Source organism: Pleuronectes platessa, chromosome 17 (genome assembly GCF_947347685.1).
Source record: "Pleuronectes platessa chromosome 17, fPlePla1.1, whole genome shotgun sequence".
Classification (NCBI taxonomy): Eukaryota; Metazoa; Chordata; class Actinopteri; order Pleuronectiformes; family Pleuronectidae; genus Pleuronectes; species Pleuronectes platessa.
This window is the reverse complement of record NC_070642.1, coordinates 8,117,491-8,224,007: the sequence shown is the minus strand read 5'-3', so window position 1 is coordinate 8,224,007 and position 106,517 is coordinate 8,117,491. Positions and strand designations below refer to the sequence as shown.

Genomic DNA, 106,517 nt, shown 5'->3' with positions numbered 1-106,517 from the left:
AAGAAGAACTAAATATATAGAATAAAATAAAGTCATAGAGAACAAAGACAATTATAATTGATTTGATCTGATCGTCACGCTCTCCACCCTCACTGTGTTCGTGATGTGCCACGCGCCCTACAACGCCTCGCACATCGTTGGGTTTGCGTTGAAGACAAGTGTGGAGTGGAGGGCGTACGCTATGCAGGCGAGCTCCCGCAACCTTTTCCTGGAACCTGCCATCATGCTGATGCTGTCGCCAGCAGTGTCCAGGGGCATTATGGGAAGAATCTGGGGTCGGCAAAGACACTTCAGTAGAAATGAAGGGATTCGGCCTCAGTGCGTTAACACCAATGGTGCAGCAAAGGTCAAGGCAGCACCGACGCTCTCTGAGAGGAGCCAGGCCGGGGCGGAGGTGACTAAAGTCAGCCAGGAGTGAGGTCACAGTTGAACTCCATCCACACACATGGACCTACCAACAAGCCAGAGAACGTCAATGCATCTTTGCAAGTCTCTAGAAATGTGGAGTCGTCCTGTCCCAGAGTTACGTATCTGGTTTTTGCTGATAACACAAAGTGACCCATTGTCCTGGGAGTGTTTTGTCCTGTGGGAATGGTTGTGTTGCCGACTTGGATGTGATATAATCATCGTTATTACCTGCATGTAACTGAAACTCTCTCCGACTAAAACAGCTCTGAACATGGACCATTCACCTGGAGACAAATGGCTTCATCTGGTGTCAGATACTGTAACAAGGGATCTGTGCACGTTGACTTTTCTCACTGATGCAAATAAGGCTTGATTCCCATGGTCCACTGGAGATATGAAGGTTTGAAATGTCCGTATTTGCATTGATTGATTATTGATGATTGATTGAATAAACATCATTAATGAGGTTTGTTTGAATAATATAAAGTAGGATTTATTCTGTGTGGCCGGTTGTCTGTTGTCGTGCTGAAGCAAACATAAAAGATATCAAGATGCTTATGAATCTTTACAGAAGTCATAGAAGAAAATCGTGAATAGTTAACAAACCTTAGTTCACACACCACTACCAAGGTCCAGCAGTCTGTTTGTGAAACCACATTTATATGAACTAGATTATTAGTTGGTGCGGCACTAAATAACACACAGCTTCATCACTGCTTCCGCAGAAGGATAAAGGTCAAAGGTCAGATGAGTCTGACGTGAAATTGTGAACAACTGACTTTAACAAACCCTGAAAATACCCGACAGGAAGTAAAGCTGGTTTTTAAAACAGTCCACGGTTACACTTATGATCCAATTACTGTGAATTGAGATGTGCATTGTAATGCAGATCCACGAGCAGGAAAACAAAGTAAATATACCTGAGTTCAGTAAATAGATGATCCGTCAGTTTCTCTTAAGATAATATAATTAAATCTGGGGAAAGTGCAGCTGTGGAGAACGAGTGATTCTCAGTTCAAATAATAAACATATGTATAAATAATAGAGAGTATTATTTATACATATGTTTATTATATAGAGTATTTTTTTACATATAAATGTTGGGTTTTCATCATGTAGATTTTTTTACCAACCATCTTCTGTAATAAAAGAGCAAACCTTCATCTCAATGAAAAATCTTTGTCATTTATTCAATAATTTATTTTGTAAGAAAAGTCAGTCTGGAGTGGAGGGGAAAGAAAGGGAGGGAGGGAAGGACGGTGGTGGGTGGGGGGGGCTAGGGATGTTGTGGGGGGGCTGGGGTTGTTGGGGGGGGGTAAGGGATGTGATGATTGACAGGTCGATGAACGACTTCTCCTCCGACTCTCTCATCTGCTTCTGGAGATCCTCTCTTTTCCCTCCGGCTTCTCCTCACAGCTCTCCTGCAGAGATTCAAATTTCTCCTTCTGCTCAATTTGGATTTCCTCTGTCTCAACCAGCTCTTCCTCCTTCACTTTGATCCTCATGTTCATCTCTCCGAGCTCCTTCTCCAGCTCCTTCTCTCTGGCCTTTGCAGACTCCACATGTTGAGTCAAGGGGATTTCCCTCTGTTTCCCAGGTGAGGCTGTGACGGAGTATTCATCCACCAGAGTAATTGAAGAGGGATGTGATGATTGACAGGTCAGATTCAAACTTTGAAGAGGAAACTATAGCATTTTCCCCTTGTCGTTCCTTCTCGCTCTTTCTTTTCCTTCTCTATCTTCTTCATTTCTTTCCTCTCCATCTTCTCCATCTTCTTCGTTTCCTGTTTCTCCTTCTTTTCTATCTCTTTCTTTTCCTTCTCTATCTTCTTCATTTCTTTCCTCTCCATCTTCTCCATCTTCTTTGCTTCCTGTTTCTCCTTCTTTTCTATCTCTTTCTTTTCCTTCTCTATCTTCTTCATTTCTTCCCTTTTCTCCTTCTTCTCCTGCTTCTTCTTCGCCTTCTTCATGCTCTGCTTGTCATTTGCAGACTCAGAATGTTGAGTCAAGGGGATCAAGTCCATATTGCACTTCAGCAGAAGTGAGGCAGGAGACTCCATCTGCTCCACCATCTTTCCCTCTGTTTCCAAGGTGAGGTTGTTGGTGGCGGTCTGCTCCTTCAGGGCGGAGTATTCACCATCCAGCTCCATCAGGGTGAAGTATTCATCCACCAGCTTCCCCAGATGGGGGGTTTCATCCACCTGCTTCTTCAGCCGAGTGAATTCAGCTTTCAGCTCCCTCAGGGTGGAGTAATCAACCAGCTCCCTCAGACGGGGGATATCATCCACCAGCTTCCTCAGATGGGGGTTTTCATCCACCAGCTCCTTTAGGTCAGTGAATTGAGCCGTCAGCTCCCTCAGGAGGAAGATGACTTGAGCCTCTGGCTCCTTCAGGGCAGAGTATTCATCCACCAGCTCCCTCTGATGGGGGAGCTGGTGGATGGGGGAAGTCTCTGAGTTACCTCCACACATTTCCTCTAAAGTTTCTGGTACTTTTTATAATAAGTATACGAATTATAATAAGATTCTGTTTATTATAAGATTAACAAACACATTAAAACACAGTTGCAAGGTTCTTTACAAGTACAATTTTTTGTCAAAATTAAAAGCAACTTGACTACATTACAACACAAATGATACAGAAGAGATGAGTAAAGACAAAATGCCTTAATTTGCCTGAATAATAATCATAATAATCATAACAATTTCAATAGGGCCTCCCACTGAAATATAGTGAACCTGACAATCTTTTAGTTTAATTGTAATATGTATGTGTATTTAAATATGAGGAATAATGGGATACAAATAAAACACACGGGTCAAGAACTGAAAAGAAAAGAACAATATCTTTATATATTTGATTGGGACGAAGCATTTTAATGAACATTAGTATAACAAATTATAATAAAGAACGTGAGACTGATACACAGCAAATAACAAATACAGACAAAAATACAAGAATAGAGAAAGAGACAAAACACCCTTCAACCCAACTAAAAGTGTTTACAGTTCTGGTTTAGTCCCCTTTAGAAGTGGCCCTAGTATTGTGACCAGTGTCATCTTTTCTGGCAGTTCACACAATACCTTCTACTCATATGGAGGTAGAGAATCCCTCTGTGCAAACACAACCGCTACAAACACTCATTCATCCCTCTCTCAGTTAAACTTATCACTGTAAATATGGAGGAAAGACAGAAACATGGCTCCAGCAGCTGGATGGAGCAGACTCTCCGGGATAACCTAACCCTAACCCTATGCTTTGCACATGTGTCCTGTTTAATGTTGTTATTGTGTTTTGTGTTGAGGCAGCATTTACCTGTATCCATAAACAACTAAAGTAATTTTAACCTAAACATAAAACAAGCATACTTAAAATGCATGAAGTTTAAAAAAAATCAATATGTGAAGAATAATTGGAGAAAAATACTGAGCTTATATTCCACTTGAAGATGAACTAGAAGCATACAACCAAATGTGTGTGGTAAACCTAAATGGAACCTAATGGAACCATACTGTCCCATTGTGAACCTAGTGGCTCTCGTTTTTAAATAAAACTTTATAAAGGAGGGGGGCAAAGACGTTTATGCAAAACCGTATACGTCAAACAAGCATATACCCAAATGCACAAGGTTTTAAAAACTCAAAAAGTGAGAATAATTAAAGAAAAAGAACTTGAACATTAACTTGATTTTACTTCATATTTGTTTTATCGTGCTTTTTGTTTTGCAAAACATCTTGGACACAACCACCAAAAACATTACTTCTCAAGTCCAACACAAGAGTGCCCCAGAAGTCCTCCCACCCCTCTCGCTGGGAGACCACCTCCAAACCCAGCACTGAGCTGCAGCATCTCCACCTTCCCCACCTCACACGAGCTGCTGTGGCCCTGTCAAGCAAACTGCACTTTCCTCCCCACAGCTTTATCTGAGGATTACTTCAGCCCGCAGCAGCAGCAACAACACACGGCCCACGCAGTCTTGGTGCACACATTGGTACTGTGGCGGACATCGGGGGCATCCTGCAGGACCCAGACATGCCGTGGGACGGGCTGCAGGTGGTGACACGCTCCGTGCTGACGCTGCTGTGCGGGGCTGCCGTGTGCGTGAGCGCCGCGATGGAGGCGGCTGACTCCTGCCCTGCGGAGTGCGACTGCTCCGAGTGGAGGACGCGCACCATCTCCTGCGTTGACATTGATATTCTCCCCAGGTTCCCGGCGAGCACCGAGGCGCTGTAAGTAGGCGTTCAAGACGCATCTGTGAAAGTGATTTCTGCTGTTTCCCCCCTGTCCCCCCCGTACCTTCTGAATTTAAAGTGCTCTTAACCCCGAGGAAAAAATCATTATAATATCATGAATATTCCTCCAAAGTGTTCCCACGGGCACTTTGGAGGTTGTCTGTGATGTTAAGCAGCTCTTCCATTTTGAGGTATTATATATATTTGTATGCCTATTATAGGGTCGCTAACAAGCTATGTTCAAGTTGTCAGTTGGACTTTTTATTCTTGATTCGGTTTTATGTGTCCAATCTTAAAATGTCCCGGAAGAATAAGAGAGGTTTTACAATAATTGCCATTGAGATGAACTTACAAGCAGTTGAATGTGACTGCAATGACTGTAAGAAATATATCTATTTTATGGTCATAACAATATTAATTTAAACCCCAATATTAACCTGAAATTATCATATTGCAAAGCACTGACGTGACTGAACAGTTTGAAAATATATAAATACGACGATTGATTTGTTTGATATTTGTTGTCATTTGCCTCGGAATAGTGAGAGTTGTATCCTGATTATTATTAAATCATCCATAATTTAGTACAACACTATCTCACAGCAGTTCAAACTGCTCCTGTCAACATGGTTTGTCCTTAGAGTCAGTTTGAGTGATGCATTTTGTGAGATACTCTTCACTATTTAAATGTTATTACTTCTGGATTTCTCAAATAAAATGTAGAAAAACAACAGCCGAACCGTCTCATATAAAGGAGTTCAGTTTCAACTTTGACCTTTGTACACAGACATTCTCTGCTTGCAATCAATTCACAGCAAAAGTACGACTGAATTATTAAGGTGATAAATAATAATCCAACTTCTCCTTTTCAAAAACAAAGTATTTTCCTTGAAGCAATATAACTCTTTAATTATACAGTATTACTGTCAGCAAATTACAGCTACTGATACTAATTATATTAGTAATTTTCTGTTGACAAGCTTATTCTTTTAAAATAACTGTATGGTTTAATATAAAGTAAGGAAATGGTGACATGTGTTCATTCTTATTTCAGAGAGCCCTTGGTGATAACTTCAGATTGCTCACTTTGTCTGACAAAATGCTCCCAAACCCCTAAAATATTCCATTTAAAGTTAGACATTGAGATAAAAGCAGAAAAGCAAAGTTATACCTTAGGCATTAATTCTTCTTTCACTCAAAATCCAAGAAAAGGAATTAAAAGCATTGTCAGTACCATTAGTGTGGAGAAAAATAAGTAGTTATTTTCTGTATGGCTGTTTATTTAGTGGGCAATTAAAACAACTTTTGATAAATAAAAAAATAGCCAACAACTTTTGAAAAAAATAACTAACCAACAAATGATCTAGGCTCCATCTTTTGTCTTGTTATCGGAGACCCCAAGGACTCTGTGAAGAATCCTGTGAGTCGACCTGACGTAATATGTCAGGGTCGCCGCTGAGAAATGTGCCAGGGCTTTTTACACTTCCTAAATTGCTTAAGTGCGGGTCGAACAAATTACGCAATAGAGAGCGACCAGAGTTTGCCACAGCTCTGCGGAGTGATGGAAAAACATGCTCCTCTGAGGGACTCCATGGCAGATGTGGAAACATGGAAGAGTGAAAAGTGGTATTTCCATTTCAATAGGCATTCTTGAGCAATGCTCTCAGACAGTATTGCATTATCCAACCTGCAAGGATGTTGTGGAAGTAACCAGGTCGATACATTCCCTAATATTTCAAATGTTATTCAAAAAATCCTGCATGAATAGAGATGGGAGAAGAAGGGTGAAATACTGCATTTTTCTGGGTTGTTGTCTGAAACTTTGGTTTAGGGCAAAAGAAATGATGTTGAATTGGATAAACATTATTCCTGCAACAGATCAGCACATTACATTGTCCTTTTAAGTAACACTCGTTACCCTGTTACAAAATTCCTCAGGAGCACTGATGTAGGCCTCGCTAACCCAAGGAGAAGGTTCTGAGCCGTGTTGTGATAATCCTCATTCCTCCCCTACAGTTTATTGGAACATCACTCCAACAGCAGCCATCACAAGAAATTATCTCCTGATCACTGCTCCAATTCACATGTGCAAGTTCCCCGATGTCCCCCACGATTTCCTCACATTCCTGCCCAGAGTTTACCCAGCGCCCTCCTGGAGGATAGAAAGACATGAAAGCATAGCACCAAGCGCTGCCCTGTCGTAAGGAGGCGTAAGGAAGTTTGATTTTGTTGCTCACGCACTGAGAAATGAACGACCCTGCTGCCCTGGTCAGGTCAATGGGGTCCAGATCTACAGATTCTGGACAAGCCCGACTGTCAGTACATTTTTCTATTGGCCTTTTGTCTTGCAACCTATTTGCTCCGTCAAGGACCCGGTCTATTAGTTTGTCTTTCAGCAAACAGCAAACTCTAAATCCTCATTCATTAAGTTCCATGAATTGGACCAAAGAGAGATCACATTACATGTTTATAGTGGACGAATCTAATCGGGACACTTTCCTCACAAAGGTAGAGACTTTGTGTCGGCACTGTTTGAATTTAACTCCAAATCTACACGGCGAGAGTGACTCGTAAGTAACGTTTTTGGTAAATAGCTTCTAGAATCTCAGTTAAACTTTAAACTAGTGTCATGGCCTCGCACGAAGTGTGGAAGCAAGGGGCCACAGGCCATTGCAGGACAAGATTGTTTTTTTATACTTGTTTTTGTAGAGATTAAATGATTATGAATATTAATAAGTGAGCTTTAGATTCCCCGGTAGACTATATTTCCACAAAGCCAGGTTAGCAAATTTTATTTAGAGCCTGTTGCACTCCTAGTAAGAAGCTAGTTTAATGGAGCTGGCTTCAGTTTGCTTAAGCTATGTTTAACGTAAAGATTTGAGAGGGGCATCAGCCTTTTTCTCTGAACCTCTTCTAGAAAGCAAATATGTGTGTTTCTAACTGTCTCCACTAATTCTGGTTTTAAGGTAGGCGCTTGGTTCAAATTTATGGTGTAGAGGAAAATGTGTAATAATTCTATTCCCAAGACAAAAGGTGAACGCAAAGCAGGCGTCTGTGTAAGAGTGTGCGTATGTGGATACTTTGTTTGGAGCCTTTGTGTGTGTGTGTGTGGGTGTGTGTGTGTGTGTGTGTGTGTGTGTGTGTGTGTGCGTGTACTTGTGGTGGAAGTTACTCTATGTGCCGCTGGGAGTCAGAGAGGTGGAAAGGAAAGCAAAGACATGCTTAAAAAGCCTGCGTAGCGTGACTCCCGGCCGCGTCTGGACGATGCATTCAAATACAATATTTAGTTTTTACAGCACATTTCTCAAACACCCAGAGAGCTCCATTTGAGAATAATTAAGAGTGAAAAAGACTTCAAGGGAAAAGAAAAGGGAACGCAGCAGTTCCACTCAGAAATCTTTGGATTGGAGTTTAAACGTGATAACTCATTGTCCCTCAAACCTCTCATCTAAACTGACTGGAGAATAAAAATGTAATGCTGTTTCCTGAATGGTTACAGATGAGCTCCGGGCTCTTAATTGTAAAATAAGAAGTGCATTGAACGTGATGGGCCGTAGCTGCGATTACTGGAAACACTGACGGTCCCGCGGCTATTAATTTGTGCCGATGGGTCATGCAATGGAAATGGTTACTAGTGTTTCACATTCGGCAATAATATCCCTGTGTGTTTATGAGAAAACAAACAGGAGTGACATTTTGTGCATCGCTTTAAATACAAGCCATTACGAGGCGACTTATTCTTTGAACTCATCAGGAGAAATTAAGGATCTTTGCAGCGACACCATATTTGAGGTGATTCACGCTGGAGAAAGTGCAGGTTGAATAAGTAACCTACCCGCTCTACCACAATGGTCACCACAGACTACTACACATCAGTATGAGACACAGCCTGTAAACACAGCCATGTTGTCAATCCAATGTTGACACTATTATAAATTATGTGGCTTCTCCCCACTTCAAACTCAATTCCCCGGCCTGTTTGTTTTCTCGGGTTTCTGTCCAGAATTACAAATTGAGGGAGTCATTTTCTCCTTAAGCTTAAGCTTATTTTCTCCTCCTCGAACTCCTGAGGGAGAACGCCCGCTGGTATTTGGGTTTGAGCGCGGCGGCGAAACAGCGCGGTTCTGACGGTGGGTGTTTGGTGTCAGGGTCTGCTCTGTGTCCCGCTGTTTGTTTGGGTTTGTCAGAGTGCGTGCGGGGTGCTATGTCTACTTAGTGACTCAACCACCCCCCCCCCCCCCCCCCCCCCCCCATGCCTGTGAGCGCGATTCAGTCTCCTGGGCCAGATCTGCAACTTGTGAATTAGTCTATTGTTCCGCTGATGGAGGGAAGGGTGCATTAAGATGGTGGCTTTGGCCGAGTCCCTTTTTATACCTGGTGCCTAATGGACACATGCACGCTGTTGTTGGTTGAGACAGGATGCGGTGGAACCAACTCTTAATGTGCATCCTTCACTGCTGAGAGGGCCGGGAATACAACATGACAAGTACACATGTGGAGGACATCTTAATCTCTTTCTTCTAATGTCATGTTGTGATCCACAAATCTACCTCAACAAAATATGCCACAAGATCACAGGGAGGAAACAACACATTTTCACATGTGTGAAAGTGCTCACAATGTACTTTTTAACATTCTTGAAAAATTTGGGGAAGAAACAACCTCAAGTCTATACTATCTAATAGGAGCATATTAATTTAACTGGCATAAAGAATTGCAACAGGCAACAAGTTCCACCTATAGCACATGTACATGTATAGCTTGCAAATTAACCAATTTATATAATGTTTGGTAAATGCATACAAAAGCTCCAGTGAAAATATGATTCTTGCCAGGCAGCCAGCACAGACTCCTGCCAATAAATATTTGGCACATAATAACTCCAACATATCATTTTTACTCTCCAGTTTTTATTTGGATTAAACAAGAGATATAACAGGTACCTTTCTGAGCTTTAGATGTGCTGCTTGGTGTATTCTTTCTTACACTTGAACAGAGCCAGACATCACTGTCCATCTCCTTTCAAGCTTTTTTGCTATTTTATGCTAAGCTAATCATGGCCATATTTGAAGATATGATATTGATGCTCTCCTTTAATTCTCAGCAAGAAAGCAAATCCCCCCCAGGAATGTGGGGTGATTCATTTTCTCTTCGTGCAACATTTTTCAGCAAGCTTAACAGTTTGATTTAGCGACAGAAATATGGATCACATTCTAAATTGATAGGTCTCATAATATTCCTCGGCTTCACAGTGAAACAGTAACATTTGGGACTAATTTATTAGATCAACGTGGAGGTGTGTATCACATACTTAGGTCTTAACCTTACTTTCTGAAACAGTGTCCCAAACCGACCCAGACATTGTTTGACTTGGCTGCCGTATCGAGTCCATTCGGTTCCAAGTCTTTGTTTTTTCCCATGTTCCTAGAAGAAGTGTGTGTGTGGGGGGGGCTGTTTTACCAGTGACTTCAAAGAAACCTCTAATCTGCTGCTAATTCAACAGCATTGTGCCTTTATCTGTGACTCCCATTCTCTTTCCTCTATCATGCACACCAGACACACTCTATCTCCTTCTCTTTAGTGTCCTCGTTGGCTGGAATTATTGGACAAAATGAAAAGACATAAATTATTGAAAATTTTGTCATTTAATTCCTTCTTGAGCTTTTTTTCTGCATTTCTGTTATTGGAGATAATTATAGTAAATGTCTCAAGACATAGTCAAAAGAGATTTTGAGTTTCTCTTAAATGTTTTGGCATTTTAGGAAATATGTTTATTTTCTGTTGCTCAGAGTTATATTAGGTGTTCCTGAATAAGCTTTTTCTTTTTTTTTTTTTAAAACCCAAATTTCAAACATTTCTTCAAAAGAAGTCAAGGACACTTTAATAAAACAACAATTGTGTCTAAAAAACAGAGGATGTTAACAGAAAAAAAGAAACAGTTCAATATATGTGTCAGCTAAAATGTCAATTTCTCTGTTTTAACCAGATGGTTTTTCGAGACCCAACTCCCATCCTTGCCAGCGGATGTCTTTTCCAACTTGGTCAACATCTCATGGATGTAAGTGGCGATCTAGTAGAATTATTCTACTCAAGGTTTGTAAACAAACCCTTTTCAAAGTTATTCTCATCCACCTGTTTTATTTCCCCTAAAAGTGGGAATATTTCCCAGTTCCAAACTATCCGGCCTTTTCCTTCTGCCTGCCACACAAGCAGATGATATGCTCTCTGTTTAGTATCACCTCTGCACGGCTCCTAATCGCAGCTGGAAACGCTAATGCGTTCCTTCATCAGGAATGTTGGTCCTTCGACCGCAGTTATAGGCTTGAACACTGGCTATAGGTTTTCCAGCAGAGCGACGCGAGTGTGTAGACTCCCTGTAGAGGGGCACTCTCTGTGTGGAGGTAAAATACACTTGAGCCTTGATCCTCAGCTGCCGAGTTCAACATCTGCGTCCGAGTCATGCATGGAGGGAGACAGAGGTGTAAGAGACGATTGTCCAGTGTTTATATTAACTCCTTGTTCACTATCTAGATAAAAATGAAGAAAAACAATAAAATGTGTTTTATTTAGTTTGTTAATCCTACACTGTTTTATTAATTTGCCTCTTACTAAACAAATTAAATAAAATATGTGTGTGTGAAGGGATTTTTTAATCCAGTGCTTAGATTCACGGTTTATTCCAAAGGGCAAACCTGTTGATAAGTAACAACAAATGAGAGCAGAGTGACTGACGACTGGGTAATGTATATGTGAGGTGCATTCCTTTAAAATTGCTCCTGACTTGGGGGGCTCGGGAGACAAGGTGGGCTCATAAATCCAGGAAAGAGTTGCAGGCTTCAGGATCACTTTAAGAACCGCACGTTTAAAGTCTTTTATGAAAGCAGGTCTCACATTTCGCCCTTGCACAGAACCTTCATTCTCAGAAAATCGGACAGACGGTTAAGAAAACGAATTATTTTGACATTACAAAGATGATTTGCTCATTAGATTCGGTGTAACCTTTGCTTATTCCCGTCAGATATATATCGGTGGACGTGAAGCTGCAGAGGCTGGAGAGGCACTCATTCAACAGCCTGAGGAAAATCACCCACATGTGAGTAACTCAAGGAAAAGGGCACGCTCTTTATCGATCGTCATCGATTAAGCCGTTCCATTTGCTCTGTGGAGAGAAAAATGCTTAATTCTGAATCTTGCCGGCAGCAAATGGAAGTGTGGAGGAAACTGATTATGAGCTTATTTCTCTCCCGCTCATCATTTACTTCTCCTCATCAGGGTGGTATGTACGGAGCAGTTTTGCAGGGATTGAAAAAAGAACCCTGTTCTATGGGGTTTACCAAGTGCAGTTTAGATAAGACTCTATTCAATTCAATGAAGGAACCCATTATCTGGATGCATTTGGTGGCTAATAGGCACGTTAAAGCCGAGACGCTAAACAGCACCCACTATGTGGCTTCCCGCACTTCATCTTCTTCGTGCTCCAGCTCCTGTTGATGCAGCTCCGGGTGGAAAAGTCTAGCAAGGTGCACTCCATTCTCAATTATAGGATAGAGATTAATGGCCGAGTCTCTGGGCGGACCACATACTTTCCAGCAGAACACCTCCTAGCTCTTCATATATTACTGCGAGACTTCCCACCCGCGTGAAAGATTTGTTCAAAGTTATAGCATCTTGTAACACAGCAGTTAGTTGTTCGCAATTTGTTCCCCGCTCCTCGATTTCTGAATAAAATGTGGGCTGTTTGAAAGAGTAACTATGATTAACAGCTACAGACAGGCTCCAATAGCCCGGCTTGATGCATATTTGGCTGTCATTTTCGTCTTAATTATCCTTCCTTTTTGTCTTCCCTCATTGGCTCCCTGATCCCAGGTATCAAAATACAGACAAGAACGATAATTCAAACCACCAGCTCAGGGTTGAATCTGTGTTCTGGGGTTGTATTCTGGATCTCTGGGGCCTATTTGCCGCTGATTGGTGTGGTGTCGTGCCATACATCAGATAATGGCATCTCTCTCAGGTTTCCTTCAGGGTCAGACACAAATTAATGCTCCGCTTCCTGTTGGCTGCTTGAGGCCGACAGCAGCTGTGGATGGAGGAGTGCGTCGGGGCTGAAAACTCAGAGGGGGCTGGGTAAAGTTTGTGTTGGGCCGCCATCAATGAAACCACCTATTTCAACCAATTGTTGGGTTTAAACAGAAGTAAAAAATTCACATATTAAATATTGTGATAAGATGTAGTGCAGATAAATCTCTATTGGCAAATGATACATCGCAACACTGATTTAAACACACAACACACATACACATACACACACACCCACACAGATCATGAAAACCTCTACATTCTTGGAAAGTTGTCTGGGGGAAAAAACTCTGGCACTAAGGAAGTGTTTTATCTTCATAACGCCAGCAATGGCAGTTTGTTTGAATCACTTAAAGGAAATAACTTGCATAAAAGCTGCATCAATAAATATTTATTTAAATCAAACAGAGTGCAGAGACAGAGTGACAAACCCACCTAGAAGTAGCCTTTCATCCAAGTCTGCAATGCCCCACAGCTCCCCATTAAGTGCTTTAGCATCTTTAAGCTCGCTGTTTTGGTTTTTAACTTCTCATCAACCAACTTTCCATCCACTGAAACAAAACAAACATATTGTGCTCTACCTGCCCGGCACCAAGTGGCAGAAGGACTTAGCCAATGGTTTCTCATGCGTGTCAGTGATAAATTTGACCTCTGCCACACTAACCAGATTCTACCTTTTATTGAGATTGGATTCATCATTGCAATCCTATTCATATTGTTTAGTTTATATGACAAGCCAAAATCACCATGGCAAAGAAAAGAGGACCACACACACTAAAAACATTTAATCAACAGAAAATCCAAGTAAAAAGAATATCAAATTCTCATTAATACTACATAATTGACCTTTGGTTGAAGCCCTATAGTTCTCAAACAGCAGCAGCGGGAAGATGAACCTCTCCCACTCAGGGACCTCCACTGCCCTGACCACGTCTTTCTGCTGAGATCAGTGTGGTTTGCCTGGTGTGTGAAGAAGGAGCCAGGACACATGTTCAAGATCACCACATGGCCTCAGGCTGCAGAGAGAGGTGTTCAGTCCAGCACGGGGCGCACCAGAATAAACACGCTAATGAAACACTAATTGGACTCCACTTCCGGCCGTGGCTGTCTGCACTGAGCCTCCTGTCTCCTGCACACTGGCGTGCACCTTGCTACGTTCTGTCAGCACGTTTGAAGACTACACAGTGTGTGTTTCCTGCGATGATGTATTAGAGCCAGGTTGAAAAAAAATGTATCGGAGATTTCGGGGAATAAATGTGTAATAATAGGAGAATAAAGTTGTAATTATAGGCTATGTGTCATTTTAGAGGGGGAATATCAGAAGATCAGCCGGTTGCCTAAATTAAAAGGAGGACTGTGGAGCATCTTGGGAAGTTATACTGCACAGCACCACATTATCATAAGTGTCAGGACTTTCGAAAGATTGCATAAGAAACCTTTATTCGGAAGAAATGACCACACAGACTAGAAGGCGACTCTTCAGGGGACATCCGTGTGACATTCAAAGAGGTTTCATAGTTTCAAAATGAGATTAGTTCACGATTTTTTTAAATGCAGAGGGGGTGAAATTCGGGTGAACTGTTCATTTAGTCACTTTAGCTAGTTACTTCAGTTATTTAGTTACTTAAAAACTAAAACTAGGACGTAATTACATGAACATAGCCCTAATTACGCTGTCCTATTTTCTGTATGTGTTTGTGAATAAAAAAAATGTCCCCTTAATTTATGCTGTGAATTGGTTTGTACTAATGTGTAAAACATTTCTCTTTCTTGTCTGTTTATTCTTCCAGAGAGATACGTAATGCAAAGAGTCTGACCTATGTTGACCCAGAAGCCTTTAAGAACCTCCCAAACCTCAAATATCTGTGAGTGTTTTTTTTTGTTTTGAAATCATACCGGTTTTGGAATTGACTAACCAAACACTAACAATGTTGTGACAACCCAAAAGAGATGAGCGCTGTTGATTAAAAATACTTGAGTCTGGCAATAATTTAGACATTGTGATCTATTCATAGACTTGTCTGTGTCTGTGTGGGTAAGACTGAGTCATGCTTCGTTTGAATCTAATGCAGTGGTACAGGCTGTGTTTAGAAAAATTACCGCACAAACTAAAAATAGATGGAATCAAACCACTTGGAATGAGAAAGAAAGATGTCAATCTCTGAGATGTCTTGGTTAAAATGTGAATTTTTGAGTCTGGCAGACAATTAGCGGTTTCTCTTACCATCCAGAGAACTAAAGATCAGGGACGTAGCGTGAGAGTTCAGTTTAGGGTGACGTTAGCATTTAAAAAAACAAAGCTGAACTCTGTCAACTGAAAGTGAGTCTTCAATTCGCAAATGAATACAGAACTTGTTGTGTGATTAAGGAGTAATACCTGTGGGTCTCAAGTGCATCTCCTGACTGTTTGTATTCCTGTTCTTCTCAGGGGGATTTTCAACACTGGCCTCACTTTCTTCCCTGACTTGAACAACATCCACTCTAATGACATGAACTTCATATTGTAAGTTACAGCATCCTCATAGTTGTTGAATCAGGCACACGCTTCAACATGTATGTTAGCTAACGTTGGTATAGCTGTCAATGATATAATAAAAGCAACAGAAAGGTTTTAGGGAAATAATCTGCCATTACCCCCCCTCTCCCGTGCTTCACTGTAGGGAACAGGAAGATGGTTGTGTTGTTTCACTTAGTGGTTAGGTTTTCATGATTTTGACAGCGTGATAAAGGAAAGGGAATGAACAGTAATTGAAAGAGAAAACACGTCATTCTCCTTTGTATTCCATGGAAGAAAGACGGGCAAGTAGCAACATTTTGTTTGGAACACAACGCTTCAGATTATGGGATGTGTGGTCTCAATTTTGGGAAATGGTACCATTAACCAGGGTGTTATTACTGTACAAAATGCTACAGCAGCAAAAAGTTTATGTGTGTGTGTGTGTGTGTAAGCGCACCATGTCTGCTTTTGCGTGTTTCTATGAAATGACGTACATCTGTAGTCACCTCTTTGTCATCACCTTTTCCGACAGATGCTTTAATAATTATATATTTGAGAATATATTCATCAACGCCACATTTCTCTCTGTGACATTTTCCAATGAAAGGTATATAATCACAACACCTCTTCATTTCCTGTCTCATCTGTCCCTTTAATTGCAGGGAAATTGTTGATCATCCCTACATCACTGAGATCCCACCCAACTCATTCCGTGGCATCACCAGCGATGTGCTGACAGTGTAAGATAAGACAAATACCATATATGTGTAGAATGAATATAAAGTGTAGACTAACAATAGTATAGTTTATCCCTAAATCCAACAAAATCCCTAAAGTAGCTTCTAGGAGACGCAGGAGTTGGCAAAATGACCTCACTTTGGAAACATGTTCTCACTCTGCACTAACTTGAATCTCACCAGGATAGTAAAGGCGAGTACACACAGAGACGCACAGAGAACAGGCAGTAACATATGAGCCAACCATATGCAGACCAGATATAGACTAACACAAACATGGACGTAGCGGGTGCTGCCCCCTTTCATGGGCACCCACAGAATAAATTTCGGCACACAATGTCCAGAACTCAAACAATAAAAAAGTGACATTGTATTGTAGGCCTGGTTGAGGAGGACTCAATAAGGAATAATTCATAGAGAACAGCCCATTCCAAACAGGCAGGTCTAGAACGCACACTCAAGAAGCAAATTCTAATCAGTAATATTTTCTTGTCTTTTTGCTCCAGGATGCTGTATGGAAATGGCTTCAGAGAAATCCAACATCATGCCTTCAATGGGACCAAGCTCGATCAAGTGTAGGTTAAATGGTATTTCTGTTATGTGAAAGCTTATTTTCACAGTTTTACGTTTTTGGGAAATGCTGCTTTCTTTCAGCGAGTCAGACGAGAACACTGATACCACTCATAAATATACAGCCTGCAGCTGGTTAGCTAGCCCCGCTCAAAGAGTGAAAACTGGGACACAACCAGTGTGGCTCTTTCCAAACATAACCAAAGTTAATTTACACGTCATAGCTGGTTTGTTTAATCCAAAGAAAATCTGCAATGTTTTAAAAAAAACGACTGGTGGTTGCTTTGTAAAGGTTTTGTTCGGGAATATGTCTTCGCTCTTTCCACCTGTTTCCAGTTTTGCTGGGCTAAACTTAATGGCTGCTCATTGGCTAATCTCGTATACATGGATTCTGAGAGTGTATATAATGAATCTGTAGGCAATGGACAAGATTTGGGGGCTGGAAGTTTTATGGTTTCTGTTTCTAGTTTGACCAATCACATTTGAGCAGCTTTTGGTTTCCGGGTAAACAGTCCTTGTGGAGAGCAAAAGAGGCGGAACACATTGACTGAAAGTAATGGGTTATTGGCTTTTTAATTTATATGTATTCACATGATAACGATTCACCAGAATTTCATCTGGACCTAAAACACCAAAAAATCATATTTGTGTTCTGTTTTGACAGACACTCGACTTGTGTGATAAAATAAACTACTTTGATTGGATAATGTCAAGGTTTCGCATATCTACACTGCAAGCTCCCAAAATAGTGATTGTTGCCCCTAGAGCATCTGTCTTAATTCAGGGGCTAAATCGACGAAGTTAGCCGATCAGCTCTGAGATTACTGTTTGTGGTATCAATCTTGAAAATCTCGGCAGAATGGCAAATTCCCAAAATGTTTGACTACATGTGTATTGTATAAACTGTACGAGTTTTATTTTATTTCCATCGTGAGTGTTCACAGTTTCATTTTTATACGATACATTTCTGGAGACACGACTTTTTCTATGTGGTGCTGTATCTGTCGAGAAAGAAGCCTTGCAGTTCTCAAAAAAATTAGGTGGCTCAGTGTTTTGCCTGGATTAAACCATTGCTGACATCTGGCAGGTGTATTTCCTTACCCAGTATTAAACTACAAAAGCAGCAGGACCACAGCTGTGTCTCTATGGGCCTTCTCATATGTACCGAAGTAGGGCTTAAGCCCAGCTCTTGATTAGTGAGCTGGAGTTCTCATGGGAAAATATGTTTCCAAAAATGGGGTTCAGGAAGTCTGCATTAAGAGTCCCCCTCTCCAATACGCTCGGTGACACTGGAGATCTGTGACAGACTATTAGACTATCATTTCACACTTGGAAAAATAATGAGTCAGTGAGAAGAGAGTAAGTAAGAATTGCTTCCTTTTTTCTTCATTTGTCTCAACAAGTTTTTATTTCTTGTCACCCCCTGGTCCAGAACCCTGCATATTAAGGATATGAGGTATATATGATATTAATTTAAAGCGTCTTTCGCCTTTGACAACACCTACATAAAGTCGAGGACCTTCTAAGAGCCTAATTAAGCCATTGGTCTGTGACTATGTTGAGTCTTACCACATTGATGTTTGTGTTGGCGCATGATCTGCTCTGAGGGGGGAACTGATCCCAGCGCAGCCTGACCAAGACAAACACAACCCTCACAACTCTATTATGCTTATTAGATTTAGGAGTCAGGGAGGTGTAGTGGGTGCAGTGTGTTTAAGGAGTACGCCATCACAACATTTGGATTGAGACCTTCTTTCTGTCATATTTCACCCCTGAAAGGTGAGAAAATAAACACAGAAATGTACAGTGATGAGGCTTGGGGAAATATTATGCCAAGCCTCGCATCTGTCGGTCTGATTGAAATGTTAAGGATTACTTTTCTCTTCATGAAGTTAAATTTGTGCTTTCCTGTCTCAGCGACCTGCACAGGAACAAGTATTTGACCAAGATGGATGAAAGGGCTTTTGCTGGCACCATAAGCGGCCCCATGCTTCTGTGAGTATATGAACTACTTGAGAACTCGGAGCCTCTCTTATCTTATAATTAAATACACAATCCAAAAAGATGAGCCGTCAATTACATCCATTTATGTGATGGACAGGAAAGTGGCATTGATCGCCTGGTCTAATTCCCTGTAAAGTACCAATTCACTGGTATATTTTAAATTCACATACAGTATTAAAACACATTTTTTAGTGTATGTTTTAATAACTAATACTTTCATTAGTCACAATGTGCGGTTAAAGTGTAAATCCTTGCTCCATAACTATGTTTTTTTCCTGGAAATGTTATGCGCATGCAAGAGTGTGAGTGACAAACGTCCACTGTCTGTCTACTGTTGTCTTTCTGCCACTTTAAAGGTTTTTTAAATCCGAGACCCTGTTGTGGTTCTGATCTTGCCATTAAGTGTCTGAGAAGGTAAATGGGGTTCGTGCGCAGGTCTTCCTCTGTTCCACTGAGGAAAATGTCCTGAGTGAGGTCACCTCCTTGAGGTCATGAGCTAAACATCTGGGAATGACAAAATCAGACATGACACTCTTTGGGTCTGTGCAGATTCTTTTTTTCTTTTGTATAGTGTTACACAATGTGTCCCATGAGAGGGAAAGAGAGAAGAGGACAAAGAAGTGAGGAGTGCAAATGGGACTAAAAAAAAACAGTTGAGCTCTTAGCCGATATAAAATTGCTCGGATTGTGTTTATTTTATTTAATGAAATTATTCATTGACTTAGTCGTATAATAGGTGAGGAAACTAAAGAAAGCAAAGAAGAACTTGGCCTCTACTTGGACCCTAGGAGGGGGGAGCGGACAGCGCTGTATAGTGGAATGTCTTGATAATGGGATCACACAGGATGTTGGTGAGATTGTCAATCCCCTGAATGTCTTTGTCGCGATGAAGTTGAGCTGGCTTTGGCATGACAGCCGAGCGCAAGCAATACCACATGTAATTGCTTAAAGATGATGAAGTAGTGAGGAGCTCACTCAAGGAAACAGATGGAGGAGGTTGTTTAATCCATCTGTGAACGCTCCGGTCTCATCAGATCTCTGTTGATCTGCTGATACTATGGCTGAAAGGTACTGACTGGTGACTGCGTGCTGTTATTTCACTTTGTCACATGGAAGTATAGCGCTCAGTGTTATTTATCGGCATGAAATGTCCAATATAATGGGATTGCAGTATGTAGAAAATTGGGTTATGCATAAAATTCTATATTATCAACAGTATCGGTGCGTAGCTTAGCATCAGTGACCTCAACAATGCGTTAATCCATGATTGCGTGACATAGCTTTCCATACTTAATCCTCTGTGGAAAATTCAAAATATTTTTTTCCAGCAGCATGTTATATCCCCTAAGGTGTTCACATGACCCTTCTTGTCTGTTTTCTCCCGATAAAGAAATTTCTTTGGCAAAACAAATGTTTGGATCCAATTACCATGGACGTAATGTATGTTTGATTGAAGAAGAGTATTGTAAACATTTTGGGAAAAGTTTCCGTGGAGTTTTGGGTATGGGACCAAATCCTGGATGAGCGTAGGTTCTAGTGTTAGCATTGGGTTGAAACAGGGCTAAGAGTTATTGGGTCTTTACATTGGAGATAGCTCCAGTTCCCCCACCACTCTCATCCCCACTGTTGAGGGTTACAAGTGTATTTATAATGTATATTCTTTCATTCTCTTTCTATCTTAAAGAGATGTGTCCCTGACAGGGATCAACTCGCTGCCGACCACAGGTATGGATTCGCTCAGAGAGCTGAAGGCGCGCAACGCCTGGGCCCTCAAGAAACTTCCGCCCATCAAAACCTTCAAGCACCTCACCATCGCCAACCTCACGTACCCCAGCCACTGCTGTGGGTTTAAAAACCTCAAAAAGAAACGAGGGTGAGCTATCATCTCAATTGTTCATTTTGTATTCGTCGCACATACTAAATATGACAGTCAGAAGTGGAGGAAGTGTGTCCACAGCTAAAAAAGACAAACTGTGTCCAATGGAATACTCTTGTAGTGCATTTCGTGTATTCGAATGGTCTACCACAGTGAGTCAGGCAGCTGCACTTGCACATAGTGTGGATCTTGGCAGGGACTGAAGCAACTCTATGATGTGTTTACCTATAACTTTTACAGTGCTGCCGTAATTAGTGTCACTCATTACTGTTATTGTAGGAAGAAGGTTGACCCAGACCATTAATGACTCTCAAAACAGAATTCCCTTTTCTTCAACTTGATATATAAATGATTTGATGGTACAGTAAGTGCTAGCAAGGACTCCATCCAGGGCTGTGTTAAGTGTTCGCCTTATGTCTATTTGTGTGCATGTGTTTTTCAGCTTTTTGGAGTACATCATCTGTAACCTGACTGTTCTCCAAGAGCAGCATCACAAGCGCTCTGTGGGGCCCCTCCACATGCCTTCCCTCCAAGGGGACAGCGTGGTCGAAACAGTCCCCGACCTAGAGCCAAGTGACGGAGGTCAGACAGACTCCCAGCAAGACTGGTGGAGAGGTGACTTCCATGGCAGCCTCCACTACCACGCCTATTTTGGGGGCCAGCCAGATGAGGATGTGGGTTTTGGAGAGACCCTAAAGAACCCCCAGGAGGATACCAGCCAAGATTTTGACAGTCGTTATGATTATGTGGTGTGTGAGGAGGGAGAGGAGGTGGCGTGTTCGCCAGTACCCGATGAGTTCAATCCCTGTGAGGACATAATGGGTTTTGGCTTCCTGCGAGTGTCTGTGTGGTTTGTAAGTCTGCTGGCCATTCTGGGAAACGTGATAGTGCTCCTGGTGCTGCTCACCAGCCATTACAAGCTCTCGGTCTCCCGCTTCCTCATGTGTCACCTGGCCTTTGCAGATCTGTGCATGGGGATTTATCTTCTGCTCATTGCCTCAGTAGACCTCCACACACGGGCTGAGTACTTCAACCATGCCATAGACTGGCAGACGGGTCCTGGTTGTGGACTTGCAGGTTTTTTTACGGTCTTTGCCAGTGAACTGTCTGTTTACACCTTGACAGTGATCACTCTGGAGAGGTGGTACGCCATCACCTTTGCCATGAGGCTGGATCGCAAGCTGCGTCTGCACCATGCCGCAGCTGTGATGCTAGGTGGCTGGTTTTTCTGCCTTGTCCTGGCACTGCTTCCTCTCGTTGGGGTGAGCAGTTATCAGAAGGTCAGCATCTGTCTCCCGATGGACACCCAGTCCACAGTGGCTCTGGTCTACATCTTGTCAGTGCTGGTCCTCAATATTCTGGCCTTTCTTGTCATCTGCGCTTGCTACTTCAAGATCTACTGCGCAGTGCACAACCCTCACTATCATTCTGGATCCAAGGACACAAACATCGCCAAGCGAATGGCTGTCCTCATTTTCACTGACTTCTTGTGCATGGCGCCCATTTCCTTCTATGCCATGTCAGCCGTGCTGGACCGGCCGCTCATCACTGTGTCCAACTCCAAGATTTTATTGGTGCTATTCTACCCTCTCAATTCTTGTGCCAACCCGTTCCTCTATGCCATCTTCACCAAGGCATTCAGGGGAGATGTGTTCATCCTCCTCAGTAAGGTGGGGCTATGTCAGCAGCAGGCACAGCTGTTCAGAGGCCAGACGGTGTCATCAAAAGGCAGCAGCGGGACATCTCAGGTCCGTAGAGACAAGTGTAAGGTCAGGAGTGGAGGAAGTGGTGGGCAGGATGAGGTGCCCATACACCTGAGGAAATGCTCTGGACATACCTACCATCAAGCAGTCAGCCAGCAGGCAGGCCCTGAGGAGAGCCAGAGCCTGAACACGTGAGCCAAACGCCAGCTTGAAGATGTAAAAAGAGAAGTTAGACAGGTTCAGGTGGGACGGGAGAGGCCTTGAAGCGTTTGTCGACAGATCCGTTTGGATATTTAACAGAGGGCTCCAGTATTCTGTATCTGCTTCAACTTTCAGGCCCAGTTCAGCTGTTTTCACAATTACAGCTGTGATGATTTTATGGTTCCAGTTGATGGAAAATATCAAGTGTCAGTGAAGTATGAGCTCGACTTCGTCTCATTTATAGTCCTTTCTATCCTGATGGACTGGATAGAGGAGAGTTCATCGTAAGGAAAATAGATATAAAACTCAAACATACATTGATGAATATGTTTTTTTTTTCCAGCATTTTATTATTGTCTTGAGTTTAATTCAAGTTCCTTATCCGCTCGCAGTGTGGCATTGAGGCACAAGAATATACTGTATGTCAAGTTGTCTCAAGCATTTCAGTTTCCAGTGATAAGAGGAACTATTCGTGTCGTATTTATACTTGGTTCAAGGACACTCTGCCATTCACAGTGGAATGTGCATACGGTTGATGGAAATACAAAAACACTGCTTTGTTATCGTCTCATCAATACCTGTACCTCTGTATATAATCTAAAAACAATGTGGTGTTTGGTGACTTATAGATGAAAATATGATAATGTTTAATATCTATGCATTTTTGAAGGGTGTTTACCTCAAACTAAAAGGAATGTTGGACAAAGGACAAGAGTGTTTAAAAAGTGGAAGTGGACTCTTAACTTGTACTTTAATGTGCCTTATACCTGTATCAAATTGATATAACCCTATTTTGAGATTCATGAATATTTGCCTACTGTTGTTTCTCTATGTTATTATAATTTCTTCATGTTATAAAATATTGTTAGTTTCATTCATTGCTCTAACCACTATTTGCACAGGTACCTCTTCATCTCCCAAGAGCAGGTGATCCAATTACGAAAGAAAACACGAGACCCATTTTAATTATTAGCCATTTTCTGCAAATTACACACAGGTATGATAATCACAAATATATACCGTTAAAGCCGTGTCTCTCCCTTCGGAATGTCCTGGTTGTTTTTCTAGCATGAACGTGATCTTTTTCCATCCTCCTGCGGAAACAACTGACTTATGCAATCAGTGGAGATAGCTTTGCCTTTGCCGGGAGAGCATAAAGAAAATACAGCTGAGACATATGTGATCTGCGGCGCTGTAACTTGTGCGATATTGAGCTATTATGAGTTAAAGGACACCCCTTGACAATGGCAGCTTAACATCTGGTTAGCATTTCATCTGCTGGGTGACATTTTTTAAAGGAAATAGACAGATGAACAAGGGGGGGGGGGGGGGGGGGGGGGGTATTTCCAGGAAAAAGGGATAATTTCAGGCTTTTTCTTTTTAAAGGTTTGCCTTCAAAGTCTTGACGATATTTGACCAGACTGCTGGACAGTTTGTTTCAGTATGGAAAATATAGCACAGCGCTACCAAATCTATACAACCCCACTGTATCCTCGAAGCATCCGTGAGTTTGAATCAGCCGTAACCTCAAAACTGGAACGACTTCTACTTTTTAAGTTGAAAAAATCAAGAGTGGCATCTGCTCGCTGTGTTCCAGACTCGACTCACGCTGCAAATTCCTACAGGACTAACACGACATCAATTTCAGATGAATGTTTTCCACAGCTCTGTGTCCATCTCTTCCAGTCACCCATTAACAACAATCCAGTGTGGACTCTTCAAACGCTAAGCTGAAGCTTGATGTGCCTGGCTGAGTTTGTGAGGGCCTCCTCCCTCCCACTGCCAGTTAGCGTTAACTCACGGTTCATACTTGTTTTGTGTGTGCACGTCTAGGTTGATCAAAATCAAAGTCGTTGCAGGAATCGTGTGGGTGTCTGGGTAATGTGCACCCGTAGAACTCTTCAAATCTGCACCTCCACTTTCTGCACCGTTATGAAGTGTTTTCTCACAGAGAGTTGTGAGTCGGTTAACAGGCCAGCCGGCAGACAGGGAAGGTCGAACGAAGCGATCGAGACGTGGACTGAATTTATTTTGACATTCTTCTGCTAGCCGGTTCTCAGGCCTGCCTGATCATTCCTCTCCCGGTATTTCAAATAAACTCATCCCTCTCCTGAGCAGGGCAGGACCCGACGATGCGCCTCACTAACACCAGATTAGGTTGCTAGAGTCAAATACAGTGTGAACGGAGTCCTGAGAAGAGGTGCACTAAGAACCCCAGGTTGCAGACAGGAGAGGTAGAATAGCTTCAGTCACACGGAGCGGGTCAAAGTCCTCAAGTATCCGTCCAGGTCTTGCTCCTGGGAACATCAAATCCCTGCTTTCATGATGTCATTCCTCACGTCATCCCATGGCCCAGTAGACGTGGACGTCCACTTGAATAATCACAGAAAACCCTTGAATGACAACTGAAGTGAATCGTGAAGTTGGAGTGAGTGAAAACATTTGTCTCGGCGTTGTTTTGCAAGCAGTTTCACTCACCACAAAATATTAAGACTCTCAAATACCAAAAGACTAGGGCCCACACTTTGAAACATGATATATGAATATTTCGCAGATGTCAAAGACGATTGGTGAAGCTTTCGGTTTTCCTCATGAGCCTGTGACGTATTAGCTGAGCTATTCTAAGTCCTGAGACTTTCTGGCATATGTCTTACTTACGTCTTCTACAAACGAAGTGGGTATATACAGGATTTTCTATAAGCAGGTAAACCGGTAAATAAAGACTACCAACTCCTATCCCATTTCAGCAGAGGACTATCTGTTTTACTTTCTCGGAGAGTAATGTTCAATGTCACAAACGTGCCGGAACCTAAGGAGCTCTCTCACCTTGCTATCTTGCCAGTGTTGCATCTTGCATGACACAAAGAAAACAGGGTTGTTGCATATTGTTGAAAGTGCAGCCTCAGTGTCTAGACTGCCAAATAAAGACGAAGCAGCAGAAATTAGCGCGTTCATTCGGGTGTCCCGTTTCCATCACTGCCTTTCAGGGCTGGAACACCCTCTATTGCAGAGTCCCCTGACCTGTGAGTGATGGCAGATTGGATCCAATCCCATTGCAGATGATTTTTTTGTTAGGTGGAAAAGCTTTTTCAGACTGATGTCTTTTCAGATCACACTTAAGTTAATATTTAAGTTTCAGGCGGACTTGACATTATAGTTAGCAATGAGACAGGCCGCTTTTTCCTGGGTTAGCTGGTTAGCAAACAAATTATAGTGATCGGAATAGAAGCAAAGCCCAATTTACCATGCTGGTTGATTTCCACCGCTGGGGACAGCTCTCTGCGAATAAAGGGATGAATTTTGATGCTGAACTTGCAGCGTTAAACTACGAGATTGAAAAGAAAACAGCTGTTACTGCCCGGAGCTAAAAGTTCAAACCCTACTTACTTTTTCACCTGCTCAGTCGCTCACCGGGCAGAGACATTGATGCAAGAAAGGGCGGTGGAAGGTTTCAAAAGCAGTGTGACCTTAGGTGCTTTGGTATAAGTATACTGAGTCCTTTAGACTTTGTGGGAAAAAATCAAGATTTGCAACTTGGCTTTAAAACAACATGCAGCATCACTTAGACTTTTTGACCTGTGACTTGAAATCACCCAAAGACGTCAATCTCATTAGAGAGTGAACAAATCCATCAATCCATCCAATATCTAAACCTCTTATCCTCTGAGGGGTGCGTGGGGGGCTGTAGCCGATCTCAACTTACATGGGGCATTTTTCTTGACAAAGGATAATCAGAAGCCAATTGTTATTTTAATAGCACAACACTTATTATCCCATGATAGTTACAATAAGTGTTATAATTTACATCTATGCTTTTCCTGCTGCATTGTGACAAAATACTTCTTCTGACAAAGTCTTGTCATGTTTCACGAGCTGGAACAAAAGGTGTCTATTAAAAACCTCTATATAAGAGATTCCAGGACCAAGACTTGAATTTGATTCATGACTTGTAAAAGGACCCTGTCCCACCCCAGCTCCGACATTTGGAAACACTAGATTCAGTAGGGGACACTGTAAAAGACATGAGGCAGTGGAGAAAAAGCAGCAAAGGAGGAATCTCCATTAGAAATGGATAAAGGCTTTTTGTCCCGGAGTGCTTCAGATTTTCTGAGACAGCAGTAAACTCAACATGCCACGGCCCACAGGGCCGGCTACTACATCGCACTAAAGCCAACAAACTCTATTTCACCATGCGGCTGATTGGCAGTCATCGTCAGTTAGCTGGTAAAGCAGAGAAAGCTAGATGGTTTAAGCTAGACATCTCCTGGGCCTCATTAGAAGTCTCATTCCCCAGCAGCTCAGACTCTCATGTCTGAGTGCCCGAAAGAAGCATGAGGGCCCACTTGATCAGAGGCAGCCAGGGATGCATTCTTTCTCCACTAGGTCTGTTCAGGGCTGAATAAGTCTTTGTGAAGTGTGATACACTGTAGAAGTGACAGCCTGCCACAAATCCATTTACAATCAAGGGCAGAAATCTCCATGTATTTTACTGATTCGGCTCTAATCCCAGACAGAACTTTTATCTCATAATTACTCTCAAGGAAATACACAGGGATTGTATCAGTTTGGGTAGGAATTAGAGGAACGGCAGGGAAAAACGCCCCTACTGTGTAAACACCGACCGCCATCCAGACGCTGGATTACGCAGCTAGACAAGTGGAGCTGATGATTGGGGCTGGGGTGAACCGCTGGGTTTCACTCACATGTCAAGTCAGAAGATGTAAAATGTGATGAGATCAACTAATAAGATGAAAAAAAGAATTAAGATACAATGTAACACCTGAACATAAGGCTTTGCAGCTGCTTTGATGGTTGGGTGGCGGCTTGGAGACAATCCCAGCTAATATTGGACATACAGGGACAAACAACCAATTACACCTACAGACAATTTAGAGTCTCCAATTAGCCACATTTCTTTGGACTTTGGGTGGAAGCTGACATACCCGGAGAAAACCCACACAGTCTCAGGGAGAACATGCAAACTCCAGACAGAAAGGCCCCGGCCAGGCCAAGATTCAAACTGGGAACAGTGCAGTTCCCTGAATCAACGTGCCACGCTGCCAGTAAGCAGACAAGTGAATAGTTAATACAGGAGATACAGTGGTTCAAATTCCTAAAAGTAATGAATAGGGGTTATGACAGTTAGCAAAGAGTAGTTGAAATTGTTTGGTAAATTTAAATTACAAAAATGGATTGGTTGTAAAAGCTCAAGATGATTTATAACGGTTGAAATTGTAAGGAGAAATGTTTAACATTAGAAAAAATGAATATAAATAATCGTAATTAATGACCTTATAGTGGTAGAAATGTAAACTTGAGCAAACCGACCCAAAATGTTAATTGTGTGTAGAAAATGTTATAATATCCACGCACTGCCAACACCAACAGTGTTAAATAACTCCCTGAATAAAATCAGTTCAAGAGAACAGATTTGGAACATGAGTAATGGGGATGAATGGAGAGCATCTGCTCTGATAGTGTATAGAGCTATGGGTACAGTGGTGGAAGAAGCATTGTATCAAAACTTTAAGTATAAGTACTAATTTCACACTAAAAGTACCCCAGTACAAGTAAAAGTCCTGCATTCAAAACATGACCTTAGTCAAATTATGTTTTATCAACAAAATGTACTTAAAATATGAAAAGTAAGGGGGGAGGGGGAAGTGAAGGGTTTTCAGCTGCAATATGCAACTTGACCACTAGATGTCACTAACTTCCTGACACCGAATCTATGATTATGATGCACTTTACTGCTATAGATGTTTGAGGTTGAGCTTATTCAAACTACTTTACACATCGTTGGGCAGTTTATTTTACGACAGTGCATTTTAACATCATATCTTCGATCAGGTCTGACCTGACCTCGAGAAAACAGCTGGTTTTATGCTTTGTGATGATCCATTTTCCAGCTAATGCAAGAGGCTTTTAAATGGTTGATTTAGAATTTTGTAAAAGCATTGAGCTTATTACATTCAACATCAACACATCTGGAGATACTGTCGTCTGAATAGTGACTCAAGCTGACAGTCAAACGCTGTAAGGACAGAGTAAATGGTTGCATAAATAGCGATACAATATCAAGTACAATTACCTTATTACATTAGCGCTGTAGTTCATTAACGTCGTGGCCTTAACCTTGAATAAAAGAGGCCAACTCTGATTCACTGACCTGATTAAACTCAAGGTTGAAATATGCAGGAGAGACATTTACTTTCCGTTGCCAAACACAATTGATTGAATTCTGAACCATCTGAGATTTAAAAAATGTAACATTAATACATTTCCTTAATACTCACAAAACGGCAGCTGATTTACTTTTTAATAGACGTTCGTTTCATAAACTCATCTATCATTTATGAATACCTGAAGTGAAATAAAGTTCAGTCAGCAGACACAGCATCCAACAATATGGCGATTAACATCAAATGAATAATTATGAGCTACTCTTGAATTTTTAATTAATAAGCAGCGAGGAGAGCTGCTGGATGTTGTTCTCTGGAAACTCAGGATCTCTTGGGATGATGTTTCTTCAAACAGCGCCTTACTTGAATTGTGTGGGAAACCTCTGCCACATTCTTATTTGTTATTTGCAGATGGTAATGGGTGTTTTTTTGGACACTTACTTATGGTCCACAAAACATAATAGATGCAACTAGGTTTGTCAGTGGGAAAAAAATTAAAGAAATAAAAGAGTCTACTCCAATTAAGCCAAAGTTATCAAAATGTAGCAAAATCTCATTCAATTTTCAGCTCTACGTCATTTACCTATTCAGTGGTTCCTTAGTAGCAATGTATATTTAGAAGCCAACGACAAAATCCACACAATAATCAAAAAACACATACTTTATTTCAAATTGCTGCAACAGGGGCACTAAAAACAAACTGCAGAGAAACACACAGGCCCCGCGTTAAACTGACTTTGATAGAAAATATTCTCATTTTAAAAATCATGAATAAAATGAAAGCACAGGAGAACATATGGTGGACGAAGAAATTTGGAACACAGCGTCGCGTAACAGAAAAGAAAGGAACACTTATTAGATTATAAGAGCACAGTTTGGTGCGGCTTTCCAACCTTTTTCAAAAAATAGAACATTTGATGAACCTTCAGGAATAAATAGAGAAAAACACAACAGGACCACCCCCTGCCCCACCAGAAACAACAGGTAGGCAAAAGAATTGGGATTATGGGGTGTGCAAGAAAAAACTTCCAGAGAAAAGCGGTGACAACGCACACAAATCTTCATACACACACGAACACTCAACACATGCCTGTGTTGATGCTCACCGTCTCTCACACGGACAACTGGACAGAACAGAGCACGCTGTGGTTATTGATTAACTCGACTGATTTCACTACACATTGATAAACTGACAGTGCAAATCTTCAGACGGCTGCAGAGAACTAAAATTAGAGCAGAGAGGATATACCAAGGGCACAAACTTTTTTTGTACAATTCTTAAATGAACTTGGTGACCTGATCTTTTCTTCCTCCTCGTCCTCGTCCTTTTTTTGTTTTACGCTTTGAGATAAAGATGGAATGAGGCTCCAGAGAGGCAGACAAAGAAAACAACTTTTGGGGGATTCTGCGCTCCCTAAGATTTTTAAAAATGCCTTCACGCAACTATTAAGTTACTTGGAGATTAATGATATTTCATTGTCTGAACACTTCATTGAACAAAATTTTTTAAAAAAAGGTTTAAAACAATAACATGTGGTTAAAGTACATAAAAACACTCTGGAGCACCATTTTCATAAACATGAATTGTTACAGAACTGAAAGAACGAAAGACTTCCGAAGCCAAAAGGTGGATTCTGGCCGTTCTAAAGGCAGCGATCTTGACTGGTGGCACTAAGTTTGGACTTAAAAGTAGACACGAGTCAATCCAGTCAACCGACTACAGTGCATTATGAAGGTGATTCTCATCTACGCGGGTGATAATGAATGACCTCTGACCTTCTGTGACAGGGCAGGCCACGTCACCCTGGTCCACTACACCTGTACGTTGTGAAATGTTTGCTTTCCAAAGTTATGTGTATTCTCTCAGCAAAAAGGTAGAGAAGCCTGGAAGAGGAGGAAAAAATGGAGAAACTGCTCACAGGTTTTTCCTTCCCCTGTAGGTTTCTCATACGGCGAAGCTTGTCGAGTGTTTTTGTCAACACCCGTTCTTTTTACAGTACCCTCACAGTCCTTTGGGTTTGTCAGAGTTCTCAAAGACTCAGACGAAGTTTCCTGAAATGAATCCAGTCACAGGATATGGAAGGATACTGAAGTGTCTGTTAACTGGATAGCAGGAGTTACAGAGTTCCTGCTCCTGCAGCTTTGTTTTTCTACTTCACCATTCAGCATCCCCAATGGCTTTGGAGAAGACGTAGTCTTTCCCGTTCAGATTCATGATCCCGTCCTTCAGGTGGAATTTCCATTTGTTCTTACTTCTGTGAATCTGGGGAGCAGAGGTTAAAGGCATTAATGTCGTGGGCGTCGAGGACAGATGGACACTGTTTCAGTTTAAAGTGGACACAGGCTGTAATGTCTTTAGCCCATGGGCACAGCGGGTGACAAGTGCAACGAGCAAAGAAAAGATCGCATTTCAAACAGCAGACTGATTTAATTAAAGGTTCAGTGTATAGAATGTAGGGGCATCTAGTGGTGAAGTTGCATGTTGCAGCGGAACACTCCTCTCCTAACCTCACCCTTCCTCTTCAAACATGAAAGAGAACCTGTGCTAGCCTCCGGTTGTCATAAAAACTCAAAAGGTCTTCAAATATAAATTATTTAAATACAAAGGGCCCGTTCTAGGGTAAAGAATGTAGAAAAAAAAAAATGTTATGACACAATACACGTATATACCATGAGAAGCCATTTAGATACAATGCATCTCTGTAAATCTATAAAGACACAGGCTGGTGGGATTATATAGTGTCCTTATCTGACACAGAATATATTTTTTCTTACCTTGTCATATTGGCACACAACTACATTCTCTGTATCAAACAATTCCTGGTCCTCCTCATCACTGACATCATCCTCACTGTTCAGTGGCTCCTGACAAGTAAACAAAACCAACAAGTTGAACAACATTGAAAGTCACGTATGAAACCAAATACTTTTAAGTATTTCAGCAAAAGCTCACCACTAAATATTTAAGGAGCCATTAAAAAAACGATATAAAATATGACTTGTTTTATTGAAAGATTTCATCTTATGCCCACCTCCTCAACCTGTCCATCCTCTCCTCCTTCCCTCGCCTTCTCCTCTTCCTCGTCTTCATCATACTCCTCCTCCTCATCTTCATCCTCCTCTGATGAGGTGTCTCCGGCTCCGTCCACCTGCAGCATCATGGGAGGCTGTGCCTGGGGCTGAGCCTGGGCCTGCTGCTGGGGTTGGGCCTGTGGTGCAGCTGCACCCTGGACCTGCTGAACCTGAACTGCTGCCTGACCGGGCTGCTGTGCCATAGGTGCTGCCTGCATCACCTGACGGGAAAGAGGGGATGAGAAAGAAAACTGTCAATATGAAAGTTGTATATTCTGTACAAAAAACACACAAATGTACAGGTTTCCTGTGCGTTTTTTAACAAGCTGGATCATACTTTAGAAGTAGAATACACTACCATATTTCCATTAATAAAATGACAAGATTTAAAGTTTGTAATGAGGAAAACATAGTGAAAAGCAGCACAGTATTACAGGGCTGTGCAAATATATAGATACAAATGATTATCACAATAATATTTTCCATGAAAGTGGTGGATAGCAGTGAAATAGCACAATATGCACTGTGAGGTTTATGGCAAGTACATTTTATTTCAGTGTGTTCAGGTATACTATGCAACCCAAATATTTCTCCTAAAAAGGTTTTGCACAATTTGCTAAAACATTTTGTAAACATGTACATTTTAGACTATCAACTTGTATTTTAACAATATGCATTATTTTGTATCGTATCACAATATTTATCTCGTCACCCATGTATTGTGATACATATTGTATTGTGCACTCGCTTGCCAATCCACTGGCATAGTGCATTAGATATAATATAGAATAAACCACATAAGAGCAATAAAAGGAAAAGGAGAGCTGCTTACCTGTGTGTTGCCTTGGACTTTGTTTGAAGCCAACACAATCTGCTGAGGCTGGATGATGACTCCTGTTTGCTGGGGCATTCCTCCCTGCAGAGGAGTCAGGACCTGGATTCAAAGTTCATGAGAGGAGTCCACATTTTATAGAAGCTTTTACATCGACATTCATAAATAAAATACAAGCAATGCCAAATTCCAATTGGTGTATTTGGCACAATTTTCAATTAGTAGCCCTAGTTGAAGAAAAGCACAGTAGTAATTGATGTATTAAACTTAATTGAGCCATTCCTGGTGTAATGGAGTAACGCACAATAGGGTACTTCAGAGAAAAGACGGGAGCCGACGTATTTCCCAGAATTATTTCATATTTTTTTGGCATTTCTTTGACCATATTTCCACATTTCTCCTACTGCTTGATTGCCAGAGGAGCCACAGTTATGCAGCTGCTGGCTTCATCTAACCTCATGTGTCATGGACAGAGTTATGGACTGATTAGACGCAGAATTACAATTATTATACACTGATCAGCATTAAAAGATGTAACTTCTTTTAATGTTGTGGCTGATGGTGTGTTTTTTTGGACTAAGATGAGCCATGAAACCATGGAAAATGACCAGGACTACAAAATCACATCTGAATAAACTCTTTCAAAACAGGCTACAGACATACATGGATCCACCACAACTTTCAAAACCAGTCGCTCGTAATGCTGTGGCTGATCTAAGTATACTTTAAGTTGACAGTAACTATCTGAAAACCACAGACAAACATGGTACAAGGAGTTGTGTGTCACTTCCAGCAAGCAAAGTAAACTTAAAGTTCAGTTTTAAGGCTCTCACTCCTTTTACCACAGCTTGATGTCCTTGTGATATGACTACCTGTTGTATGACTGGTGCCTGCACACCACCAGGCTGCATCTGCTGCTGCAGGAGGATCTGCTGCTGGGGTTGCTGGATGAGGTACTGAGCCCCGTTGGGAGCACGGACAACCTGCAGGATCTGACCTAAGAGACATCGAAACATGGGTGGATTAAACATGGCTCATAAATAGTCTTTCAAACCACCTTGCATGGCCAATGTTTACATAGCTTCAACTATTTGGAACATCTTTACATCATGACATTCATGTATATTTGAAAAATACCCTTTAATACAAGGCGGGTGGCACCCTGACACTGCTAAAGAGTGGCGCTCATTGAAAATCAGCGATGAGACTAACCCACAACATTATCTACAAATCAGGGACATCCCCCATCCTTTCCTGCCCTTCAGCTGTCTCCCTTACAAATCACACACCATTTGAAACGCTGGCTGAGAAAGCAGCCTCTGCCCACAGCCACACCACTTCGCCCCACGCTCATGGTTTAGCCCCAGCTGTCTCTGCCTCGGCCGCCTATGCTGGCAGTTCAAATGGCTCGGGGCGACCGTGGTCTTGGTTGTCAGAAACCCCAGGGGCAAGAAGCCTCTAGTACAAAACATGTATTATTTCTGTGGCCAAACTGTGTGTGCTGCTCCTGGAGCCCTAGAGATATTAGACTTGATAAAGTAGCTAGCTTGGGAAGGTAGGTGCCCTAACATGACTATTGAGGAGCGTTTTGTTATGGGGAAAACCCTGAAACACAACATGATGAGCAGAAATGCCCGTGTGAGCGTTTTACCTTGGCTGGTGATGAGCTGTTGGTATGGGGTGACCCCTGTAGGTAAAGCAAGCGTTGCAGCGGTAGCTGCTGCACTCTAGTGGAGAACAAGAGAATACGCATGCAGGCAGTGAGGAACACGTACACACACGCAGAGATACAGATTCATGCAGCATTTGGTCCTGAGGCAAAATAATATACATAACTATGGCCTACAGATTTGGATTCATCAATGTGGCAATTAAGACTGTTTAAGTTTCATGGCTCTCGAGATGTAAATGCTCTATATATGTATGAAAAATACACAGGAGGTATTTACCTTAAAGCCTCTCTGAAGAACTGTTTAATATCAATTAAATACAGCAAAACCCCTTCACAATTCATGTTGCCTTGGCTGTTGTGATATAAGCAATATTTACATATTTACGTTCATTAATTTTATTTTCATGGTTTGATAGTGAATGTTTAAAATTATGAAAAAATAGCTTAAAATGTTTGTTTAGATTTGAAAGAGATATAAAATGAGTAAGAGCCCAGATGCTAGACCTGACATTAAAAGATGATTTGCTTAACCGTCATGGAAGGCAAGGGTTGACATACCATTGTGTTTAAAAGTGTTTGTCACAGACACAACAGGAGTGTGTAAGAGGATGTATTACTGTTGGATTTATATCTCAACTGTAATCCCAGGTGCTTAGCAACTCTCTGAAAGTCCTTCCTCTGCTTTTGACTTCTCGGTTACTACACCACTCATTCTGCTCTGAAGAAGAGTTGAGATCCTTTACCTTCTTCTTCTTGTTGTTGGTAGGCTATTCAGTAACTGAGTGAGAATGTTTTTCATAATGGTGTTAGTACGTCTTTTTATTAGACAAAATTAGACTGTAATTTTGTGCCTTTTACAGCAACAAAGCAAGTTTGTGTACAGGTGGATCAGCTAGACCTGTTCCAAATGCAGGACTTTCGCTCACTTCTGATTAAAACAGGCTACCGCCAACTTGTCTATAGTATGATCTTCGGTTTACTTCTGTTTTATTTGTTTTTACACTACGCTTTCATACTTTTGTGGGACGTACAGTAATTACTCACAGTTTTTCTTGTGTGTGTTAAGCCCAAAGCTGTCATTTATTATTTATCGACTTTATCTAGCATTATCTACTTACCATCCCCGTTGCACTCATATGCTGCAGAATCTTGGGATCCTGAACAATGACTTGCTGCTGGGGAGCTGTGAAGACAAACAGATTTAACTTAAACCATAACACACATCCACAAATTGATAATATCTACTGAACAAATAGATTTTAAAAAGCACGACAAATTAACAAAATCTGTAACTATTTGGTTGAACTACTACTGTCCCTTAAAATCTAAGGTATTCATAATAAGTTCAGTTTTGAAGTATCAAATTCTGTCAAAGGGGTTTACTAGTGAATGGGGAAGAATAATGTAAAGCTGTACATGACCTTCACCTTGCTGTGTTTACAATGTGAAGAGATGACACTGGCAGAGGTTGTTTGTATATAAACATGAGTGGTGGTGCCGGTGCGGACCCACCTTGCTGCTGCTGGGGCGGCAGGATGACTTGCTGGGTGTGTGCAGCCTGCGTCACATGCTGGACATGTTGCACCTGTTGGACATGCTGAACCTGATGATGATGATGCTGCTGCTGCTGCTGCTGCTGCTGTTGTTGTTGTTGTTGCTGCTGCTGCTGCTGCTGTTGTTGCTGCTGCTGTAGCTGCAGCTGAGCGGCCTGTAAGGCTGCCTGCTCCTCGGTATGGAAGCCCTCCACTGCCTTGGACTGCAACAGTTTGTTCTCCCATAGCTGAAGCATTGAGCAGAAGGTCATCACATGTCAAGAAGCTGTCTTTTAACCCAGTGGTGTGAGAACAAGGTAAAGAATTTTCAGAAAATGAGCAATAGGTTGTTGCTGTAGATTTGTCTGACTGGTTGAATATCATTCATCAAACCCAATTTTCCCAACTGTAAATAACTTTGTGATGCCAAGCAGAAATAAACAAAAAAAACATCAAGGTTTCTCCTAAATAGAGTTAATAATAACTTAATCTAAAGCGCAGTGTCATTTGTGTTTGCTAAGACCAAATGTGTTTTTTAATCGAATATGAGTTTACAGATGTGTCCGAAGTCAGTGTTCGAGTGTCTGTGGACGAGAGAGAGGAATCAGTAGGAGCTGAATGAATAAAGGAACCATTTGAGCAATCTAAGTAAATTATAAATCACTGTGTGGTGATCAGTGTTGATACAGTGGGACAGAGGACAGCCACATGGTGAGCAGTGCTTCATATGAGGCCCAACACCAATTGACTTCCAGACCGTGAAGGGAATGTGGGCACATGCGTCTAGTCCCCATGTGAATGGGGTTTGAGTGATCGGCTCTCAGGACGCATTTGGGTTCGTCCACGCCTGTGCTTGGCTTGGGTGCACTTGTTTACACCAGATCTGAACGGCCTAGTGGTTATTTACATCCTGGCGAAGCTTGACACCACTCTTCTGTGGTGGTTGTACGCAGAAACAGTGACGTAGTGATGGGGACAGTTACCGTTTTCAGCTCGAGGAGGACTTGCTCGTCCACCCCCTCGTCCAGGAACAGCTCTCGCACCTCGTTGATCACATCCTCAATCACAGACTTGTATAACTTAGGCTGAGAGGAAAAGGAGAGAAAACAGTCGTTATCACATTGTCAATGCAAGTATGATCAATGTTTAACTATAGGGAGCTTCTTTAACGTGGAGATTATGGTGTCTGATGTAAAACTAATTTTTTGAAACATTTCACCCCCCAAAAAACATGCCAGCACATGACAGGTGTCACAATACACGCACATTAATATTTTAAATAAATGGTGTAACTCTAAAACTTGTCCACTGTAATACGATCCCTGGGATTTATCTTCGGCCAGAGATGTTTTCCTGTAGTAATCCATGTGAACCGGATGTACGCGGGGATACAGTGAGATACGAGGGGGCCTACAGCAGCAAATACACAACATTTAAAGGCCCACGTCAGTCTTTGGATCAGCACAAGCACAAAGCGGCACAGTGTAAAAGGAAAGCGGGCCACCGAGCTGCGTCCCCCGGTGTCCGCAGCACGGCCCTCGGTCTCTGACTGCCTCACTCCCCCTCGGCCCCGGCTGTTCTCCACTATTTAAGGCACGGCCTGGTGTTTATATGTGGAAGCCGGTGACGTAGCGTCGCGGAGTGCCTTCCCATCCCGGGCAGTCTATATTAGAGAGCCAAGATGGCCGTATAAAACCAGGCGGCGGAAAGGAGGAGGGCCAGAGCCGGAGAGAACGGGAGACGAGGAAGCCATTTTACGGAGCAGCGAGGCAGCGCGCTCGTTCCGTGACCGAGTCATGTGGAGGAGATCCTCGGGGTTTTATCTCCTGGTTCTCGGCTCTGGTTAAAGCAGGGTGGCCTTGTCGGCTGGAGCAGGACAATATCGGACATGAGACTGGTAGAAGTGGAGGTTTTGGGCGGCTAGCCTCTGCCTCCTGGGCGTGGAATGGTGGACAATGAACTGACGACTTTCGACTAAAAAGGACATTTTTAATTTGTGTTGGTCTCCCGAACACAAGCTTCATTCATTCATTCGCGGAGGATGATGACAAGGTGCTTTGCGTACATTTTGTATTTTTTTTAAAGAATCATATGCACAGTCTAACCAGCCTAGCTCACATCGACACGCCGTCCTGTCGCCACCCGTGCTCCTCATCGACACGAGCACCGACCGAGCGGAGTAGCAGCACAAACAATAAATAACCTGAAGCCCCATGTTTACTCTGAACGCTGATTCAAACAACTCTTCAGTAATCGAGCCTGACAAACAGCACTAATAGAATTTTAAAAAAAATAGATATGACTTATAATCCACCATTTCTCCCACGTTGTATTTAACAGAAAGGAAAGTCTATATCTTTTTTTCTGCGTTCCTAGCCTCCACTAGCTTGTTTTAATCTAAAAACCAGGCTCTAAAAACTGATTAAAATGGCCGAATGACTGCTAAGTCTTTGGTTTTATTTGGCCCCACGGTGAAGTGTTTGGTTAAAGCAGATTTCAGTTTTATACATAAACAGCAGTTGGTGGACGGCTGCTCCGTTAACTTTACCCCGGTTTCCCCCCGCTGACAATCCTGAGAGATTGATCCTTACCACTGGGTTCGAGTTAGCCGAGCTCGCCATTATACGCGTAGTGTAAAGACCACACGGAGCTTGGCGAGATTTTGAGCCAAAAATGATCAAAAACGAGTTAAAACAACTGGGAGCGGAGTTTTCAAGCAGCCGGCATCACTTTTGTAAATAACACACAGTTTTCTCGGTCTTATTTACAGTCCCGGGCTGCGACTCCCCAGCCGTCCTCCTTCCGTCGAGGTCCCGCTTTATATACTGAGCGATGGAGCTGCGAGTGCGCGAGACATAGGGCAGGGTCACACGGCAAGTACCGCGAGGCTTCGCGCGCGAGCGGGGTCTGGGCAGCGCAGGGCAGGCTGGGAAACGGCGTTCAAATCCGGAAAGTCGTAAATAGCGATGCACATATGAGTTAGTTATTTGCAATGAATTTATATTTATATAAATAACAATAATAAGAACAAATTATGAATTCTAAAATGTATGTATAAACGTAACAATATTAAGAACACATCATTATTAATGTTGTGTTATTATTTTTACTTATTTAACTAAAATAGTTTTTTGTTCATATAGATGATATACAATATAGAGCACAAGCAAACAACATATTTATATATATAGGAAGCTGGAGTATAAGTATAAGATCATTATTAATAATGTCTTATGGAAAAGGGGTGAGATTAAATAAATGTGTACTTCCTCTCACTCCTTTTCAAACATGTGGATTTAATCATTAAGTTTGATGTTTTTTTTGTTTGTAAATATAATTTTTTTATTCACATGTGATAGTAAATCAAATGAATGAAAATCAATAGTAATGTATTCAAATGATCAGAAAAGGGTATTGCTACTCCAGAGGCCTGATCAGTGCAAGAAGAAATTGGCTATATTTTTATAGTTTAATAAGTAGTTCAAATCAACAATACCACATTTAACTAGTAATTACATGCCACAGCCCTTCCCTGTGTATCACATTCACACAGTTATCCAGTCACGTGTCTGCAGTGCAATGCAAAGCAGCATGTATATACAGGTCAGGAGTATCAGGTAACACCAAACATCTAAATGGGAAAATGACCCCAGGGACTTTGACAGGGGCATGAGAGCCCAGGAGACAATTCATAAGTCGGACTTCTGACTGACTTCCTGAGAGGTCACAGTCACGTTGAAGAAGACACACGTGTAGCTCATACGGTTCATCGCTGACAAGCAGATGCTGGAGGTCGTACTTTCCAAGAGAAACAGATTAACATTAAAAAATGTTAAAGACGACCCAGCATGCCTATGGTTCTTAGGTAGGTCCTCACTGTGATGACAGAGAACATTGTCGGACGTTATCCCAGCTGGAAACCTCCATATTAGCTGGATGAATTGCAAGGGACAAGAGGTCATGATTAAAGTAAACGTCCTCCAACAGAGTGTGTGTGCCCAACAAGCAGTTTTCATAACACCACATTCGGACAGACAAAATGTTACACAGGCGAGTTTTGTGGTGAGCGAGCCACTGGCTAGGAAGTTAAAACCTAATTCAGAAGGAGAATTAGTGAAGGAGCCATGTTGGCAGAGCGGCGCTGCTTGAACCAGACAACGTCAAATTGTTCCAAAGTGTCAGTTTTGTTTTAAAGAACCATCGCAGAGCAGATTAGTAATATGACACAAGATACTGAAAACACACTAGAAGAAAAACCACTAGAAATTTCCAGGTTTTCAATCTGGCGTGCATTGAAACAACAGACATGGTCAAATCCCACACAACTCGACTTTTTCTGTGTGTGGGATCATTTAAATTATGTTAGGCACTACCAAAGGTGAGGATTTGTTTGAGTTTTTTTCCGCCAAAACCAGTTTTGGGCCTCATCAACAACTTCTGACATCAGACACCTCGACAAAGTGAAGCAGTTCAATTATATTAGAGAGGTTATTGTATTATATCTGTTCAATACAGGGGAGGATCTAGGGATGGGGTCAGGGGGGGCACTAGGCCAAGAATAAATATAATTGGCCCCTGAAGTGCCCCTGTCCTATCAGTAGTGTTTAAAAAAATCTTTAAAAAACCCATAACTTATTACAAATTCTTAGAATATCATCAATAAATACGTACATTACAAAAATTTCAGAGCTTTTTTGAAGAATACATTGTGCAATTAGGGTCAAAATTAGGGTCAAATTTCTATAATATATTCAATGATGAATAGTTTTGAGCTATGGAGTTAACAGTAAACAAGGAATGACTTGAATGTGGTGCTTTATGAATCAGGAACTGTGCAAGGATGTTGCACACATGATTGGCCCCTCTGTTTAAAGATGTCAGAGGGGAGTGGCCAGTCTGGTTGACGCATGGTAGAATGGTTAGGATCGAGGATTCAACAACAGCAGAAGATGACTTCCTGTTTCCTTCCTGTCAGCCATGAACAGACTCACAGGAACTGGACAGTTAATGAGTGGAGATGTGTACCATGGTCTGATGAGTCTTGATTCCTGCTGAGGCTGCAGATGGTTGGGTCAGAATCTGATGTCCAGAGCATCAATCACATGGAGATAACTTCCCAGTATGAGTATGGTGGTCCTAATGAATTGCTCAGTGAGGAGCTTTTTCATACAACATGGATTTGTACCATGCTTTGAGCAACTTGTTTTACATTTGTGGTGGTGCAGTGCTTCACATTGTCTGCTCTATGTTTAAAATCCAAGTTCAGCCAGCGTTCTTCTGTGTGGAGTTTGTATGTTACGCCCATGTCTGAGTGGGATTGCCCCAGCTTCTCCAGCTTCCTCCCACAGTTCAAATACACGCAGATTGGAGTTTGGTTGATCAGACATTGAATTAAAAAGTCAATTCCTTTGGAGAGCATTTTTAGAAGCAAGGCATTATACATATAAATTGGCGGATAAATAAAAAGATAAAAACAAACAGCAAAGACAACGACAATAAGACATTGAATAAATAAAGAGCAATAGAGTCAAATCATATAAAACACACAAATAGAATTCTCAACCTGAATTAAAATCCAGAGAATACAAATGGGGTGATAGGAAAGTTTTGAATCAAATTCGAACTTGCCTGTTGCACAGTTTAGAGGCAAACTATAGCAAAGCCCCGGTCTCATTCATGATTCAATCTGGAACCTCAGGACCTCTGTGATTGTGTGAGTGTAAAGTTAAAGGATCAGAGAGTGTGGGGGTTGTTTGTCTCTGTATGTGATACCTGACGACCTGTGAAGGGTGAACTCTGCCTTTCCCCTCATGTCAGGCTGGGCTCCTGCGACCCTCAAAGGATGAGTATGGATAATGGACGGATCAATGGCCTGATAGGACCAATGAAACATGGAGCAACCAAGAGGATCCTACCTGGAGGGGTGGATTTTTTATGACAATTATTTTATTCCTATTTATATGAAATTTCTATATAAATCAGGTACCTTTGATTTGTATTGACTTTTAATGTAGCACCATCATGCTGCCACTAGAGTGTGATCACACTACGTTCAAGAGCTGCAGGCAGGAGTGAGCGCACACACACAAACACACAAACACACACCATGTACTTTGTGCAGCATGCAACTATTCTACATGTTATTCAAGAGGGGAGGATTGGAGTGCATTTTTGGACAAGCTGTATCTATAGGTCTTGTCTGCCTCATCAGAAACACACCTGCCCCGACTGCCAGGGGAAATGTTTCCTGAAGAACAATAAAGCTTTGCAACAAATGAGAACTGACAAGAGGATGTTACCGCCACTTCTGTCTCCATGGAAACTTGCCTCGCTGGTCATTCTGTGGATATGGATGATATAGACCGGGGGACACACGGCCCTGTGCGCATCAATCCACTTAGCACCTTGGTCTGGCTCCTTTACACTGGAATGTCACAACCATTGATTTCAATACATTTATTCTACTGAGGTGAAGTTAAAGGCCTGTACCTGAGACTGAAGGGAATGTGCTTTTTTCTTTTTTCCTCTTAATCGATATGTGTGGAAAAAGTGAAGAAGATGATTGTGTCTGTCAAAGCATGACATGTGCGGAAACGTGCAGCCGTGTTATCCCCGGCATGTTGCCTCTTACCTTTGTGTCTGTCTCTGTGTTACTGAGTAGTGTGATGCCCTCTAAAGATCTAGAGAAGGCACACTTTTTTCTCACCCCCCCTTCTTTCTTTGCTGTAGTTGCATAGCAACAGAGGAGCTGCCACGGCTCCAGTTGTGTTGGTGGTGGGAGCGCGCTGCACAGGGAGGCACTGGCTCGAGATTAAGCCTGTCTCAGCTTCAATTATGAATGGGCTTCCACTGCCACACGGCTCCAAAATGGCACAGCTCGGAGTGATAAGACATCGAGGAACTCTTGGTGCACTTAACTCTTTTACCACTTCCCCTGCAGGGGGAGGGGTGTAGAGTTTGACTTTAATCAGAAGTATTGAACTTAAATGATTAGAGGAAGTAAATGAATAATTAACTGGCGGAAGAGGCATGGGTATGATAAGACCCATGTTGATGGGAATGTGCGAGGTTAATTATTGGGGTCAGTCTCGAGAGCAAATCACAGTCTCCAGTCTCACAACGCTGGCAGTTAGTGTGTTAGTGCTGCATGTTGAAGTGCTGAGGGGGCTCCGCTGTATTTAATGTATAATAATATATTAAATACCACTAATCCTGATTTCAATTTTTTTCCTTTGATCTTTCTTTGATCTTTAGAACAGAACAGCCAAACTAATATTCTGCAACTTGTATTTTTTTATTATTGCAACCAACTGGAAGACAATACATCACATAAACATCATTGTAGTTTTTCAGAAAATGGAAAACAAAATAAAACAACATTTATATATTTTTTGCCACGGTATTGGACAACGTTGATATTTACATGTAGTGATGAAATAGGGCTTGAAATCATTCTTTGGCAATATGATTGCACAATAAGGAGAGAATTGAACATTTACTGAAAAAATAACATAAAACAAAATAAAAAATAATAAAAACACCTGGGCGTACTCCGCATCACATCTCACAGATCAATAACGGTTTTGCATTTTGACATCCCTAACCTATGGCTTTCCAATATTCAGCTCAGACAGTCACAGAAAATAATGGCAGTATTGTAGATCATTTTGACGGAGAGGAAACTAAACAGAACATGAGAATGTGCATAAAACATTAACAAATAATAAATGGCAGCTCCGTGTTTGAGGATGTCTCACTTTATGTTTGGCAGGTTTGAAAGAAACACTTGTTTTCTGGGTTTTCCAGGCAGTGAAGTATATTTCCTTTTGCTTTAAAATGTTTCAGGTTTATTTTATGCCTTTTTTTCCCGGGGACATGCAGGTCAGGGGTTCATCTTTCCCGCATGTCACCGAGTGAGTCAGAGGGACCAAAAAAATGTTGCGTTGAACAACACATTCTCCCCCCCGACATGCCTCTTGCCAACTGAACACGTTATTAGTCACCACAACAGTGGATTGTTACTGCAAATACAGCAGAGTGCTTGACCTGGGCCACGGGAGCACTCAGACAGATATGAGACGAGAGACGGATGGCACACAACAAGAACATTGACAGTGTCTCCTTTTAGCCTATTTTTTTTATACGCCGGCAATGGACACCATACAAAATACAAAGCCAGAGATGCATGCTACAGGTGGCGGAGGATTGTACCAGTGGATGGGACATGCATTTCTTTGCCTGCTCGGCTCGCTCACGATCTCTGAGTGTCTGTTCAGCTTAAACAAAACCTTGTGTGACTCCGCTGCTACACTCCAAACTCAGACAAAGCTCCTGTTTTTATGTGCATCTCTGCAAGTGAAGGAAGATTAATAGTTGAATGCATTGCAGATTTAGGGAGAGAGCGTGCCACAATGGCAGCGACACATCCCTTCTGATGCAACAGATGTCAAAGCTCACTAGTGCTCCAGCAAATTTCAAGCGAGTCAGTATCAATGATTGGATTCACACACAGGTTGTAGAGTGGCAAAATGTTCAGAACAAAAACTCAAATCTCCAGACTGGGCTCTGGAGGTAAATATGTGATGGACTGTTTGTGAGCTTCACATCCACAAGTAATACCTTAATCAAAGGGTAAAAATACTGTAGGTAAATTATGAAACAACCTTGACTGTGTCTGCCTTCTCCTACATTCCTCTTCCTTCTCTACTCTAGTCTAGTCTCCGGTGGCCTTTATGGAGACATGGTTCTTTCTGAAAACATACAGAGTTTCCATTGCCCATCTGATCCAAACATTTACACTGAAAAATGCTGATGGGAAATAAGGACACGTGAACATTTACACACAGGAGAAACAAAAAAAAAAACAACAATAAAGTTATAAATAAAGACAAGTAACGTTCTGTCAAAACATGTCAGAGATATGACAACAGCGGTACTGAGGGCAGGCAGGCAGGCAGGCACAATGTTAAAGGGCGTGTGTTCCTGGGCACACAAACTCACACACACACACTCTACAGACGTGTTCTGAAATAACACTGGGGTTAACAATGAACACCTACAACAAACAAAAGAAAAGTCACTGTACAGGCAGAAGGAGACGGAAGCCCACCCGTAGGAGGTGATCCAGCTGGCCTACAGAGCCTGACCCCGAGGCCCAGAGGTCGCACCCATGGGCCTCTAATTGCAGAGTGATCTCCCACATCCCTCCCTGAAGACATGTCTTTGAAAGCCCGCTCAGAAAAACAGAAAAGAACCCAAACGATTCAAAAGAAAAAAACAACAAAACAAAACAAAAAACAACAAAAAAACAAAATTCCAATATAACCACGGGTATAAGAATTGGCGGCAAAACTTTTTTTCTTTCCTCTAGGATCAAGGTTTATATGAAAATAAGTCATGCTTCATGCTAAATACATCGTTTATCTTACATGTTCTTTGAATAAAAAAGATTTGCTTTTTATCTTATTTACAAGCACCCATGCAATATAACTGAGAAAGTCCTGCAGGTCAAATTGCTTCAATTAAGAAAGGAAAAAAATAAAATATTTTCTAACCTTTTTACAGAGTTGCCCGCGTGGGACAAATTGCTTATATCTTTATGAGGGTAGAGTGAGGGTAAACAGACACAAACAGAAATCTATAACCCACAGTTCATGTATATAGTTCTTTGACATTGTCAAATGAAGAGGAAGGTGTGGCAGCTACTGGTAGCTATGATATCTATACCAGGTGTCTACGTCTATGGACAGAAGTACTGGGGAGGTTTCAGGGACGTTTACATTATGCAACAACAACAACAAAATGAAGGAGATATTGCCTCAGACCCGGCACACTATCCATCTCTATGGTGATAAACATGACCTTTTTTTTTATTTTAATATATCTATTCTTAAATACTATGAGTGCTCTTGAAATAAACCATGTCTTAACCCATGATGCTTTTATTATAAGTGGCGTAAAATAATCTTAAGTGCATGAATATATATCACATTGGGTTTTACAATTATTTTGACACTTAAGGTCATTCTCTTTAGCTCTTCTTTACTACTATACCTTCTTCTTCTTGTTCTTCTTTTTTTTTTGTCAGCTGTCATAGCGGCTACATGAAGCAACCTGGTCGCTTATCTTTGGCACAGTCTCACATTTGTGCTCGTGGATGTAGGAGAGTGATGCCGGCGGGCGGCCCGGAGAGAGAGAGCGAGGGCTCCTCCCGTTGGCCCTGCCGTCTTCGCCGGCATCACTGCAAGATTGCTACAGATTCACATAGAAACAAACAGGTAAGACAAACAGCCATCTTCCGCTCGCGTGCTGTACGCTCCCTCAATGTGATTCAGTCGAGTCGGGTTCGACTTTTCCTAATTAGTGACCAAACATGCTTTTTTTTATGGCTTTCATCCCCTTTTTAAACAACAAAACAACAAGGACACATGAGAAATACCCATCGATGTTAGTGTTGCTGAACATGTAGGAAAACATAGATTTTTGATATTGCCACAAATAAGTAGGATTCACCTAATGCCCTGCAGATAGATAGAGGGAGATGAGAAGTGTCCGTTGAGGCTAATGCTGTAGTAACTTTACCTGTTGACCTATTGTTGTTTAAGTGTGTGTGTTAATGTCTGTGTGCGTGCTGTGAGCTGTATAGCGTCTGTGTGTTTGCATGACTATGTATTTGTTCTATGTGTGTGTCTTAGTTTCTCAGGGCCTCTTTCTGCTCCTTCTGGCCCTTGGCGGTGCGGTTTGTGATGTTGTTGAGGCAGGCTCTGACCCCCGCCAGGTGAAGCAGCGACCCTGCCGCCTCCTTCATCTCCTCGTCGTCGCTCTCCGGCGGCTTCTCCACCGCCGCCGCGCGCCTTTTTTTCAGCGGCAGTGTGTCGCTAATGCCCCTTGCTCGGTTTTTGGTCCAGGGCAAACTGCTCCCTGCCAGAGTCCCAGCTCCCGACCCCGAGCTACGTCTCTGTCCGCGCAGGGGCTGCTGGGAAATGTAGGCAGCGGCGGCAGTGGTGACGTGAGAATCCAACGGGATCTCCCGGGGTTCGGTTTTGACGTCCGATTGGATCTCCACGGCAATGATGTCGTCGTCGTCCAGAGGGCAGCAAGGGTCCGCGAGCTGGGAGGAGCAGAGCCTGCTGGGGGATTTTGCGGTGCTGTAAGTGTGGTCATCCTGGAGGTCCTCGCTGCAGGGCGGTGGAGAGTAGCAGGATGGGCTGTCCTGCCCTCGGCTTAGATAATCTCCAAGGGATGATCTGTATGAAGCAAGGAGACAGAGCGGGAGAGAATATTGTTACTCCTGCTGTCACACTGTGGGCAGGTGGCCGGCCTGCTTGTGTACTCCTCACTCCAATGACGCTGCCCCACTTTGCTCTGCAAAGAAAAAAATCTGCTGATAATCCATCACCCTCAAATAGCACCCTTGGGCCTAATGTGCGATGCATATTTCTCAGGTCAGATTAAAACCTTGTATCTCCACAAAGAGTCAGCCTTCCCTTTAGAAACGAGCAGACTCACTTTCAGGTTGCCACCCGTGCATTTTTCAAACCATACAGAGCATTTTGAACAGCTCTCATGCTCCCTGAGGTTGTGGAATTTGCTCAGCAAATAAAGGACCTTGCAAGCTCCAAAGTCAGATCACCGCAGAGTGACGATCCTGCAGCAAAGCCATTGGACCACTGTCCACCTCATACATAATGTTGCAACACATATTTTGCTCTTTGATTCAGGAGACACCCTCTCTGTACGACATTAAAGGACAGGGGTGTATTCAGACAACCAATAAATCAAAAGCAGCTTCAGCAGCGTGCCCTGTCCCCTGGACATTTTCTCCCTTCAGAATGAGAGGGTTAGCATATTAATATCTTATAAGAAAAACATGCACCCCTTACAGTGATCAAATATTCACTGCATACCTTTAGTGAGCCTTTGGCTATGTTTAATTCATTAATTCTGTGGTGCAGACCATCATACTCTTCTGCTCCTATGATGGATGTGCAAGTCCATGCATGTTCCGAATGTCTTTTGAATAACAAGGCCTCTCCCACTGATAAACCTACGTGTGTGTGTGTGAGACCGTTATATAAACACACCTGGATGAAATGTTCTGCCCAGCGGGGAGTGTGTGAACGTCTCTGACTTTTGAGCACAATAAAGTTGTAATTATGTAAACTACTAGTGGAAAATTTAAGCGCAAGGTCTGGTAGGTGTGGTTGTGTTGTTTTTGTTTGGAGGCTACTGTATGTGTGCATGTGTGTGAGGGCGCGTCTGTGTGTGTCTGCGAGGGAATGTGTTTGAGCAGGGAAAGACCTGACTTGACATTAATTACATGGTTGAAGGTAGCAGCAGCAACGTTTACCCACCTTATGGCCGAGGTTCTGCTCCCCACAGGGCTTAAAGGTAGGGGTCTGATCACAGGGAAGAGGGCCTGGCTCCTGACGCGGGCGCCATTTTGGATCACACCACGAGGAACTAAAAGTGGGAGCAGAAGATAGAGTTACTTATAAGAAATATTTAAACAGATTGATTCAAGGTAAATCCTGGGGATTGAGGGAAAAGTACAGAGGGTGCTTCCGCTTAATCTTTTTGGACCGGAATGGGACTTGGGAGCAGCTCGGTGAGCATTCACTGACCGTCTGAGGAGGCCAACAGGGCAATATTGATGAGCAAGGCAAGGTTAAATTGAGCAACAAAGCGTCATAAATGAGTTAAGGCCGCTGCGAGTCATTCAATTACCAACGACCGCTGGGCTCGGCTAAATCCAACGTCTCTGATGCTGTGGGCTGAGCAGCAGGCAGCTGGAGCTCAGAGGTGGACACCACAGAGACTATTAGATTCAACAGCAGTGACACATTTGTTGTGTTTGAAACTTAGTTAAATACAAATTAAAGGTACTTTTAAGGAAATCCAGAGACATTAATTTAAATTCACAGAGCAAACAAGGCTTTGGAGAGGTTTGTGTGTTCATTAAACTTAAACGCAGTGCAGTGCTCTTGTAAATTGGTTGTCTTGTTATTTTTTTCTAACAAAGAGTCAAAGTATGTCGTTTAATAGAGAAGTAAGAAAACCTTAATATTCACGTCATAGGAATATAATTATTATCATCGCTGGAACTGTAGAACTTTTGTTCAACGATTTAATCAATTATGAAAATAGCTTCCGACGGTTCATTTTTATTTTTTTCAATTCTGCTTAGATGCATCATTTTCTTCTCCCTCCACTAGTGCCCCTTTGAGTTCAAGGTGAACTAAAAATTGTTAAAAAAATTCACACATCCCAAGTTTGGTAGTTTCATAGGTCTGTGCTGAGATGTAGATGCCAAGACAAGAGTTTGGGGAAACTAAAAGATTCAAAGTTTCCAAGAGCACAGAGAGGCAATCATTCAGTGGAAGAAGTTTTTGGAAGAATCCGAATTTTGGTCAACAGAAACCAGACAGGAAAGTCCTAGTTCAGGGAGTAGGACACGGCCGATTAATAAAAAATAAAAAGCTGCCAGAAGGAGAGACGTCGCTACAGCACTCCATCTAAGTGCCATTTTACTCCTCTGAATAAGCAAGCATATGGCCGGCCCACCTGGAGTTTACCAAATAGTGCTTTCTCCGACCTAACGAGACAAAAATTGAATTTCGCAGGCCTGAAAGCTATGCGGGCGAATCGACTGGCAAACACCAGGTGCTGCTTATTACCCGGCTATCACCTGGAGTCATCGTGCTGCAGCACAACGTCGGCAGCATCATACAAGTCCTCGAAGAAAACACTACAGAATGAATGCAAAGATCTGCCTCCTGACAACACAATAGCCTATACCACACCTCCAGGATAACAGACCGGCTTTGCAACAAATCCTTGAACGTCCTCGAGTGGCCCCCCCAAAGCCGGCACTTGAGGCCATTTCAGATTCTGCGGGGAGAGCCCGAGATCACAGGTTACAAACGCCCCTGATCCCTGCTGGACTCTGGGCTTCAAGCTGCTGTCACTGTCAGTGCAGGTTCTATATACTGTACTGATACGCAGGTTTGGATTATTAATACATTTGCAATACTTCTTGAGAAATACACTAATGATAAGACATGTATACTAAATATGCTTCAGGTTGCATCCACATAGATACAATTCCATTTGGAAACACACCAACTCTGCTACAGATACACCTGGTGTCCACAATATCTGGGAGTTTTAGAGACCCTGCAACAGAGAAGTTTGAAAACACTGCTGATCTAGTTATTTCCCCCGCTTCCAGCATCAACCTCCAGGGCTAAGAGACTAAAGTGTCTAAAACTGCAGTTCGCTGAATGGCCACTTGAAGCTGACTCCAATTCCCTAACCCCAAATCAGGTCAATCCCCATAGGCGCATATGTTAAAATGTCCAACTTTACAGCGGAATCAAACTTTTACAGCACGGTCCTTAAAACAGGTCTCAGTGACTAACTTCCCACTTCACACAGCACTCTTTCTATCAGGCATCATTCACACACTAGGTGGTAATTTGGGGTTTAGTATCTTGCCCAAGGACACTTCAGATTGCAGGCTGGAGGTGTTACGGTTTTAACCACTGACCTTCAGGTCTGTTGACGACCCTCTGAAACTCCTGAGCCACAGCAGCCCAGACTTTAACATTACAGATGTCTACTTCTCAACAAGAAAGGGGACAAGCACATTTACAGAAACAATCTTTTTCTGAACAGGTTTAATAAGACCATGATATGATTTGTCAGCAGACTAACAGTAAAGAAGAGCTAAACTTGTGATACCATCAAGATGAAACTACTTAAAAATATAAATAACTTAAAAAAGCTTTAGTTTCCGATGTGTTAGAGAGAATGAATCTGGAACATTTCCCAATTCTGAACCAACACAATAAAAGGGGAAAAAATACTTATACTTTTAAAATACTAAAAACAAACATTGAGAGTCTACAATAAATCTTTTCGTATTCAGACTCAGCAAGGTCATACTCCTGCCTCTGGTCTCCTACTTGTGAAAAGACCTGGACTAGATTTGTATTATGTGTGTGATGGAAGAGAGCGAGAAAGAGGAGAGAAGAGAAGAGAAGAGAAGAGAAGAGAAGAGAAGAGAAGAGAAGAGAAGAGAAGAGAAGAGAAGAGAAAGAAGAGTGTGTGTGTACATGTCAGCCTACACAGCTCTCATTACTCAGGGCTGGCTGCTCACCACAGTCATCCCAGTTCACTAAAACAGCTGTCATTTCCATCTCCAGGGTCAGTTTGCATTTCACAAATGATGACCTGCTGTTTGCTTTGTCTGCTGCAGGAGCGTTTGTGAGTTAAGGTGCAAACGCTAAAAAACCTTTGCCGCAGCATCAATACAATGTAGACCAAGCCCCCCCCCAATAGCCAATACAGTATATCTATGACTGATGCTTTGAGGAGAAATTCAATTCTCCCCAGGAACCATAGGCTCATTAAAACATACATGTTGACATGACGAGGCTCTCCAGAAAACCATCCCACATGTATGTATGGTTCTCGCAGTAACACACATAAATGAAATATGATAGGTTGTGTTCTTGTCGCTCGTCATTGTTGGTGTGTTTCTCTTTTTTTCCCGCGGCTACCAGTGTAATCTTATTGACTCCAGTTAGTGTGGCTCTGCCCCTGATATCTCCAGCTCTGCTCTCCATAACCTTATAAGTAAGTCGCTGCACAGACTCTCTTTTGTAATCTTGATCACTCACTGCGTGGTTCTGTGCGCGTGTCTGTGTGTTTGTGTGTGTGTCTGTGTGTGTGTGTCTGTGTGGGCAGTATATTAGGTCTCCCCGGGTTGACACGCTCCCACCCCTCCTTCCCCACCTCTCGCTCCAGTCAGGCTTCGGGTTGCCATAGCAACGGCTCCCCTTCCACATGCCACAGAGTGGTAGATCATGCATCAGCAGAGAAAGTGATAGAGAGAAGGAGAGAGAGAGAGAAAGAAGGGGGGAAAGGAAATACCAAGCTCTGTTTGACATGGCCTCTCATAGCTCAGCCGCACACTCCTGACCACCAGTGTTTACCCTAGATACACACGCACACACACTCCTCCCAGGCACGAGCGCAGACGACTCTCCTCTCACGCACGTGTGTGTGTTCTGTCTCTTCACCTCCTCGCTCTGCCGTTTGAAATCCTCAACAAACGCCTCTCTTTGTCTTTCTAATTCCGTCCCCTCCTGTTGATTTCTTTCCCTCTCTATCATTTTCGCTGTCATTCTATGTATAGTGGTGACTCATATCTCCAGCTGAGCGTGCACGCTGTCTCTGCAGGTAAAAAAGCAGGCGACATATGCCGGGGAGACGAAGTGACGAAGTAAGCTGGGAAAGAGCAGGCAGCACTCCCAGAGCCTGTCCTGACCAAACTGGGATACAGATCGAGACGCGCATTTTACAAGCGCAAAGCTAAACGTATAAAAACACACACTTGGCTTGGTAGAAGACAGAAGGCAGGAATGGTTGTGCTGAGGAAGAAAAATGTAAGAACAGAAAAGAAGTGTCTTTCTGCCTCTCTGCCTTTTTTCCTGGAGAGAAAATCTCCTCCAGTTTGTCTTTTTTCCTACGTCTGGTCAGCTGGTCCTTTTCTGTCTGGTTCCTACGTCTACGCCTGCCTGCCCGTTTTCCATGGCGAGCGCGGCCCTCAGCCTCCCTCCCTCCATTCTCCGGCTCTCGCTGCACCGTAGACGCACTCGGCCTCCTCTGTCTCATCCCGTTAAATGAGTTCCACATGGCCCCTGCAGGCTGCGCACTCCGCAGCAGATCAGACAAACACCGAGTGCACACAGAGACGCACATGCTCGCTGAACTCGCCAGAGGAGGCAGAGGGTTCAAAGGTCACTTCCAGCAAACCCTGAGAATGCAACTGTTTGAGAAGGGCCTCTCGCTCAGTCAAAACACCCCCCCCCCATTCTCCTCCGTCCTCCTCCTCCTGTCTATCCGGCTGCACGTGCTGCCGTGTGTTTCAAAGTGAGCACAGAGTCTGAGGGCAGGACGCGTGCTAATGTTGTCTGACTGGCTGACTGACTGGATTGCTGGTGGGCTGAAGTTTCTGGCAGTTGAACTGGACGTCTAACTGGCTTGTCGATCTCACACTCCAGCCTGAGTGTTTAAGTGGTTGGCTGGCTGACATGTAACACTGAATGACTGTAACAAAATAACACTTTTAAATATGGCTGTATGGATCCTATCCGACTGAATGCTCATCAGCAGCAATAGAGCTCAAAGGCTTCGTACTGGCAGCAAAAATCCTATTTCATTTTCTGAATAGAGATTTTGATTATCAGCCAAAATGTTGCAACCACCGTATTTCCGGAACAAGACTTGTTCTTTAAGTGGGTGGTCGCAGTTATGCTCTATTCGCCTTGCTGGTTGGATAAGAGTTACATTTGAATTAGCTGTTCTGTTATGGAGTTTCCATGAATTTTGCAACATTTTCTATGACTTTACTGAACCATATTAACATCTAGATTTCTTATGGCTGAGAGACCCGAAACCATCCACTTGTAGTGACAGCACCAAGAGGGGCAGATATTACGATCTCTGTCTTTTTCAGCGTTTAGCAAAAAGAAATTAGCGACCATTCAGTCTTTTATAGCATTAAAGCAGTTAATTAAAACTGACAATTTGGCTGTGTTTTGAGGTTTGAATGAGACATATAATTGAATATCATCCACGGAACAGTGATAGCAGATACCTTTAAAGTGTCCTATTGAATGTGCACACAAGCATGTACAAGGCCAACAGAATAGGGCCAAGGACTGAACCTTGAGGCGTCACAATACGGCATTTAGAAGAGGAAACCGCCAACAGAAACAATGAGGCTCCTTTCAGAGAGGGTTTTCCTAAATGTCTAATAATTATTTTGGAGTAGAGCTGGACCAAGGTTGAACTTTTTGAGAAGTGGTTTTAAAGAAGCTTGCTTTATTTGAGCGGTGACAGAATCAAAAGAGAGAGTTGTTGATTAAGGAGAGCAGTAAAATAAGGAATTAAAAAATTAAGTGAAATTGGCTTGGATACACACTTTCTCTGCCGTTAATAAAGCTGTACAATTGGCTCTAAATTAATCCAACCAAAATTAGGTTTATCTTTATATGATGGCAGGTAACCTAAGAACTTAAATAAAACACGAACAATTTTGGCTGAAGAGATCCTCCATAATTTAGAGCCGCTGAATGATGAACTTTGGGGGGTGGTGCGGTGATGGGTTGGGATGAGGACATGGCTAAGAGCCATTGTCCTTGCGTTCGTCCTGAGCCGGTGCCGGGCCACAGGGAGAGGCAGATTTCAGCCCACATCAACTCAGAAAGCTCTGAAAGCTCAGGGAATGGGAGATGGAAGTAATAACAGAGGGCACCAACAGCCCCAAACTCACTCACTCTGGAGTCTCCCCCTCACCCTTCTTTGTCTTCACTTTGCCTCTGGCTGTCTGTCACAACTTTCTTTCTCCCCACTGCCGACGAATATCGCACACGGTGATTCTCTCTCTTCTTAAACACATTACAAATTTAAAAAGTTCCTCTTTTCCCATCTCGGCCTGTCACATGTGCACTCCACGCTGGCCTTCCCGCCTGTCTCCCTCTCTGTCCATCTTTCTGTCCAGCCTCTCAGACACATCACTCTCAGACTTTGAGCGTCTACAGGGAGACCAGGTTTTCAGACACTCTCTCCAACCTCGGCTCCTTGACCATTACTACTCCATTATCAGTGGCAATGGAGGGCGCGCCGCAGACGCCTAATGTATCCATTTCCCCCTCCATTTAGGACTCGGCAGCCCAGCGAGCTCCTGGAGTGCTCCCTGATTGGGATTGAATGTCCATTTAAACTGCCGTCCAGCCACCAGGGAGGAGGTCAGGGGGGAGAAGAAGAGGAGAACGGGAGGAGGGGAACAATGGCAAATACAGGGAGAAGGTGTATAAGTGTAAAAGAGAGAAACTGTATGTTGTGTAATGAGGATCGAGGCAGGGGGAGTGCTCAAGAGTCTGACTTGAAGCTGGGATTTGTATCCCCCTCTTTATTCCTCTCTCACTTGCTGTGTCTCCATCTCTCCTTTTTTTTTTTCTTTCTTTAAACTTCCAAATACGCCTCCATAGCAAAAGCCTCCCTCCTCTGGCGCCGAGCCAAGTGTCAGAACTCAGCGCTTGGTATTCTTAAGGTGCGCTTCTAAAAAGAGGGATTTGGAATTGAGATGATTGGAGTTGGCACATCCATAGAGGGAGGGAGGAGGTGGCGGGATGGGGGGACAGTGAGCAAGAGGGTGAGAGACAGAGAGGAAACAGGTGGGAGATCACAACCACACCAACACACACACACACACACACACACACACACACACACACACACACACACACACACACACACACACACACACACACACACACACACACACACACACACACACACACACACACACACACACACACACACACACACACACACACACGGTTAAAGATGTTCAGAGGTGAGACTGTACCTTGTAGGAGAACTCCTCCGTTCTTTCTGAAGAGGGGACTCCCCGACCACAATGGAGGACTAGAAAGCGGAAGAAGGGATGGAGGAGAGAGGGGGAGAGAGAGAGAGAGAGAGAGAGAGAAAACTGGTCAATCATTTGATCATGTTGCACAGCCGTCCGGCCCAGCGGGCTTCATCACAAGGCCGATAGCAAAGGCAGGAATTTGAGCCCATAAGCCAGTGCTTCTGATTATAGTGATTAGATTCCCGGGTGTCCCACTGTTGCCATTATTCCCTGTGATTACCTCAGAGAATTACAGCCTCGCCGCTGTAGTCCATGGGGGTAATTTCTCATGACAACCTCCCATCGTCTGCCACTGTTCCATTCATACACATTCAACACAAAAAAAAAAATCATCAGCACTCGTACATTTAACACACGCTCATGTCAGCCGGGCAGGTTTAAGAGAGACGTGCACACTCACACTCACACTCACACTCACACTCATGCTGCACACACACGCATGCACGCGCCCAAAGCCAGGGACTCAGTTTACGCGATCATTGCACCACTAATGAGGGAGGTAATGACGGCATTTCTCACATAGACAGAGACACTTTCACTCACACATACACACACACATACACACAAAGGAGGACAAGAGATGCACTTTTGCTGGTGGAGCCATAATTTTAAGACAAAGGAATGGAGGAGGATGGAGGGATGAGGATGGGGATGGAGAGAGGGAGAGGAGGGAGAGAGAGAGAGAGAGAGAGAGAGAGAGAGAGAGAGAGAGAGAGAGAGAGAGAGAGAGAGAGGATGTAAAGAGCTTTCCCAGGTTGAGTGGTCTTTAGCTCCCCATTAGACATCACGTCTGACTGCTCCTTTCTTTTTCTCTCCGTGTTTAGACAGGCTGTTCTCAAACACAGAGGGCGCGTGTTAGCCGACAACGTGCATCTTGGTCATATGTAAAACCCCTATACAGTCGATGGTAAAAACACACAAACACACACACAGGAGAGAAAACACCTGGCGACGCTGCGTGAACTCTAAAAGAACGACCCATTCGTTTCCAGCGGTCTCCACTCATCAGGAGAGTTGCCTTTGTAATGTGAGTCGTGTTTTATGTTCTGCTAATCTGCTGAATGTGAGGATTTGGACGTGTGCACTTCTGATGGGAGGCTCTCACCTCACCAGATGCAGAAGGAAGATGAACACACACACGTGAACACACACACAAACGCAGACGTGAACGCACACACACACACACGTGAACGCACACACACACACACACACACACACACACACACACACACACACACACACACACACACACACACACACACACACACACACACACACACACACACACACACACACACACACACACACACACACACACACGAAAAAGCAAAACACAAATTTCAGCCCTGAGCCACCTGCTGTTGCCATGGAGAGTTGCCACATTACGTTGCCACGGCGATAACATATTTTTCCTGCGCTAACAGCCTGTCTGTTTTCCCTACCACCCCCACCCCCCACCCATCTCATTCACTCCCCCCATCTCACTCCCTCTCCCTTTTCTCACTCTTTCCTTCTGTCTCTCTACCCATCCCTGCACTCTCTCTCTCTCTCAACAAATGGCTTCACAGTGCGACAGCACCTGCCTTATACTACATGTGTTGCCATGGCGGCGTTCCCGTTGCCAAGGCAACCCTGTACATTTAATGTAGTGGGCGAGGGGCTAAATCCGAGGTAGACGCCCCCCCTCAGCATCTCGCCTCATCTTTTTTTCTCCAAGGGAGAGGAAAGGGAGGGTGAAGGGGAAAGAAAGAAAGAGAGGAATAGAGAGTGAGAGAGCGAGAGCTTCTCCCAAACCCCATGGAGACACCTTTTCCACCTTCCATCCATTCTCCCCTCCCTTACTCCTCCCATCCAGATGCTGATGGGGTGTGAAGGAATGCACCATGGAGCTGACCTCCTACCAGGCGTGCTCCCTCCCCCGCTCTCCCTTACACACACACACAAACACACAGACAGACAGACAGACAGACAGACAGACAGACAGACACACACAAACACACACACACACACACACACACACACACAATTGCCATGCATAAGACACACACATCCACACACAGAGTTTGAAACATGTTAACTGCTGAGTTGCACGTGCAGATAAAGACGCACATACAGATGCACACACTGGAGCGGGCTGCAGGTGGGGGTCGGCTGGTGTGCGGCGTGAGTTATTATGGTCCATGAAAAACCAAGAGGTGTAAGCGACAAAGAGTAGAGGACAAAGAAGCATCATTGCTCTGCACCCTCCTCCCTTTCTCTCCATCTTATTTCCCCCATCTCCTCATTCTGCCACTTCCTCTCTCTGTATCTTCTCGTTCTCTTTGTGCATCCTCCACTTCTCGGTTGTGTAGAGCTGCTTGAGACAATCCTTGACCTTAACATAATAGACACACTGCACAACCATTTGCAGTCATTACACTTCATGCCATAATATTCTTGAGAGTGAGAGCTCTTGAGAGAGATATCGTGCTCTATTGATTGGTCTTACTTAGTTTCAAGACACATTGAAAGGAAACTGGAACCAACAAAGACCCCCAACACTTAACCTATTCGAAGTAATCCTGAACAAAATATTACAACTGGAACAGCGCACCTGTGCACCCTAAAAAATAGGGGGTGGATGTTGCAAAAAATATTAATAATAAATTATAGTATACATTTTTTCTTTCTTTTTCTTTTCTAATGTCTGTGGAATTCCTGTCTGTTTATGAAAAGTAAAGTGAAACAAAATAAAACAAATAATTGAAAGAAATAAATACATTAATCCCTGAACCTTTCAACCTTTCTTCATCAGCCGGCCATCAGACCAAGACGCAGACCTGGAGATTTCATCTGAAACGGCAGCAGTTTTGCAGCTCTAAATACGGCGGGTGTATTCATAGAACAATTTTCATGATGAAGAAGTGGTTCTATAGATGTGGAATTATAAGTCACATTAACCCCACACTACAGGATCATATAACGATCTGTGCCAGCCTGTTCCAATATTAAAATATTATCCCGGCACTGGTGTTGTCAATGAATTACAGATATTTTGTGGATGAACTTAAACAAATTGATATAAACAGACATATCTGACATGTCTGGGAAGTCTAGGAGCTGGATCCAGCAGCAAGGACCATACAAGTGGTTTTCATGTTGAAGCCCATTAGCAACAAACCGTGCATACTGTAAATGCTGTGCAAGTGCTTTACATCGACGCTGGACAGTTTTTGAAGCACGTCATAAATTCTTACATTGATTTTCTCCCTTCCATGCAGTCGCTGGATTCCATTCATTTAAATGCAATATAAAAAAATCTACTCGCTGAGATGTCAAAGATGCTTGCTGTTCGCTCATAGGCAGAATTTACAAGCGTTTTTTATGGTTAAAAAAAAATGAAGCCGTTTCTGAACGATCTAGCTTTCAACGATTTAAGGCTGCCCTGACACCTGAGTGTCAAAAAGTACAGCTTTTACCTGGACACACAGACAAATAAATAAGGTTAGTCTATTGGTTGTTTATTGTTGAGGGTCATTCTTACGTGTTTGATACATGATCCCTGCTAATGACTGCAAGTAACTGTCAGGCACAGCATTGTTGATGAGAAACAATAGCGGCAACACCATGATAAATTTTTCTATTTCAGGTTTTTCAGTCTCTGCAGATTAGATTTTGTACGCTGCAGATATTTATGGAAAATAAAGCTGCAATAATCAATCAATGATATGATAAAACTCAGATTCTTTGGTCTTTGGGTCTTGCTTCATTGAGTGGACATTGCGATTATCAAATGGGAAAAGAAAATGGGTGAACACGCGCTGGAATGGGCCAGGTCAGAAACTTGAGTCAGGACTCAAGTCTCCGCATGTGGGGTGCCCCAACTACACTGATTCTGAAAAATAAATAATGGCCCCTATTCTCAGGTTGAAGCTTCTTTACTGTGAGGCTTTGCTTATTTTCTCTGTTTTAAGACATTTGAAGATGTCCCCCTGAGTCTCTCAGGACACTTTGATGCACTTTTGTTGTCGATCAAATAATGAATCGATAAACGAAGAAAGAAATTATTGGTCATCTGACAAAGAAAATAATTGTTAGTTACTCTTGAAACTAATGGCTGCTGGGAAGGTAAGAACACACCCACACATCCACACACACACCCACACACACACACACCCACACCCCCACACACAGAGACACACACGTTCTTCAGGTGGCCCTCAGCTCCGCTCCAACCAAGAATTCCTCACCGACTCTCGTTGGCCCACTGTGTGTCACAATGCAAATGAACAACCTCTTCTCCCCCCCCCCCCGCTCCTCACCCCCCCTACACTCTCCTCACCGCAGCACACCTCCCCACCACCGCCCCCCCCCATCCCCCCAATTTGTTCCACTTCCCCATACCTCATTGTTCAAAATGACACTTTTACATTTTATGGTGAACCAATTATTCTGTCTTACACAGTCCGCTGGCTCCGCAAGCCAGCCTGCCCAGATCAACTGGGGAGCGGGGTGGAGGGGGGAGGTGGTGGTCTTGGGGTATTCATAGAGATGGGGAGAGGGAGAGAGGGAGAGAGTGCGTGAGAGAAAGAGACCGAGCAGAAGAAAGGGGAGAAGAAAAAAAAAAGACGACTAATGGTACCTCTCGCTGACATATCCACAGGGATGTGCAAAAGAGTCGGAAAGCAAGAAGTTAGCAAAAGGAAGAGGCTGCAGGGTGGAGGAGAGGTCAGGAGAGGAGAGGATTGTGGGGGAAACAACACAGGTGGATGCTGCTGTGGTGTGCAGGGGCGTGTGTGAGGGGTCGGAGAACGAAGAGAACATAGACAAAAGAGGATCTAATTGAATGATAAAGTGGTGAAGAGAGAGAGAGAAGAGAGCAGAGGGAGAAAGAGAGAGTGTGGGAATAAATCACAGCGGGGGTAAATAAAGAAGACGGAGTAGTGGGTGCACCACAAATTGTAATGTATGCCCGAGAACGAGCGAGAGGGTGTGTGAGATATTAAAAGAGGAGGCAAGAGAGTGAGAGGAGCGGAGCCGGGGAGTGTTCAGAGCTGGAGGAAAGGCAAAACAGGGGGGTGGACAAGATAGGCAGGGGAGAAGGTGAGGGAGCGAACATGTGGAGGGAAAAAAAAGAAGAAAGGCAACAAGCGCTTTTTACATGTGATGCGCCCGAGGGGGAGGGAGATGGGAGGAGGGACGTGTGTTGTTGCATGGAAGAAGAAGAAGAAAAAAGATTTGAGGGAAGGATGGGGCGGGTCAGCTTCATAACGCTCGGGGCAGGTGGGTGGAGAGAGAGAGGGAGGTGGAGGAGTGTACATGTTTCCATCTGCCTCAGAGCTATAACTAACCAATATTTGACATTTATTACTGATGTAGTGGATTGACTGTTAAGTGTACAGAGAAAATAGTTAATCGTTAGGGATTTTCCTTTCAATTTGAATAAGTTAAGTAGTTATTGTATTTGATTTGAATAAATTAGATACATATTTAGACAAACATATTTAGACTTTATTCAAAACTTTTAAGTTTGAAGGTTTAGTATTAAGTGTTGTAGGTCATCAAAGTCTCTGAACTCCACAAACTTGTTGGAAATAGCTCGTTTCAACCTGCCACCTCTTCATTGGGGGGTGACAGTGAGGTTTGATCATTAGCATAATCAATATCTTAAAACTGCCACATAAGGTTCCCTGTTCTGCTCAGCTTGTGGGAAAGTTTAGTTTAAAAAAAAAATAAGCGTTAAAGGAACTTCGACACGTGCTTTCAGAAGTCAGTTAAACATGACCTAAAGAATTAGAAACTAGAAGGACACTCGGAGAGCGCATATCCCCGCCAGAGCTGATTGGCCATTTCATCACCATAGTGCATATGTATATGTTCATGGGTGTAAATCTTTACCCTAGGTCTCTATTAGTGAATGGGTTTATTAATTAAACAGGCTAAATGATCCAGTCCACTGAAGCAAAGGTGATTAAGCATTGAATTAGCTAAATCCCATATGTCACAAACCCATCAACCAATTAATCAATCAACCAATCAGATCAACCCTCTCACCTGTGGTGAAATGTCGGAGGCAGGGTGGGTGGAGAGGTGGAGGGGGTGGCCAGGCCCGGCGAGTAGGGATGATACGGCGTCTTCTTCAGCGCCTGGATCAGGTTGTGCCTATACTCCGGATCTATGGACCACAGGGAGCCTTTGCCTATGCTCTGCAAGGAACAAAGAAAGGAAGGAAGAAAGAAAGGAGGTAGAAAGAGAGGGAGGGGGGTGAAGAGGGCACAGCGAGACAGACGAGAGAGATGTTATTGAAAGTGCTATCGGGCCGCTCAAAGCACATCACAAACACAGCACAGCACACTGACCTGAGCCAACAAGTCCAAAGCCCTGAACACGAGCTCAAAGTACAGACCACGAGCTGCACTCTTATTTACCAAACCACCTGTACACACAGCAACGACACATCCCCACTGAGATAAAGACCTGCACAAAAAATGACATTCTGGGCACTGATGGGTTTCTGCCTCCTTCACAAGTAAAGGAAAAACAACCTTCCTCCAAAAAAGAAAAACATCATCCGCACAAACATTTATTCCCAGGGAAGATAACATTTGGAGGAATGAGAATCTGAGAATTAATGCATCTTCAATCCTCAACGCCACTTCACTCAATATTTCCCAATCCTCCGCCTTTCCCCAGAAAAAAATCATCTTCTTTTTGGATTAAGACACAGGGAAACTCTTTAACTTTTTCCACTCCAGAGGCGTCGACGCCGTGTATTTTTAGATCAAAGCAGCTTCCTCCTCACCTAATGAAGCTGTCGGCTCCCAATCTCAGCGAAACCAGCGTATAGATTACAGAGAGAGGGGAGGGATCTCAGATGGGCCGCCACGAAAATACACTCATTGCCTCTATCTCTCACAGCCCTCTCCGCTCTTTCATCTGCCTTGTCATCTGAACGTGGTAAAATGTGTGGAGTTTGCGTACGGCAGGGAGCGGAGAATGGCAGGGAGAGAGGGGAAAGAGAGGGGAAAGAAGTAAATATAAAATTAAAGCCGCTCTGCCGCGTGTGCAGCTCACTTTGTAGTACTGTGTGATATGTTCCAGGTACAGACTACAGGGTGGGGAGATGTCAGGACTGCAGGCGTGTGATTTCTGCAAATACTGCAAGGAATCCATTAAGAGGGAAATGTCAGATGTGCCGGTGATGTGCATGTGAGCATTAATTGGAAACAAATTCTCAAACCTGAGGAGCCCTTCGTACTAAAGTGGGTGAGGGTTAAAGGGTCATTTCACCCAAGCGATAAAAAACGACATGTTTTCTGCAGATTTGATTAAATAGAGGCTTTTAAAATAACATAAAACAGATTTCACTGTGTGCTTTGTTCTCTGAAGGAACTTTTTCCCTGTGACAGACATAAATTGTGTTTTTTCCGCCTTCCTATCATGGTCATCATAACATTTTTTTCAGATATGAACTCCGGAAAAAGTGCCTCACATTGGGTCCGGACATCTTCCAGACTTTACCTTTCACATTTGAAGAACACTGACGGAGATTGTCTGACTTTTGCTGTCCCTGCATATTGCCAAAAGCTCTTTGATCTTGTTGTCTGGAAAAAGCTCTACTGTAACCACCAGATCTGTTTTGCCACCTCTCAGGTTCATCAAAAGGTCATCAACAATAGTGAAAATAAGATTCAACCAGCAACCTTACCGGATTTACAACACAGGGCAAGAGTAAAAAAGTGATCACATGATTTATCCCGTGTTCTGAGGAAAGAGCCAATCGGAAAAAGAGATATATACTAAATCTGATCAATTGTTCTACAAAAGCCTATAATGAGCTAATGTCCATATCATACATGTTAATCCCCTTAGGTGATACAAAGGTCAGCAGGAAAAAAAAGTAAAATAAAAAGGTTTAGGTCACAAAAGCTCATCATCAGCCATTAAGAAATCATATAAAAAAACCTTTTCCAGCCATTAACTAATTTGTTAACCTGCAGTAAATGAAGCTTTGAACGTTTAACATTTCTATGAGCATCACAACTTTTGTTGATGACTTACAAACCCTCTGTCTGAACAAAGACAGGACTGGACAAACTGTCACTACAGTCACCACTATGATAAGGACAATACTCCAATACAGCAAGTAGTACTGTATTGTTATCAGAGCAGCAAGAAAAGGCCAGGCAAGAAGACAGAGGTTTGCTCACATGATGAAAAGCTGCTCAATCGCCACAATAAAACCTCATAGAAAACTATAAGTGCAACACATTAGTGGGAAAGTATGTTTTACTGCCCAATTCCTATCATTTTTTGATTAAATTCAGGAAATCTTTATAATTGATTTGTACTCTACAGCAAATTCTCAAACAGTGAAATATTTTATTATGTAATTTCAGTAACAAATGGAAAATACACCTGTGTCCCGATTTTGGTGAAGATCGCTCATAGGGAAACCTAGGGGTTGATTCCAGGGGGCGCCATTGAGCCATTTTGCCATGCCCATTTCAAATTACTCCACAACACGTACATTTTCAACACTTTCTAGTTTTCTGCAAATTTGGTAAGAAGTTCAGCATGTTAAAGCCCTCAAAAGCCAATTCATTTTGGTGACAATAATAAAAAGAATAATCCTTACAATTTCAATAGGGCCTCTCACCATTCGGTGCTCGGGCCCTAATGACGGTGTTCTACAACGTTTAATGGTTAGTGTAAATAAATAGGGATGAATTACTGGGACCCCTGAGGAATTTAAACCCTTCAGTCACAAGAGAAACACCAAACATCACAAACTACATCACAAGAAAGCAGCCGCAGAGGATAATATGAAGCAGTGTGCTGAAATTGTCTCCTTTGCAATTTGAGACCCTGACCCAAATTGCGACACATAGTTTAAGAGGTTTAGAAGAAATTAATATATTTTAATAGGTTTGCAAGTTTTTAAAAACTGTCAAAGAATGAAAATTTAAAATTGACGTCTGATCTGCTGTAACACAAACTATTAAAAGCTTCAGAAATTGCATTAAATTAACCCAATTTATAAATATTTTCCTTAGTATAAAAAAATACTATTCAGTTTGTATGATTTCTCATGAAAGAAAACCACTAAGAGTCTCTCTGAATATGACTCTCAGTGTGTCCTTGATGTCCAGGATGTCCACTCATGAAGTGCTCCAGCCCTCACTTTATCACCTAACCTTGTAAGAATGCAAGAAGTTGATCTGTGCTCCTCCTGTCTAAATCTTTGCATTAGTAAGAACACAGGCCATATGTCTGCTGTGTGTTGCTACGCATGGTGTGTGTGTGTGTCAGGCTGTGTATGTGTGTGTAGGGTTGTGTAGCGAGTTCCCTAGGGAGTGTGATATTACCCAGCGTGGTCTGCTCCTGGGAGTGCTTCTATTACTGCCAGCAACGCCTCTCCTGGAGAGCATGATATTACACACACATACAATCGCTCCCACAGAGGTGACCCCCGTTGGGCCAAATTTCCCCTTGCACCTCCAGCCCGCCAGCCAGTTTCTATAAATGTGTGCGTGTGTGTTTGCAAGCGTGCGCCCACTGTCTGCCTGCTTGCCAGCCGATTAAATCAATGCTCTGTTCAGAATCTCTGTCTGCTGGGGCCCCTGCCTCCGCCAACCAAGCCAGCCAATCAAAACACTCAATCTGTGGACATCCCCCCCAAACACACACGTAGACATCCATACAGACACACACACACACATGCATACACATAGCTGTCGGCAGGCCAATCACAGGGCGCTGCTCACAGGAAGGGTCTGTCACCTGGGTTATAGCAGTCGCCTAGGCAACAGGCATCATCTGGGCTTGGAAGCAGGAGGAGGTGAAATGGACTTTTCATTTTCTGACAAATTCACAAAGTTGAGAAAAAGCCTGAAAATCGATTGGCACAAAAAGGAATCGAGGTCAGAGATGTGTTTTAAGTTCTCTGAGGTGTTGAAGTTTGATACAGACTTTAAAGCTAACACGAGGGGGAATCATAAAACAGGTGATATTGAGGAAGAGTCCTGGCGTTTTCATTATCCTTGGATCCCTTTAGGTTTTACTCTTTTGAGATGAGCACTGCTTTCTCTGCTCGTTTTTGCTCCATCTAATAAAACTTTAACTTCACCCCAAAGTTTTGGCTAAAATCTCAAACCTAATGCTGGGAGGTGTAGCCTAGACAAACCTACCCCCCTCCCCACATACGACCACGAAACACAACAAGTTATTTAGGTTGCTCAGCTATTAGCAACAACTCCAGTAGCAGCGCAGACACTTTAGCATCAGAAACATTGAATGCAGTAGAGGGTTCTCGCCTCCGGAAAATCCTTGACAGCCTATACCACGGTGGTCCCGAGCCGTTTGAACTGCTGGCACAGGCGTCTGTCTCAGCCAGTATTTTAAATGGTGTGTGTGAGATAAAGCTGAGGGGCAGGAGAGGTTGGGGGACGTCTCTGAATGGTAGAGGGTGTAGTTGTTTAGGGGTTTAGTTTCAATATAGATTTGAAAATGAGCACAGCTTTCCAGATTAACACTCAGGAGCGGTCGCTGGTATGTATATAAATGTCATGATGTCGAGACGTTAAAAAAACGGCTGACTCTACGTAAGCATTGGCCTTGCAAGGTCCAAGATGGTTTGAAACACTAGGTGGCGTTATGACGTTTAAGATTAAGATTAAGATACATTTATTTGTCCCATATGCCCAACACATGCACAGACATGCACAGGCACACTCATGCAGGTAGGGAAATTAAACCTCTGTTTTTAACCCATCTGGTGAAGGACACACAAAGCAGTGAGCAGCCATGTACGGCGCACGGGGAGCAGATGTTGGGGAGTAAGGTGCCTTGCTCAGGGGCACTAGACAGGGTAGGGAGAATCCACTTGTATTTTTGGACAGATCAATCCAGGTTCGTCTTTTTGTTGTTTCTCCGTGGAGTCGAACCAGAGACCTTTTCTGCCCATAGTCCAAGTTTCTGCCACTAGTCCACCGCCTTTATCCCATTCGCTTGGAATATTTTTATACTAATGTTAATAAATGTGATTTTAAAACGAGAATTTAATGTGTTCCATCAAAAAACTGTCATATTTACAACTCAAAAAACTCATTTAAGTTTGCAGTATCTGTTTCGTGCACTGGAAAACTGAGTCACATCATCACAGTGGTGTTTGTGCAGCTGAAGACAGATTACACAACAAATAATCCACAACTGGAAACAGTAACCCCAACTTTAAGAAATATCTCGTACACTGTGAAACTAAAAGTGCCTCTGTACTGCATTCGACTTTAAATTGCAGGTTTAGCGTGCTCAAAAGAACTGGATTTAATTATATGTATCTATGTCACTACACTAGTCTGTAGTAATTTTGATGGAAAACGCAGGCTGTCTCTTTAAATGTCACTAACACCAAACAGTGAGCAGAGTACAGGTGTCGTAATGATGGACAAAACATATATCTATATAGTGTAACTTGCTTAGGGACATGAGTGAAGGACAAAAAGGGGTAAGAAAGAGGACAAAAGCAGAGAGGGGGAGAGAGAGAGAGAGAGAAAGAGAGAGAGAGAGAGAGAGAGAGAGGGGGGGGGGGGAAGAGAGGGAGGGAGAGATGATTGTGTGTTGCCAACATCTGTTTCCTGTGTTATATAAGCTGTGGGGGCTGGTCTCCCTTGGAAATGGGAGATATTAAAAAGTCCTGCTGCCACTGACCCTGCTAGTAGCACCATGTTATAGCTACTGCACAACTGACTGCAATGTTGTCTTTTCATGTATACATTAACCACCAATACTGAAAGTATATACAGTGACCCCTTATCACGCGGCTGCATTATATCATCACTGAAAAAATCTGGAATATGTATACTGTTTAAAGCTCCTTCAGACTGGAATGGAATGAATTCAATCATCCAGTCTTTGACATTATTTCACATTTTGATATATTGCAGTGCCTGTTCAACAACTCTCTATGACTGGGTACTTGAGTGCACCTAGTGATTCAGTAAACTAGGTGAGTGCCAGTTCTGAGTCTTCTTTTTCAGAATGAACTGCTGGTTTGTTTTCTGTTAATTTTGTGCTGCTTCAGAAGTATTCCTTGCTGTGAGTGAGTCCTCTTCAAAGACTTGTATAGTATATCCATTTTGACTGGGCTAGGACCGACTTACATAACTGACTCTCTAGTTAACTAAGAGAGTCAGCTATGAGATCATCGGCAGCAAGTATATCAGATGTTGTTGCCATGACGGAGATCATTACCTGTGACGCCCGTGAATCTGTGTGTCAGTCCGACTAAGTGAAATAAAAATAATCATAGTGTCAGAATAATCTGGCGGCAGCGACTGCTGTAGATTATCGGAGGATGACGGATAAGACATGGTTAATTTAGCCTACAGACTGACGGCCCACTGCCCCGCCCCCACTGACAGCAACCTTTTTAATCAGTTTTTCTTCATAATGAATGTATCACGTGTCCAAATCGCACCATAATCAAGACTGCGCTTCCCATAACCACTAAGAATACACATACTACTGTGAAGCCGATAACATTTATTGGTTTACAAGATATGCATTCCACATACATAAAAACAGGTAGACATTTGCTGAATTATTAGGTGGATTGCAAATGTTGCGGAAGAAGCTACAGCAGCATCCACTGTGTATATGTACATACGTATGCATGTATCTATAAAAAAAGAATTCGAGGCAAGAATTTGTTCATGGCCTGTTTTAGAAATGTTGATTTGTTTGAAATTGTGTTCATGTTATTGTTTTTTGTGGGTGTTTGTATTGTTTGTATGTAAGGACCCCCTTGAAACCCAGATGGTTCATCTCAAGGCTTTTACTCTCATGAATAGACTTGCACAAAAACAAGTTTAAAATATTCTACTTATTCATCCCGACACATATCTCGGCGAGCTAGCCAAAAGTGGTCAAGACATTTCACCGAAAAAAGACAAACAACAGACAAAAAAAAACTGTTAACCTCAAGGCGCCGATAGATGAAAAAGAAGTGCATCACCAAAGAGTCATCATCTGGTTCATCCCCTGGGAGTGACGAGTGCATATATCAAAATTGCTATCCCATAATGCTGTGAAATGAATCATCCTTTAACTTTTCCATGCACCACTTTTGTTACAGCAGCGATAATGCATATATATTCTAAACTACATTTGAATGTGCAATAAGAATTGTATGACCAATCTACACTAGATTCCACACTGTTTTATAATGGACATCTACATTCAGAGTAACAGCATCTACTGTAGCTGTGTTTAAGCCCGATTAAGCCACGGTGATGCCAGGATCCATCATCACTTACTGTAGGCTACAAATACAGATAAACACAGGCTTACACACATATTATAATGTGGGACTAGAGCTGTGTGGATCAGATACACGTCTGATTAACATTTCATATGCCCGGTAACGTTGTAAAGAAGAAATCTGTCGTTCAAAATGAAGCTGAACTTTTAACGCACAGAAACAAGAATTACAGCAGAGGATGCAAATGTTGTTACAGTGAGCAAAGGGTATTTGAAGAGGCGAGAGGCAGACGTAGTGGGGATAAGAGGGATATTCCTCCTGATAGAATTTATTTCTATTTTTGTTAAAGACCATTTGACGAAAAAGAGACTCAAGGACAGAGAGGACCTGTCGGGTGTAAAAATGACACGCTGCTTTGACAAAGTCCTTTTTTGTCAGTGCAAAGGAAAATAAACTGAGTAGGATAAAATGTGGAAATTTCTTCTACAGGTGTTATGAATTGACTTTTCTTCCACAGACCTGTTTTCCATGTGTTTTTAATTTTAGTCTTGCCCCTATTTTTTTGCTTCTCATGCAGGAATCACTTACATTTCAGGTTTTTCCACTGGCAAGTCACAGATAAGGTTAGGTTTTCTTCAAAGATTAATACAAGGTGCACGTCTCAAGACTTGGCAGGTCAACAAGTCTTTTCCTTCAACCAAACAAACGGCTTCGATCTGTGACTCGAAAGCAAATGTCTGCAGTTGTATCTGAGACATAAGAGGCACAAAATGGGCCTTATCCTCGAGTTGAGGTCATTTGGGTTTGGATTCTATGGCTCTTCACAATTACATCGATTTATATTAGTTCAAGTTCTCCGAGAATATGACCTAGGTCTTACAGGGGGAGACAAAAAGAGTTTGCCTTTCTGACCAACACGTCCCCAGACAAGTAGCAGTTTACGCAACGAGTGGACATTGCAAGAACATTAGCATCAATTTGAAGTTGAGCTTACATCCATTTAGCTCTATTTTGGTCTGATCACCAGGAGGGAAGTATCTGGCTCATTAGCTTCCAAATGCTTAAGAAAGTTTGTCAACTAACTTTGAACTCTGCTAATGGCCCTGTGGTACAGTGGTTAGCACCTCACAGCAAGACGGTTTTTAGTTTGACTCCTGCTTTTGCCAGGGTTCTTTCTGTGAGCAGTTTTACATGTTCTCCTGTGTAGGTTTTCCCTGGGTATTTCAACTTCCTCCCACAGCCTGAAGACATGCAGATTGGGTTTTTGGTGCACTGGAGACTTTAAATTGGCTATAGGTGTGAATGTGAAAGTTGTTGCTTGTGATACGCCAGAAAGGTGTACAGGGTGTGCGCCCCCCCCTTCTTGCTTGTATCCGTAATCTTTCAAAAAACGTGCACAATTATGCTTAAAATTTAAGTAGGGTGCTCACAGAAGGCTCCATTTCTATATATGGATCTTATTTTGAGCATAAATAACCGACACCTTAACAAAAGTCAAAATGCGAAAATAAAAAACACATCCATGACTTTGTATACACCAGTGACGATTTTGTGCCTGAAGAAACCTGCTGATGAATTAACTTAACAGTCCATCCTGAGCAGACCAGGCTTTGTTCCCCCCCAGATACCATAATGGTCTGAGCTATAACGTACGAGTACGGATGGCTCTCATCTGAACAGGGAAAGGTTAAGTTAGAGGTGACGCTCAAGTGCAACATTGAGAGGCTTCATAGTGAGTCTTAGATTACAAAACTGCGTGTCCTCTCTGCTGTGATTTCATAAGAGGCTTTGAGAGATATATGACTGCGAGTGCGTGTTGGTGTGTTTTTTTACGACTCTGATCTTCAGCCCTGATCCAGGAGTCTGAGGGCTACAACACTTGTCATTAAGGCATGTCATTCAGTACAGTCAAGAATCCTGTTAGTAAACAAAGCCATGGCAACCGTGAGACTCGCACTCTCTCACGCTCTCACTCGCAAAGTTTGCACTCCCACATGCAAGACTGACACGCGCCAACACACACATACATGGTACAGCAAGCTTTTTCTGAACTAATCCCCATCTTGTCATCTGCCTGGATATGACCCAGAAATACAGTCACTGGAACAAATAGGCCACTGTCATATTAATCTCCACCTCTGTAAATTGATGGAAATATGATTTGGTGCATTCACAGTAAGCCATGTCTACCCGCTTCCCCATTTCTCTCTCTCTCTCTCCGTCCCTGTGTCTCTCCCTCACAACGATATCTCAACCTCCCCTTAACCAAATCCCCAGTCTTTCTTCTCATCCACAGTGAACAATGAGTCTAACATAATGCAGCATAAAGACAAATATCTGAGACCCTGTAATTGCGCTCTCGATCCGAAAAGCCATAAACAGGTAAGGTTAAAAAAGCAAAGCAGGGAGAACGAAGGAGCATTCACATGCAGATATTCTCAGTGAAAAGCTTTGAATGTGAGTCGGACTAAAATTACAGAGATTCTGTAATTGCAGCTTCAGATAAAGCGCAGCACTTGGCAGGTAGAGTAGGAGTCTGCAGAGATGTGCCCTCATTTCTACACCGACACAGCTCTCATGTGTGTGAGTCCTTTTTAAGCATTCATGCGTGCTTGCAAGTGAGCGTTGTGTGTGCACTTGTTTGTTTGTGTGTCAGACATGCACCGTGTGTGTTGGGATGTGTGTGTGTGTGTGTGCGAGAAGGGGGAATAGGTTTGAAGGGTTAATTAGCATGCTGTCTTAAACGGTGTGCAGTGACAGGAAGACAAGACAGGCTGTCCTTGCCAAAATCACCTCTACGCATGCTGCTCCACACACATATACACAAACACATACACACATTAATTTGTTTTTCTACCTTTGTGAGAACCAGTTTTAGGGTAAAGACTGGGTTTTAGAGTTCAGGTTACAATTACATTTACAGTATAGGGCATAAATGAGTGTGCTCACAAAGATAAAAGACAAACACACACACATGCATGCACACAAGCATTCACGCACACACACACACACATACAAACGCACACACACCTAAGTCGCTAAAGCCAAATCAGTTTTCCTGTTGCTACAGCAACAGCATACTTTTATGTCAACTGCAACCTAGTTACTATGGAGATATGTATACAAGAGAAACTCTTTGCCGTTGTAGTCAAGGGCCAGATGACAGCATAGCGTGAGGGCCTGATACACATGAATACACGCACACACACACACACACACACACAAACACACACATGTCCTCTTCCTCCTTTATCCATTTTGTTCTTACACAGACACAGACACACAGCTCACCCGAAAGGAAGGGATTCACATTTCGGTCAAGGAAAGCATAAAGAGCTTCAATATCCTCTGGTACAATCTCAATCAGCTAAACACGCAAAGCGAGCACTGGTCCTCGCTGTTTGTCCCCCACCCACCAACCCCCAACCCCCCCGCAGCCCTCAGGCAAGATGAAATCTAAAGTCTGCTGGCATCTGTGTTATTAAATCCTCCAGTATTAATTTAGTACTAATTGAGTGAGGGATTCATTCCCCGTTTACCCCGAGTCTTTAATGGAGTAAAATCTGGATGGGAAAGCCGGTATAAAAGACCGCATCGAGACTTAAATCAAAAGCGAAACGCTGTTCCCAGTGGGGGTGCACAGAACGTCATAGCGAAAGAGAACTATGAAAGCAGAGATCATCAACTATTGATAAGGCCGAATCTGGTACAGCTGTAGACAAAATACGGAATACGTTTGACTTCAAGTTAGATATGCCTAGGAACAGCTGAGAACTGTCTGGCTGTGAAATAAGTAATAACCCCACACGATTGAGTGTATAATGGGCCTGTATTTACCAGATGGCAAAAGTGTTATTTTACCAGTAAGAATTCAGAAAGACTTAAAAGACTAATCCACATTGGCTTGATGAATTGGGAATTACTTGAAATTTCCAACCCGAGTTGGTTTTCAAGCAAGGATTATCTCAGAGGGGACAAATAGGCCAGTTCTTGAGACTACTTGCTCCAGGACATATAATAATAACACTTTAAAACTGAACATCTGTAGACCCATTTACCCACACTGTTTTATGAGTAAAACAATACAAAAGGTGATATCAGAAATTTTATAAAGAAAATACTGTATCAACATTTTTGTGACGGGACTTATGACATATACTACAACCAGGCTAGTGCTAGTTACACTTTGGCTGATGATGTTGGGTAATGCTAACTACTAAACAAACAGAGCAATTTGCTGCACAGTTCTGAATGTTCCGGAGATCCTGGACATTTAAAGTATGATAGAGAGATTTGAGCAATAGTTTCCAGCCTGCTAGCATTAGCTGTTGGTTAGTGCTTGATTGCTATGTGGTTATATAAAGACAGAGTTTTTTTCTTATTACAAAAGAGCAATATGTGATATTTCTTGTGAAAATGTGAAAACAACACAATGTGCATGTTCTTTTCATTAGAGTCCATCTCTGAGCATAGGCCCTCAAAGGCAGGCTGCAGTGACAGTTGCTCTGGATCTGCTGATCCTTGAGTGATGCTTTGTTCGATTGCCTTAATGAAAGGAAAATAAACACATCTTGTCTGCAGCCTTTTTCTTTTTCATTCAACAAGATAAGCCACAACTCTAAATGCATAATTGTTTCATGTTGACTTAACAAAAGCAGTGATTCAAAAATTTCCCTAAATAATTCTGTCAGAATGAGTGTGGTGGACTGAAGCAGAATTTGGTTTTCAATGTCAACTTTAGATACTATGTTTAAGGACAGAGGTTTGATACAAAGCCTTTCAATCAAAGGAAATTCAGTTTGACCCAGCATTTCTCAAAACAACTGCTGACGTCTTTACCTGGCTCCGGTCTTTATCCACCTTCTTGAAGCACTTGTTCAGTGAGAGATTGTGGCGCACCGAGTTCTTCCAGCCTGTGGGGGCGTTTGCAAAGTATGGGAAATGCTCCAGGATCCAGCCGTAGATATCCTTAACAGGCAGCCGTTTGTTTGGTGCATCCTCAATGGCCATGAAGATCAGGCAGCTGAAGGAATACGGTGGTTTTCGGTTCGCCCCCGCTGCCAAATCGTACGCTGAGTGTGCATCGCCGAGCAGGCCGTCATCTGGGGACGGAGACGAGGAAGGCGAGCGAGGGTGCTGACCGTCGGGGTCCTGTAGAGGGGAAACGCTACGCAGCCCTGAGTGGCTGAAGCTGTTGAGGAGGTCTGTGCTCTCGTGGAGCCAGGAGAGGCTAGTGAGCTCCTCGTCCTCAGCCTTGGAGAAGGAGGCGGACAGCGACAGGGAGAGGTCGGCTGCCTCCGCCTCAGATGCTGCTGTGGCAGCGTCCCCCTGCCGGTACGGGGGGCTCATGCCTTGCGAGGCACTGGCTCCACTACTGGGGCTTTGGGCCTTCTTACTGGGAGGCATGGTGGGTCCCATCCAGCCCAGGGCTCACTCCTGGAGAAAGAGACAGAGTAGACAAGAGAAAGGGGAGGCCAGAGAGAGGCAGAGAGGGAAAAAGGTTGAAGAAAGAGCAGGGAGAGAGAAAATAAACAAGGTCAGTGTGTGAAATTCATTTGGCTCTATACTTTTATCCAAAGGGAAACATGCAACAAGAGTTTGACCACAGTCTGGATAATATTGTATCAGATCTGTGGCGAAAAGTGTAGACCATCATTTTACTTTGGGGCTTTCTGTCCAATTCTGACTGGGACTGCAAATTTTATGCTTCATTGGTTAAGGAAAATATTGCCTTGTACAACAACCCCCTAATTACTAGCCTACCAGCAAAATGACATGGCGTTGCTGTCATAACATGTGAATGCTGTTAAAGGTCTTGTAGTTGAAGGGTCACAAAAGAGATTCTGTCCCCTTCAACATTCGATAGCAGGAGAAACATGAATTGTCAAGGTTAGAGCCTTGACTGAGTAAACTTAAACTGCTGGACTTGGCACCACAGCAGGATAAGTGTGAGCAGAGATCATTGTGATCGGGAGCTTTGCCAAGAAACGAACGGAACAAATTGGGAGTGCAAGTTCAAATCCAGCCCCAGTCTAATCAGACCATTATTCTCTTAACATAAGAGCAATGCTGTGCTCGTTAGATGCAGGCAGAGTGTGGTAATTGAAGGGGAACGGCCGAGAGTATCACACCACCATCAGAAGCCTCACAACCAGGCCTTTGATTGTCCTCTAGCACAGACAGCTGTGGGAAGGACTGAGGCATCACCCACAGCCAAATGTAATCCGCTCCACACACCCTGTGAACATGTTTCACAGTTTGAACACACGTACACAACCTCGGATGCACAGGTGCTGTCTCTCTCTCTATCTGTCTCTCTCTCTCTTACACACACACACACACACACACATGCAAATGAAGGCAAGGACCTAAATTTATAAGCGCACCACAAATTCTGGCAAAACAGCACAGATGCCCCCAACAAGAAACAAGTACAGAGAAAGGCTGCATAACTAAAAGCATGTACACACGCATGCCGACATGGACGAACACACACACATATGAAAGCGCACACACACACCCACAACTAGAACATTGAATTAAGTCCAGATATGTTCTGTCTGGTCTCTGTGTGGTGGGACTGCTCTCTAATCCAAGGTGATCATCGGCCGATCTGTCCCCTCACTCTGCGCGATTGACTGACAGCTGTCACCCACGGCGACCCGCTGTGCCGTGACAACTGTCAGTTCGCTGCAGATCCCCCCGCCATGTCGCCATGGCAACAGAGCATAACAACTCAGCTCCTTTCTCGATCCGGTGGTTTTTTGCCTTTTTTCATCCATCCGCTGTGTCTGTCGCTCTTCCACCTCTCTGCCAGTCTCCTCTCTTTTTTCCCTCACTTTTCTACCAGCGCTGATAACTGTGCTCAACAGTGTTGACAGGCTGTAGTGAAAGGACCGAGCTAAATATAGAAATTGCGATGTGTAGCTGTTGCTCCGCGTATTGTCGGCCATTCCTATAATCACCCCAATGCTCCATCCCTACACAGCGCAGGGAAACGCTCGGCGGAGCTGAATGTCTTTGATCGCCCTCTCCACTTCTTCCCTCCTCTCTCTTCTCGGGCCTCACACTTCCTGACAGCACACGTGCTCATTCAACAAGCTGTACCTGTCTGGAGGTACAGCATTGTTGCACCAATATTGACATTGAGTGTAATGAATTCAAATTGCCCCAGTGACGATAGCGCTGCAGCTGAAAATACTGAACGCACAATCAAAGGGATGGGCGAGGTGGAAAGGGGGATTTGAAAGGCTTTTCAAGGTGTGTGTGTGTGTGTGTATTTATGCAAACGTTTGACAGGCTTGTCACGATGTGTGTGTTTGTCTTGGGAAGAAAGTGAGGGCACCGTAGTGACATTGTTCCTGGTAGGAGTCTACTGGAATGCAGCGATGGCTCTGATGCTCTCTTTCTCTCAATCCTCTTCCTCCTCCTTGTTATGTTGCCATAGCGGCAAGGGGGCCATGAAACATTACGGCTGACAGTAAAGTCATCTCATTTTACTGTTGCTATGACAACAAACTCCTCACTGTTGGTTGGGGCCAGCACAAGCTGCCGCCCAAGCCTCGTGCCTGGGTGTGTGTGTGAGTGGATGAATTTGAGTTTGTGTGTCTGTGTGATTGTGTGTGTGCCACCATGTCTCCCATGGGCTCTCATAAAGCTTAACATACTTGCTCAGCTCTAAACAAACTTTCATGCAACTACTACAGCGGCCCCTCAGGAGCAACTGCTAAAGGACAAAGGCAGATATCGCTCAAGTTCAGACTAAATGACTGCTGCTGTGTGTAAATGTGTGTGTGGGGAATGTAGTGTGTGTGTGTGAGAAGCATCCTCACATTTGTTTGACAGATGGGACTGTGCTATTCTCTCTGTCTTCTTCCTTCCCTGGATCTCTTTGTGTTTGCATGCTTTGTTTTCATTTGTGTTCATCTCTGTTTGGCATGTCCACATTTGGCTGAGTGCGTTCCTTTTTTGTGTGTGCATCGTGTTACGAGTACACTCGGACTATCTGTCTTTTAAGTACACTCTCAATCCAAACGTCTGTGCATACCATGAGGTGTGTCTCTGTCCTCACTGTAACTCTGGCACCACACTGGTTCTGTTAACACTCTGCACCTCGATTACGGGGATTTTAAATAATGCCGTTCAATTAGAGTAAATGGCTTTTTCCATTCAAAACGCCAGTCTCCAGCAGCGGGTGATTGGTGGTACACTTAAGTCAGACGATTCCTATTATTACGCTGCCATGAATGTAGCCTTCACAAGTCTCTGACAGCAAACAAAAGCAGAAAATGACTGTGGCAACTCTGTTAGACATTCAAACTCCTAGAAACTCCACGATTGACACAGCCGTCAATCAAGTAACTAACAGCCAATCTTTAGATTTAAATGAAAACAGAAATGAATCAAGAGCAAATAATTGAAACAAATTCTTAAAATAGATAAATCTTTTTTTCCATTATGGCGAAATTGTATTTTGGTCATACAATCTTTTTTTTGTATAACTAACTTTGGTCCATGGGAATCTAAGGTCCACTTATTAAATCTTTCAACCGTATCACATGGTCTTTAACAGCGAATGGAATTAGCTCAGTTGCCACGGAGATAAGTCTGCTGACATGTGAGCTCTTATGATTTCATTCATTGCGAATAGTGATGGCTAACATTTTTCGGAAATGCTCATCCTGGTGTCTGTGTATGGCACATACTGCATCAGGTACCGTCAGCAGCCAGTTAGCCTAGCGGAGTCTCCGCTGGTTGCCTGGCAACCTCACAGTACATCCAGGGAGTGACTGGTACATAACAGTCTGGGACATAACCCTATGTAAAACTGCAATGGATTAAAGAAGCAAAATACAACACGGCCACTGGTGTGAGCTTGAGTGCCGATTGTGCTGTAATACCTCTGGACAAAGCCAGGCTCTATACTAAGCTAAGCTAACTGACTGTTGGGGGTCGCTTCATGTTTAGCACACAGACTGTAAGTGTGGTATTGATCTTCTCATATCCCTCTTAGCATTAAAGCAAATCAGCATATTCCTAAAATCTGGCACTTTTAGTTACAAGTCACAAGCTTACATTTGGCCAATACAAAACTTGACCCCCCCCCCTTCCCTCTGAAGAAACTGACTCTGATCATTGATGCTTTTCCCAGGACAAAGTTGTCACAGATGTCGATAACGAGTTATTGACAAACCCAAAGATCCACGTCATAAATCTTCTTCTTGAATCGAGCCGTATTGAGCCCCAGCAATAGATGTTGTGCAAAAAACAGTTGTTATGGTCAATACGCTTTGTTGTTGTCATGTCTGAAAATATGAAGGGATAGGGCTCAGTGGTATTTCTGGATTTCAAGAGCTAATTGCCCACAAAATGACTTGATCGAATCACAGATTAGAAGTTCTTACAGATATTTCTTATGTAATAAACTGCCAATGAACTGAGATGAGGTCTTTGATTGTTATACTTTTGAATATTAGCTGAAAAAAATAAATGAATTAAAAGTGTTCATTTCGAAGAAAGTCATTGACCTTGGTTTGTACCTGCTGACCTCTGGCCAGCTCCAGCCCTCCGCAGTCTTTGAAACTGGAGGCAGAGGCCATCAGTGTTTACACAGAGTGGAGAAAGGTTAACAAACTCCTCAGATAGTGGAGAGGGAGTAGGCTAACATCATGTGCTCTAATTGACAGCGTAATCATCTTACACTGCATTCATGCTCTCGCAGATACTTGTCTAAATCACATGCCACATTTACGTAATCCTCAGAAGATCTCCGTTCCCTGTTGGCAGCTCCTTCTGTCTGACTCGCAGGCATTTTGTGTGCCTACGCCAGCAGCAACATTTCAATAATGCACTTCAATTCGCTGCCTTTTCCTCGAGTCTGCTGCAGCATTAGCCAGACTGACTTTCGACAGAATCCTCAAGTCATCACGTTACAGAACCCCCAAAACCACATCAGTGCCGAAATATTAAAATAAAACCAAGATAGGCTCATGACATGCTGTCAGCAGCGTATTTATGCTCTGCTCTGCTCTGGGCCTCGGCGGACTGGAGCAACAATTACAACTTTGTCAGTTTGATCGCAGCTCGTGGCATGTGTTGCATGTCACATCCGTCTGCTCCTCGCTTTCCTGCCAGTCTTTACTATACAGCCCAACAAAGCCAGTGCCATGAAAATAATCCCCCATACCCCCGAATGGAGTAGTAATAGTAGTGTAGGAGATAGCAGCGAAGAATGGAATAGTAGCTGGTAGGAGTTATTACTTTGCAGAGGGGTGAGCTGAACCTTGTGGCTCCTCTGGCCACAGTGATAAAGCAGGGAGTCAGATGCACCGAGGCAAAACTAATCTGGAGTTTTGATGACAAAAGGACGACCTTTATCCCTCCTACACATACACAGGACGGATTGAAGGGGAGAGGAGAACCAACAGAGAAAAGGGGAAAATGAGAACTCTCTCAAAGGCTGGAAAATAATAACTTCTGCTACATATATGTCAACACTGGTTGTAGGGAGCCTAGTGATGTTCTCCATTTTCTGCCCATGAAATCGTTCTCCCAGACACCCTCTGTATTTCCGGCTCTCCCCAGACGACAAATATTAGGGTTCCACAGGGCTTTAAGGAAGCGGAGCAGGACCAATCACATCCTATAAGGTCTGACTGTGTCTTCCTTTTATGTCATCCGCAGCAGCAGAGTTATGGAATAGAGGTCAGGGGTCAGGGTGTCCCAGAGGACTGCTCCTGACCCCTGGCTCCTGCTTTCGGCTGCCTGGCAACTGGCGTGCCCGCACACGCATGAACGCACGCACGCACACAAACGCACACACACACGGACATATCTGGATTCAGACTGACACAAATAAACAAATCCTGTCTCCTAGAAATGACGTTCAAATACAACTGATTTGCAACGGAACAGTTGTTTTGTAGGAAACACAACATAGATCAGTCAGGGTCTTACTATGTGGAGTTGGCTTGTTCTCCCAGAGTCTGCGTGGGTTTTCTCTGGCTTCATTCAACAATCCAAACACATGCAGATTGGGGTTAGCTTAACTGAGGACTCTAAATTGACTGGAGGTGTGCATGTGAGCGGGAATCGTCTCTGTGTGTTTGCCCTGCGATGCGCTGGCGACCTGTCCAGGGTGTATGCTGCCTCGCTCCCACTGGCCAGATGCCCCTGCAACCCTCAGAGGATAAGCTGTATAGATGAAGGATGAATGGACTGATGGATGGATGAATAACAGAGATTATGTTTTCTATCAAGATAATGAGGATGTTAAAATATGTCGATACTGATAGGTCTGTAAAATAAATTCACCACAACAAAACATGTTTACAGCCAAATATCCCATCTTCTATTACCAGTATTATTAAGGTGACTTCATAACTTAATAAATGCAACTTGAAGGTGAAGTTATATGAAGTCACCAGTCAGAGGGATTGATCCTATGCAGTAGTCATAGAAAATTTCGCAGCAGTCCAGTTCTTTATCTGGACCAAAGTGGTGGAAAAAGCATCAGACCAATGTTCCCCCATATCAGTCAAACATTCATTGGTTCCAGTTTCTCAAATATGAAAATGTGCTGCTTATTCTGTTTTGTTTAATTTAAAATCTTTAGCCTTTGGACAGTTGATTAGAAAAAGATATTCCCTGAGGCTTTTTTTTTTTTTACAATCTTCTAACAATTTAAAAGTCAAAGTAATTCATGCATTAATCTGGAAGTGAGATTAAATATTTATGAAAAGAACCATTAGTTGCAGTGCTGTTAGAAACTGTCCAAAATACAAAACCAGGTACGGCATGATGATGTACGGTGTAAGAAACTTCACCATTTGGTTTTATGGTGAAAGAGGTCAAGGCCCTTCTGCGCAAACTCAATATAATAACTCTGAGTCCAGAGCCTGTTCTGCTAGAGGAGTAAACATTATCCCCTCTGTCTATTGGCAAGCCACTGAGCAGATAATAAGCACATAATATACAGTATATTTAGAGGAGCTGAGCCCCAGAACTTTCAAATTGAAAAATGATGGCACATAACACATCAATGGGGCCACTGCTTACACCACACTGTTTTACTGAGAGAACGTACGGTAACTAAGAGGCAAAAGCTCAGAGAGGACACGTGTGATGTATGGTGCAAGAAAATCAAAAATTTCCAGTGAATAATTCAAGACGGCAAACACACACACACACCCCCTCACACAAAAACACACACACAGGCACACGCTGCCTCCGTCCTCCAAAGTAGGCTAACCAACAAAGCAAACAGGCATTTGCATCCGGCAAACACAGAGTAAGTTTGGTATGATTCATCAGCAGCCAGCGATCATGAAGTCACGCTCACCCTCGCTCTCTGAGGATGGCGAACAATCAGACTCAGACACACAAACACTCAGACACATATATACAGAAATGCACTCACACAGAAAAAGACGCACAAGAGCTAACTGAGGTTGCGAATGTCGGCGCTTGAAGGTGACTTGTGTGTGTGTGTGTGTGTGTGTGTGTGTGTGTGTGTGTGTGTGTGTGTGCAGCCTCGAGGTCCCTTTGTGGAGTGTAGGGTTGGAGTGGGTGTGTGTGCGAGGGTGTGTGTGTCTGCATTTTTTGGTTTTGTGGTGGACTCACTGTGGCAGTCAGGTCAAGCTTAAAAAAAGTCCAGGCCCAGGGCTCCAGACTTCCATGGTAATGTCCATGACACACCACGGGCTGGCATGCAATCACACAATTGTACACACTCAGTTGTTCAGTCGCCTGTTCGGTTGCTCGTTCGCTCCGTCCACTCTGTTCTCTCTCATTCAGCTCAAGTCAAGTTCGAGCCAGTGCCCTCTTCTGGTACAGAACTTGGCATGTACTACCAGATGCAAATAGGGTGAGGCTTTTATTTGGATCAGGTTCCAAACAAAAAAAAAAAAATTCGATGAGCTAAGAGAGTAACTCTGTGGAGTTAAGTTAAACGTTCATGCAGCCAAGACATGATTAAACTAATTAAAGCCTGTGAATATTTTAACTCTGTTATTAATTGTCTTTCTACAGAGCAGGAGCCAGTTTAATCCATATAAAACAGAAATGTAGATATCGTATTTACATCTTTTTGTAAACAATAATGAAAAACTATTTATTTTCTAAATCTTTGAGAACAAAATAACACAGATCAAAGCAAGACAAAACTAAAATAAGAAAGAAATCATAAAAAGGAAATATTGAAAACAAACTAAACCAGTCAAAAAATTGGCCATTAAAAGGGTTTCCTCTAAAAAATATGTTATAGGCGATAATTAAAAAAACATGCTATACACAACATGATATTTAATTAGTTTTAAAGAGGTGGTTGAACACCTTTGAACTCTATAGGGAGCCAGGCTAACTGTTTTCCCCTTCATCCAGTCTTGATGCTAAGCTATGCTAATCACCGCCCCCCTTCATAGCTCTACACACACAGACATGAGAGTGGTAACAATCTTTTTATCCAACTCTTGGAAAGAAGGCGATTAAAGCACATCCCCTAAAATTCACTTTCCCTTTAATGTACTCAATGGTGAGACATAGATTAGGAAATCATCAGCTCAATATAAGTCGAAAAATGTACTTAATGGATTTCCATGAAACTTAGTGGAAGGATGAGACATAAATAAAGAGGGAGCCCATTAAAGTCTTGTTGTGGCTTTGGACAAAGGATCCAGGATTTTTTTTTTCTTTCAGTTAATCATTTCGAGACAGGGTGTTTTAGTTTTTTTTTACATTTTCACTGATTTCCCAGGAAATGATTCATTGGACTTTAATGAAAAACATCATGCATATTTAGGGGACTGATATCTAAGTGTGTATTCGACTTGGTGCAAGTTGGTTAAAGGTGGGGTTATGCGCAACTCTAGCTGCATTACGCACATATTAAAAATGCATGTTCAGCTTCAATTAGCCGATTAACTTGGGCAACCTAAAAAGACATGTGGTGTGTGAAGTGGGACCTGCAGTATATGTGGAAAAATAAGAAGACTATTTTATTTTAAAGTTTTATAAATGTTAAAAGTGGAAGCTAAAAACATAAATAATATAAAATTAATCATCATACATGCTATTAAAACCTAGACGCCAAGAATTACAGTAATAACGATAAATGGATAACTCTTCCTATCTCACTTTTGCCACCTCTTATTCCTCTCCTCCTTCAACCCTTCCCTCCCTCACCCGATCGCTCCCTCACTCCCTCTAAGGCCTCCCTGTCTTTTCTCTTTGACAGTGAGCAGGTCCCTGTTGGCACTCTTTGCTCTTTTACAATATTGTGGGAAAGGAGAAAGAGAGGGAGGGAGAGAGAGAGAGTCGGAAAAAGAAAGAGAGAGCAAGACTTGCCAGAAACACTATACAGTATCAAAGCAGCCAGTGCACAGCCAGCAGAGCTTTGATAGCAGGCAGGGAGGGGTCCAGGTCAGAGAAACGTGAGGAGAAAGCCTCGGTGAACTGTTTAAAGAGGGGAGCCTGATCTATCGGGATGCCTACATCGAGTGGAGAGCGCAAAGGATGAAGCTTTGAGGTAGTGAGTGTTTTTCAGCTGGATGTCCTGCAGTCAAATAAAAATTAAGCAGGGCTCCCTCTCTGTGTCTGTCCGTCTCTTTCCTCTTTCTCTCCCCCCCTCTGGCTTTTCCACTTATCTTTAACAAACAGCAGCTCAGGCTCTCGGCCACTGGCCGACAGTTTGTCCCGACAACAAAAAACCATGGCAACAGCCACTGGAAGAGCCTGTCCAGCTCCAAAGGTCCGCCCTCTCTGGCTTCTCCAACTCCCTCCGCTCTTTGAGTCTTTGGCAAATTTGGCCAAAATGAGAAAACTGCAATCAATAAGCGGGTGACCTAAATATTGGTGATATAAGGTCGCGATCAAGCAATTGTCTCGTTTTTGGTTGAGAAAGCAGTTTAATATTGAAAAGTTTTTCAAGTCACCTTTGGCTGACGGTGGCGATGTGTTCAGGTTGAGATCAGAAAGTGATATTTGAAAATCCAAAGTGAGAAGAGAAGGACGAGGGGGACGAGAAGCCTGTACTTTCCTCTCCGGCCTGCCTTGCTGACGATACTTACACCGCTTCTGCTGATGATACAACTCTGGTAACATCCTTCACTCCTCCCTCCCACTCCTACAAGCTGTTTTTAACACTGCTCAAGATACCTTATGTCAACTGAAAAGTGTTCTGAATGCTGACAAAACAAAATTCAGGCTGTTTACAAACTCACAAACGGGCTAAAAAAAGGAAAAAGCGATATGACGAATCACAGTAATATGGGAGTTTCAAGGGATTTTCGTCTCTGCAACCCAAGATAGACATAAAGTAATGGCACATCACACACTAAAGGGAATTGTTAGGAATATTGTTCCAAAGGGAACAATCAGAAAGCAATGCTTCACCTCTCGTGATCTTGTGGGGAGGCAGATGTAGAGAAAATGTGGTGCAACAGTTTAATGAAATGCGGCAACATCAAAACTATGTAAAGATATGGGCATTTATGTTTACATTGTATTTCTATTTCAAGCTCTGTATACACTATTTGATAGTATTTGGGTTTTCTTTGTAATCAAAGTTATTTTGTGTTTATGGTTAAACTGTAAAATAATAAGCTTTAATAACAACTTAATAAAATAATCAAGACTCGGCTTTGTCATAAGGGATTAATGGTGACATCTAAGGGACCATTGACATTTTTCTTTATGTATTGGCCGATATATCGATATCTAAATTTTATTTACTCCCTAATATGGTATCGGCCTGTAATAATAACACAGGCAGACGGCTAAAAGAGTCTGGATCATAAAATAGTTGAAGAGACAAGGTCAGCGCAAGTTGTCTTTCTTCAGCGAGTGGTGGAGGAAAATTGTTCACCTGCTGTTGTCAAGAGCCAAACACCAGCTAACATTAGCCTCAAGAGCTAAAATGAAACACTCCTAAATATGAAACATGTTTGATCATTCTTTCGAAATGTCGCTGTGATGTGTCTGTAAATTGTTTGAGAGGTTTCAAACTGGATGTGGTATCAAAGAGCATTCTTTTCTGTATTTGTACGCCAGTAAAACATTCTAGATAAGATTTTATATGGGATTTGATTTGATAGTGTAACAGTTCAGAAGATCAGGAAACACAGAGAATCAGGGACATTGCAGCCAAAAGATGACTTCAGATGTAAATGTATTTGAGAGTCAACTTGAGAGTCGACAAGAACATGGGTGCAGTCCATTCACACAACAACTGAAGGATTAATTAAGTTTGACAAAAATAAACCTAAGAAAGATTCAGATGTCAGCAATTTAATTCCTTTAATGCTTAAGCTGAATGGAACAAAATGGATTTCCTGTGCAAAGGAGCATGGCAGCTATACCATGTATAATAGGTTTGGTCATTTTAAGATGAAATCAGGTCTAATTTAGGACACAAGTCGTATTTCTCATTATTCCGCGACAGATTGTTTGCACCTGTTGCCATGATTATGTTGTTGTCTCATGCATCGTCCCTTTTTTGTCCTCGCCTCTGTCGCACTGACTGTACCACTGACTGTACCTCTGTCTCTTATCAGATTCACCTTCCACGCTCTTATTCCCCACAACAGATTACCATAAAAACAAAGTAAATGGCCATTGTGGGTCCACTTATTCACAGTTTTCTAACATTTCTTTAAGAAAAATAAAGTAGGTGGAAAATTACTGTTTGCAGTCGCAGGATTTGTTTTCGTTATCTGTCCCTGAGGTCAGAGATGAATTAGGCAAAAGTGCCTTTATGTCCTCTGCTCCTTTCTTACAAGGTACTGGCTGCAAAATTATTTAAAGCTGAAAGCTCTCACGGTGAATTTACACGGTTAATGAAGGTTCTTGTGGCAGACTCAATAAGGAGCTGTCTTTGCTTTGTTTAGTTGAGATTTAAATAGGTTTGGCAATGAGCCTGCTGGTTTGAAGCTGAAGTGTTGCCTATTGGACGGCTTATAAAGTAGTCTCTTGGCTATGTGGCTTTGATTGTATTTTCTTTTTTGTGCTTTTCAGTTTCAGGGTTTTCTGCTTGTGTGTATGCTGCGACTTGGTCGGCCTCCCTAGATGGAGGATATTTTTAATCTGTGGGGCTACTCAGTTTAAATAACGGTTGAACAACATTTTGACATCCCGACATTAAACCGCAACGACTTTGCTTCCAAATCTATAGACATCCACTTGGATTCATCTTAAAAAAAATAACTGGTAGTTCACACTCTCTCCCTTGTATTTTCTAATCAGCACATCCAGAGAATAGCAGTGAACAAGAAAGAGGATGACCGCGACTGCAACTGACAGGAGTGGACAAGAAAGTAAGAGTGGGGGGGAGTAAGAGAAAGAGGATAGTTATATCCTAGGGTCATTAGCAGCATTTCAAAGTCACCCTTTCTTTCAGCGTATGCTGTTTGACAGGCACTGCCAACAGAATTAGGGATGAAAGATGATGGTGCCGTGATTAGATGTGTAACTCATGGGAAAGACAGGGTCTGATCCATGGTTACAGTACACACACACACACTCACATGCAAGGTGTAGAAAGAAAAGGACTATGAAGAATAGCGAATTGGATGAGAGATATGATAACCCGAGTCTTAAGATGTGGGCAGCATTGATTAGATAGCCCCAGACCCTCTCTTTCAATGCGCAGACCTGATCCAAGTCAGCCTGATAAACACCGTGCGCTCTCCTCGCTCCCCCTACGAATGAATTGAATTCCCAAATTACCAGGCTTAAGATAACATACCTGGCTAAATTGCCACGCTTTATAAATCTCAAATCTCTTTGTAGATATTCATCAAAGGCTGTTTCACTCCTGATGCGGAGAACACAGGAGATGGGAAACAGGAGAACAACACACAATGTGGTTCATATTAAGGGCCTCTGATCTTCTATCTCGAGTCCCTCGTTTTCCGCTACATTCCTTTAGCCAGGGGTGATGTGTGGGAAGAGAAGGGAGGGGCTGAGGCTTTCTAGAAGAAAGTGGGGGGGCAAATGATGCTTCGACTGCCTCTACTATTTCTTTGGCCTTTTATTACAGCATAACATGATCTAGCTTTGCGTGAGTGCCCTTGCAACAATGTTCGATCCCTGTGCCTTTCTCTGCATAACTCGAGGAGGTTACTTTAGACCCTCCTTTTGCAAGCTTTCCAGTTCATCTTACAGCCTCTTCCTTTGTAGATCCCTGAAATCTCTGTGTCAACTATGGAGCAAAGTCTGAAGATTCCATCAGCCCAGTGCCAAATTATTGCCGATGATAGTGTCATTTGTTGGACAAACTCAGGAGGGCCCATCTGCTGCAGACTCACTCACTCTTGCATTAACAGTAAACACAATGAACTCCAACTCAAGGGCAGTCTAAGCCTTAAGCACGCCTTAAAGTCAACACATGGGGCTGAGTGGTTGTCGGCTGGCTGCCACAGGTACCGCTGTGACAAGAAAATATGATCGAGGAGCAGTGGGTCCATGAAGCTAATGGCTCTTCAGATGCCAAAACTTCACAGTGATAGCTCAAAACTATGAGGCAGCATTTTGTAGGATTTTAATGTTAAGAGTAGAACCATGCCACTATTTTATGCAAACTTATCTATCGTGAAAGTGAGGTGGCATTTACTGATTTCTGTTATGGTGGAGCATTAAACACTTTGCAGACTATATGTGTTTTTTTGGTTTCCCGTGCAATTCATTTGCACCCTATTAAATGTTTCATAACTGGACTTTAGAGATTTTCTTCTCTGCACGTCACTGTCAGAAGAGGACCAGCCATGAGATGTTAGATAGGGTTCAAGACGGGGCTCTAGCTGAGCCAGTCAAGAACACACAGAACTGTCCCTAAGCTGCTCCTGCTCCGTCTCAGCTAGGTGCTTAAGGTTATTGACTCTATTGGAAGGTGAACATTTGACCTTTGCTCCGTGTGTTTCTTTACAAGTCCTGTTCACTCAATTTAATTTAACACAGGTGGAATTCAATTAAGGTTAAGAGACATGAGATGAGCATGGGAGATGAAATTCAATTGTCTTAGCAAAAGGTCTGAATAATGTCAATGTGATATTTTTGCTTTATCATTATGGGATAATTAACGTGGAAAGATTTGACGATTTACAAAATTTCTAGAATTCTGCCTATGCGTTTGTCATAGGCCTTTTTAGAAGATAAAAATAATTTTCAGTTTTAGCAATGGGATAAAGCTACAGCAAAATAAAGTAGAAGGATTTAAAGGATTTCCGAAGGCGCTAAATAGTTGAGCTAAACATAGCTCAATCCCTTCTACACATGATCATAAGCAGAAGTGCTCTGAGCCAACGTTAGCAATTGTTTCAGTAAAAAAAACAACGACAGAGAACTCTTGCAGCAGTGCTACATTTGCTCAGGTTTTACACCTAATTCAATTTATCATTTAAATGAATTCCAACCCAGGTCATATCTGACCTGGCAAATATACAATCAGACTGCCGCTGACTGAAGAAGCTTGAGCATAAAGCAGTATTTTTGTAGTAAAGGAGACCTGACAGATGTAGTGAGACGTGTTGGCACAGGTACCAGTGAGAATCACAATCCAGGAAGTTGGGTATGAGATTAATCCAAGAGTTTAAAAGCTCATCAGACACCAAAGCACTGCACAAAGGTCTGTAATACAACCCTGGGAGGTTATCATAGCAGCTATCTTTTGTTAGGATTTGTGCAAGGTCAACATCTGAAATGTTGAATTCACGACACTGATTTATTTGGCAACTACACTATCTTGCCAGATAACAGTGTGTTGTGTTGCAGCAAACAATTTAAACCAGGTTCAACTCAAAGCCCCCTGCTTTGAGATCCCCACAGACCGATCAAGTACAATTGGTCCGAGCAGGTCCAATCTACATTAAATGCATGTATCTTTTCTTTTGAACAGAGTATGATGATGAATCCACTTTGAGCTGAACCTAACTCAACACTGAGTCAGTGGAGTGTGCAGCTGATGAGTGGAAAGCCTTTAGTTTGCCCTATCCATAGTGGTCTCTAAAGGGCACATGTCTCTAAGCAGTCATATTCCGTAATGTGCAAGAAGCAGATAAGATCGACTCATTAAGGGTCACTAGCTGATAACATTCAAATGCTTCATTTACACATTATCCCCGTTTCATCCAGCCGTCTTCCACTGTCTCAACTACAAAGTTTCTTGAGTAGGTTGAAAAAAATGCATATTACTATGAACCAGTTGCCTTCATATTTGTAGTCCTGCTGGTAAAAATGATTCCTGGTGGGTTCATACTTTTAGTTTAACAGCTGTTGGCAGGTGAGCCACAAAGTTAATTTCAGTCATTGCTCCTGAGAAATATCACAGCGCTGAGAAAAACCATCAGCTAGACAGTCAAATAAAAACTGTGCTCTCTAGTGTTTTCCCATTATTGTATTCTTGTAAGGCTACCCTGTGAAACCGTATCAGACAAGTCAGCTCTCCAGTGGAACCCATACTAATGAAATATATTTAAGGTTCGCTAGAAGCTGCCTCGGATGAAACATTCCCCCTTAAATTCTTGGAAAGCTGAAAAAAAAAAATTCTGAGCCATCTCGCTGTTTGGATTTCGGAGAGCAAGCACAACAAAAAGAGAAGTTCTAATCAACAGATATCTTCAGTGACAGCATCCATGGCAGATCATAATGCAAATTGGTCACAAGACCAATTGCATTTCAAGGGCTGCAACTCACTTTTTCTTGATTGAAAAAAAAAATCCAGAAATCCACTTATATTACTGCTGTTACTTTATCCATGGATATATCATAGCAGAAACTGAAAATGCAATTCTCTGAGCAGGGGGAGAGGATGAAGCTGGGGTGCCAAATTGCATTCTGGGAAATGTAGGAAAACACTAAGTGAAGATGATATGGGAGGCTGAGGGAAAGTGGAAACAACAAAAGAGGCAAATGACAATAGCGTATTCAAAAAACCACAGAACGCATTGGACATCGCAGCCAGATGATTTATAACAGTGTATGAGCAGTTGAGGATGGAATTTTCCTCTGAGGCAGGGCGTTCCACTCTTTCACCAACAGCAAGGGAAACTCTGATGTTCACACTTGTGCGCGTGCACACACACACTCACATAAACATACACACGCTTGCATTCCTACACAGATACACACATGAAAGCTGAGGGCGAGACAAAACCACGTACATTTGTATGTGTTTACGTCTTCTCCCCTTTTGTTCTTTTACAGCAATTTCCTGTGCACACGGTTTACCTCTCATGGTGCATTCAGAGCATGAACACCCACAGTCAGCAAGTCTGGACACAGCTGCTGAATATTCAGCCAAGTGCTCCCTCTTTTCTCCCACCATCTCTGTCTTCTCCCACCTTAAACCCTCCTTACTTCTCCCTCTCTCTCCCTCCAGTCGTTCTCTCCTTCCAGCTCAATCTCTACCGCTCAGCCGCCGCTGCTGCTGCTCTCTGTGCTCCACTTTCATTAAGGGGCTCTCCTCTGATAGCCCTTCATATAACACTTAATCATCATAACAATAAGAGCACTCTCTTTCCAACGAATCACCTCAAGGGGCCGGTCCTAAAGATCCTCCGCTAACCGATGTCATTAACGGCCGGGTCTCCTGACTGGCTGGAGCGGCGCGGGAGAGCCCGCCCCAGGTGTTTGACGGAGGGCTCAGTGGGAGCATGCAGGTCGGACAGGCCAAGGACATTCCTCTTATGGAGAGGAGCGGAGAAAACCCACACACAAGCACTCGCTCGTGTGTGCATCGGCACAAAGCCTCTTGCCGGGAAGTAGAAGACAAGGCGTGTTTGGTTTTGCAGTCAAGAGAGAGATGAATAAGACTATTGAATAAGGGGGAGAGAGGTTTGAATAACAGTATTTTACATGAATGGATCTTCAGGGAAATGACTGCTCCGTCGCTCCCTCTGCTCTGTATTTTCGGCTGAGATTTGACAACAGACTTGAGTGTGTGTGTGTGTGTGTGTGTGTGTGTGTGTGTGTGTGTGTGTGTGTGTGTGTGTGTGTGTGTGTGTGTGTGTGTGTGTGTGTGTGTGAAGGAGGGGGGGGTGCATTTGGCTGATTGAGTCTATGCCGCTATCACGCTGTGGAAGTGACAGTGTGCCATATTATGTTATTGTGGGTGTGTGCACAGATGAACAGTGGCGGCGGCTTCACGCCGACCAAAACGCACACACACCAAAACTGTGCGCGTACGGCAAAATCACAGCTGTTCTCAGTTGCTATGCGGCAGTCGCACCATCGTCTCAGATAACACACACATACGCACACACACGTACGAGTGTGAGACGGGGACAGCAACACCAGACCTTGGCAGGGTCGGAAGGTCACAGGGGTATGGTGACAAAGTTGCCTAGCAACAGCCACGAGGCACATATAATTTCAAATCTGATCTCCGGTGTGCCCCTGACCACATCTGAATGTGTGTATGATGAATGTGTTGACAGAGGGTGGTTGTTTTGCACCTGGCTCTTCTGAGGAAGTGTGTTGAACGTGCTGCTGCTTCATTATAGACCTCAATGAATCTTGCCACATCTACCACAGAGAAACCAATGAGTAAAGTTAGCAGAATACCAACTTCGTAAGATTGCAGCTGTTGGGTTGAAGAGGAAATTGATGTTTTAGCTCTGTACATATTTTATCTTTTGTGTTCCCCTAACACTACCTCATTCCAAGTCACATTCATTCTACTAAAGATTCACATTTTGGTTATTACTTCACTTTAATATTACCACCTCCAAGGAGGTTATGGTTATCTCTCCATTTGTTTGTTTGTCAGATAGATTACAAAAACTACTTCACAGATTTTCATGAAACTTGGTGGAATGGGCAAGGAAAGAACTCAAAGTTTTCAATTACGTTAAGTAAGTCAGGAGTTTTCTGGCATTTTTTTTACCAGGAAAAGATTTATGGATCTTGGTGAAAAAACAATCATATTTAGGAAACTGATATTTTTTAGTGTGTGCAACTTGGTGCAGCTTGTTTAAATTCAAGGGGACTTTGGGGCCTAAGTGGTTGATGTGCTCAACCGAGTTCCATTCTATTTCCTTCTTATTCTGTATTTACCATTATTGTCTCTTCAGGCTTGCCATACTGCTGGACGGCAAACCGCTGAAGACAGCACTAACAAACACAGAATGCACTAACAGGAGAATGGCTATGACAACAACTTAGCAGAATGTGTTTCATCAGGACTGCAGGTAGCTCAGCCCATCTGTGTACTGAATTCTTTATAGGTTATCACAGGAACAAGGCAGCTGTCCTCTCTACCTCTATCCCTTTGTGCACAGTGGTGTTTCAAATAATAAAACTGTGAGCTGGGGAGGATATCTGAAGTTCTTTAGGAGCTGAATTATGGCCCATTTTGAGGTGCCTCACCAGCTAAATTTGTGAATTTAGCCTGCAACAGATTTGTGTCATCTGCATAAATGAACCATTAGCATTGGAATTCAAAACACAGGCGCGGAACAAATCAAAAATGAACAATGCCATACTCTTCTTGATGTCTTTGGGTTTTTTGCTGAGGTATCGTTTCAGTATCGGTATCGAGACATTTAAACAGCGATCATATCAATGTTATAATTTTTGTATCATGACAACAGTAGAAACATATGAGCATTTCCAGGTAGAGAGGCTCAACTGAAAATAGTCCATTTGGGGTGCATTATGGGACTTGTAGGAACCAGAGTTTTTAAGCTTGAGCTATTCTTAACATTGAAAGTCATGATATTTTCTGCTTCAATGGTTTTGCCTGTTTTTAATCCGACTCTCTCAAACTTTATGGAGGTACTAAGTCCATGGAGAACCCATATAAATTAGTTTTTCAGCCATCAATTTGCTAGGATCAAACAGCTATAATAATATGAAGTTGCATTCAAGTATATTGTTCTATTCGTGTATATAGTAATGAGTGAAATACTTGTTATTAGAAGCGATACACTGTATTTAAGCTATGTGGAAGTTTATCTCAGTCAGTTTGAGATTTTCTCATAAGGCTAAACACACAATCATAGACACACACATTTAATATGTGAGTCAGGTACCATATTAAATAAACAAATAAGGGGCCTCCTGAAGACTATAATTATATTTTTCAAACACCAGTAAAAACGATGATGCTCACTTGTTCAGAATTAGTTAAAATAAAGTGTTGCATTCAGAAAAAACATAATATCAATAAAAGATGTTTTTCAAATTTGGGTTTAAAGCTGAAGCCTCTGGTTTTACCTCAGCGCTTTGTGTCACATGTCAGCCCTCTCCGTCTCCCCCATCCCTTTCCACTGTTTGCAGTGGAACAAAGCAAAGATGGCAAAGAAACTTATCTTTAAAAAGAAAGTGCACTGCGTTGTGGAATAATTTGGAAAACTGTCAGGGAGAGCAAATCAGGATGCCTGTCCCAGACAAACACACACACACACACACACACACACTTATATACAAGCACATACACACACACACAAGCTTACAAGCATGCACACACACCGCACCGACAGGGTGTTTACATCATATTGGAAGGTATTTTTTCCCCCTCACGCTGCCAGGGAACAGGCCCACGCATGGACACACAGACGCTGACTAAGGCCCTAAGATTCAAGGGGGGTGAGGGGCAGGGGGGTTGGTGACCGTGTGCGAGAACGATACATGTGTGTATAATTACTCTAGTTGTGTATCATTTTCGAGCTAATAAAGTGAGTCTACGACATCACTTGGACTGGGAATATGATTTAATTTTTTGCTACTATGTTAAAGGCTATGCGTGCACGTTTCATGTTTGTGTGTGTTTTTTCTGCATGTGTGTGAAATGTCTCTGGTATGAAATCATTCCGTTCAGAGTTAAGCACTTTTGTGGGTTGTGGAAAATACAGTGGAGTGTTTGTCGCATTAGAGCAGCAGAGCTAATGCTAATCACTTTATTAGGAAAACCTGCACAGTTTGTGTTTGTGCAGAGGCAAATGCGTATTCTTAAACTCCTTTTGTGCAATTGCCTGTGTTGCTACCCAGTTCATAAACTGTTAAGTCACCTTGTGGTGTGATTTCCCTTCAGTTTGAGGTCTGAGGTTTGAGAGAGAAAATGTGGGCGAGGACGGCGGAAAGACAAAGTGTGTTTGTGTGTGTCTTTATGTCTGTTTAAGGCTCCCAGTTCTCCCATCCAAAAGCTGGCTGATGGCTGATATTCAGAGCCTCAACCACAACGCTTGGAGAACACAACAGGCGGCCTATTCAACCCAAGACACAAATAGAGCGCTCTTCCTCAGTGCTTAAAACCCCATTGCTCAAAAAGCAAAGCTAAAAACAGATATTTTTGTCGAGAGCTGAGCAAGGCCGACCAACAAAATGACGCTGTTTGCTTTTGCTAAAATAAGAACTGGCACGTACAGTATCTGTGGAGGCAACCCAGCGTCATCTCTCCCCTCCTTTCATTCACTGCCTGCCTGTGACTGCTGCAGCTTCTCGGGATGAGCATCAACAATAGGTCAGACAGTCACAGACGGAGGGCAGCGAGGAGATGGAGTTACCAGCTGCGAGACACTGGGGTATCCATTTCAAATAGAAACAACTCTCAGGGGGGGCTGCAACAATGCGTGTGTGTGTTGCATCAGCATCTATAAGTGCCTCATGTTGCCAGGAACAACACGTACAGAACAATAAAGTATCTATTAGCTGTTCCACTTTAAGGGGAAGGAAGAGGGGAGAATACGGGAGGAGCAAACACATTATATAAATCTGTTGGTTCCTGAGGTCATTTTTGTCTCCACACATGTTTATGCATTCCAATACACACACACACACACACAGTCACACACACACATACACAGTGTATGGCTGCATCCACTTATGACATCACTGTAGCTGGCCAGAAAGACAGGAGAGTCAGAGAGAGCCAAGCTGACGTCATCCCATTCACTCAGTGTCAATTACGTAATCATGGTGTCCAACGCCTGCAGGACAGACAGGCTGTGTGTGTGTGTGTGTGTTTTATTTTTTTGTGATTGCATGCAGTGCGAGAACACATAATTGCAATCTCATGTGAGAGAGGAGACATAAAATGAGGCATGCTTATGACATCATTAGTGGGCGGTGGCCTGGCGTGAGTGTTGTCAGCCTGGCGTTTTAGTGTGACATGGGGAGAGTGCTGTGGTAGAACGGGAGGAGACAGTGCGCTGCAAACAGACCCAGCAAGAGGAGTTATGCAACGCAAATCTAACCCAAAAGACTAGAAAGGGATTTTTTGGGCCTTCTCTCTGGTCGTGAACAGTGTGTACACAATGTGTGTGTTTGTCATGAGTGACTTTTCTTTAGCACTTTTGACTTGAGGCAAAGAATACATTTAATACACACAAGCACGCTGCTGAAATGCACACTGAAACTTACCTATACACACACACACATACAGAAACACACTCCCTCTACCCCCTCTTATAAACAAAGCTTCCTAAGGACAGGAAATCCTTCCACCCACGTTTCTGTGTTGCTTGGCAACCAGATCAGCGTCACCGCGTGCATGCCTCCGCCGCTTCAAACACCACATACACACCAACATGAAGACAGAGACACACACATATACAACCTGGAACTCCTTAAACTGTGCTCCTTCAAAAGCAGCACAAAGAAAAACAGCAGTGAAGTGAGCCAGGGCTGAGCAAGCTGATACTCGCCGCAGCTGCCCTCCAATTCGTCAGCTATGGATCTAAACCAAACATGACATCAGCCCTTGTAATCATAAAAAACTTTTCCCCTCATCCATAAGCTCTATTTTTACACCCGCTGACGTCTCTCTAATGCGTGACAGTGCGCGTGCACTGTGCGTGACTGCACTGTTATGTATCAGCGTGCATTTGTGTGCATGCACTTGCGTGCCCCTGTGTGAGGATGCAAGCGACCAGCTATAGCTCAGCACAGCTAACTAGAGGGAGCCTAATTGAGCTGAGGTGCCCAGCACTGTGGACAATGAGTCCATTTCAAATCAGCAGGAGGCCTATTGAAGACAATTATAACCTGGGGATACAGAGGAGCATTATTCTTCCGAGCCATCTTGTCCACTTAGGTCAGCCGTGTTTCCAGTGCAGTTTTTAAACACTGCTTTTAACTCTCCAGTTGTTTGGAGAGTTAACACATGGGGCAGTCCATGAACTTAACAGTTAAACCACCAAATAACGCAGAGGTTCAACGAGTGACTGTAAAATAAGTAAATATCTAATCATTCATAAGTCTGAAAATAACAGTAATTCATAAAACCGTCATTATTTGCCTCACTCATGATACTTTATTCTGGAGCGAATCAAATGTCACTTTCCATCACAATTGACAGTAGAGCAACACTATTAATGACACACTTGATTTGTTATTGTGCATCATCCTAAAACTTCCTCCCAGCTCAGTGTCAATGTTTGGAATGTCAACACAGTTCAAAGCTCTGTTTAAAACTGCGTAAACATAACTGGGGAGACATTTTAGCATTTCAGGGTGCATTCGGGTGTCAATAAAAAAAGCAGCTCAGTAAGGAGTTGAAAAATAAGACTTTTGCACCCTTGGTGAAACCGTTAAGCTACAAAACACTTGGTTTAAATGCTACAATGGCTGTTTAGCAATGGTTTAAAAATCCTATTTGGGGGCAGCCTTGGTAGCCTTGTGGTCAAGACTCACTCAGGATAGCTAAACCAAAAAGCAAGCACTTGCTAGCAAACCAAGCGAGCACTTTAATTCTTACAATTGCTAATTGTTAAGCTTAATACAAAGTCAGGTTGAACGCATGAAGTTGTGATCAACTACACTGGCTGTGCTATTGGCTGCTATCTGATTGAACAAACTGGCTATGGACCAACTATGTTGTTTGTTTAGTTTGTATTTTTAGAAATTGAACAAACTACTATTTTGGTAGTAACAGGTTTTAGGTGCCACTACCCATTGAGTTGTGTGAAAGAATGTCCCTTCATTGGCCAATAGGGCGATTAGACAATGTTTCCATGGGCTACTTACACATAGACCATATAACCAATACAACATACAGTTCCATCATCTTTCAGAGAGCACTGAGGAAACTAACTGAATCTCATGGAAACCAAGGTCGGAACAGACTACTTACGATATCATAGGCCAAGTCTGCTGTCTAGTCATAACACAGGAGCCCTTCAGCTCAGGGACAGACTTCTCATGAGAAAGTGTTCTTTATCCAAGTGACTTAGGCGACCGCGATCCTTTGTTCAGAATATGGTTCCCAAAAGTATCTTTACATGAAAGGCAAATGTTATTCACGTTTAGTTTAGTTAAACACTCTGCATGGAGGACTACCTTCAGAATTAAATGACAATTCATGATATTTAAGGGCTAGTGTGTGGGATTTAGTGGCATCTAGTGGTGTGGTTCCAGATTGCAATTGACAAATAACTTCTACCCTAATAACGTCAACACAAGCTACTGTGAGTTATTGCATGCCCATGATATGGTCCGTAATGTTTTTACAATCCATGAAGTCCTCTTGGTTTCAGCTGCAGTTTTGGCATGCAAGGAAGTTCTTCAAGTTCTATCATGCGAGAAATTGTCTTTCACTCATTAGTCTGAGTACCTGTCATCTAGAATCTCGCTGCACACGAGAGTGACCTTTGTGCACATGCACCCCCATTACCACCATAGATTAATTATATTATCTATGGAAAACACTGCTACTACTACTACTACTACACACAAAAAAGCCCAGAGCAGACAAAGAGCAGACAAATTTAAAAGGCTGCATGGATGAGGGCCTGCTTCCTATGTAGATATGAAGGGCTTAATCTAAGTTTACAGGAACAACCACTCTAGGTTTCAGATGATTAAACATAAACAAAAAAGATCATCATTTATATTGTATTAAATTTCTGTTTTAGTTTTAGTGGATCCCCCTAAACATTGGTCCTTTAACTGGCACTGGCAGTTTCTCTAGTAATCTTTTATCGCCCGACGATACATGGCTGCGATTAAGACATCTGGGTCTTTGACACTTGACATTATTCCAACACAATCTCAATCTGATAAATTTCCTGACAGTCACTTTGAACAGAGTTGGTGAAAGTTTTTATGGGCCACAGGATTTTTGCTTGTGTTTGTCTAGCGAAAGTAAAAAGTTGTGCACTTTTTCACTGATCACCTTCTTACAGCACAAGCAGTCAAGTTATCAGGGCTAATGAAAGGAAAGACTAATGAAAAGAAGTCTAATAATGCCTCGGCAGGCATTAGCTTTAGATCTTAGCGGTCCTAGAAATGCCTTTGTGTGTTGTTGCAGAAGGCTTCTGTGTTAATGATAGTTAAGGAGAGGCAACGATGAAAGTACAAGGTTATTTCCTGTCTGTTATTTTTTAGTCAGGGTTTCACTGAGCCAGAGATGAGCGGTTAATGACTGAGGGTACTTTAATCAATTTTTTTTTTGGTGGGTGTGAACGATGACTTTAATTAGTTTAACTATTTTTAGTCTTCTTGTATCTTGTGGGAATCAAACCCTTGACAATGGAAGTTGCGGTGCCACGCTTCACTGTGGAGAGTGTCTCACTCTTGCCATGAATACAGGTCGGCCGTGTCTTTACATTAACGCATCCCTGGAAAACACAACTCACGAGAGCATAGTAAAGGTCACAGACATATTTAGCAGTGACATACCCAGATTCAGTGTCATCACTGTACTTTTTGTGTCCTCTTTTCACTGACAAAACACACTATAAGCTCATTATACCTATAGAATTAAAGAAGTCGGGATGTTTCTGCTGACAAGGGGCACTTCAGGAGTGTTTAGAACTGACTGTTCTGTGGTACCTCTGCAGTGCACTTTTTTCTGACTGTGCATTTTAGACGCTGCCATATGGCTCATGGGCCTCAGCTGACCACAGCACAGGACGGGGGGGTTTTGGTGTACTGCTTCAGGCACGGCTAATATAATTATATTAGCACAGGACGGGGGGGTTTTGGTGTACTGCTTCAGGCACGGCTAATATAATCAGAAATATTAAAATGGCCATTTTTGAGTATTTATACTGAATAAATCATGAAGAAATCTGTCCAATGCTTTTATTCAAACCCAGACTATTCAATTAATTCACACATGAATTATAGATCCATTACGAGCTGTTTGAGCTGTGTTGAGGGAATAAGACTAACAACAGTTGTATAGAGAGCACTAACCCACTGAGCCATCCATACCAATTATCTGTGTCTGGGGTGGAGCCTGAATTCAATATTCAATTTGCACAGTTCAATCTCACATCAGAGCTTCCAAGTGAAAAAGTGCTGGTGTCAAAAGAGCCGTAACGGACGACAACACTATAGGCTTTCTGCGAGAGCTTCAGTCTGTCTCCAGAGTGAACACAGACTGAGCGGCGCACCACAGGGGTGTCCATTGAGAGACAGGCAGAGGTAGAGGGGCGAGAACTCCATTGAGCGCGGCCATGGGGGGTCAATATGTGAATGAACGTTTGCCATGGAGGTGAATTATGAATGAGCAGCACTCTGTGCACTCCTGGAGCGAGCATGTCAGCCTCCGTCTCCTCTGCTTCTTTCTAACTCTCCTCCTCCTCCTCCTCCTCCTCCTCCTCCTCCTCTTGTCCTAAAATCTCCATCATCCTTTTCCTTCCTCCCTGTCTCTGTTTCATCTATCTCTCACTCCCGGATTAATCTTCTCATCGGCCCTATTCTCGGTCATCTGATCGCTTTGCTCCCCTCCACCCCACCTCCTGTCTCCAGACCAGGGGGAGATGGAGGTAGACGCACACGCCGCCTGTCTGGAGAGACGACACAACACACTTCTCCCGCACACACACGTATTTACACAGCCTCACACACACACAGTAGCAAAAGATAATACTAAAGCAAACAGCCCTGCACGTGCAAAGACAGACGCATGCATTAAGTGTAATGCTCACAGGCACTGACACACAAACACAAACACACACACACACACACACACACACACACACACACACACACACACACACACACACACACACACACACACACACACACACACACACACACACACACACACTTTTCCCAGCTGTTCTCCTGGCCATGTTTGCGTGTGTATCTGAGTGTGTATATGTGTATGCATGCGTGCGTGTGTGTGTGTGCGTGCATTCATCTGTGTGTAATCCAATGTGCTGCTGCTCAGCCTGTGCCACGCTCTCTCCTCTGTTGCTGTGCGTCTGATCAGATCTGCCTCTCTCAACCTGTTCGCAGTCTATGGCACACACACGCACGCGCACACACGCGCTCACACACACTCTCAAACACTCTCTCACACACATACAGAAGCTGCTACTACTCCTCAAGCCTCATTCAGTATCAGACCAGCTCAGTGATCCTTTCACAAAACCAAAAGACTCTTAGTGTGTGTGTGTGTGTGTGTGTGTGTGTGTGTGTGTGTGCGTGTGTTTGTGTGTGTTGCACTGAAAACTCCTGAACACACACACGTTTCTCTCTGACTCAACCTTCTTTAAAGGGACTGTTAACCCTCCCTTTGCTCCAGCTCAACTTAAAGCAGCCTTCTGGAGAAGTGTGTGCGATTGTGAATGTGTGTGCGTGTGTGTGTGTGTGCGTGTGTGTGTGTGCGTCTGTCTATGTGTGTGTGTTGAAATAGGATCACGCTGTTCCCTAAAAAGTATCCACTCCTTTGGATCCCTTCACTCCAGTTTACAGCGGTCAGCTCAGCTCGCTTACACACTTTGGCCCCTTTTTAGCTTGTGAAAAAACAACCCTTCAAACTCTCTCTCTCTCACACACACACACACACCAATATATATATATATATATATAAATATAGGATACAGTCACCCACACATGTGCCCCCACCTAACACACTTACACACACACCCCTCCACTCTTCCCTTTAAGTGCAGAGCCCAGGCATGTCAACAGCCCCCCCAACACACACACACACTCACACGCACACACACACATGCACACACCTGCATACAGCCATGAAAGCCCCATAAAGTCACCTTAGGGTCCTTCTGTGTTCCAGGCGAGCCCCTTCCTCACTCTCTTCCTCTCCTCTGTCTGACTTCTCTCTCTCCTCCTCTCCTCCTTTCCTTCCGTCCGTCCGCCCGTCCTTCCTTCCTTCCTTCCTTCTGTGCTGTCCGTCCGTCTCCTCTCTCTCTCTCCCCCTCTCTTCGTGTCGGTGCTCGGTCAGTTCCCAGCGTTTTTCCCGAGCCCCTCCATATCCGCCCCGCCAGTCGCTTGTAGCACCGAGCGAGCGAGCGAGCGCACCTACACGCACACACACGCGCACGCTCACGCAAGCCGCTGCGTTCCTATAGTGTCTCTCTCTCTGTTTGTCCCTCTCTCTCTCTCTCTCGCCTCCGTCGGAGAAGAGATCAGAGTGTGTGTGTGAGTGCGTGTGCGTGTGTGTGTGTGAGTGTGTGTGCGTGTGTTTCTCCGCCAGCAGCAGAGGACTTCCCCCGGTGCACGACCCCGGTCCTAGCGCGAGCCGTGTTCACTGAAAGAATGCTATTGTGTACGGAAGGTACAGACAAAGATCGTCTGGCGTTTCTGACAGGATAACTCACTCCGTTAGCTTGGCACGGAATGGTTCCAATCGTCTGCTTTCATGCACGTTTGACCGCACGCACCAGTTCTGGCCCTGCACCATGAACTCACTCAGGTTGAACTCACTGTGTAATACTTTATAATCTCTCTTTGTGCAACCCTGTTACACTGTGTCAATTATTCTCACACTGTATATAATCTGTTTACACTGTATATATTCTATTTACACTATATATATATATATATGTTATTTTTAATTGAAAATATTGGCCTGAGGGTTATGGTTAAACCTAACCCTTAATTTAACCATCACCCTGTGAACACAACAATCAACAAAATAAATGCATACACAAAATTTCAGACCGTAAACTAAATAAAACACCAATAAATATATGTTTCTTAATGTGTGTGTGTTTGTTTAGGTGATGCAACAAATTTCCCCATTGTGGCACTAATAAAGGACTATATTGTCTTGTTGATAGACAATACAAATAATATATCATATATAATTTAATATCATATCACACAGGATACTTTAAAAAAGTGGAAGATTCACCAGAAACGTTTGAGTGATAATAGACTAATACACACACACAAATCAGTATATAAAAAAAATACGTAAGCCTGACATGTAATTAGTGAAATTTTGTGCTGGAAAACTATAAATTGGGAGCAAAGTTCAGAAATTTGCAGTGCAAACAAATCAGCTGTGTATTTGTTTTCAGTCTTCTATGAGATAATTGTGCAGCACCTCAGACAGCTGCTGTTTAGGAGGATCATTTCGAGCCGTTAACATCCAAAGGTGCTGGCTTTTTCTTTTTTTTTGTCACCAAGTTGTTTAGAGTCTGTACCCCGGTGGTCGCTATGGCAACAGCAGGGCAGAAGCGGAGGCTGAGAGGGTGTATAGAAATCATTATAGATGGAGGATGGAGGCTACGTGTCCTCTGCATATAATGAGTCTGAGCTCTGTCTGACCTGTTTATTTAAACCTTGAATCATAACGTCATGTTGACTGAGGTGAAGTCTGAGTGTGACCTCCTCTGCCTCCTTTTACATGTGATTCCCTTATCATGTGTGTGAAAATCCCTCTCTGGTTTGTCCCTGCCATTAGCACAGCCACATTGTCCCCTGATCCAAAATCCACTTCCAAAGTCAAATACCTAAACTACGTCACAGAGGGAGACACAGGCAAAGACTGGATAATGTGAAAGAATTTACCCACCTTTTTAATTTTTTGTAAAGGTGCCGAGTGAGTCATCTTCCGAACACACTCAATCTTTGGTGCAGCTACCTTCTTCCTCATCTCCTCCCCCCTCCCGTCCTTCCTCAGAGCGTCATCAGGTTGCCAGAGCAACGGCCTGCCTATGGGAGACAGAGATCAGTTCATTATGGACCATGGGATCCAAAAACTGAAGGACAGGATTTTTTTTTCTTTGAACACAGGAAGTGGTGGACCTTAACAGGGAAGCTTGAACTTGCTGAAACAGCCTGTGCAGCACTGCCTGGTTCTCCACGAGGACGTTTTAGCTGAATGCTGGTTGAGGTTTTAAACAGGAAGCTTTGCTGAACCATTTAAGCCCTTCAAAAACATAAGTGATATAAAAAAAAAGCCAAATCTGAGTAGATATGTATAGACTGCGCTGAGATGTAAACATGTAGCCCCGAGAAACAGTTTGGCAGAACTTGCTTGCAAGCTTCTGAATTAATGAATCTGACAGACGTGGCAGTGATCAGCCCACTGAAAGCCCACAGTCAGGAAATCCAAATGTGCTCTGGTTTTATTTATGGGTGGGGAAACCGAATGGGAAAAGTGCAGTGCAGCGTGCTTGGGTTGAGAGATCGAAGCACAAAATACACCAAAGGAAACTGTTTTGTTTGATAAAGATCAAAGAGACTTGTTGGGAGAATGAAGTGTGTTTACGAGTCCTCGAATCCAGGCTGCTTCTCCCTGCCCCTGTTATTACTGTGTGTGTGTGTGTGTGTGTGTGTGTGTGTGTGTGTGTGTGTGTGTGTAGTGCGAGCCCAGAGGGCTGCATTAAGCTGAAGTGACAGTGGGGTTCTTTAAGATGTCTTCCAAAGTTTTCTATTGAGGGAGATCCTATCTCTGAGCCCGAGAAACAACTGAGGAGAGGAGAGGAGAGGAGGGGAGAGGAGGGGAGAGGAGAGGAGACAAGGAGAGGAGACAAGGATATTTATATCCTCCTGTTATTGTACTTCCACTGTGATATTTTTGTAATACATTGAAGATCAATAAAGTTGTTTGTAGTAAAAAAAAGGAAGAATGCATAGTTGAAACGTAAGAGCAAGTTAGACATCGCTTAGGAGGTAATGATTTTTTATGGTAAACAAGTGACAAAAAAAAAGACAAAAAGGCAAAGCTGTTAATCTATTAACGTAAAAATATATAGAAAAGGGACCTCTTAAGGTAATGTGATATTCCTGAGGTGTGAAAAAATAGTGTGAAGTCATTCATTGTGAAATTAATTCCCACTGATGATAGTGAATGTAATCACAAATCCTGTATATAAGCCAGTGTGTTTGATGGTAGTTATAGATAAAGATGAAAACCACAGTTAACATTAATTACACATTAATATAACTCCTTTAACACGCTGCTGGTACTGCTGCTGATGACTCTGGACTGATACTACTAACCTTTAATTTGAAAGGGTACACTGCAGTTTCCTATGGCAACAACAGGCTTGCCATAGGTTTACTAAAGTAATTTGCACATATTACTGTTGACTTCCAAGCATTTCTTCATGCCATAGACTGTATATAAACATGGACAAAGCATCTCCACTTCCTCCTCCTAGAAGTCAAAATACCCTGTATCCTCACACTGCCTTCTTGCATTGAGGACCTCACCTGGAGCCCGGCTGCTCAGTGGTAATCAGGGATGGATCAGTGGCATCAAGGCCCAAATGGTTCATGCACGCTACAAATCTCAGGTTAGTCTCAGCTGTCAATTATGATGTTTCACTGTATTAAAACAAAAATTATCAGTGACACGAACACCTGAACATACCTCACTGTGTTAAGAACTACCTAAAATGACAGAAACCATCTTTAGAAAACACTTATTTGACATGTTCTTTGACTTTTAAGTTTGGTACACGCCCCATGCACTAACATGGAGGAAGCAGTATTAACGACCCATAACTGCAGCCAGCCATCAAGGGGTGATTGAGACACCTTGGCTTCACTCTAGTCGTTCATCTTAAATGCAGTCGATTATTCATAAATAACAGCAATAATTCAAATTCATTTGTAGCACGTAACGCAGGTAACCATGTAATCGCCTGATCGGCACCGATTCCACGTCCCAGATTTACTTGAGACACTTCATCACAGGTTGTGCATGAATCTGGAAGCCAGGCTGCTGCTTCAGCGTTGACCTATTGTGCTGTTAGTTGTTATGTGCAGTTTTCTTGTATAATTAGGGATTTATTACATAGCGGTTTCCTCGCTGTCAGTTCCACGTCAAAATAAAATGGTTTAATCTGCCGCTGTTGTCAACTTGAGTACAACTTGTCTCATCCTCTGACCACTTATACTGCTTGTCCAATCAGACTTGTTGTTATATGTCCCCAGATAACTGCAACTATTTTGGTTAGAAGAACTTTATGTTTACACTATATGTACAAAACTATGCTAAATGAGTCAGGTTGAGATGACCTGGAATTGATAATGAGGTCACACAGAGTATCATTTTATGATTAAACTGCTAATAGGGAGCTGAGCCAGCAACACACAGTGAAAATGTCCAACAGTCTCATAGGAAAGGTCCAAAGATGAAACTTACTTGTATGTACATAATCAGTATTTGCCATTTATAAGATTTTGACTGTGAAACAAGTGAAGAAAATACTTTCTGGTTTATGGCTGAAAATAAATATAAAAAACTTAATACAGGCCTCTATGTATAGTAGGGGAGAGTGGGGTAATGTGAGAAACTTTTTACATTTGCTCCCCTCTAGGCGAGATAAAATGATATATCAGTAAAATGTACACATTTCCAGTTAATTCAGGATGTTTCCTAGCAATGGAAATGATCGGAATATCTTCAGGACAAAGGGCGGTGAAAATATGACTAGTCCGTTATTAGTTTTGGAATGTGTGGTTGTCAATCTAGCTGTTGGGATTTTAACTATTGCAACATAACAGAATCATGGGGATTGGTCAATTAAGCACATTTATGATTATTATGATTCATGTGATCCCTAGCTTACCTGCACATTGTTTCTCTGTCAAATTGGCAGGGACAGGGATATTGCTTTTCTCTGCGTATTCAAATGCCAGTTCACGGAACTTAACTGGAGCAAGGCCATGGAACTGGTCAGCTAGTTGTTTCAAGTGTTTGGCAATTCTCCTCCATCTCATCTGTGAACATTCTCTTTACCTCAGCTACTGCACCCCAGGCTACTGATTTTACTTCCCCTTTCTCTTTTTTCTTTATGAATCTTTTGAGGGTTGTCTTATCAATATTTTTATCCCTTCCAGCTTTTCTTAAGGACTTCTTTCCTTGCATGACCTCAGCGGCTGCACTCTCCATCTCTGCGAGGGGTGTTTGGCCCCAGGTTGTCTTCCTGGTGTAGTTTCTTGGCATGATGGCTTTTCTGTGTTGTTGTTGATGTTTATGACATTAAAAATAAAACATATGTAATGTAATATTACACTAAAATATGTTTAAGACTAAACTTAACTTGTGCTTCATGTCTCACTTTTCCCCACAGCATTTGTCTCACTTTAGCCCACAGCCAACATTTTAGAAAAAACGACATCTCTTATCAATTCAGGCTAATATTCAGCTAGCATCAATCACATGGTTTTATATGTTGGAAGTTCATCAACTTGTATGATATACGTTTTTCTATCTGAATCAATTTGTTTTGACACAACAGTTGATTAAGTTCAAAGCAGGAAAATTTACTTTTACATGCAAAAAACACATTACTGTGAAAAAACATAATTATCACAGCACCAGCACCAACTTCTCCTTCATGGCAAGGGGGGAATGGGAGGGCCTTGAAAACATAATGGTCACATGACCACAAATGTGTATCGTTGCCTAGATACAGGGGGTGTCTCACATTACCAATGTCTCACATTACCCCGCTCTCCCCTACTGTGCAGTGAGCTCATTGGATAAAGAGAAAACAACAATAATTTCTTAATTGCTGCAGGATTATGACGTTGTCCCACGTTTGTCCCACCAATAAAGTACTACTTGATTAAAATGACATAAGTTGTGTCTTCCAGTTAGGACAGCAGGACCCAGCTGGTCATAACATGCTTCAACAAATAAACTCTAGAGGCTAATGATGATGGGCTAAAACTCTGAATCAGCCATTCGCACACGCACTTAGAATATGCACTTGGCGCAAACACACACGGACACACATGCAGCTCAGAGACAGTGAGCGGCCTGGGAGGCGTCCACCCATTCAAGATCCCTCATTCTTTAAATGAGGTTGCCATCTTGGCCTAACTACCCCGTGGCGTCAGTCGGGCAGAGGGGTGGGTAAGCAATCATGAGTGTGACAGGAAACAGGCTGTCAATCACGCAGCCTCTTTATTTCCCTTCTCCTTTGTGTCTCTCCACGTATGTTTCTCAACTTTTCACTGTCTCGTCTTTTTTCTCTCTCCCTCAAGTCTGACAAGGAAAAGATTTTCAGTTACTTCAGAGA

At 42.9% G+C, this 106,517-nt stretch overlaps 3 protein-coding genes across 3 annotated transcripts; 1 reads left to right on the top strand and 2 right to left on the bottom strand.

Moving 5' to 3' along the window:
- Positions 1-4,439: 4,439 nt before the first annotated feature.
- tshr (thyroid stimulating hormone receptor) lies at positions 4,440-22,300 on the top strand. The gene is made up of 10 exons (XM_053445867.1): positions 4,440-4,636; positions 10,626-10,697; positions 11,658-11,732; positions 14,509-14,583; positions 15,147-15,221; positions 15,878-15,955; positions 16,459-16,527; positions 18,440-18,517; positions 20,211-20,399; positions 20,845-22,300. The coding sequence occupies exons 1-10, from the start codon at positions 4,440-4,442 to the stop codon at positions 22,298-22,300; spliced, it is 2,364 nt and encodes a 787-aa protein (XP_053301842.1).
- A 6,834-nt stretch (positions 22,301-29,134) lies between these two features.
- On the bottom strand, positions 29,135-38,355 carry gtf2a1 (general transcription factor IIA, 1). The gene is made up of 10 exons (XM_053445374.1): positions 38,188-38,355; positions 36,580-36,681; positions 35,577-35,844; positions 35,183-35,247; positions 34,044-34,119; positions 33,265-33,389; positions 32,393-32,494; positions 31,521-31,781; positions 31,264-31,353; positions 29,135-30,751 (listed from the first exon to the last, which is right to left on the bottom strand). Exons 1-10 carry the CDS (start codon positions 38,215-38,217, stop codon positions 30,644-30,646), a joined length of 1,227 nt encoding a protein of 408 aa, XP_053301349.1. The 5' UTR covers positions 38,218-38,355; the 3' UTR covers positions 29,135-30,643.
- Positions 38,356-42,871: 4,516 nt separating this feature from the next.
- Positions 42,872-100,605, bottom strand: ches1 (checkpoint suppressor 1). The gene is made up of 6 exons (XM_053445157.1): positions 100,281-100,605; positions 73,180-73,776; positions 61,134-61,285; positions 55,038-55,096; positions 47,950-48,058; positions 42,872-46,842 (listed from the first exon to the last, which is right to left on the bottom strand). Exons 2-6 carry the CDS (start codon positions 73,756-73,758, stop codon positions 46,287-46,289), a joined length of 1,455 nt encoding a protein of 484 aa, XP_053301132.1. The 5' UTR covers positions 73,759-73,776; positions 100,281-100,605; the 3' UTR covers positions 42,872-46,286.
- Between the last annotated feature and the right edge of the window lie 5,912 nt (positions 100,606-106,517).

Bases quoted from the DNA above. Each gene is read 5' to 3' on its own strand.
- ches1 (XM_053445157.1), bottom strand. From the start codon at position 73,758: ATGGGACCCACCATGCCTCCCAGTAAGAAGGCCCAAAGCCCCAGTAGT. The intron at 61,286-73,179 runs GTAAAGACGTCA...TGTTCCTTGCAG, and splicing joins TGGATAAAGACCGGAGCCAG to AGCATAGGCAAAGGCTCCCT. The intron at 55,097-61,133 runs GTGAGAGGGTTG...TCCGCTTTCTAG, and splicing joins CCTCCGACATTTCACCACAG to TCCTCCATTGTGGTCGGGGA.
- tshr (XM_053445867.1), top strand. From the start codon at position 4,440: ATGCCGTGGGACGGGCTGCAGGTGGTGACACGCTCCGTGCTGACGCTG. The intron at 4,637-10,625 runs GTAAGTAGGCGT...TGTTTTAACCAG, and splicing joins CCGGCGAGCACCGAGGCGCT to ATGGTTTTTCGAGACCCAAC. The intron at 16,528-18,439 runs GTAGGTTAAATG...TTCCTGTCTCAG, and splicing joins GGGACCAAGCTCGATCAAGT to CGACCTGCACAGGAACAAGT.
- gtf2a1 (XM_053445374.1), bottom strand. From the start codon at position 38,217: ATGGCGAGCTCGGCTAACTCGAACCCAGTG. The intron at 31,782-32,392 runs GTAAGCAGCTCT...CTTTCCCGTCAG, and splicing joins AAGTCCAAGGCAACACACAG to GTGATGCAGGCAGCACCTAT. The intron at 30,752-31,263 runs GTAAGAAAAAAT...TCTGCTCCCCAG, and splicing joins TTGTGTGCCAATATGACAAG to ATTCACAGAAGTAAGAACAA.